The sequence below is a fragment of the Onychostoma macrolepis genome, chromosome 17, assembly GCF_012432095.1.
Source record: "Onychostoma macrolepis isolate SWU-2019 chromosome 17, ASM1243209v1, whole genome shotgun sequence".
Lineage (NCBI taxonomy): Eukaryota > Metazoa > Chordata > Actinopteri > Cypriniformes > Cyprinidae > Onychostoma > Onychostoma macrolepis.
In genome coordinates, this window is record NC_081171.1 from 30400857 (window position 1) to 30522752 (window position 121896).

Consider the following 121896-nt stretch of genomic DNA (forward strand, 5'->3'; position numbering starts at 1 on the left):
TTGTGGGGTACGGCTGGAGAATTCAGTTGTTTTGAATAACTTGGATTCTCATCTAGAGCATTTGCCAATTATGCCAACGAGAGGATGTAGTGCAACTGATACGAAAATATCCCTCTCTACTTTCTGATGTTCCTGGTAGAACTACAGTCCTGTGTCATGATATTGACGTGGGTACTTGTTTGCCCATAAAGCAACATCTGTCTGTTAGCCCAGAAACCAGATTCTTCTTTTCAATTTTGCACGGACTACCGAAAGGTTAACAGTGTGACTAAAGCGGATTCTTTTCCTTTACCCCACATTGAGGATTGTGTCGACCGAATTGGCTCTGCCACTTACGTCACTAAATTAGATCTCTTTAAAGGGTATTGGCAAGTCCCTTTAACTGCCCGTGCTAGTGAAATATCTGCTTTCGTCACTCCTGATAGCTTTCTGCAATATAATGTAAAGGTGTTCGGGATGCGGAACGCCCCAGCGACTTTCCAGCGATTTGATGCAGAGGGTTTTGTCAGGAGTGACGAATTGCGACGCATATCTGGATCTAGTCATTTATTCCAATAGTTGGGAGGATCATGTGAATCGTTTGGATCTGGTGTTTAGCCGTCTGGCTGAGGCTTCTTTGACTTTGAATCTTTCAAAGTGAGTTTGCAAGAGCAGTGATCACCTATTTAGGTAAAATGGTAGGTGGGGCAGGTGAAGCCCGTGATGGCCAAAGTGAGTGCAATCCTTTTTTTTTTTTCACTCCTGTAAATAAAAACTTCGAAGATTCCTGGGAATGGCAGGATCCTACGAGCGAATTATTATAATTTTGCAACGGTGGTGTCTCCATAGACTGACCTTCTTAGCACTTTGAGAAAATTCAACTGGAATGCAAGGTGTGATCATGCGTTCACTGCAGTGAAAGATTTGTGTAATGCACCAGTTCTCTCGGCTCTTGATTTCACACGATCTTTTCAGCTGAATGTCGATGCGAGTGCTGGTGGAGTGCTGATGCAAGAGGATGACTCCAGTATTGAGCACCCTGTGAGTTATCTTTCTAAGAAATTTTCTAAGTGTCAGCGTAACTACAGCACAATTGAGAAGGAGGTGCTGGCCTTGGTATTGGCGTTGCGTTACTTTGAAGTGTATCTGGGGGGCGATTGTAGCCCGATTAAAGTGTACACTGATCACTATCCATTAGTGTTTTTGTCACAAATGTCTAACTCAAACCAGCATTTAATGCAGTGGTCTCTTGTTTTGCAGGACTACAACCTTGAAATTAAACATTGGAAGGGTTCAGACAATGTAGTTGCTGATGCGTTGTCCCGAGTGTGCGAAGCTGATGGGTGACATGGATTTTTTTTTTTTTTTTTGTATGGGGAAAAAAAACAACTTGGTGATTTAAAAAAAAAAAAAAAAAAGGTGCTATCAGACGATTAATCTCGATTAATCACATCCAAAATAAGTTTGTTTACACCGTATATGTATGTGTGCTGTGTATATTTGTGTATATAAATACACACACATACAGAATATATTTTGAAAATATTTACATGTGTATATACATTTTATATATTGTTACGTCCAAGGACGTATTTAATGTGTTTTGTAATTGTGTATAGGTGTGTTGGATGTGGTTTTGTTTGCTTACTTGCTTTCTATCTTTTTCTTTTTTTCCCTTTTTTATTTTTTCTTATGACAAGATGGGAATTCCAATCAGCTGTGTTCAATCGGTGATGCCTGCAGTGATTGGATGACGATGGGACAGGAAGTGGACATAAGAAGTGGTGGATCTATGGAGGAGTGGAGAGAGATTTCCTTTTGCCAGGGCTGCTCTTCCACAGACTCATTTGTTTGATTTTGGTTGATTTAATTCTGAGTATGTGAACTCAGGACTTTGTGGTATTCTTAAGCAGAAAGAGAACTGAGGTTGTTTAAAACTATTTGATTATCATTGTTTTGTTAACTGGGATATATAGATAGATATATATATATGGGGGGAGGGTGCCATTTCTGTTTGTACTTCTCTTTTCTCCTGGTTATGGGTAGATGGGAAGAATTTATATATATTTTTATTTTTTTTTGGCTTATTTTCTAGAAAATGTATAAATATCTTTGGGTTAGTTTGGTTTTGTTGGTTATTTTGGCCTAGCTCTCCCCTGACGTCTTTGTTCCCTATATGTTTGACAACCTTTTCTGTGAGGTTGTTGTTTATCTTTCTTTATTCAAAGTAAAAAGATATTAATTTGAATTGGTGTTTGTGTTGATTCTGGGACAGGAGGTTGGATGCCCTGGTTTTCTCTCCAAGGTTTTTTTTTTTTTTTTTTTTTTGTTACTGGCTCCCCAACCCTAGATGGGAAGTATGTAACTATATATTTGTTCATATATTTAATATATAAACAACAATTTTGTATTTATATATACATAAATATATACTATAAACACGCATATATTATGCAAACAAACTCTTATTCTCGACGCGATTAATTGTTTGACAGCACTGAAAAAAAATGACACATTTTGGGAAAATAAGTTGGGTCTATAACTGGCTAAGAAGCTTAATCTCTTTCTCAAATACTGACCACTGTCACGTGTATCATTCCCTGCTCTGCAGAATGAAGATCTTTAAATATGAGAACATCAGCTGGGAGATAGCTTCTCATATGGTTGGGGTCCTAACAAAACCGAGGGAAGACCAAGTGGCAAGCTTTGACAGGCAGCATGAACCCATACTGCTGAATTCTAAGAGTTTGGGTGGTCTAGTACTGCGGTCATCTTGATCTGTCCCAGTAGAAGAAAAAAGTGCACTTCCATAAAGTACTTAAAGTGCTCTATTTTCACACAGTAATTTTGTTCTTAATATACTAAAATTATTCGTTAGTACTTAAGATAATCTTAGGAACATCTAGGTGTACTCAAATGTGCTATTTTGGGACACTACGCATATTAACTAAATGTGGCTTTTAACATACTTTCTCTGTATTAAAAAATGTATTTAGTTACTACTTGTAGTACACTTGAACCTATCTTTCGTGCACTAGTGAGTTCAAGTGTTCTACAAGTGGTATATCTATAAACATTTTCAAATACAGAGATAGTATGTTAAAAGCACATTTTAGTTCATATTCATGGTGACCCAAAATAGCACAGTTGAGTACACTTGTACTTAAGATTATCTTAAGTACTAAAGAACAATTTTTAGTATACTAAGTACAAAATTAGTGCGTGAAAATACAGTACTTTAAGTACATTATGGAGTGCACTTTTTTTCTCCTGGGGCAAGGTCCATAGCCAAATTCAAACCCAGTAAGTTCCATCAGAAACTGCCAGTGCAGCCCAAAGCGATTGTGGATGAGTCAGTGGATTGAGCCTCTGTCAGCACCAGACTCCCAACACAAGAGGGCACTAGTTTTCCTGCTGTGCACTGAATCACCTACTACTGCACTTATTCTGTCATGCTCCCGTCCACCATATGCCACACAAGTAAAGTGACCTACTGTACTGTAATGCCCACACCTGAAAGCACAAAGGTTTTTTAGGAAGCAAGTGTAGACACTTAGATGAGCCAATTTTCACAAAAGTGCTTAACTGGTCGTGCAATGTGGGATTTGGGCTAAAAATGCTAAAGGAATATTCGTACAGTCATGCTTGCGTATGTGTTTTGTAATTTCATCCATAAGATCTCGTTTCTGTCTGTAGAACAATCGATCCATGTATCTTGTTACAATTCAACATTCCCCTAGCTAAACAGGAAAGTTTTGGCATACACAGCCTCTCCTTGTTTTGTGTGTCTGTCATGATATACTGTATTTTTTGTGTGCTTTGTTTGGGTTTTAGTTTGTTTATGAGATCTGGATTATAAATGCTTAGTGCCTTTCTAAAACAAAGTTTATTTGAATATATTTTACAAGATAATACTATGTCAACTACTTCAGAATTTCATGTTTAGTTCAATGTCTTACTTTCCGTTTCTTTGTATTTATTTGTGAAATTTAATAGCAATTTGAAAGCTGTTCCTACACCAAATGTTTTACTGTGATGACAATCTCATTGCATCTCTCCACAGGTTCTATTTAATATAGTCACAGGAAGTTGTCATAAGCTCATTAAAAACCTGAACAACTCTGCTGGCCAAGCTGACTGAAAATGGATGGCAGGGGAAAGAAATAACATCAGCTATGCAATTTCAAGACTCACTGAGCCAGGGCCATGCATTAATTAATTCAATATAATCTAGAACTATTTTACAACTAACTTCTGATTCCATCTTGCGCTTAAGTGTACTGTGCTTTGGCTTGCTTAGTTGGGGTTTAAAAGACAATAAATATACAATATTATTATAGAATTAACTGCACTGACATTATCGGATGGGAACAAAATGTGAACTGAATTGAGCTGAATTATGACACTGTTGTCTTCTGTAGAGCTGCTTTATAGATGAAATTGCATTTTCATAATTGATGGATTTTACAGCATTTACTGTTATTTTCCTATTTTATTAATGTGAAGCTACATTAAAATATTATTGTAGTATAAGTGTTAAATAAACATGTGAGTATTGTATAAACTGCTATATAAACAAATGTGACTTGTACATGGGCTAATATCGTAATTCATTTAATTTGACATCTTTTTAAGACTAGTCATTTAAACAAGGCACAGACCAGTTGATTATGATTATTACATTTAGTCATTTAGCAGACACTTATCCAAAGCGACTTACAAATGAGGACAATAGAAGCAATCAAAATCAACAAAAGAGCAATGATATGCAAGTGCTATGACAAGTCTCAGTTAGATTAACGCAGTACATGTGGCAAGATTATTATTTTTTTAATTATATAATAAATAAAAAGAAAACAGATAGAATAGAAAAATAATAGAGCAAGCTAGTGTTAGAGGGCTTTTTTGCTTTTGTTAATTGTATAATAAATAAAAAGAAAACAAATAGATTAGAAAAGCTAGTGTTAGTATAGTGTTAGTAAGAGAATTAGAATAGAGAGTGCTAGAGTCAGAGGGTCAAATAAAGATGGAAGAGATGTGTTTTTAGCTGATTCTTCAAGATGGCTAAGGACTCAGCTGCTGGGATTGAGTTGGGCAGGTCATTCCACCAGGAGAGAACAGTTAATGTAAAAGTCTGTGAAAGTGATTTTGTGCCTCTTTGGGATTATACCCTAAGGTTATGACCAGATATCATATATTTTATGCAAACATTTTGTTCATGTTTATTGCTTGAAAAAAAGGTCTTATGTTCTTATTAAAAAAATTAAAAATAAAATAAAAAGCAAAAGCAAGCAACACTTTGTAAAAAAAAAAAAAAAGAATTATGTAGAGAAAATAAAATGTACAGTCATGCTGCCATCTGCATATTGCAAAGAAAAAAATGCTATATTTGCCTCTGACCATCATATATTCATCTGACCAACAATGAAGATCATCTGTGGCTGGGAAATTTACCATCAATTCACCAAGAACAAGGATGAATCTTGGAATTTTGAAAATATGGACCATCTACTCAAGATTTAGCAAAACTAGTAATTCTCTTGCCAGCAGCAACAGCCGGTGAGTGAATAAGTAAGTATTAAAGCACACACAGGTGCACACACACACACACACACACACACACACGTTTTTTTTTTTTTTTTGTGAAAAGTGGGGACATTCCATTGGCGTAATGGTTTTTATACTGTACAAACTGTATGTATTATTGCCCTACACCTAACCCTACCCCTTACAGGAAACATTCTGCTATTTCAGATTTTCAATACACTCCATTCTGTGTGATTTATAAGCGTTTTGAAAAGTGAGGACATGGGGTAATGTCCTGAAAAGTCACCTTCTCCTTGTATGTTCTCCTATGTCATACCCATATCATTATACAAATTTGTGTCCTCATTTGTCACAAAAACGTGCACACACACACACACACTTTATCTCTGAATTATCTCCAAACAAGAAAAAAAAGGACTTTGGTATAGTCTTTATTATTTTAACAATTTGCATAATCAGACAATAAGACAAACTCATTATGCACTTAAGGCCAGCTCACTAATTTGACTTTTATTTCTTTAAATATGAAGTGAGTAATGTGTGTTTCTTACACCACAAATTCATGAATCTGCAGCTGCTACTTCAAAAGATGTGACATTATGAATTCTAAAACGTCACTTTAGAACTAACTGCTTTTATCCCATACAATTCGATAAATAATTCAACAATCAGCTATTTAATATTGAATGACTTACATTTTAGACAAAATTTCTGTCTATTTTGCGTCGCTGTAAAAAAAAAAACACACAAATCTACAGAAAACGCATTGCAATGCCAAGCAGCACAGTAGTTGTACCAGAATGAATCAGAGTTTTGAACGAATTGGTTGAATCAATGATTAAAATGATTCACTTATAAAGACACAGTCGCCACCTACTGGCGTAGCACCTACAGGCTGAACAGTTCTGAGAACAGTAAGGAACGGATTCAGTTACATTTGCACTTGGGCTTGGTTACCAGCAGAGTTCAAAGGAATTTTCAACCATAGTTCGTTAACGGGAAAGTGTCCCAGATTGGATCACCACCCAATCAGAAAACACAAAAAGTAGCTCAAATAGCGTTCAAAAAGCTTATTTTTCAGGCTAGACCAGCCAATGCGCATGCACAGTTACAGTATCTCACAGAAGTGAGTACAACCCTCACATTTTTGTATATATTTTATTATATCTTTTCATGTGACAACACTGAAGAAATGACACTTTGCTACAATGTAAAGTAGTGAGTGTACAGCTTGTATAACAGTGTAAATTTGCTGTCCCCTCAAAATAACTCAACACACAGCCATTAATCTCTAAACCGCTGGCCACAAAAGTGAGTACTAGTTCCACTTTTATGTTCAGTCAATTTCTGACTTCAAAGTGTTATCTGAATTGTTATTTTTTTAGTTGGCTCAACCTTTACTGAACTAGTTTTATAATCTATTCAACTAAAATGTTTTAATTGGTCAAACATTTAGAAGACTACAGCAAGTTGTCAATTAAAATGTAACAGTTTACTCCATGTCTTTTATATGTTATCTTAACTAAGATTTATTATTTGGGCATCATAAGAAATTGCTGGCGAACTACATAAACATATTTGTATAGTTTAACAAAATTATTAAAAATAATTAACTGGTGTTTATCAATCACTAAAATCACACACTTTACAACACATAATAGCCTTTATTTAATAACAATCTCCATTTATAACATTTTTCATACAAACTAAACATACAGGAATGAAGAAAAAAGTCAACTACATCTTGGATGGCCTGAGGGTCAGTAAGTTAACGGCAAATTTTCATTTGTGGGTGAACTATCCCTTTAAATCTCCAGTTGACAAACATTACATCTGTAATACAACTGCAAAATTCAGTTTAAATTTTGTTTAATGAACTAAGAAAAAAACTAAACAAGCTAAAGTCAAGTCAAGTCACCTTTATTTATATAGCGCTTTTAACAATACAGATTGTGTCAAAGCACTTAACAGTATCAAATTGGAGGATAGAGTGTCAGTAATGTATAATGATAAGATTAAACACTCAGTTCTCCTCTGGCCAGATTAAACCAGCATGGCGTGGCTTAATTCTAGGCTGCAACACAGGTCAGATTGAGCAGAGGACTTGTCTGGTTCTCGTGGTCTTGTCCCGATGGCCAACAAGGTCTTCAGAAGGGATCTGTCTATGAGGCTCATCTAGCTGACATGGCCTCCACTGACATATCCATTCCACAATCTATTGCACAACAGGGAGCATTGATGCTGACTGGATTTATAATAGAACATGTACATTTCATATTATAGGGCCCTAACCCTAACCCTAAGTTACCTCAAATAGCATAAAAATAATATCAAAATATAACGGTCCTGCCTGTTGTTGATGAATACCAATGGGTTTTACAAATTGATTGATCAGTTGTCCCAGTGTTTACTGAGCCACGGTCTTTCCCTTTGCAGGGATTCGTGTGCACAATCTACTGATTCACTACCTAGGGAACTGACTGAGATGCTTTGAACGGCCTTGTGAAACGATTCAGTTGTCCATTTTCGTTCGGAACGACGAACTTCTCTTCCGAAGCGCCATTCACGAGACCAATGCAGTGTAATCCGCCCCGTTTGAAAAGAGAGACATTTCACCGTGGCTTGTTGTGTCACGTTTAATGTCGTCTTTTTACTTCACGGGACAATTGCAAAAGTTTACACACGCAAAAACCCATTCAACACGCCCATGCTAACTTAAAATGAGTGCATTACTGTGGTTTACATTTAGTTACGGTTCTTAGATTTTGGTTAATGTTAGTCGTATTAAGCATAATGGAGAAAGACCGCGCAATCTCTTTATTATCTTTTCACATCACAGAAACACAAAAAAAATATCATACAACACGCCAAAATTAGCTAAAATTCATTATAGTAACACAGCTTTTGACATTAAGCGTTTTATGGTTTAAACAAAGTGAAAGACCACATTCCCTTCACTTAAATTTCCCTCAGACATATCATACAACGCTTATTCAATGTTTTTTATATATGTTGTACATTTGTGTATAAATATATACATTTTAAATAAAACATTTACACCTTTTAAATATTAATTTTGCTAAATTCAGTCTAACGTTAAGTACACATATTGATTCAGTGCCACTTAACTTACCTGACGCCTGAACTTAACACTGTCTTATATCCACTTTTCTTCGGATATACAACTCATAAAACACTTTCTAAATGTCCACTCAAAAAAAATTTGAATATGTTGCATGATTTTCTCGTAAATAACATTTATTTAGTGCAACTTACCTGAGCGCTGTTTCTCCCACGAAGTCACTCAGGCACGTGCACGTGCAGAATGATCTCAGTGTTGGCTGGATTTGTTTTTATTAGTTTAGTCAACTTTTAGCATTCTGAATGTTGACTGGATTTGCAAATAACCATTCATTTAATCTTTTTAAAATATATTTGTGCAGACTTAATATAATATGTCTTCTCAACTAAGCCCAAGCAATAAAATTAGTTCAGCTTAAATATTTCTGCCCTTCCAACATTTTGTTAATTAGATTTTTTACAGTGCTATACTTACATAAAAACACAATGTACAAAGTACACAGTAAAAAGTGATGTTGACTTAACTTAATAATTTTAAGGCAACGGGTTTCCTCAATTTTTTTTTAAGTTAAGTCAACTTATCACTTTTTACAGTGTACTTATTGTATTGCAAAACACTTCTGCTGCTACTGAGATGGGATACGGGTGGGATAAGGTGTAAGGGATGGGTCAACAGTGTACTGTATTACTTTCTTAATTACAGATATAATTATATTTAATGACAGATGCAATTGCATGTAACTGTACATGTACAATGTAAAAACATGTATGTACAGAATAAGTGCATTGTATCAAATGATTCATTTAAATTTAAGTTCACCATAGTTAAGGCCACCTAATATAAAGTGGGACCAACACTTCTAATAAAATCATCCAATAAATTGCAAATGATTTCATTCTCTGCAGCATTATCGTGTTGTAGACTCCACTGTTCTGTTAGAGTTGAGGTTAAGAAATGTCAATGTAATTTTGTGGGGCAAAAAGGTCTATTGTTCATCACTGGTGTAGCCATGTATAAAGCACAGCTCACACTTTCAAATCAAACACTTTCTGTTGGTCACCACAGCGAACTCACATGACCTACTGTACTTTAACACAATATGCTTATGATTGACAAGTTAATAAATGTCATTATCAGTTTGCTAAACAGAGTTTTCCATGAGCAACTTTAACATCATTTGAACACCTTTGTTATAAGTCATAAAAATTAATTCTTAATTTGCGTCCAAAATATTTTGGTTTTTCGCAAAACACAAAAACAAACATACAGGGCTGATACAATAAAATGTCTAGATTGCATTTAGATTAAACTGAGATCTAATCACAAAGCGTCCCTTACTGATAGAAGCAGGACACGCAGATCAAATAACATTTCGATGACAAACGCAATTACACTTGATGTGTAATGTTCGGATACAGCACATGCATATACAGAAAACAAGCAACACACAGACAACCAGAGGGATATAAACAGCCCAAATGTCAGACTATAAAATCAGCACTCTTAGAAAGATGCTCAACTAATCATATTTGAGGACAAGAACTGTTGTATGAACTAAACTAATGTTTATCACTCATTGGGATGCATGATACTGGCTTGGGCCCAGCATTGCCATAGTCCCCAGCTGACCAATAGCATGTAAAAACACCACAGGAATAGATTAGTGTGATACACTACACCACAGTCAGATGGTAAACCCATAGAGGCAATGGAGCACAAAGAGATTAGGATAATAAGTCCAAAGCCAAGAAAGGCCTTTCAAGAGAGAACGTATAAGATTGCAGCCTGCTATCAGGTTGGCTCTGGTTCGCCCTGGATGACATTGTGAAAGGTGTCAGTCTGTAGACCAAGTTACACGCTCATTTATATTTACTGTAACCTCAATTCTGTAACCTCATTTTTTTGGAAGCAAATATTTAAAAAAACGTTTGCCCCCCAAAATATAGATTGATTTTAAGAAGCTGTAATATATATCTATTGAATTACAATTTAAGTCACCCAAAAAATTCCCCTTTTACCAATTTACAAACAAGATTTGTGTCAGTTTTAAGAGCATTCTTTAATTTAGACATTGTTAAGGCCTGTTGTCATTCCAAAAGGTCTATTTTTAAAATTCCATATATTCATTAGACTGGGCAAATGTAAATGAAAGGAACATAGGTAAGCCCATGAGATTGTTACAATAAACTGCTACAGAGCCTCTTAAACCTCTATGGTTTGTTCAGTTTATTCAAAGAACCATGCATATTTCAATGTATAAAGGTTTTAGGTTATGCAAATGTGTACAAAATAACTAATAAATCGAAAACAAAAAGCTTGCGAAGCAAAAAGCTGTGTGTTTGTAAGAAACAAATCCATCATTTAGGTGTTTTTAACTTCAAACCGTTGCATCTGGTCCTTTCCCATAATGTTACTTTCTTCAAGCAAAAATGTGTTCTGGTCTGAATCAGGAGAGAAATCTGCACAGATCAAGCACTGTTTACAAGCCAAAACAGTCCATATGCGGCTGGGTTTTGATGCAAGAGACAACAGGAGATGGAGATTTTTCACTGGAGGAAGTGTTATTATGGATTATGGACTATTTTGGCCATGCAGCTTTTGTCTTCTCCAGATGTTAACTGATGGACTGGAGTGGTGTGGATTATTGTGATGTTTTTATCAGCTGTTTGGACTCTCATTCTGTCGGCACCCATTCACTGCAGAGCATCCATTGCTGAGACACTGATGCAATGCTACATTTCTTCAAATCTGATGAAGAAACAAACTCACTTGGATGGCCTGATGGTGAGTAAATTTTCAGCAAATTTTATTTTTGGGTCAATTATTCCTTTAAAGAGGAGGTCTTATCTACAAACTAAAATCTAAATACTAAAACCGTATACAAACAAAATGTTGTTGTGAAACATTTAGTCAATATATAATCATTCTGCTTTATTGGCTAATCATGCAGAAATGTCTGTCAAGACGATACAAATGGTGCATGCTCATTGTGGATGACGCATGCGACACTGATTGGCAGCATTTAATAATTTAAGACATTTCACTGGATACAGGCAACTTTAGACCTTAAACGTATACATTACAAACAGCATGTCTTATGCATGAGCTGATTACTTTAGTTTGACTTTTCAAAAGGACTTGTATTATATGCTTTCTGCTAAAACATTGTTGATGGAAGAGGCACAATGCTTCATGCACATTTGATCATTTATAACATGCAAGCAAAACTTATTATTAGGAGTCAGTGAAATGTAGACAGACATTTAAATACCTGTAGACACTGATGCACTTTATATCTTCAATATTTGGAGTGTTGTTATAGTCTTTGTACTCTTTCTAATTGCATTTTTTCAAATAAATTAAGTTAAATGTTTTATTCTATTTTTTCTGGAACTTTGTGAAGAAGCCATTGAGCCAGTGTCACATTTCAGTAAATTTGCATTGTAGATGACCACATGACACTACTGGGTTACCAAAGCTACATGTCGTCAGCTAGTCTGCAAGTTGCTGTTGGAACAAGACATCATCAATTATTTAAGCCAGAGTCAGTTTGATTTGTCTCCTGGTGATTACACACGCTTCTGTTCAAGCATCTCACAGTTGTTTTGTCTTTCAGTGTTAAGATAGTATGATATGATGCAAAATTTGAATGAATAAGTGATCAGATGTTGAATTTTTTTATACCTGCTGGATCATAAAAATCAGGTTAATTTTCTCAGTGCAGGCGAGGATATTACACTCACATGCTTGATTGTGAAAGCAGTGAGGTGCAGGATAAAGTGTTGTATTTAACCAATTTACACTGATTGCTTTGCAGTTGTGTTGAAGACCAAGCTCTTGCACTTATAGGTTTAAACAATAATATTTCTAATAGAAAAATGTACCAAGTGAGAGACAACATTAACAACAAAAGGAATGTAGAAGCAAAGAAGTAGAGAATTCTTGGTTACACTTTATTTTAAGGTGTTGAACATTGTTACAGTGTAATTATACTTTGAAATACTGAGTAAAATTGTGTAGACATGTACTAACTATATGTTGTTTAATGTTTTTGAAAGAAGTCTCTTCTGCTTACCAAGACTGTATTTATTTGATAATACAGTAAAAGCAGTAATATTGTGAAATATTACTACAATTTAAAATAACTATTTTCTAGGTGAATACCTGTTAAAATGTAATTTATTCATGTGATGTAAAGCTGTATTTTCAGCATCATTACTGCAGTCTTCAGTGTCACATGATCTTCAGAAATCATTCTAATATGCTGATTTGCTGCTCAACAAACATTTCCAATCAATGTTGGAAATAGTTGTGCTGCTCAATATCTTTGTGGAAACTAATCATAGGTGCATTACCCTTCAAAAGTTTGGAGTGAGATAGTAAGTAAATAAATAAATGAAAAATCTTTCAATCAAAATTGAAAGATCTAAATTGACAGTAAAGACATTTTTAATGCTACAAAAAGATTTATATTTCAAATAAATGCTGTTCTTTTGAACTTTCTATTCATCAACGTATCCAGAAAAAAAATGTATCACAGTTTCCACAAAAATATTAAGCAGCAAAAGACGGTTTTCAACACTGAAAATAATAAGAACCACAATTAATCACCACTAATAATTAATAATAATTGATCGGCAAATCAGCATATTAGAATGATTTCTGAAGATCATGTGACACTGAAGACTGGAGAAATGATGCTGAAAATACAGCGCTGCATCACAGAAATAAATTACATTTTAACATATATTCACATAGAAAACGGTTACTAGTAAATGTAATAATATTTCACACTAGTACTGTTGTAATGCATTTTTGGTCAAATAAATGCGGTGAGCAGAAAAATTTTTTTCACAGTTTTCATATGTGAATCAGATGTATAGCAGTATATGAATTAAGTAACTGCTTGAAGTGATTGAGGTCATTAATGTATATAAAAGCCTACGTGGACTAAAACATGTATCATTTGAAATAGGTTAACACACTGCACTGCCGTTTCCTCCAAATCTTCTGGAAATGTTGTTCTTTGCAGAATGTTAGATTAGATGTAGAGGGGCTACTAAACACTGGTGAGAGTTAGAGTTTAGTAAGGCATTATGCTCACATTCCCTTCAAACTCTGGACACAACATGTTGCTCCTGCAGTTTACAGGCTGGTTTTTACCTGGTTAGCCTATCTAGAGTAGTAGCCTGTCAAAATCCCACGCGATCTCTCTCATCAGGAACTAGTTCTAGTTACCACTGTCTCGGTTTCAGCACTCATACACTATTCATGGCCATATCACATCTCTCCTGCCCATCTTCAGGCTTAGACCAAACCAGACTCTTTTTGAGTTACTTTTGTGGCCTCTCTGTTTCTGTCATCCAAATGTCAATAATGAGTTTGTAGACTATTTATTTTAAAGACATCTTGATATCGGAATCGGTGTGTCCTTCCTGCAAACTTCTAGATGTGATTCAGGAAGCAGAGGAGCAGCTGCACTGTACGGTAAGTGTGCAGTATTTCATCAGACTTTGCATACGAGTCTTTCGTTTGCTTTGTGTGTCATGGAAAACCAAACATTGCAATCCTATGTAACTTAACGACCATGGCTTTCAGATTTGGCTTAACTGTTGTGGTGTTTGGTGTTTTAATGCAAATATTAAACATAATGTGAAATGCAACAGGATAAAAAGTTAATTCACTGTTTTTGTGGAATTAAGAATGTTTCAGTAGGAGGGTACAGTTAAATAAGTTTTGTTTTATCTAAAAATATCTTGATTATGAGAATGATAATTCTTCAATGAGAATATTTTAATATCATAAAACCAGTAAAATTACTGTTTAAGGAAGAAAAACCACCAGAAACAATTTAAAAATCAGTAAAAACTGTTTGTCTGCACAGAATCCATTGTTGTTTTGATTGCATAAAATGGATACATAGATGAATGTGTAGTTAATAATAATAATCTATTTATTTCTTGCTCATTTCCAACATTCAGCATGTTTATTTAAAGGTAATCTATCAGTTGTAGACGTACTTTTTGTCTATTTAGATGATTATACTGCTTATGCAAATTAATTCAGTGTTAATTAAATTCTTCACGTATCTGCTAATTATTGATGGGTTAGTGTAATAAACTATTTAATTTATGAAGGCAAATTACTTTTGGATTTCTGGTTGATTGAACTGGAATAAAACAACACAATGATATAAAGAAAGACATTAGTGTTATATTTAAATTGACTTTTATATTTTTTGACTTTTATTTTTGATTTTCATGTTCAAAAGATTCATATATCCAGAGGATAAATCAAATTCATAACAATGAAGCGTAGCAAGCATCGAGCCTCCAAGGATGATGGCAAAGGTAAAGGTGAAAGATTCTATTAATTGTGTGAGAATTTGTAAATTATTGTGAATTCTTCAACATAATTATTTAAATGTATTAATCTTTCATATATAATAATTAATATAAATAATGCTATAATAAATATGTAATATTACATAATATATAATACTTATATAATTATTAGCGATGTCAAACAATTAATTGCATCCAAAATAAAGTTTTCATTTACGTAATATGTGTGTGTACTGTGTATATTTATTATGTATATATAAATACAAATACATGAATGTATATATTTAAGAAAAATGTTATGTTTATATTTTAAATATATTTATATATAATATAAGAATATAAATATATACATGGAAATATCTTCAAAATATATACTGTATGTGTGTGTATTTATATATACATAATACATTTACATTTATGCATTTAGCAGACGCTTTTATCCAAAGCGACTTACATTGCATTCAAGTTACAGTTTTTACATTTTATCAGCTCTTATAAATATACACAGTAGAGACACATATATTATGTAAACAAAAACTTTATTTTGGATGTGATTAATTGTTTCACAGCACTAATAATAATCTAAAATTATATATATATATATATATATATATATATAAAAACTGTAGTGCTGTCCATAATGCTATCATATTTCATATGTGACTTGTGAAGATGAGCCGGCCATTCTGGAGACGGAGGATATGAGGATGCCAGACCCTGACACCATCTCTCTCGCATCAGTCACTGCCGTCACAACCAATGTCTCCAATAAAAGGTGACCAGAAATTGTAAAGTCGCATGAACCCAAATCAGATTTGATATTCTGCATTTCATTTAGGTTGTGTTAAATAATACATGTTCTAACAAAATATATTACTGTATTCTAATACAGTAAGTTGATCAACTAATTATAAAATGTCCTAAATGTTTTAGATCAAAGCCTGACATCAAGATTGAGCCTAGTGCTGGAAGACCAGTGGATTTCCAAGTACGTAGAACAGCATACAGTCATTCATAACAGAAAGAGATTTTTTTGTAAAGAAAACAGAACATGTACACATTTCACACAAAGTTTGTTAAAGCAATAGATGCAGTGTTGAAAATGAAGACAGTCAGTATTGTGTGTGTTTGTGGTTGGTGGAACACGTTGATAGTTAAGGTGAAGAACTACACCTGTGGCAACTTCATGCATCGAACAAAACACTAAAAATCACGAAACATCTGCTGATTCAAAAACATTGAGCTTAAAGAAAAGTGATATTAGTGAAGAGATAAGATCTTACAGCACTGGAGACATGCAGATATATTAATCCTATAGGTTTGTATTATACTAACATATTTGTGCCAATTTTCAGCCTGTGAATATCTGAATACCATCCACATGCAGTGCCACATACCACATTTGTAAATATGTGTCATGCTCCACTTTCCAGGTCAGTGTCACTGTTATAGAGGCCAGACAGCTGGTGGGTCTGAACATGGATCCAGTGGTGTGTGTAGAAATCGGTGATGAAAAAAAATACACCTCAATGAAGGAGTCAACCAACTGCCCTTACTACAATGAGGTATGGTCCTTTTCAATTTAGGATTGTAATATTGTAACTTTGATTACTTTTGCAAAGTCATCATCATGACAAATAACTACTCAAAATATAGCAAACTAATCACATAATCATCTTAAAGGAGTAGTTCACCCCCAAAAATGGGCTTACCCTCCAAGATGCAGATGAGTTTGTTTCTTCATCAGGTTTGGAGAAATGTTTCATCACATCAGTGTCTCAGCAATGGATGCTCTGCAGTGAATGGGTGCCGTCAGAATGAAAGTGCAAACAGCTGATAAAAACATCACAATAATCCACACCACTCCAGTCCATCAGTTAACATCTGGAGAAGACACAAGCTGCATGTTTGTAATAAAAAAAATCTGAATCAGGAGAGAAATCTGCACAGATCAAGCACTGTTTACAAGCCAAAACAGCTCCTCACTGAAGGAAGCGTTATTATGGATTATGGACTAATCCTATTTTTTGACCAGAAGTGACTGTTTAAAGTTAAAACATCTTAATGCTGGATTAGTTTCAGCTTTTGTCTTCTCCAGATGTTAACTGATGGACTGGAGTGGTGTGGATTATAGTGATGTTTTTATCAGCTGTTTGGACTCTCATTCTGACGGCACCCATTCACTGCAGAGCATCCATCGCTGAGATACTGATGCAGAGACACATTTCTACAAACCTGATGAAGAAACAAACTCATCCTAATCTTGTATTGCCTGAGGATGAAGACACATTCAGAAATGTTTCATTTTGGAGTGAACTATTCCTTTAACACGGCTAATATGGTGTTTTGATAAAATCTTTCCCTTTTATTCAGTACTTCGTCTTTGACTTCCACGTCCCTCCTGATGTCATGTTTGACAAGATCCTGAAAGTGTCAGTAAGTAGCAACAAATATCAATTTTGAATAGTTAAATCCTGCACTTTTTCATAAAAGATTGTGTTTTTTGTGTTTGGCATTAAGCTTTGTTTTAAATGAATGTGTCTCTACAGGTTATCCACTCTAAGAATCTTTTGCGAAGTGGCACGCTGGTCGGGAGCTTCAAGCTTGACGTGGGCACAGTTTATACACAACCTGGTAACTGGTATTATCATGCTTCTCTATCCAACTTATTTTAAAAAGCGAAAGTAAGCAATGTTCTGTGAATGTGCAGAACTTCTGCTTTATAGATAAATAAATAGAAAAATAACAAATACTATTTGTGCTACAAATCAGTGTGTTTATGATTATGATAACAAAGTAAAATGTGACCCTGGACCACAAAACCAGTCTTAAGTCGCTGGGGTATATTTGTAGCAATAGCCAAAAATACACTGTATGGGTCAAAATGATCAATTTTTCTTTTATGCCAAAAAGCATTAGGATATGAAGTAAAGATCATGTTCCATGAAGATATTTTGTAAATGTCTTACCGTAAATATATTAAAACTTAATTTTTGATTAGTAATATGCATCGCTAAGGACTTTTTGGAACACTTTAAAGGTGATTTTCTCAATGTGTTGATTTTTTTGCTCCCTCAGATTCCAGATTTTCAAATAGTTGTATCTCAGTCTAATATTGTCCGATCCTAACAAACCATACATCAATGGGAAGCTTATTTATTCAGCTTTCAGATGATGTATAAATCTCAATTTCGAAAAATTGACACTTATGACTGGTTTTGTGGTCCAGGGTCACAAATATGATGACAAATACCTTTTTGCAATATAAAGCAGCATAATGGATTGTTTTGTACTGGTAAAATAAATTGAAAGTAATGACACTGTAAGTATAGCACATTCAAGTTACAAATGGCCACGCCGCTCCTATGTTAAAAAATAAGGTGGATAAAGCTCTCAGTTTCTAGATTAGAGATCACAAAGACTAGAGATTTAAAAATTTTCTTTACACTTACAGAACATCAGTTCTTCCACAAATGGGCCACTTTATGCGATCCCGATGATATCACTGCTGGATGCAAAGGCTATGTCAAGTGTGACATCGCAGTCGTGGCAAAGGGCGACACTATCAAAACTCCACACAAAACAAATGAAACAGATGAGGATGACATTGAGGGGTAAATTAATGTTATTTTCTTATTTTGCAATATCTTACACTGAACAAACTAAAAAGTCAAGTGTTCCCAGCTCATTCTGACATGAAATAAATATCACCCAGATAATTCCATCCAACAATGTATTGATTATTTAAAGGTGATTCTATATGCAGAAACACAAATCTCTTCTTCATTGATTACTTTCTTGTTCCAGTAATCTTCTGTTGCCGGAAGACGTCCCGGCTGAGCGTCAATGGGCAAGATTCTATGTGAAAATCTACCGAGCCGAGGGGTTGCCCAAAATGAACACCAGCATAATGGCAAATGTCAAAAAAGCTTTCATTGGAGAAAATAAGGACTTGGTTGATCCGTATGTCCAGGTGCAATTTGCAGGACAGAAGGTGGGCAGAATTCTTACTAATGGTCAATTGGTGTGTAGGACAATATAATGCCTATATATGAAAATATAATACAATTTATTGATGGAAAATAAGTTTCATAATTAAACAAAACACATTTTACGTAATATTTTTATATTACATAATATATATATATATATTTAAATGCACTATGAAACTGAAGACTGGAACTGGCACATGTCAGAATGGCCAGTTCTGTTAAAGACTCCATGAAATAGCTGGCGGATGCAGTTTTCCTTCCTGTGTTGATGTATTTCCTGTTGAAACAGGAAGTTTGAGAGGGACATATTGAAGACGTCATCCCTTGCCTTTTAAGGAGTGTCTATTTACACTAAGTGCAAATAGCACGCCTTGTTGGCAGAGGCTATTTACACTAACTCCGCCCACCAATGTGTGATTTGGATAGTCAACACTGCAAAAAGACACTCATTCAGTGTCAGTTTCAGCGGTGTTGATGGTAAGGCGCGTACGTTTTGACGCGATCGACCCGAGTTTGAATCCGCCTTTTGCCAAACTTTTTTTCTCCCTTTTCAAATATCATATTGCATCAGAAAGGCATTTATTTTCAATAAAAATGAAGGAAATAATCAAAAAGTTGAAGATAAAGTATCGGGTAGGGTTTGGGTAGGTGTAGGGAGGGCTTTATTGTCCCAATAAGGTGGCATCCATTTATTAGCCTAATCTGAATTAAAACTATAATTTACACTCAATACGTTATTATTACGTACTGTTTTATAATGTACTACAATACTGAGGTGCAGATAATTGCCACTATTTGCAATAAGTAGTATAAATAGCAGAAAATCTTGCTATTTTAACATAGTGTAAATAGAATCTATAGCTATTTGCACTGTGTAAATAGCATATGGTTAAAAAATACTGCAATTTTCACTTAGCGTAGATAGAATCCATTGCTTATTTACATTTAGTGCAAATAGACGCTGCATTTATTTTATACCACTATTTTCTACTTGCTAGTCAAGATTTTTGTCTTGTCATGCCTATGCTGAAAATGTTTATTGTCTCTTAATATTCAATTGTGAATTACATAAATCACTAAATTATATATTTTCAATTCAAAATGGCAATATTTTCGAGTAGTTTGCAGCACTGGATTGCTGTTGGTTGTTTAACATTCATTTTGAAAAACAGTTGTGATGCATTAAATATTTAACTAAAACCCGTGTCTTACCTTTTGGCCAAAAAAGCACTCTCTATTTTTTAATTTAATTGTAAATGACATGCAATTATATGTCCGAAAACGTTACACTCAGTGTACACTCACACTTAAGGATATTCTTTCAACGTATATGATTTCCTTAATAAGACATGCTTTTCAAAGTATGCTAAAGTGTGCTTCTGTTTCACAAGGGGAGGCATCAATATATTTGATCCACTGATCTATTTCATCTGTCCACAATGCAGGGTAAAACTTCAATTCAGAAGAGCAGCTATGAGCCAATCTGGAATGAGCAGATCGTTTTCACTGAGCAGTTTCCACCACTGTGCCGGAGAATGAAAGTCCAGATCCGTGATTCAGATAAAGTGAACGAAGTGGCCATCGGAACGCACTTCATTGACCTGCGGAAGATTGCTAATGACGGAGACAAAGGTATAAGGACTTCCTGAACACCTTGGCAAAGTATGCAAAAGTAATACACTACGGTGCAAAAGTTGGGAATAATTATGAACTTTTTTATGTTTCTTATGCTCATCCAGGCTGCATTTATTTAATAAAACTGCAGTAAAACAGTCATTTTGTGAAATATTATTACAATTTAAAATAACTGTTTTCTATTTGCAGTGTCACATGATCCTTCAGAAATCATTCTAATATGCTGATTTACTGCTCAAGAAACATTTCTGATTATTATCAATGTTGAAAACAGTAGTGCTGCCGAATCTTTTGATACATTTTTTTTTAAAGATACATTTTTACTGTCACTTTTGATCAATTTAATGTGTCCTTGCACATTTTTTTGTTGTTGTTGTTGTTGTTTCTTTCTTCTTTCTTTTTTTTTTTTGCTTACCCTAAACTTTTAAATGGTGAATCACAGTTTGCATAAAAATATTGGGCAGCACAACTGTTTTCAACATTGATAATAATCAGAAATGTTTGTTGAGCAGCAAATCAGCATATTAGAATGATTTCTGAAGATCATGTGACACTGAAGACTGGAGTAATGATGCTGAAAATACAGCTGCGCATCACAGAAATAAATTACATTTCACTCACATAGAAAACACTTATTTTACATTGTAATAATATTTCGCAATAATGCTGTTTTACTGTATGTAAGATCAAATAAATGCAAATTTCCTTCAAAAACACAAACAAAAAATAAATAAATTATCATTCCAAATGTTTGACCAGTAGTGTATTTACTTTGTTTCTTGTTGTTTATTACATTTTGCTTTGGATACTCAAATCACACAAAGCCATCACTATTCCTCTTCAAGATCATTATAAAAATATTTGTAAAAATCCTTATCTGGTAATTACGAACAACTAGAGAATCATGGAATGTTATTGATCAAAAGGTCAAACAATAAAATATGATCCTGTTTCTATTGATAGGTTTTCTTCCAACTTTTGGGCCGGCTTGGGTCAACATGTACGGCTCCACACGCAGCTACACGCTCATGGATGAGTACCAGGACCTGAATGAAGGATTAGGGGAAGGGGTGTCGTTCAGGGCCCGACTGCTGATCAGTCTGGCCGTGGAGATACTGGACACCTCCTCTCCTGAAGTAATGAGCTCCACTGAGGTGCAGGTGGAGGGGGTACCCAACATCTCAGATGTAAGCGATCCATAGACGGGCGGGGGTTCAACAGGCCAATTACAGTGAATAATTAATTGTCTTTATTTATCTCCCTACATTATTCATTTAGCAGCAATACTCATGGTAGTTCTTTGTCTGCAAGACAATCATCTACACTGTCAGAGCCAAAGTTAGGCTTCATTCTGCATGACTTGCTGTTAAAAATTAATCAGTTTGAGAAAACAGAATTGTTTATTAATTGTTAATGAGCACAGTGACATCATTTTTGTCTAATCTTAGGAAACCCTTATACACAGAAACAAAAAATGGTGTAGAGTCAAATTTCACTCAGAAATTGCTAGTCAATTTCACAACATATCACAAAGAAACGGCAAGTAATGCATTGGATTAAACATGAAATTTTAAAGTAGATTGACTGAAATAATATTTTCTTGTAAAGTGTACTCCAATAACCTTTTTATTTAAATTGTACTTTTTTTTTCAGGTGTATTCACAAAACATTATTTCATCAATTGTTTGTTGCTTATATCTAGAATGCCACGGGAAAAATTGAAGAGTTCTTTCTCTTTGGATGTTTCCTTGAAGCCACTATGATTGACAGGAAGATTGGAGACAAACCCATGAACTTTGAGGTTACAATAGGTAAAATATATGGTAGACTAGTTATCAGTGTTTCAATGTCATTTCACCAATTCAGCCTTCTTATGTTCTGGTCGATTCAATATGAATTCAATCTCATTCAAACACAAACCCATCTAATTTTTACATGCAAGGACTGTATTAACTGCATTAACTGGCTTTAAAGGAATAGTTGACCCAAAAATAAATAAAAAAATGCTGAAAATGTGCTCCAAAATATAGATGAGTTTGGATGTTTCATGGAAACAGATTTGGAGAAATGTAGCATTGCATCATTTGATCAGCAATGGATGCTCTGCAGTGAATGGGTGCCGTCAGAATGAGAGTCCAAACAGCTGATAAAAACATCACAATAATCCAAAAATAATCCACACCACTCCAATCCATCAATTAATGGCTTGTGAAGCCAAAAGCTGCATATTTGTAAGAAACAAATCTGCTTTTAACTTCAAACCATTGCTTCTGGCTAAAATACCATAATCCATAATAACCCTTCCTCCAGTAAAAAAAGTGTTCTGGTCTGAATCAGGAGAGAAATCTGCACAGATCAAGCACTGTTTACAAGCCAAAACAGCTCTAAACAAATGTGTGTGTGGATTTTGATGTGAGAGACAACAGGAGATGCACTTTTTCACTGGAGGACGTGTCAATACGGACTGAAATAGTATTTTCTTGTAAAACATACTCCAATAATCTTTCTTTTATTTTACAAATTCAAAACACCATATTTTACAGTGCACAGAAATGATACACTTCACTTCTATGAAAGTAAATCCTACCTAAAGATACATACATCATTAAACTATCCTCTCAAATCAAGGAAACTACGGCAGTGAAGTAGATACTCCAACCAAGCCAAAAACAAAGAAGAAGAAGGGTGGCGATGGAGATGATGAGGAGTCTGAGCTCATTCACGGCTCCAGTGACGAGGAGGTGGATGATGGTGGAGATATGACATCAGTTTCCACCACTCCTCCAATGAAGCCAGTCATCACTGACAGGTTCAGTTACTCAACATGACCCAAAGCCCATTTATTTATTTTATTTTGCATTTTGGTGCAAAATCATGTGAAATGTCTGGTTTAATTTTCTGCAGAAACTATTTCCACCTCCCGTACTTTGAGAGGAAGCCCTGCATCTATATCAAGAGCTGGTGGCAGGACCAAAGAAGACGACTTTATAATGCTAACATCATGGACAGAATTGCAGATAAATTGGTAATAAATCAATGAATATAGTTTATATTGGTTAGTTTCTGAAATACTGAAAACTTAAATGCCTGTTTTGGATGCTTTCTTTTCAGTTTTCACTAGTCAGAAAGAAGTCAAATTATGAAAGGAAATTAGCCCAAAACCTCAAAATTGACCAATGCATGAAAAAACAAGGTTTTGCCTGTAGTGTCTTGCCTTTAATCCCGTTTTTCATCATAGTTTCCATTTAGTAATCAATAACAATCCTGGTTACAGTTAATCTGTGAAAATACATTGACATCGCAGCCTGTGTTCTCTATCATTTAATAGGAAGAAGGGTTGAATGATGTGCAGGAGATCATTAAAACAGAGAAAGCCTATCCTGAGCGCAGACTCAGAGGAGTCCTGGAGGAACTCAGCAATGGCTGCAGGTTTGTATACATGTTATTCTGCAAATCTTGAGCTAGTTATGAGTGGTTCTCTGGAAACAGTGCTAATTGTGCTCCATTTGGAGGTGCAGTAAGTGTTTTCAAAGAACCACTTGACTGGTAGTGTATGTGGTGGTTAGTAAAGCATGATTTCTTGATAATTCAGAAGTAAAATTTTTAAATAAAATGAAAAAAAAAAAAATTCTGAAAATTTGTTTCCTCAGAGCGACTTTTATATTTTCACAAATCTTCATTCAACCATCTATGATAGAGGAAAGATAAAATAACAGTGAATCTCTTTCAGTACCTTTGTAACTTTGGCAAACAATGATCTGAATCAGGCTGGGAAGACTAAACTGGACCGGGAGAGACTGAAATTATGCATGCAAGAACTGGTAAAAGCAGCTGTTACTAATACATATTAATAGTAACTAATGTTAAAATCTGATTTTGGTGGCCTATTTTTATGTCTGTTGCTAAAGCTTGTTGTAATCTTTTTCAGGAAAACATGGGCCAGCAAGCAAAGAATATGCGATCCCAAGTAAAGAAAAGCAATGTGAAAGACAAAATAAAACTGGCACAAAACTTCCTCCACAAGCTGAGATTCTTGTCTGAAGAGGTAGTGCACAAAAGCTGATAAAATAAAAATATGCTTGGTTATGAGGCCATATAGATGAGTTCATATCACTGTCAAAATATTCACATAAACCCTTTTGTTTTTCATCATAGCCTCAGCATAGTGTTCCAGATATTTACATATGGATGATAAGCAACAACAAACGCATTGCATATGCCCGCGTTCCCTCCAAAGACATCCTCTACTCTTCTGTGGATGAAGAAACCGGAAAGGACTGTGGGAAAGTCCAGACCATCTTTTTCAAGGTTAGGATGAATATACTCAAATTCTGAAAATGTCTTAAAAACCTTTTATGTCAGAATGCTTATCTTGAAAGGGGCCAAATGTATTGTACTATGAAAACAACTCAAAACGTTTTATCTAAGCTGCCAAAACAGCTTGTGATGAATGTATCAGTGTGGGTGAATCAAGCTTATTTGCAAAGGATCCCTGGTCATTTCAGTCTGTTCTGAACAGTTTTTGCAGTACGTTTTAGCACAAATTGCTTTATGAATCTTTGACAATTTGATGAAAGAAGCTGTTTTTAAAGGATGGAGCAGAACGTCTTGGTTACACATGTAACCCTCATTCCCAGAAGAAGGGAACGGAGATGTTACATCAGCTGACAGGGTCCCTATGGAAAGAGCCATAACCACTGAACTGAAGTAACAACTGCCATCTCCTGTTGTAACCTACACAGTGCCTTGTTGTGAGACAGATAGTCTTTCATTCCAGGAACGAGATCGAAAGAAAAGTACGATGAGGGTCACAACTGCTGTTCCTTAGCCTGAGCTTGTGACTTTTACACAACAAAAAAAAGTGTTTCAGCTCTTTATTTTTCTGATGATGGTACAGCTGCAACCAGTTGTAATACAATAGGGAAGCGTGCCTAAGTCTGTGCGTTAGTGATGCGCGGATGAGCTAAAACGTCACCCGAATCCGCAGCTTCAAATAAATTATCCACCCGCCAACCACCCGCACCTATATTTTTGTCTGATTTAGATAACCGCACCCGATCGTCGCATTCAGGGTTCATACGGTCATGAAAAACCTGGAAAAGTCATGGGATTTTAAAACAGCAATTTCCAGGCCTGTAAAGTTTTGGAAAAATAAATAAACCCAGAAAGTTTTGGAAAAGTCATGTTTCACAATTCTGTGTACAGTAGAATTATGTTTAATCAGGTCCTGAATTTCGGTGTGAGATTGCGCATATATTCCCACAGCTTTCGACTTTAAAATGAGGGAAATTCCTGTAAAACATTTATTCAGTATAGCGTGTAGGTTAGATGAGTAAATAAATTCACACAACCAGTCATTTGAAAACAGCGTGAGTGATTCAGCTGCACCGCGTCTTCTCTCTTTGACCTTCTCTTCACATCTGCTGCACGCTGCGATACAAGACTTTAGCTCGCCTTTCGGTACAGCTGACAGAATTGTCAATTGCCTAATCGGTCATTGTTGCATCGTCACGGAAATGTATTATTTGCACGTCTTTTTAAGTCTTTCGGTACTCGTGCGCTCCAGAGGCGCTTTTCTGTGCGCTGCAGTCGCATCCAAAGCGCGCGCTGCGAACAAACAAACACAGCTTGTTGCGCTTAAGTGGCCAAATACACACCAAATAACGTCAAAATGGTTGTCCTGGCGAGTATCCTCATAATGTCGGTTTTGTCTTAAATTGCGAAAGAAAACGCATATGTATAAGTATTGGATCTGTGAAACAGGTCTTGTGACAGCAGCCTAATAAAGCTGTGCCGTCTGTCATTAATGTTAATCAAACAACAAAAGACAGAGGAAATCCCTCACTGCTCTTGACTAAATAATGTTTTGTGGAATAACTTTAATATGTTGATTTACAGTTTATTCAATTTCTGTATCCTATTTAAAACACGTTCATATTTTAGAAAATGTAGTTATAAAATTTGCATGATTAATGATTTATCTTATCCACCCGCGACCCACCCGCAAATAATCAAAATGCAATATTTTATTACCCGACCCGCGGATTATCCGCAGCGCCCGCGGATGTAACCGCCATCTGCGCATCACTACTGTGCGTAGAGTGATGCTACAGAGACCACATCCTTTCTAAAGGGTGGGGGGGAGGGGGTAACATGAAGAGGACACATATGGACTGACTGGCAGGGCAGTACTAGTACTACATTTGGAAGACTTACTGCGGTAGGTCCTGCTACTACCAATGCACAGACTGGAAAGAAGTAATTATGTCAAGGGAAAGACACGGGTTTACCAACAGGGAAACTGTACCATGGATGAATACACGGAAACGAATACACACTGCTTCAGGTCATAAGCCTAGGGTGGGCTCTGGCCAGAGTGATAGCCTGTGACAGACCACTTAAATCTATGCATCCCATCTAGGAGCAACATCTGGAGGTTGCAAAGATTTGGATGTGGGTGCGAAATTGTGCCCTGATCCTGAGAAATAAGGTCCTTCCTCAGGGGAATTCGCCAGAGAGGGGTTGTCGCGAGGAGCATCAGGTCCAAGAAGCTGGTCTGGGTGGACCAGCAGAGCGTAACCATCAAGGCTTGCTCCTTGTGTTCCCTGATTTTGCACAGGGTTTGTGCAAGGAGGCTCACTGGGAGAATCAACAGTCAAAACCAGTGCAGGGCCAGCAGTACTGCCAGCAACTCAAAGCAAAGGATGAGGCTGAGAGTGAGGAAACATTGCCTTGCTCACTGCCAGACTGCAACAAATGTGACTCAGAAACTGAGGAAACCACTCTTTCATTAAAAATTTGGGCAAAACAGAAAACAAAGGCAACAAAAGATTCTCCGCCCAGCCCTCCAACAGGCTAAGGAGTGGTGTTGCCACCACCTCCTGGGAAAGGGCAGTCCCCTCCATCTCTGGGTGGCTTGTGTCAGGACTGTTTCACTGTCCACTTGGAGGGCTATCTGGGTGACATTCCTGCAGGAGCTTTGACGTTGCAGCTGAGGTGTAACATCAAACTGCACCAGAGCAGATGTAGACACCACAGGAGGACGCCCCTGGCATCAAGCAGACTGGGGTGGTTGCAAAGTGGGGTAAGATGTGTTTGATGGTTTTTGAGTCCTGAACAATGTCACCGATAAGGCCAGCTAATAAGATGGGGGCATTAAGAAAGCAAAAATTGTCGGCGTCCCACATCTTAGCAAGGTTGAGCCAAAGATGACACTCCTGGATCACTAAGGTGGCCATCACTGGCCCACACTGTGACCTTAGTCGCTCGTAGAGTGAAGTTGGTCATTGTGCACGGTTCCTGCATCAACCCCAGCTCAGGACTACCCTTGTGCTCCCCAAGAGCTTTGGCCTGATGGCTTGCAGAGTGGCCATCATGTGCAAGGCAGAGGCTGCCAGTCAAACGGCACTGTAAGCCTTACCAGTCAGGGCTGACGTCAACTTACAGGCCTTGGATGGGAAACATGGATAAACCCTCCAGGTGGCTGCACTTTGCGGGCATAAATGCACTGCAATTACATGCTCTGCCTTGGAGATCTTCAGATAACCATCGAGGGTAGTGAGGGAGGAGGAGGCAGCAAAGTGGCTTCCAGCAGTAAAAGTTGACTACCAAGACTTTGTGACCTCCTCATGCACCTCCAGGAAGAATGGCACTGGTACAGAGCATGGTTAAGTTTCAAATCCTGCACCCAGAAACCAATCATCCAGCCGTGAATGCTCCAGGTTGGGCAGAGACTTCCACTTAAAGGGATAGTTCACCTAAAAATGAAAATTAGCCAAAGATTTACTCACCCTCAGGGTATCGTAGGCATGTCTGACATTCATCTTTCAGACGAACACATTCTGAGTTATATTCCACATTGTCCTGTCTGTTCCAATCTGTATAATTGCAGTGAATGGTGCCCCTGTTTCTGAATCTGAAAAAAAAAGTATCCATATATCATAAAACTACTCCACATGGCTCCGGGGTGTTAATAAAGGCCTTCTGAAGCGAAACGATGCGTTAGTTAAAGATTCTTAAAACTTTATAAACTTTAATGTGCAGCTTCCGGTCACTCAAGCAGGCGTGTTCACGACAAGGCAGTCAAACGTATGATGTAGGCGTGACAAAAGGTGAACAAAATTGGCGAATTTGTGATCGTGAGATACATGACATCCAGTCGGCATGAGACTCTGTGCGGCACTGGGTCCCTAATGAATGAATAATTGAAAGTATGGGTTGTCCAGAATAATCAAATATCCAAATTAGGCCACATCTAATCTCTTGATCAGCTGTCAAATTTGACCAATCACTTAAAAATTGGAGTGCAAATAAAAGACCAACACGCATTGTATCTTCACCCACACTGCTGGATTCCGTCGTTGGGCAAATGGGCGGTCCAATGGGTGACAATTTCCTTTGGGAGCTCGATGGCACACCACATCGAGGAGAAGTGGGAATTCCGTGAGGACTGGCCTGGTGGAAGTGCTCCCACTGTAACCCTCAGATCACCCTGAGTGATAACCGACATGGCCCTTTGTGATGCAGAGGGTCCTGTCACGGAATGCTCTTGAGGCAATATTGAAGATCCAATAGCAGCTTTATTGTAGTCCCAGACGATGATCCACAAAACAGAGCAACAGGTAGTGATATCACATTTGAACCGAAGCATTGGAGCTTGTGTCGAGAATAAATGGGCATGCCAGATGAAGCCTCGATTCGAGGCTTGTATTGTTAACATAGAAATCATGTGACCAATGACAAATGAAGTCTCACTTTCTATCCAATCCCGTGAGCGACTCACTTTGCATGTCATGTTCGAACCCCCAAATCTTACTTTCCTAGTAAGTTTTCATTCAGGCTTATTCAATTTTATTTTTAAATACCCAGTCATATAAGTAATTTGAAGAATACAAATTATTTCAGGAAAATTAAATATTTGCTATATGCATTTTCAAATGTGTACATTACTTCATCTACTACATCACATTGATATTCGTACTGGCATTAAATGCCACAGTTTAATGGATAAATGAATTTATCGGAGACCAAAATTCAACAAACAAACAAACACACACACACACACTGTTAGGCAACTGAAGTCCACAAGCAGTGGACAATGATCCGGGAGGAATGCCCTCTGGTGGCTGTCATGGGCACTCCAGCAGATGGCTGTGAGAGATCTGAGCTGGGTAGCAGCAAAGGGGGGTTCCCCCACCACAAAAAGCTCACAAGGTGAATGGGTGAGGGACTACTGTAGAGATGCAACCACTACGTTCTGAAGAAAAAAAAATTGAATAAGTGGATGCACACCGCCATCTTATATACCTGTGTGTGTGGGGGAGTGACTGGGCATGCAAATTCCACTCGTTCATTGGTCTTTTTTGTACCGTACTACTCAGATGTGATTGGGGCTCCCAAGGGAAACCCCATATGTCATTCAACGCATCATCGAACATGACTGACTGAAAGGGAACTAAATGTTTGCTCATTTCATTTGTGAAGGCACAGCAGCATAAAACAAACTCTAAAAAAATATATATGATACCTTTTATTGGCTTTTTTGAATTTCTAATTGATATACATTAGCAACAAGTACTAATTTACTTTCTTTTACTACTTTTCTTCTCTTTTTAGCTCCCTGGTAAGAAAAGCTTTGGACCTGCAGGCTGGACCGTTCAGGCTAAAACTGAGCTGTATCTGTGGCTCGGCCTGAACAGGCAGCGTAAGGACTACTTGAGCGGCCTACCAAATGGTTTTGAGGAGAACAAGGCAGTAAAAGGGCCTGGAATACAGTCCTCACCCCCCATCAGCCTGATGTACACGAGTAAGATACCAAAGAACTTATATAAGAGACCTCAGATTGTCTGTGTAATAGTCGGTGGTAATAACTCTTTTAATGTATGCTAACAGTGAAGCAGATCTTCCAGCTGAGGGTTCACATGTATCAGGCTCGCAGTCTGTTTGCAGCCGACAGCACAGGCCTGTCAGACCCTTTTGCCAGGATATTTTTTTCTACCCACAGCCAGGTCACAGAGGTGAGATAAAAGCTTCATGCCAACTTACTATTGACATTTGACCTTTGTGATTGAATTTAAGCACATGAACAAATCTGAACCAAATTTGAAAGACTTGTTATATTTCTCCTTAGTTCTTTATATAAAATATTTTATAATTAACCTTTATCAAAATAAATATTAAAGACAAAAAATGAATGTATCCATATTATATGTACTGAATAAACCAGAGCATTCTGTGTAATCGAGTCTTGTTCTACTAATGAAAGTTAATTTATTGAATATTTATAGGTGGCATTTCAAACAGGATGCTTATTAATATATTTATATTTAATTATTAATACCCTATATATTGTGTGTTTGATGAGAGTTTGAAGAATAACTGAATCTGAAAATAAAATTATTAACTGTAATTTTTTTATATTAATATATGATTTAATATGATATGATACAATTAATATTAGCAAAAATACCAACAGTTAAACTTGAATGATATGAATTTATATGCATATGCATTTAATTTAAGAATTGATTTAATTCTACATCCTGTTTGCTACATCAAACATAATTTAATATGATTCAATTAATATGATTAAAACTTACATTGAATTTGAGCATATGAATTTATTCTACATACTTAAATTGACTTTTGAATTAAATTTCTACATCATGTTTACATGCCTCTTATAGCATTGAACATACAATAGCAGTTGATGGGCTTGAACTAAAATATTTATTGACCAAAAAAAAGTAGTTTGGTGCTGCTTTTCTGCTTGAGCAGTGAAGCACTGAACTGTCTGAGATGAGATGTAGTACATCGCCACATCAAATCTACTGCATAAAGAGGTTAGAAGGAAAGCGAAATAAGCTGATGATTTCCTCTCAGGTCCTGAATGAGACGTTGTGTCCTACATGGGATCAGCTGCTGGTGTTTGATAATGTGGAGCTCTATGGTGAGGCTGGTGAACTGAGAGATGATCCTCCTATAATCGTCATCGAGATCTATGACCAGGACACTGTCGTAAGTTCTGATACCCTATCCTGTGAAATTATTCATTTCCTTCTGCTTTTTGTGCTTTCACCGTCATGAATGTAGTTCATTTCCAATCTCATTCTACTTCCCAAGGGAAAAGCCGATTTCATGGGTAGGACATTCGCTAAACCTATGACCAAGATGTCAGATGAGCATTATGGGCCGCCACGCTTCCCTCCTCAACTAGAGTACTATCAGATCTACCGGGGAAACTGCACTGCAGGAGAAATGCTGGCGGCCTTTGAACTGCTGCAGGTGCATCAGGACCAAGAGACTGTTCAGGTCTTAGTCTCTGTGTGTGTGTGTGTGTGTGCATATATACTTATGTGTTGTGGAAATCTTTCAGATTGGACCAGGTGGAAAGGCCGAACTGCCCCCAATAGATGGACCTACAGATATCGATCGTGGTCCAATCCTGCCTGTTCCCATTGGCATAAGACCTGTCTTGAGTAAATACCGAATTGAGGTGAGTTGCTCTTAGTAAAACAGCTACAGGACCGACTCAAAATCTATTGCTGACCTACAATCTTAAAAATCATGGCTCTTTGTTGGAAAAAAATGGTTTCATGAAGAACCTTTAACATCCATGGAATCTTTCCAAAAAGGTTCTTTATAGTGGAAAAAGGCTCTTCAGATCATTAAAATGTTCTTCACACTAAGAAAAAAGAACTGTTGAGTAAAAGGTTCTTTGGTGAACCAAAAATTATTCTTATTTGGCAATACCCTTACCCAATGCTTTTTAGTATTATTTACATGTTTCTTGTACATTTTAAAATGCTATTGTAAAGAGGTGCACTGGCATCATAAGAAAGCACACTTTTGACAAAATATAAATAAATAAATAAATAACTAATTTTGTGGTAATTACATGCATCAGGCCCTTTCAACCTTCATTTGAGTCAAATGGATGTTAAATGGAACTTCTAAAAAATAAATTATTTTTTATATTTGATAAGTACATTCCACGATTATTGTAGGTAGAAAATTAACAGCACCCCAAAGTTGTCGCCTTTTGGTGAATTTTGCTGTTTTGAATCCAACATATGTAATTCATCCTATGTAATTTGTGCAGAACCAAGGAGTTTTTTCCATCAAAAATACTAGGTGCATGACACTCCTGTATGCCAAGGTTTGACCCTGTACAGCAAAAAAAAAAAAAAAAAAGGTTGAATCTCATTAAATTAACAAAACATTGGTGCAGATTCTCTTCTGGGGCCTGAGGGACCTGAAGCGGGTGAATCTGGCCCAGGTTGACCGTCCCCGTGTGGACATCGAGTGTGCAGGGAAAGGTGTTCAGTCAGCTCTGATTCAGAACTACAAGAAAAACCCCAACTTCAGCACTCTGGTCAAGTGGTTTGAAGTGGTGAGTTTTTGCACATTTATATCTCAGAAAGCATGAGACATTTTCAAAGTGATGTTGATTGCACTACAAACATTTGAAAACGTTCATGATTTTTCACCAGGACCTGCCAGAAAATGAGCTCCTCCACCCCCCTCTGAACATCCGTGTGGTGGACTGCCGGGCGTTTGGTCGTTACACACTAGTTGGCTCTCATGCCGTCACATCTCTACGCAAGTTCATTTACAGGCCATCAGACAAGAGTGTCAATAACTGGTCTGCCATGGGTGTGTAAAAGCTGTTAAAAATGTGTCTTTAGTTGATAAGCTTAAATGATTGTTTTATTTAAATGCTCTTGGGTGCTCTTAGACATCTATGCCATGGATTCTAAATAATAATACTTGAAAAATATTTGAACCTTTAAATTCTTGCATAATAATTACGTTTTTTTTTGTTGTTTTTTTTTTGAAAGAAGTCTCTTCTGCTCACCAAGGCTTCATTTATTTTATCAAAAACACAGGAAAATAGTAATATAGTGAAATATTTTTTCTATTTTTTATTATTATTATGTACTTAATAATTTTAAGGCAATGGGTTTCCTCAATTTTTTACATTTTTTTCCAATATTTCTGTGGAAACTGTGATACACTCACTGTAAAAAGTGATAAGTTGACTTAACTTAAAAAAAATGAGGAAACCTGTTGCCTTAAAATTATTAAGTAAATAATGATTAAAACAATTAAGTGAATTGTCAAGTTATCTTTTTACAGTGTACCATTCAAATGTTCAAAAATAAAATTTAAAGGTAACACTTTACAATAAGCTGTCATTTGTTAACATTAGTTAATGTATTAACTAATATGAATAAACAATGAACAATACATTTATTACACTATTTATTAATCTTTTTTCATGTTAGTTAATAAAAATAGAGTTGTTCATTGTTAGTTCATGTTAGTTCACAGTGCATTAACTAATGTTAACAAGCACAACTTGTGATTTTAATAATGCATTAGTAAATGCTGAAATTAACATTAACCAAGATTAATAAATGCTGAAGAAGTATTGTTCATTCTTAGTTCATGTGAACTAATGAACCTTATTGTAAAGTGTTACCGATTTAAAAAGGCAATTAATACTGGAATTCAACACAGATGCGTTAAATTGATCAAAAGTGACAGTAAAGACATTTATAATGTTACAAAAAGTTCTGTTTCAAATAAATGTTGTTCTTTTGCACTTTCTATTCAACAAAGAATCCTGAAAAATAAACAAATAAATCAATCATGGTTTTAACAGAAATAGTAAGCAACAGAAACTTTTTCAACATTTATAATTATATTTACTTAATATAATTAATTTCTGAAGATCATGTGCCACTGAAGACTGGAGTAATGATGCTGAAAATACAGCTTTGCATCACAGAAATAAATTACAGTTTAACACATATTCACATAGAAAACAGTTATTTAAAATGGTAATAATATTTCACAATATTACTGTTTTTACTGTATTTTTGATCAAATAAATGCAGCCTTGGTGAGCAGAAGTGACTTCTTTAAAAAACATTAAAAATATTACTATTATTATTATAAACTTTTGACTTTTTGACCATTGCATATTCCTTTAATATTCCTCTCACCTACACTATTTATTTATTTTTTTCCTCTACAGAGGAGGTTGTGATCCACACAGAGCCAGAACAAGCTATGAAGAAGATCGAGACAGTGGTCAAACTCGACTCAGTAAGACATGCTACAAAATACTTGAAATATGTCAAACATTTAGACACAATTGACAGAATTTTTGAACTTGTACCCTTTTACTGAATCTGTTTCAGGCGTCTGATGCTGTGGTGAAGGTCGATATGGTATGTATACAGATGTCAGATCTGTTTCTTTCTTATTATGTTCGGTTCCTGTAACATTCGCAACATTAGCATTCATAAATTCATTGGTTTTATGAATGAAAATGAAATCTGTGTTCTGAACATTGTGACAGCCAGATGATGAGAAAGGTGGGAAAGGGAAAAAGAAGCGGAAGAAGGGTGAAGAGGTGGAAGAGGAGGAGCTGGATGAAAGCATGCTGGACTGGTGGTCCAAATACTTTGCCTCGATTGAAACACTGAAAGAGGTAAGAGCTACAGAAGAGTGAAATTATTTTACATGCTCCAGAAGATGAATGAAAGAGTCAGTTGTTTGAACTGAAAATATTTTTATTATTATACTATTTATGAACAATTTAGATCATTAAAGTGCAAGAAGCAGAAGCTGAAGAAAAGGAAGATTTTGACTCTGGAGAGGGTATGTTTGACTTTTTTAGAATACATTTAAACTTTCTTAAAGATTCGCAAAAAAAAAAAGTTTTATGGTAAATTGAGCGAGAGACTGTATATAGCTGTGATGATTGGATCTATACTTGCATGACTGAACATTTCTGCGTTTCTAATATGAAATGACTTGCAAGGGACTGTGTGCTAATTCATTCAAGACTATAAATAATTTCTATTAAAAATGTATTTTTATAATTCATTGTTTTGTTTTTTGTTTTTTTGATAGATTTTTTTTAGGACTGCCCAAACAAATCTATTTGACAGATATTTACATATAATCCTAAAATTCCAAAATGTTCAGAAGTTTGTATTCCTTCGATTCGTAATATTGAAAATCGATGCTTGTTTGTAGCCTTTTGTTCTCTTCATCTTCTGTTTTTTAACCTGGTTACCAAATATGTTCCTAATGCCTCTTATATGAAAGGGACCAAGAAGAAGAGAGGAAAGGGAAACAAGAACAAAGCCATGCCTGGGGAGGGAGCACCAGAGAAGAAGAAGCAGAAAATCGGAGAGTTGAAGGTACATTAGCTCTTTAAAGGAATAGCTCACCTCAAAATTTGCTGTAAATGTCTTCACCCTCAGACCAAACAATATGTCGATGAGTTTAGCAAATGTGTCTCTGCATCAGTGTCTCAGCAGTGGATGCTCTGCAGTGAATGGGTGCCGTCAGAATGAGAGTCCAAACAGCTGATAAAACATCACAATAATCCACACCACTCCAGTCCATCAGTTAACATCTGGAGAAAAGATACTGTGTGCTTGTAAGAAACAAATCCATCCAGTCCATAATCTTATTAACGCTTCCTCCAGTGAAAAAGTCCATCTTCTGTTCAGTTGTCTCTCACATCAAAATCCAGCCACATATTTGTTTAGAGCTGTTTTGTTTTAGTTTGTAAACAGTGCTTGATCTGTGCAGATTTCTCTCCTGATTCAGACCAGATCACTTTTTCACTGGAGAAAGCAATATTATGGATGATGGACTTTTGTCTTCTCCAGATGTTAACTGATGGACTGGAGTGGTGTGGATTATTGTGATGTTTTTATCAGCTGTTTGGACTCTCATTCTGACGGCACCCATTCACTGCAGAGCATCCATTGCTGAGACACTGATGCAGAGACACATTTCTACAAATCTGTTCCCATGAAGAAACAAAAGAAACAAGAAAAATGTAATTTTTGGGTGAACTATTCTTTTAACAGCAAAAGTCCATTTGAAAAGGGAAGGCCTTTTAACAGTCATTGAAATTGGTTGCCTTGTCCTCCATAGATGTTCAACAGAGAGCTTGAATATGAGTTCGACACCTTTGAAGACTGGCTTCACACTTTCAACCTTTATCGAGGCAAGTGTTCAGACGATGCTGACGTTGAGCAGAATGCAGCAGATGAAGACAGACTTATTGGCAAATTCAAGGTTTGTTGTCACTCATTGCTTATTGCCATCTTCTCTCTTGATTCTGATTTACAGTTTCTCCATGTACTCATGTTTTATTATTAGTTTTAGATTAATAGTAACATCATTGAAGCTATGAAATAACACAAATGGAAATATAGGAATTATGTTTAAAATCATCTTTAAAAAGTCTTTATTTTTAGCCAAGAGACACGTTTCTGGCACATTTCTTCATCTCGTCTTCATAAATGAAAAATGAGCCTTTAATAATGTGAATTTTAGGCTAGTGCAGAGATAATAAAGGCTTTAAAATTTAATAAGATTTAAAAAATGTGTTCATGGCTATGAAGGTAAGATATTGATTATAGAGAATACCATTACGATGTTGTTTAAGTGATTAGCCTAACTGCCTAAACAGTTACGATAGTGTTTATTTGTCAGCATTTACATGTAATGTTATGTGTCTGGGTACTTTCCTGGGATTACCAGACTCTGCATATAAAACAATATGTTCTTTAATAACATTAAACAGTATGTTAATTCCACTATCATTATTTACGGCATTGCAATTATTTAGTTTCTCAGTTTCTGATAAAAACGAGGCAGGAGAGGATTCTGTGAGAGTCTCTCTCTATATATACAGTAGCACATATGAAATGAGCTTCACCGGAAGATTACGAGCTGGTTTATCTTTATCCGGAAGTTCTAAATAGCGCTCCGTGCATATGGTCAATTCTGAGAAAAAAGGCAGAAGAAATTTGAGATATGAATTGCAAGGGGAAAATTGTGAGATAAAAATACGCAATTACCATTTTAATTTTTATTCCATGGCAAAAAAAAAAAAAAGAATTGTGAGGTGTAAACTGGTCATTCTGAGAAGAAAGGTCAAAAATGTGAGAAAGTCAGAATTGTCAAATATATCAATATATCAAATATATAAACATCATTCTATGAAACAGGTATCTTTTCCAGTTGGATAAGAATGTTGAAGTCAATTTTTGTAAGATTTGTACCACTAATGTGGCTCAAAGAGTAGCCCACAAACATAATAAACATTCAGCAGTTTGTTTGCTGTTTGTACTGTAGGGATCCATGTGCATCTACAAAGTCCCAGTATCGGATGACTTTCCCAGAGAAATGGCCTTTGATTCCAACATGGGCATGTTCCAGAACATCCCACACAACGACCCCATTAACGTCCTCGTGCGAGTCTATGTGGTCCGGGTATGTAGTACTAAACAAGTACGCCGAGTCTTTTTCTGATCGGCCATTTGAACAAATGTGTGGCTTTTTTTGTGGCTCAGGCAACAGAACTGCATCCTGCAGACATCAATGGGAAGGCCGACCCATACGTCGCCATCAAACTCGGGAAGACAGAGATCAAGGACAAAGAGAACTACATCTCTAAGCAACTCAACCCTTTGTTTGGAAAGTCAGTACATTAACACATCGATTTTCTTGTTCTCTTTCATCGCTCGATTAATATTAACTTCAAACTTCAAACTCCCAGGTCATTTGACATTGAAGCAACGCTCCCAATGGATTCCACCCTCACCGTGTCCATCTACGACTGGGATTTGGTGGGAACCGATGACCTGATTGGGGAGACAAAGATCGACTTGGAGAACCGTTTCTACAGCAAACACAGGGCAACATGTGGTGTCACCGCCAGCTACGCCATGTGTGTAATACTAACTTCTTTCAAACACATTACAAAGTCTGCGGTGACTTGACATTAGGGTTTGTGTTAGTTTAGTATAACTGATATATAGTTTTTATAAGTATTTTGAATTTGTTTTTATTTCTGTTTTAATTTTAATTCCAATTCTTGTTAATGTTTTAGTAATATATATCATTGTCATTTTTATTAGGTTAACTATATCTTGTATCTATGTATTCTTTTTTTCTCAGATTTAGTTTTAGCTTTTTTATTATTTCAAGTCAATGCCTTGCCAATTAATTAAACTAGCTGAGTTTCTTTTCTTTTCTTTTTTTCAGGTTAATGTTTATTTAAGAATTGAAATGTTTTATGGTTTTAGATTTAGTTATAAAGTATAAAAATGTTTTTTTTTTATTGAAATTCAACAATATTTTTAATTTTTATTTAGTCTTGATGTCCTAAAATAACTAAAACTAAAACTGATATATATTTATTAATTTATATTTATGACATATTATTTTAAAAACCTAATAAAATGGCAAAACACACAACAAAATTTTAAAACTTAATGAAAATGAATATATATATATATATATATATATATATATATATATATATATATATATATATATATATAAATAAAATATAAACAAATTCAAAAGATTTATAAAAAATAAATAAAACAGTATTTCATTGATATCAAAATAACACTGTAATAAATCTTATAAATGTAAGTATTTTTACAAATGGAAAAATGTCATGATCTGGGGTAACTAGTAATTAAAATCACATTTTCAAAAAAGCATCTTTCAAATAAATCTTTTGTAACATGATAAATGTACTTACTGTCACATTTAATCAATTTAGTATGTCCTTGCTAAATAAAAGTACTAATTTATTTTAACGTTCTTTCTTAAATCTTTTGTTCTCCATATTTTTGCATAAATGGTCATAAACTACCATTCGAAGCAGCACAGCTGTTTATAACATTGATAATATGAAATAAAATGTTTCTTGAGCTGCAAATCAGCATATGAGAAAGACTTCTAAAGAATCATGTAACTGTATAAATATAAGTATTTTAAAAATGGAAAAATGCTGGCATGATCTTAGGTAACCAGAAGTAGCAATATTGCTATTACATGCTTCAAAAAGGAATGGCTGGATAAAACTTTTCTTACTGTTTTTCTTTAGTCATGGCTATAATGTGTGGAGGGACCCAATGAAGCCAACGCAAATCCTTGCCAAACTCTGCAAAGATGGAAAAATGGATCAGCCCCAGTACGGCCCAGGGGGAAGAGTGAAAGTGGCGAACAGAGTTTACACGGGACCGACTGAAATTGAGGATGAAAATGGTACGTGCATTTTTAAAAAGCATTTGGAAAGGGAAGAAATACGCATTATTCTGCATACTGCATTCATTGCAGAGTTATGAGATCCCGCTGGAAAGCAGACCATAAAAACAAATGCACATGCTTTTTTCTGACAGGCCTGAAGAAACAGACGGATGAACACCTGGCTCTTGCTGTCCTAAACCGCTGGGAAGATATACCACGCATCGGCTGCAAGCTCGTTCCAGAGCACGTGGAGACGAGGCCTCTCCTGAACCCAGATAAACCTGGGATGGAGCAGGTCAGGAACAATGTCCTAAATGGCACCACTGTCTGCTAATGAAATGGTGTTAATGAGCTGTTAATGAATATGAGTGCTTCTGATGTAGGGAAGGATTGAGTTGTGGGTGGACATGTTCCCGAAGGATATGCCTGCGCCTGGACCCGCTCTTGATATTTCACCAAGGAAGCCAAAGAAGTAGGAAGCACTTGGTGAAATTCTTAAGCAAAATACAGATGAATATTTTATATTCTAACTATGTTTTGGTCATTGACAGGTTTGAGCTCAGGGTGATCGTGTGGAACACGGACGAAGTCGTTCTGGAGGACGATGATATTTTCACAGGGGAAAAATCCAGTGACATATTTGTTAGAGGGTAGGGGATCTTTTACATTCAAATCACTTATATCATTGCCAGAAAGTGAACCAACTCCAGCGTAAGGCTAAAAGAAGCCTGATGTTTTTAATATGACTGAATTTGTATTTAACACGACAAAAATTTAACAGAAACATTGTAAGTTACTAATTATAATGCTTGCATGTCCTCGGTTATTCAAAAAGCAGCTACAAAAAACGACCAAAGAACATTTACATTACCAAAGAGCATCATAACTGACTTCATTCTAGCACAAGTTTATGCACTTTAAAAAGCACTCCCGTTATTATCTGTGAAGCTATCTACACTGTATGATGAATAAATCTCTTATACTTACATTGCACGTACATCTGCACTTTGTTGATTATGGTGACCGATACAATTCACTGATTACTCATTTGAATTATTTATTGACCCTCCCTAACTCTTCTTTTTCATCTTTTAAATGTTCCTTTGTAAAATAGCCTATCACTTACATTGTGTGAATGTCCACAAAACTAAGATTTTCTCAAAGACCAGTCGCTAGTCAGGTGGCTGTAATTACACAGAAAACTGAGAAAACGTTTTTAAAAGACATCTTTTTTGCATGCCAATGCTGCATGTCTTTGATCCAAAATACTGAAAAATCAGTAATACTGTGAAATTATTATTACAATTTAAAATAATTGTTTTCTATGTGAATATATTGTACCAATGCAATTGATTGCTGTGATCAAAGCTGAATTTGCAGCATCATTACTTCAGTGTCACAGAATGGATTATTCTAATATGCTGATTTGCTGCTCAACAATTTTATTACATGTTAGAATGATTTCTGAAGGAACATGTGACACTGAAGACTGGAGTAATAGATGGAGTTATTTTAAAATGTAATAATATTTCACAATATTACTGTTTTACTGTATTTTTTAATACTGTCTCAGAAGAGACTCAAATACATATATCTTTAATGATATATCTTTTCACGTATCTTGACCAACAGATGGCTGAAAGGCCAACAAGAAGACAAGCAGGACACAGACGTCCACTATCACTCTCTGACCGGAGAGGGCAATTTCAACTGGCGCTTCATTTACCCCTTTGACTACCTACAGGCCGAAGAGAAAATCGTCATCTCAAAGAAAGAGTCCATGTTTTCTTGGGACGAGACCGAGTATAAAATTCCTGCCCGACTGAATTTGCAAGTGTGGGATGCGGATCACTTCTCTGCAGACGACTTCTTGGGTGTGCTGTTGTATTTTTATGATGTTAAGTCATTCTATTTTCAGGCTCGATCTTAATGACCTTCATTCATGCCGGCGCATGTGTGTTTGGTTTTTGTTTCAGGTGCAATTGAACTAGACCTGAACCGATTTCCTCGTGGTGCAAAGACAGCGAAGCAGTGCTCCATTGACATGGTGCTTAATGAGCAAGACATGCCCATGGTCAACATCTTCAAACAGAAGAGAATTAAAGGCTGGTGGCCATTTGTGGCTCGAGATGAAAACGATGAGATGGAAATTACAGTAAGTGACCTGCACATCAATAATGTACAATTAGTGCCTTTTGTTGTTACAAATTTGCATGATTTTTCTTCTGTTAAAACAAAATGAATATTATTTGTTGTTGATGTTGTTGCTTTTTTTCATCTGTCAACCTCCAAAAATGTAATAAAGCACCACACAAAGTATGGCAAGAGTGACAGTTGAGAAATGAAAATAAGCCCTAAATTTATTTTATTCATTTAGTTTGACTTGATGTACTAAAATAAATAAAAAATAAAAATGAAAATATATAGACATTTTTAAATAAAAATTAATAAAAAAATGACCAAAACTTTAACTAAAATGAAAATGAAAAGAGAAAATGTAAAAATCAAAATCTTAATAAAAAAATATGACAGCAAGCAAAAAAGGGGCTACGCACAATAGAGGCAAAATAAGAAGTTAAGCAAAGTAATGAGCATTAGACCAACTGCAAAAATGAGTAATTAATGACATTTTAAGATGATTTTACTCAAAATGGGTGAAAAATCGTAAATAAAATCACTAATAAAATTATTTTATGGCACACACAAAGCTTTGCAGAGATACAGCCTCAGATGCAGTTTGGCATCATGCCATCAAATTCGTTGAGGTGGTAAACAAAAAACTTTTTGTCTATCGACACGAAAAAAGTGGTTTCAAAGAAAGTCAAATTAGCAGACAGGAAGTTCGGCCTATTATGGTATAATTGGTAATGTTCTCGTCAAGTCGATCAGTCTCAGGACAATAGGCAAAGTTAATCAAAAGCTATTAGCATTTTTAAATTTCATTATAAATTTTGATCACAAGGTGGCACTGCCCCTAAACTTTTTGAGTACCTTCAAGGCATGGTGCTGATGACACATACAGAGTTTCGTGATGATAAGCCAATGTATTCATAAAATATGGCATTTTTTGCGACAAAATTCAAAAAGTTTGATGCCCAAAATGGCTGACATGGGATAAATTGGGTATAGTTCAACTCCGTATGCTGCACCAGATCAAAAGAGACCAGTCTTGTCATTTTTGGCAAACCACTCAGAAGTTATAATCAAAAATATCAGTTTTTCATATCTCCTGACCACTAGGTGGCACTGTGCGACTAAACAAATAAATCTGCTTACCATGCTGCCAGGTATGCACTACACAATTTTATGCCTGATGTTCACTCACCAAGTTTCAAAAAGGTTGGAAGGGAAGGAGTTCCCATAACGGAGATATACAGTGCCCTCCAAAAGTATTGGAACAGCAAAGACAAAATTGCTCTGTTGGCTGTGGAGTCAAGACATTTACAAATATGATTAAAAGATGAATATGAGACAAAACTACAGAATGTCACATTTTATTATTGGGTGATTCAACACATAGATGTTTTATCAGCTAAGAAGTTCAGCACTTTTAGAGTTTCATCCCTCTATCTGATGTGAGCATAAGTATTGGGACAGTCGCCTCACAGGTCTTTCTAAGTGATCAGCTGTGTCCTGTTGCATTAATTCTTCAGATATTAAAAGCAGGGAATGTGTCGTATCAGTTATATTCATTACTTCTGCATTCTGAATCTTGCATTCGATGATGACACACACAAACCAGGATGAAGATGAGGGAGCTGACTTTGAGAGAAAAGCAAGCAATTTGGATGCTAAAAGAAAAGAGGAAGTCAATTAGAGCTCTAGCAAAAACAAAGGGCATGGAGAAATCAAGAGTTTGGAAACCACCAGCAACCAACAACTACCTGATCGGCTGAGAAAACAACAGTAGTTGATGACAGACAAATCATAAAAGCTGTGAAAATGAACCCTAAAAGACGTGTCTGTAAAATCACCAACAACTTCCAGAAAGCTGGGGTGATGCTCTGACAATTTACTGTCCTCAGGAGACTTTGACACAGAATTACAGATGCTACACAGCAAGATGCAAACCTCTGACCAGCTCCAGAAATAGAAAGGCAAGATTAGATTAGATTAGATTAGATTTAGCAAAAAAGCACAAAGGTGAGCCAGAAGAGTTTTGGAACTGTGTTTATGGACCGATGAGACAAAGATGAACCTTTATCTAAGTGATGGGAAAGCAACAATGTGGAGAAAAAAAGGAACTGCAATGATCCCAAGCATACAGCCTCATCTGTAAAGCATGGTGGAGGTGGTGTCATGGCATGGGCATGCATGGCTGTCTCTGGAACAGCCCTCTCAACTTTACTGATGACTTAATGTATGATGACAGCAGCAGAATGAATTTGGAAGGGTACGAAACCATCTTGCCTACCAATATTCAAGAAAATGCCACCAGATTCATTGGGAAGGACAGTGACCCAAAACACCTGCCAGTTCAGTCAAGGAGTTTATCAGGGCAAAGAAATGGAAAGTCTTAGATTGCCCAAGTCAATCTCCAGATTTAAATCCGATTGAACATGAACTTCAGCAGCTGGAGAGGAGAGTAAAGGCAGAAACTCCCCAAAAAACAAGCAACAACTGGAATTGGCTGCATTAAAGGCTGGGAAAAGCATTTCAAAGGATGAGAGCAAGAGTCTGGTGATGTCTATGGGTCACAGACTCACTGCTGTGATTGTGCTCAAGGGATCTGCAACTAAATAATAGCTTTTAATCTTTTATATCTGCCTTATGTTCAACTGTCCCAATACTTATGCTCACTTCAATGAGTGGGATGAACTCTAAAAGTGCTGTGTTGAAACGGCTAATAATAAAATGTGACATTCTGTAGTTTTGTCTCATATTCATCTTTTCATCATATTTGCAAATGTCTTGACTCCACAGCCAACAGAGCAATTTTGTCTTTACTGTTCCAATACTTTTGGAGGGCACTGTATATGTTTTCTATAGATAGCTGACAAAAGCCCAAAATTAGAGGCAAATTCACGTAAACAATGATCACATAGTATGACGTTTAAAAGGCGCAATGTGAGAGAAGTGCTGATGCATTGCCAAAGCCCAAAAAAATAGGCAGGCTAAATATTTGGACCCTGCTGCAACTCTTCCAATGTGAAATGTGTTTTGACTGGAACTGACATCGGTGACAACCTCCAACCAATGAGAGAGCAAGATGCAGGGCATTTCAATGGCTGACGTAACACGTCATGACCAATCAACCGTTGCCTGGCAAAATGCACATTAAATATGAATACTATTGCAATATATTCAATATATATTGCTACACATTTTTAGTGCTACAGTGTAAATACACAAATAAGTACTATGTGCTGAGTAATATTATTTAACTGCATGAAATTAGAATTAGGTAAAGGATTGGTTTAGAGTTAGTTATCTCTAAATATGTGCAATTTACTCTGATTACTATAGTAAAATATACTTAACGTGTAACTACATCAATTTAAACTGAAGTGTTACCAATATTTCTTGTTCTTCCAAACCAAAATGAAATGATTCACTGAAAATTCTCCCCACCAAGCATTCAAATGTCAAATCTTACACTTCTGCATATTCAAACTCTGTCACATGATACACAACATGCTGAACAGCAGCTAAAACATGACGATCCTATGACCTCCTGCATGTCATATGGACTAGTGTTGCCACGATACCAGTGAAAATCCACGGTTCTCGGTACCAATTTCGGTACCAAAAACATGCTAATTAAAAAACACACTGTTTTTATTAATAAAGTCAAACAAAAATAAAAAGTTTTTCAACAAGTAATAAAAGTATGGAAAACAGTAAACAAGTTTCACCCAAATTTAATTTGTCTTTTAATTAATGAAATTTAAACATTTCGTTTTTTTAGTAGGCATAAATAAAGGGAATTTACTATTAAAATTAAAACATGGAAGAAATAGTGTGAGATTATTTATTAAAAAATTAAATTGTATACATTTTTTAAACAGTATTAGTAGTATCACATACATTCTACTAAATAATAGTAGCCTAATATATTTCTGGCACAATGTCTAAACCGAACTTTTATTTTGACGGGTTGCTGTGAATACCTTTAAATTTCTGTGTATATATATGATATGACGCTGGTTTTTCTCAAATGAAATGGTAAAATGCTTGTGACGTGACTCAGAGCAGTTCTGGAGATGTTGTTTATCTATTTATATCCTCATTTAGATGGCAGATGCTGAAATCACCGCGAGCGTCACACGCGCTTCAGTGTATGTAGTAAACAAAACGTCTCCGGTTACTATCGTAACCTCGGTTCCCTGAGAGCGGGAACAAGACATCACAGAGACATTTCTCCGTTATGGGAACTCTTCCCTTCCAACCTTTCCTGAAGTCCTATTGACTCACGCCAGTCCAAATGATTGGCCAATTGTCGTGAAGCATGCAAATCGCATGCAAACACTGACGAGCTCAAGAGGCAGGATAAAATGCGGTGCACGCGACAATTACATCAGAATCTGATACTGAATGCTGCTTAGCTGGTCGAGCAGCGAACACGGCGACCTCTGTAATGTCTTGTTCCCACTCTCAGGGAACCGAGGTTACGATAGTAACCGGAGATGTTCCTTCTCGAGCTTTCACAAGACATCACAGAGACATTTCTCCGTTATGGGAACGATATTCAATCCCGATGTGAGAGAGGCTACGAGCAGCCTGTTCAAGTTACTCACTCGGTGAAAATAGAATACACACACACCATCCCCAACCAATAGCGACGCTTGTTAGGCAGGCTCGCAGCTGATGAGCGTCTAAAGCCCAGGTATACGAAAAGTAGGCTACGGTATAATAATGTAGGCTGTGCTGAGAATAGGGCAGACGCAACGTCAGTACTATAAGGGGCTGCACAGAGATAACTGTGTTTAAGCAGCATAACACATAACGAGCCAGGTGCCAACGAGGATCTGGATCTCGCCGTCTGCTGCTGGTAAGTGCGCCTCGGCATCACGTGACTCATGGCTTTGGAGCTTTTGAGCCTCCGTAAAGCGCTCAATAATGGACTCCACGGCGTCACCAAAGAGGCCGGAGGGAGTCACAGGAGCGTTCAGCAGCACTTTACGGTCAGCATCCTTGAGGTCAGCCAGGTTTAACCATAGGTGCCTCTGAGGGACGACCATAAAACCCATGGCATTACCCACAGCCTGGGCCGCTCGCTTCGTCGCCATCAGCGTGAAGTCCATCACCGTGCGCAGATCCTTAGTGGCCTCCGCCGTGAGAGCACCGCCCTCCGCCGCCTGCAGGAGCTTCGCCTGAAAAACCTGTAGCACCGCCATAGCGTGAAGCGCGGAAGCCGTCTCGCCATCAGACGCATACGCTTTATTGGCGAGGTGGGCGGTGGTCCTGCACGGCTTCGAGGGGAGGCTGATGTCCGAGCCTAGGGTCTTGGCTGCTGCAGGACACAGGTGCGTAGCGATGGTCTCCTGACAGGGGGAGAGTACACGTACCCGTGGGCCTCCACCCCATCCACGTGGGAGAAGATAGCCTGTGTGGCAGAGTGGACGCGCGCTGACTGGGGCGCAGACCATGTTTTCACCAGCTGCTCATGTATGTCGGGGAAGAAGGGGACCGACGCCCTCGAGTCAACCTTCCGGGTAGACCTGAAATACCAGGAGTCGAGCTTACTCCTGGCAGGCTCCTCTGGAGGACTCCAGGTAAGCTCCAACTCCTGGACAGCCTTCGACAGAACCCTCATGAGCTCCTCCTGGAGGTCTGGGGGCCCCATGCTGTCCGGCTGATCAGACTCCGATCCCACCCAATCCTCTCTCTCCGAGGCCGAGATGGACATCGAGTCATCCCCCACCTCCTGGTCAAAGGACACAAACTCCGCGATGTTGGAAGGAGGGTGGAAAGCAGTCCTCGGGGAAGGAGACTGGGGAACGGGGCGACCGTTGGGGTTGGCGGAGCGGCAAAACACTAGCGGAGTGGTGGGCCTCATCCCAAATAGGCCGCGGAGCACGCAAGCCGGCAGGTCCATGCAATGCCCGCATTCGGACTCGTCCAGCGCCGCCTCATATCTCGCAGATAGTCGCAATAATGAATTCAACAGGTGAAGTAGAAGGTTCTGACGTAATTGTCGCGTGCACCGCATTTTATACTGCCTCTTGAGCTCGTCAGTATTTGCATGTGATTTGCATGCTTCACAACAATTGGCCAGTCATTTGGACTGGCGTGAGCCAATAGGACTTCAGCAAAGGTTGGAAGGGAAGAGTTCCCATAACGGAGAAATGTCTCCGTGATGTCTCGTGAAAGCTCGAGAGGGAACCGCGCGTCGCTGCCATTCATTCATTCACACAGAGACTTCCAGAACATGCGGGACTGCGGTATTCATATTTGAATCGACTTTTGCGGCTTAATATTTACAGATACTAGTCCATATCGCGACTTGATTTAAGTGTAATGACCTACTTTTGATTAATTCATGCAAACTTTGACTAATTTCATGACATTCCGTATTAACCTGTAAATTCTGTTTTTCCGCGATTCTGTCCATGTTTTCTGCATCGCGGAAATCATAGGGCCGTACGTGTCAAGAACTGGGTTGACCAGGTACTCGGTACCACCGGTACTTAAAAAAACCTGGTACTGTGACAATTTCGTTTTTTTAGTACCAACTTGGTACCGAAGTACCGGGTCTTTTGACAACACTAAAATGGACTACTGTAATCATACTTTCATGGTACAGTTTTGGGGCTTGGTAGTAGAAAAGCACCTTTCACTTTCAACAGTGCTTTAAACATTCACCAGAATATCTTCCTTTATGTTGAGTGAAAGAAAATCATACAAATCAAATTACAGAATTTTCATTTTTGCATGATCTGACTCTTTAAATGATAAAATGCTCATCCTGAACTATCAGTGTGCACTTGCAGCATTTTCTGTTCAGCATTGATAGTTTTAACTTAAACTCTTTTATCCCTTAAGGGAAAAGTAGAAGCAGAGCTTCACCTGCTGACAAGTGAGGAGGCCGAGAAGAGTCCTGTTGGTGAAGGACGCAATGAACCAGAGCCCTTGGAGAAACCAAAGTAAGAGCAACCTTTGTCTTTACATCTACCTTCAGAGCTTCAGTCATTTGCCACTAACCATTTTTCACTTTCACTAAAGTATAAAAAAAAATTAATTTATTGAACTAAACATTTTAAATCACTTTTTAAAAATCTAATTAACACTTATTTAGAATACTGAAAACAATCTATCACCCAATTCTTTAATAAATACTTTAAAAGAGTGCTTCATATAAAATAGATGGTAGCTTCATGTTTTCCTGCTTCCAGCTTTGATTGAAGAGTAAAAATATCCTGGTTTAAACACAATCTCTGTTGACATGATGTAACACATCCCAGAAAAGGAATGATACTCCACCTTATGTTAATGTGTATTTAAAAAAAAAAAAAAAAAATTAGAATTACTTCCCTTTAAAATTTCCAGATCCCATATTCCTTCTTTTATCACACGATTTCTGAAACATGCTGTATTAAAGAAAAATTTTCATCCCAAATATCAGCCTGCTTAATAATCATAATTTCACCATTGCCTCATCCACTATCCATAAACCTTGTGAAGGAGCTGCCAATTTAATTTAATTAAAGATGATCATTAGTAACTGGTAAGGAGGCCAGTTCATACCTAAGAGTCTGGGAAACATCTGGTGAAATGGTGTTAGGTTACTTTAAAAGTGTCCTGTGATCAGAAGAATCTCTCACATGTTGAGATTTGAATCATTTTTGTTTTGTGAGTTAGCTGAAGACTTTTATAGGCAGTCAGTATAATCATGAAAAAGTGTAAAGTAGATTAGTGGTGAACCCATAGGTGTTTTTCTAATGGTTTCTCAGTTTTTATTTCCACTGACAAGGTCAATGAATTTTGGGCAACACCTGATATCAAAAGACTAAATGTGCATAATAACAAATGTTAATTATTCAGCTTATTAAAAAAAAAAAAAAAAAAACTTCTCCAACTGTCAAAAATTCAAATTTTGAATCAGGATCATTCAAAGAATTATTGAATCACTTTAAATTGAGTTGAGCATTGAGTGGTTTCAAGAAGAGCTTTCTGTGCTGCCATAAACCATTATATTTGGTTATGCTATTCACACAGACATTATATAATAATATGTGACCCTGGACGACAAAACCAGTCTTAAGTGTAAATTTTTTCGAAATTGAGATTTATACATCATCTGAAGTCTGAATAAATAAGCTTTCCATTGATGTATGGTTTGTTAGGATCAGACAATATTTGGCTGAGATACAACTATTTGAAAATCTGGAATCTGAGGGTGCAAAAAAATCTAAATATTGAGAAAATCTCCTTTAAAGTTGTTCAAATGAATTCTTAGCAATGCATATTACTAATCAAAAACGACATTTTGAAATATTTACAGTAGTAAATTTACAAAATATCTTCATGGAACATGATCTTTACTTAATATCCTAATGATTTTTGGCATAAAAGAAAAATCTATAATTTTGACCTATACAATGTATTTTTGGCTATTGCTATAAACATACCCCAACGACTTAAGACTGGTTTTGTGCTCCAGGGTCACATTTACAGTAACTAGTATGTCTCCTGGTACACACTGAATAAGTTGAAAATAAATCCCCAATTCGTAATAATTTTGACAATTAAAGTTCGTCCACTGCTGTGCCACAGATTTTACCACAAGTTTTTCTTTGTCCCACCAGCCGTCCTGACACAACCTTCCTGTGGTTCATCAGTCCGCTCAAAGCAATCCGCTATCTAATCTGCAACAACTACAAGTGGCTAATCATCAAAATTGTGGTGGCTCTGTTGTTATTAGCGATGCTGGGCTTGTTTCTGTACAGTATGCCAGGTTACATGGTGAAAAAGCTCCTAGGGGCTTGAAAAGCTTTCTTAATGCCTGACACACTCAGCATCACTGCAATATTATTTCACTTGACTGAAGCGGTTGTTTTTGGAATTATGAATTTGTTTGTTGGAGAAGTCATATGCATACTTATTGTTTTTCATCTGTGTTAAAAATCATTACTGCTTTAACTGAATGATCATAAAAATACTATTAAATAGCAAAGCCCAGCTGAGAACACAAAGTCATTGCTGATCATCAAACGCTGACAGGAGATTGTAGCAGTTCTTTTGGAAAATGCTAGCTTCAGCTTTTCACATTTTAAGCATTGAAAACCTTTTATCCAATCGTTGTCGTTAGTTCTTTGTGTTTCAGATAACATACAAAATCTAAAAACATGTAGTGGTCTCATTTGTCTGCATATGCAGTGCTGATGTAAAATGTTTTTTTTTTTTATATATTAATTCATACGCTTCTGGGGTTTTCAGATTGGTGGAAGTTACGTTTTTCTTCACTGAAAGATGTGTGATTGTGTGCTTTGGATGCTACTAATAAATCAATAAAGAAAACTGCATGCATTTTATTTATGAATAGTTCATGAAAATCCTACACTTTCTGCACCTATACTCTAAAAACCAACCAAAACGTGGATTATCGACCTTCAATATTTCAAAATAAACAGGCCCATTTAACATCCATTGCAAGGAAAAACTGGACTCTTATAACTCTAGAGTTGAATCTCTAATGGAGAACAAAGCAGTGTTGACCACTAACTTCATAAGTCACGTGTATGAGCACTGATGCGCTCTATTACACACTTGCCAATATTGCATGTCATCAATGAGACACATTTTAAATGTGTGTGTTCACAATTAATTAAAACCCAATTTTTAAAAGCTTGTTCAATGGTTTTGTCCCACCAGCCGCCCCGACATTACATTCCTGTGGTTCATTAGCCCGCTAAAGGCAATCCGCCATCTCATCTGCAACCAGTACAAGTGGCTGATCATCAAAATTGTGTTGGCGCTGATGCTTCTTGCCATTGTGGCCCTGTTCCTCTACAGTATGCCTGGCTATATGGCCAAGAAACTCCTGGGGGTCTGAGAGCAGAAAACACTAGATTCTACCAGAGCTTAATCTCTTCTGCAATAAGTTTGAAATGCATGAGTTGAACATGATTTGTATGTCTGCATTTGGCGAAATAAAGACATCAGTTGACAGTAAACCTAATATCCAGTCTTGTTTTTTTGTTTTTTTACTGGCACATATTGTGTTCATTGTTTCAAGTTGGTGTGATTTTAGTGTTAAATTTAACCATACCTCACTTTAGCCTTCTTTCACAGCGAGGGCTCTTAAGTTGGAGCAGGGTTTTTCAAAAATGTTTATATTATAAGGTTTTGTAACAAAGCAAACCTGTTTTTGTTTCTGTCAGCAAGTCCATCGAGATCACTGTAAACTCATCCAATACCATGAGGGATTTTTGCCACTTGGGGAAACCATAAGACAAAAGTTTTATTTTGATTTCTTGAATGTATAGTTATTACATTTAAGTGGTAGTTTGGTTTGCATAGATTAAAGCTTAATCTAGCTCAGGACAGTTTTGATTATCATAATGCTACAAAGTGTTTTAATAGAGTGAATGTTGTGAATAAAATAATATCCAAAAATAAAATGTCTTATCGCTTACCTTTATTTTGTTCCGTATCCATCTCTCTTACAACAGGAGCTCAGGTATAATGATGCATCAGTCAGTTACTTCTTCATTCAGTTAATTAAATGCTGAATGAGAATGTCTTTGTAATCTCATTTTGTGTGCCAAATTTATCTGTATTGTGCAATAGTAATATAATTGACATCTTCAGAAGCTGAAGTGATTACCTTGTTTTATTTCGCTAGAATGTGTAACTCAATTTTAACATTGTAAAAGCGGAATAGAACAAAAACTACCGAACTGTGAAATTATTGGCGATTAATCAATTATCAAAATCATTTGTTGCAGCTACATTGTGGCCAGTTCTCACTTATGTGTTAGTCTCATGTAGGTACTTTATCATTTAACGAAATTGTTATTTGCTGAAATTCCATTGCCCACCTGCTGGCGGCCATTTCTATTGATTTCTACAATTTATTTTTCATGCTTTGTTTGCACTTGCCCTAAAGACAGCCATCAAATTTTCTGTGATTAACCTGTTGTGGACTTCTGAGAAGTTTTTAGTTGTAGCACCCCCTATGGGCAGAACTGGAACAAAAAAATTGGCACTCATCCGAATGTCCGTCTCGTTAAAACTGGACCATGTGTTTGACAGATACAGGTCAATTAGTCTAAATAGGTGTCAAATATTTGCCATTGATTTTTTGATAACCCTTACGAACTAAAAAGCAAATGCACTTATTTCGCAGCCACCTAGTGGAATCTGTAACAATCCCAACGAGTTATCAAGATTTCCACGACTTACCTTTGCTAACACGGAGATAAATAATGAAAACAGTACAAATAGCTAATTATTTTACAGAGATTAAACATTTACTAGCAATTTACTAGTGAAAATTGTTTCAAAGTAAACTTTCACCATTTTTTTATTTTTTATTAATCAGTGTAGAATTGCCCTGTTTTTACAAACTTGTAAAGCCTTGTTTCACACAGGCTTGTACTCTTATAAAAATAATTAAAAGTTGAGCAAACTTAAAGTTTCAGCAGATTTTTGAGTTCTCATTATTATTGTAGGAGATTGAGTTCTCAACTTTGTTGTATAAACTTAAAACAAGTTGAGAAAAACCCAAAAAAACAACTGCTGAAGCTGGTGATCTTAAACATTTCAGTTCTCTCAACTTTTGATTTTTTACAGCACTGTAAAAAAAAAAAAAAAAAAAGTTGAGCAAACTTAAAGTTTCAGCAGATTTTTGAGTTCTCTCAACTTGTTATGAGTTTATACAAAAAAAAAGTTGAGAAAACTCAATCTGCTGAAACTGGTTGCCTTAAACTTAAGTTTGCTCAACTTTTCTTTTTTTCTTTTTATACAGTGCAGGCAAGTTTCACTCGACAAAGTCCCACACCAAAAAGAAACCAGCAGCACATGAAACGCCTTCATTCGCATCTTTCCAGATGACAAGATTACGACAGTGAACGGGTTTTAAGATAGAATTCAAAACCTTTATTACAAAAATAAGTTACACTCACCTCATTTTACAGTATAAAACAATTTATTTGCTGGAATGCAAAAACGTTGTTGGCCACCAACAATAGTTTAAAACTGCTCACACATCTTTTCAAAAGGTTGCAATGTTACAGCTTTATCGAGAGGGAGTTAACTGTGTACAAAACCGGTTGAATGGTTCGGTCACCTGCTTGCTATATATGGAATATAAACTGAAGCTGCAGTATCCCTTTTTCCACAAAAACCAGTTCATCTCTTGCCTGCGAACGAACGCAAGCCTGGCAAGCGTTAATATCGCTCGTCTAAAGTCATGATTGATTATAAAACCTACATAATTCATTGCTCTTCGACTGGTGTTCGCCGTCCAGCATTGGCAGAAAAAAGGACACTGCAGGGCTTAGCAAATGCAGTGGATGCATTTGTGATGTTTAAGCCAATACAAAAGTAACATTTTATTCCAAACTATCATACAATCATACACCCAGTAACTACATAATCTGAAGAAGCAAGGCAGCTAATTCAGTTGAAAGGAGGATAAAAGCAGGGCTTGTTCCAGCTCATCATATGAGATTCATTTGCATGCCCAGTTTTACTGTTTGCAATGTCAGAGCAGCAGCAGATTGACTATATTACATTAAGAATATGTGCTGCCCTTGTGCATATTTCATAAGAAACAAGCCCTGCTCCTATGCTTCGACACGTCCCTATTTACAGTACAGGCAGGGTAGTTGAATCCTCTCTACTGAGGTAGTTAACCGACCCTTAAAAAGACAAGTTCTGAAAAGAACCACGTTCCTGGAATGCCTGACTTGTCCACGCGAGGCGGTTACACCAAAAACCCGCAGATGTTCTCTAGCCGAATCCAAGCGCTTTAGGTTAACATGGACATTCCGACAACAAAATTGTAGTTAGCACAAAAATATACATCAGCATCAAGCTCCTCTGAGCCACTTCAAACGCAGGAGTAAAAAAAAAAAAAAAAAAAAGTGCAAAACACATCTGACGCATGGGGATCCTTGAGAGTCTGAACTTCAGTTCCAGAATGTGGAGTTTAGACTATATAACTGGGGGGTAGTAGTGAGTTGGTTTATTTAGATGGGCTCTGAATGGGGAAAACTGGGTGTCCAGGGTTTCGACTCGAGAACTTTTATGGTTTGTTGGGGGTGGCAGTATAGGAGATATGCTTCAATACAGGCTGGAATATCATTGGGTCTTTGAGTTTGCTTTAACCTTATGAACACTGGTAGCATCCGGTGTAACCCCATACAACAAGTCAGTCTTCATACTACCTGGTCAGGACCAGCCTCGACCCCCTTTCCCTGGTAAAACAAAAAACACGCATGCTTTATTCACACAAACACAAGCAGCGGTACAGAATCAGGTTCATGCAAGACCTTCACATCAAAAGCGCAGGAGATGGTGACAATCCAGTTATCAGAGTCATCACAACATGAGAATGTTTTCAAAGAAACGTGGAGACGTCAGTGCCGCAACGAGGAGCTGACATTAACTACGCAGTGCTAAAGCATGAGCATGTCCAGTCGCAGGCTGATTTTGCTGAAGTGCACCGGTTACTTTCACCATTAAATCATTACATTTAAAATAGACAGGTTTTGAGATGCATTTTAACGGCGAAGGCTGGGAGACAGAATATTTACAAAATAGTGACAGTGATTTTGCCCATGAAGTTCCCCAATGAGCCAATCTTTAGACTAGTTTTCGGATTATGATGAGACACGGTTTTAAAATCCTCTATTTTGAACTTTACTAGCATTAGAACTCATAACTTTATTTCCATGATTCAAAAGCGACATTCTTCATACAATAAAAATATTTGGACACAATGTATTTACAAGAAAATACTATTTTAGTCTTTCTACTCAATTTACACTTGTGTAAATTAATTTACAATGTGTAAATCCTCCCCAATTTATATTTTTTTCCCCCATATATTATTTTACTGTAAGTTTACATGATGATTCAATATTAATCCTTTTGTCCGAGTTTATGTAATAAAAACATGCTGTTTTTACCCAGTTTTGCATTTAGAGATTCTAATCTGCTAAAATGGTTGTTTTGATTAGGGAAAGGCACATCTAAGCCATTTCAGGGCAAATTCTAGTCCTGCACCAAAATGTTTTTTTTTTTTTTTTATATATACCAAGCTGAAATTAAAGGTTTTCATTTTGAAAATCTGAACATCAAAAACAAAGTTAAATAAATCAACCTCTAATCATTTAACAACCAACACTCAAAAACTGACTTGTATATAAACATTTAAATAGTACTTAAGACTTTAACAATATACATTTTTTTTATTTTTTTTATCTATTTTGTTGAAACATTTAAAGAGGGGCTGGAAAATGGTGTGCTGAAAACAGCATAGACCAAAAGATGTCGGTTCATCAAAATGAAGGTTGATAAATTACAAATCTATGTTTACCTGTTGTAGTTTATCCACGTTTTGTGCATGAAATAGACACTGATACAGTCAAAACGGAGAAGCACTTATTAAACGTCACCATTTTGGTCAATGATTTCTGCTCTCTAAAGCGGTTTTAGCCGATACTGAAAATTAATTATGGTGCATCACCAGCAAATACTCAAATATAAAACCTGAAAAATACAGATGTTTAAGCTGTATCGCTCAGACCTAAGCACAGCTTGTGCTACAGTTGAGTACTTCTCGATGAAGACACTTTGCATATGCAGAAGTCAAAAAATAAATCCGTGTACATAAGTGCCGTGAATTTCCAGGAATGAAAGAGCAGAAAGTGCAAACCTTTGGTCCGTTTCGTCCACAAGGTGCCTTGCATATGTAAGCAATATGAAAAGGAGGGGAAGAAAAAAAAAAAACGCCAAAACATGTATTTTGATCACTATGTCCTTTGTCAAATTTGACTTAAAATGAGTGCACATCTAGCCTAGAGCGCTTCAAAACCTCCTGCCAACACTCCAGGAATGCTCCACCCACACATCACGTACCACTCGACATCTCTGCTGGACGCCTCCTCTGGACCCCCGGCCGCCTCGGCTGGACCCCGGACCCATGCGCTGAGAGAAACCTGCCCGTCCCCTGCTGCCGGTGGAGCCGCGGCCCCTGGACAGTGTGGGGCCCCGGGCTCCTCTGCTGCCTCTTCCTCTGACGTGAGCTTGAAAGTCATCGTAGCCGTAGTAGGGGTCGTCGTAACCACCTCTGTAGTTGTGATAGTCATAGCCGTAGTAATCGTAATAATCTTCATAGCTGTAATAGTCGTGGGGATACGAATAACCTCCTCTAGCACCTCGTCCTCTTGCTCTCGTCGGGGGATGCATATGCGGCGGCCCGTAGTAATAATACTCATCATACCTGAAACACATGCACATTTTTACAATCCATATACAACCATTCAAGAGTCTTTGAGTGTATCAGCACTGGTTGGTCACACCTCAAATCTGAAAAAGACTCAAGAAATGGGCGTGTAAAGCTGGAAAAGTGGGCATGTAAATAAAAGACCACAAAACCAGTCATTAGGGATTTATATATCATCTGGAAGCTGAATAAAATAAGCTTTCCATTCATGCACGGTTTTAGGATCGGACAATATTTGGCTGAGATACAACTATTAGAAAATCTGGAATCTGAGGGTGCAAAAGAAAAAATCTAAATATTGAGAAAATCACCTTTAAGTTGTCCAAAAGAAGTTCTTAGCAATGCATATTACCAATCAAAAATTAAGTTTTGATATATTTACGGATCTTTGCTTAATATCCTAATGATTTTTTGCATAAAAGAAAAAAGGATAATTTTGACCCATACAATGTACTGTTGGCTATTGCTTCAAATTAGGGATGTTCATTTCGGTTATTTTTCCTAACCGACGCACGCTAACCGATTATTAACCGTTAACCGATAAGATTATTTTAAATTAGAACTAAAATTAAAGAATTATAGAAAGAATAAGTGTCTGTGACCCGTTAAAAATACTAACATTTGTTTTCCGGGGATTAATTTTACATGCGCAAAGAGCTGCAAACAACCCTAACGTTTTACAATACTGATCATCTTCATGACTAAAAGGAGTAGTTGCTTCCACTGTTAGAAGGAAAATATTTAAGAAAAATTTCTCCAACGCCGCACACGGTTAAGCATTCTACTTTGACAATGCAGCCTGTTCATTATCATTATAAAAACAATATGCAATTTGGTGCAGATGCTGATATTCATATGATGAACTTCTGATGTTTGTAATGTAATATCAATGAGATCTTTATAACAGTATAGCACAGGGGTGGTTAACCACTGTGCCAATAATGATTTGCAACTTTCGTCTTAGCTCGTTAAACTGACGCTCAGGCTGGGATTCGAGCTCTGCTTCTGTGAACGGTGAACCCCGCCTACTTTGATTTGATTGGCCATCTCAGTCATTTTGACATTGACGAGCGCTGTTAGACCACTAAGGCATTGATCTGAAGCACCTCGTATGCGCAGCGGTCGCACAGAGTCACGTGCATATGTAGACTAGCGCAGGTTAATTCTCACACTTTATTAGTATTTATAGATCCTAATGGGCTTTGTAACTATGAGGAATGATTACCTCAAAATCTACGTCGGTATGCAGTTTTTCCTATTGCTCGCGTGCCAGTGATTATCCCTCATATGTTATGCTATAGGTTGCCAACCCCTGGTATAGCAGATACTTACATAAAATGAAAATATAAGTAATAATGCATTAGTTACTATGGATCTTTGCTCTGTATTTTAATGTCATTTTTAGACCTTTAATGTCATTTTAGACCTGCATGCTTGTTGTGTGTTCATGTGGAGTTAGTTATGTGACAAAGCTCATAAATCGCCTTACATTTGAGTTTTAGCAGCTTGTCTCTGGGCCTTTCGCTCTTTCCTTTTCTGATCAGGTGGCTTTGCAAAGACTATTTCAATTTGTTCCCCTTCCAAATCCTTCCCGTGCATTTCAGCTAGAGCCTGCAGAAAAAAAAAAACACTGGTTAAAATCTGTGCATAAATTATCAGCAACCTCTCAAATGATGCAGAGGAAGAGATAATTACCTTAACAGCACTATCTCGCTCTTCAAAGTGGATGAAGGCGTAGTCTTTCAGCTTTTTAACCCTTTCCAGTTTGCCAAACTGACAGAACGTCTTCTCCAGAAGCTCTTCCGTTACTGTGCTGGCCAGGTTTCTTACAAAGAGGACTTTGACCTACACAATACATGCAAAATAATCTTATCTTAGTACAAACTTGACCGTCTATAATTCAAGGCTCTGCCATCAAATCTTATTTAACACACAGGAAACCATTTTGCATAAAGAAAAAGACACTTTTAAATGTTTCCGCATTTAACATTTGCATAACAAATAAGCACAAACTACCTCCAAATTTAAACTCACTCATTGCTGTAACGTGTTCAGTGTCAAGATTTTGTAATTCTCATTCTCAATTACTCTAACTTCACAGCTACACAGATAATCAACCTTAAGATGCTTGACTAATATCACTATACATTTTATACACTTGCATTACAATTAAAAAAATCGAATTACTATAATGCTAAACAAGTCTACAATATCATTTTAAGTCATCTACAGCTGAGAAACTTTTATTTTCTTCATGTCTTGCATGCCGCTTTCACTCACAGTATGCACAGTAAAATCCTCTCGAGAGACACGTGAAGTATTATAGGCTGTTTCGTTATTACTCATCGATAATTTGGGCCTGTAATCTTTTTTGACTTGTGAAAAAAGACTGCAGATTTAAAAACTTAAAAACATCAAGTCTGAAGACAGCCATTTGTTTTTTATTTCTCAGAATTAAGGAATGTACTGCATGCGTTACGTTATGCAACCATGCAAGTGAACAAACCCACAGATAGAGATATCATCAGGTGAAAACTGACATGCTAAGTTCAGAATTATGGGGGGGGGTTTGTTTGGTATCATAACCATATTTCCAAAAAAAACATGAATACTGAGATACATGTTATCATGGAATAAAATTGCTCATCGATATACACAATTTTGGGCTCATCGGCACCTACACCTAATCTATTGTTGCACTGGTGCTGCTTGTGGAAAACAACGTACCTTAGCCATGACTTCAGGGTCGGGGTCTTCTATGGGATCAGCCCATTCTACTGTCACCACATTCCCCCAAACCTTCACTTTGCCGCTCATTAATCTACGCCGCGCCTGGGCTGCCGTTTTATGATCCTCGTACTCTAAGAAGCAGAAGCCGCGATTCTTCTTTTTGTCATCAGGCTGATGATATAAAATGACGTCGTTCAAGCCCTCTGTTGAGATTGAGGATAGAAAACTATTTCAGGAAAACTGACGTTTGTTTTGACACAAATACATTACAAACACTTGACTCTTCAGTTAACCAAAAAAAAAAAAAAAAAGAAATTAATTGCAGACATGACATATTTGGAATACAGTTTCAGTAACAAAATGCAGTATTAGACAAACCGTTGGTGCAGAAGTTTTTCAGAAAATTACTAGCAATAATTTAATGTTTCATAATTACTGAATGACAAATGTAATCCTTCAATTCTACTGACAATTTTATTTGAACTTTATTGTCATATAAACTAAATACAAATAATGTACAAAGGTAAAAAAAATTTAAAAACTGGTATTTATCCATGTGCATTGCTCATTATTATTAGTGCCGTCAAACAATTAATCGTGATTAATAGCATCCAAAATAAAGGTTTTTGTTTACATAACATATATGAGAGTACTGTTTATATTTGTTATATATATATATATATATATATATATATATATATATAGCATATGAATACACTTGTGAACAAAAGCTTATTTCGGAATTAATTTCGCAATTAATCGTTTGACAGCACTAATTTTTATATTGAACATATGCACAATATAAAGCGTGATTTGTCTTTGCACCATTCAAAAACTAAATTTTTCACATTAAATTATTGATATTCACACAAAATGATGATGAACTTACAGTCTAAACAAATCCTCAGAGAATTCATGCTTTTATCATTACTGTAACAAATATGAGCGTCCTCCATCCTACAAAATAACAGACCCCTTCTTTCTTATTTGAGAAATTAAAATAATTGTGATTTAAGATGAAAGCTGAGAAGTTTCTTTGCTTGACACTGTTGCTAGAACCTTCCAGTGCAAATTGAAAAACAATCGCAAACCACTGGTGTTGATTTTCATGATAATCTGTAAAAGCAGTGTGTCAGTCCGTTTCTAATGCACACATATATACGAGCATCAACAGTTAATATCACCAACACTTACCAGTAACTTTGGCAAACTCCTCCACGATCTGCTCCTTAGTTTTGCTCTTGGGGATGGACCCCACAAACAGACGATTGTTGGCAACAGAGATGCACACACCGATGTGTTTCCCAGGGCGAATTTCGTTGTTGTTACACTACAGGAAAGATTACAATCAGAATCTAAATGATCGCAGGTGGATAGAAGCAAGCAGGTAATCACTTACAAGTTTGACGGCTTGCTGAGCCGCCTCTTTAGTGCAGAAGGTGATGAAGGCATATCCTCGGTTCAGCCCACTGAGCGGATCCATCATCAGACGCAGATCCCATATGGGTCCAGCTTTCTCGAACAGAGGGACTAGCTCATCTTCAAAGAGATCTCTCGGGATCTTTCCCACAAATATCTATGAGCGTTTGAAGAAACAAGATCAGCCACAATATACAGAGTGATGTCCATAAAAATCTTAACGAAATAAATTAAACTGTCAGCTGACTCTTTCCTAGCAATTAGGGGTCTGTGATATTAACAAAAAAATGACATCTCACTTAAGTTGTCCTCGTTACAGTGTAATTACACAATTAAGCAAGTAATATTAATAACAACATGTACTTCCTATAGAGTTATGGGTAGGATTTGTTTTAGAGTTAGTTGCTTGTAATTATGCATAAGTACATGTAACAAGCAATAAGGACACTGTAAAAATAAATGGTACCAATTTTTTTTTGGTAACACTAATTCGATAGCCCACTTTAGACATTCTACTAACAGTAAGTAACTTTGCAACTGCACGTCAACTAGCAGTCATTAGAGTATTAGTAGACTGTCTGCTTAATATCTTCTAACACTTTATTTTGACGGGTCCACAACACACAACATACTGACTCATCAGAAACTCTGCAAGTATATGTCAACTTATTCTACTAACTAGGGCTGCAACAACGAATCGATTAAATCGATAAAAATCGATTACTAAAAGCGTTGCAACGAATTTCATAATCGATTCGTTGTGTCGCGCGACGGAGACGTTTGATTATTAAAAAAAAAAAACTTTAGTTGAGCGGAGCGGAGTGAACACACTCGGTCTCTCTCGCACGGATGCTAGCAGAGTTTGGCGCCTCATAAATAAAAACAAAAAGTAAAAAAAAAAAAAAAACCGAGCGGAGGTAGAGGAAAGGAAATCAGAGAGTTTTAAAATAGTAAACCAATTATAAGCATTAAAATAACTTGTCAGTAAAACTTCGTAGCGCCATTGGATCATCGAGCTCTCAGCGAGACCTCGTAACTTCACCCGCCTCCGTTCAGATTGACGCCGCACACAGCCTGGAGAAGATGAGATCTCTGCTTTTCGCAATGCAAGGGTGAATAAATAATTGGTGTTTGAATAGTACAGCGTTTTCTTTACTCAAACACTATGTCAGTAAAGGATAATGTTTTTGTGTGTTTGAAGAGTGGAGAACAATTAGTTATTTGCTCTCTATATACGTTTTAAATATCCTGTGCATTATGTGCATAAGCGCTTAATTTGAGATTTTGGCCAAGTGTATTAAACAACAAGAAAAACTAAGCGCCCATATAGCTACAATCAAAGTTATATAACCTGTAAAAGTTGATGAAAGCATAATGCACTTATGCACTGCATAACAGTTACAGCTGTTCTAACGACAGACAAAACACTCCATCTCCGTCATTCTCTGGTCAAAACATTATTAACTCCATTTGAGCTTGATTTTCATATAATGTTAAGTGCAGGTGTCTGATACAATACCAACGCTAACGACGCAGTGTTGTTAAATTATTTAATTTTTGCACTTCATATGTAAAGCATACATGTGTATGTTTTTGTGTTAGTCCATTTTATTTTATTTTATTATTATTATAACAGCTCAGGGATGTTCAAGGAGCAACATGTTTGTGCACTTTCTAAAGATTTTAGTTCTGTTTTTGAATAAAGGGTTGGAAATGAATGCTTTTTAAAAAAAATCCGATTCATCGATTAATCGAAAAATAATCGACAGATTAATCGATTATTAAAATAATCGTTAGTTGCAGCCCTACTACTAACCCTAAACCTACCCTACTGAGAGTTAGTAGACATGTAGCTGCAAATTAATGAGAATTAGATGACATGTCCTTGCAAAGTTACGTATAGTTAGTGTAACGTCTAAAGTGTTTTTTTAAGGGCAAAATTTGCCACCTTGTATTGTTTCCCAGGGCGTTTTTGCCTTTTGAAGGGCTATTTTTAACCTTATTAAATGTATGCATCTTTTGTGTGAAATTCTTACGTTTAATCAAACGATTAGAATAATAAGACATTATAGGCGATTACAATCAAAATCAACTAAATCATCTGTGCACTGCACAAGCAGCACAGAAGCTGCAACTAAAGCAGCATTTAGATGTATTTATACCAGAATTACATTTTCAGAATTCTAAGAGAGTTTTGTTTTTAAATAGTAAAATGAAATCAGATTTTTTAAATACTTTAAATTTGAACTCAAAACTGGCAATTGAAGAGTCAGAGTCATTCAATCGACTGATGTGTTCAAAACTGATTCGTCTTTATGAATGGCTCATTGATTTGTTTAAAAATGCTGATTCATTCAGGAACTAAATACTGTGTTTACACAAAACGTATACATTTGTAGAGTATAGATTTTAGGGACTGTGCACGAGTCCACTACTACTACAGCAATTAATAGACTAGTTAAAACGCAATGCAAATTAATTCACCTTTCCCGCAGCAGGCAATAATGAAATATATTGTCAACAACCTAAAACTCACTATGCAAATGCAAGTGACGGCACTGTGAACATGACATTGATATGATGCCGTATGCTTTACTTTCATTATTTAGCAGTTTAATTTGGGTTTTTATGCAAGCTCCAGTTGAGCGTTTTAATGAACTGATTAATGTGGCTGAGAAATATATGACATACAATGCATTTTGACAGCTTCAAAACAGAATCGAACACTAGTGCAGAATAAAACAGACATCAGTCACGCACACAAACGACTACAGCACTAACCTCTGTGCCGACGGTGGGCTGAATTCCAGCATGGGTCGACCCTGGAGGAGGACCACCATACTTGCGCTGGCCTGTCGTCACATCAAGCGTATAGCCAGTCCTCTCCAGCAAAGCCTGTGAAGTAGAACATAAAAACACTTGACTGCCAGACAGTTACTGGATCAATAGAAAAGAAAGCAGCAACACAAACAACTATATAGAAAGAACAATAGATAGACAGGCGGATATATCATTCAACTTTAGGAACTAAAAAAACCTGGCTTACTGGCTGCATAGACTTACTTTGATTTTGGCCTCATCTGGTCCTTTAGTGGAGTCTGACACTTTGGTCCCCTGTTTCTCCCTCTGCCTGTACGTCTTCATCACTCCACAGAGGAAGGCACTTTTATTCTGTTCAAAACATTAGCAATGGGTGAGCAGGTGTGTTTGTGCATCTACAAGTGCATGGAAATGAAAACCAGGGCGCGACGATAAGGACTGATCAATGGCCCGGGACAGCTGACTACTGCATCGTATTATGTGAACGTAAACAGCTGAAAACCAGATGTGTGTCAGTATATTAGATCTGTGCATTAGACAAGGGACAGAAAAATCATTCGCTGCCTTTAACCAAATAACTTTAATAAGAATTCATTTATATTTCATTTAAGCATTGAAGATTGTTATTTTACATAGGATTATTACATTTCTTTGCCTGAATATTAATGGAAAAACTTCATTTTTTTTTTTTTTTTAATTTCACTAAAATTACATTTCAAAATTTGTATCTAAAATGTTTGTAGTAGTATATTTTTATTTAACACCATGTTTTCATGGTAAAAACAATTCAAAAAATACAAGTAAAATAAATACAATAAAATCTCAAATGTTATCTAATTACATGATGTGAATTAACTGATCTAATTAATTGCAAATTAATCGCACATCGAATTAGAAATGACCTCTAAAATATAATTTAAAGCCATTATTGTGTTAAATGGGGAAAGCATCAAATAGACATTACAAAAAAAGAGCTTTAGAAAGACATTTTCTATTTATATATATTTTTTTATTTTTGGGTGAACTATCCCTTCAATAATTCTTTATTATTTTTTTTTTTATTAAAATGGAAATATGAAATTATTTTTTAATTAAGTGATACTCTAAAATAAGAAACTAGAACTACCAGTAGATGGTAGTAAATGTCTTAATGAATAAGTCATTGATTCGTTCATTTGTTCAAACCGCTGATTCATTCAGGAATGTAAAAGATGAATGAGCGCAACAGCACACAGAAAGTTATAGATGCATACTGCGGTAGTAAAAACACAAAGAAATTTATAGTATATGATTTAGGTATGCAACATTGCACCACCAAAATGTTTAAACACGATTGCAATGTGATTTTATACAATAGTAGTTCAAATGAAGTGACTTACATTTTAGACACAATATTGACTGTTTTTGCTCAATTTCACTGATGAAAATAGTTCCAATCAAAGCCACAGCAAAAGTGTTTTGTGTCTCCGAGCAACACAGCGGTGTTTCGTTACTGAATGATTCAGTAACCCATTCATAAAGACAGTAGTCACTTGCCTCGTTTCTGAATGAATCAGCTGTTTGAATGAATCTGTTGACTAAATGACTCACTCATTCAAACAGTCATTCGCCGCCACCTACTGGTTTGGTTTCATATTCAAAACAATCATTGCATTATCCCCAACATTTCTTATTTGCACGTTTAAAAATGTTTAAAACAATCTTATAAAATTTTGCAGTGTAAATGCATTTCTGGCACCTCAGCTTCATCAAACTGTCTGTGTAAATACATCTAATGCCACTTCAGATGCAGCTTCTGTGTTTGCTGCAGTGGAAAGATAGTTTGTTAATACTAATTTCATTTGAATGGTAACCTCTACAGTTTCTTATTCTAACTGAATTAATTGAAACAATGTAAGAATTTGATGTGAACGATGACACATTAAGGTTACACTTACAAAAAACTAATCTGAATCAGCCAAGAAAATTGCAATCAGTGCATCTCTAATTTTAATCCATGCTCCAAGCTATTTTAAATATTATGATTCACAGATCTCAATTAAAGAGACATCATAACATAAAATAAACAATGAGTACTAAAGATAAGCAAACACGTCCTTATAACCAAAGAAAGTGTGACTGTGTAACGAAGCATCAGTCCAGCATTACCAAAAATAAACTGTGAAATGCAAGCACTCTCAGTACATTCGGTGCATGACTGCATTAGCTTGGTCTTCACAAACATACCTGAACATGCGACAGGTCGCTGTCTTTAAACTGCAGGAGAACTTGCAGTGCACCCTCTTCATTGAACTCTTTCAGGGCTTCAATCGCTCGATCATCAAGATCGCTGTGAGACACGAGTCCTGCACAAAAACACATACTTAACACACTTCAAACTGTTAATACATCCAACTTCACTGGATGTTATCAGACACGATTTTAAAAATCCCGATGAAAGACGTGATCTGAACTACTGCAGTGCTTCCCTCAATTGATGTCATGTGTAATTTGACACAGTAGAGCAGAGCCATTGACTGAATCTCATAGACACAGCGCTTTATAAGCGTTAATCATCTAATCACGAGCAGCTGCTGTCATTGTTCCTGCATGTGCGCATTTGGCAGCGTGCTTCCTCTGACGCCAGACAAGGAGAACTCATGTCGCCGGTTTGATTTGTTCTAATGTTTCAGATCACAGTTCATGCAAAATAAGTAATACGTCTTAACACACTGTTTGCATGAATTACTATCAATAACAGTGTAACAATTTTATAAAGGGATAGTTTAAGATAAAATTGTCTTTTACTCAACCTCAAGTTTTTCTAAACCTGCATGAGTTTCTTTCTTCTGTTGAACATAAAAAGATATTGAATAATGTGGGCAACAAAACTATTGTTGGTCCACATTGACTTCCATAGTATGGAAGAAAAAAATACTATGGAAGTCAGTAAAGACCAGAAACCGTTCGGTTACCCACATTCTTCAAAACATCATCTTTCGTGTTCAGCAAACTAAATACATTCATACAAGTTTGGAATGAAATGAGTGTGAGTAACTGACAGAATTTACATTTTTGGGTGAACTATCCCTTTAACAGTTAGACAGCTCAAAATACAGATGTGTATTCATGCGTTTTCATCCATTTCAACCATTCAGACATCAAAAAACCTTAACATGCATCCAAAAACTATACTTAGTTGTGTATACATCTATATTGGGTACAGAATTAGTGCCAGTAGTAAAGTAAAATAATCACTGAACACAAAAACGGTTTGCTGTAGTTCAAAAAGAATATGTGACCCTGCACCACAAAACCAGTCTTAAGTCGCTGGGGTATATTTGTAACAACAGCCAAAAATATATTGTATGGATCAAAATTATCCATTTTTTTTTTATGCCAAAAATCATCAGGATATTAATTAAAGAACATGTTCCATGAAGATAATTTGTAACTTTCTTACAGTAAATGTATCAAAACTTAATTTTTTATTAGTACTTTGCATTGCTACGAACTTCATTTGAACAACTTTAAAGGCGATTTTCTTAATATTTAGATTTTTTTGCACCCTCAGATTCCAGATTTTCAAATAGTTGTATCTCGGCCAAATATTGTCCGATCCTAACAACCCATACATCAAAAGAAAGCTTATTCATTCAGCTTTCAGAGGATGTATAAATCTCAATTTCGAAAAACTGACACTTAAGACTGGTTTTCTCGTCCAGGGTCACATATGGTGCTAGCAATGCCAAGGTCATGGGTTCCATTCTGAGGGGAAAAATAGGCAGCAGTTATTTGCACTTAGTGTAAATAGCAATTAGATTATATTTACACTATGTTAAAATAGCAAGATTTTCTGCTATTACTTATTGCAAATAGTGGAAATTATCTGCACCTCAGTATTGTAGTAAATTATCAAACAATACACAATAATAATGTATTGAGTGCAAATTATAATTTTAATTCAAATTATTAAATGGATGCCACCTTATTGGGACAATAAAGCCCTCCCTACATCTACCCAAACCCTACCCGATACTTTATTTTCAACTTTTTGATTTCCTTCATTTTTATTTTTGAGATTTGAAAAGGGTCGATCGCGTCAAAAAGCACACGCCTAACCATCTACACCACTGAAACTGATGTTTAACGAATGTCTTTTTTCCGTCTTGACTATCCCAATCACACATTGGTGGGCGGAGTTAGCGTAAATGGTCTCTGCCAACAAGGCGGGCTATTTGCACCTAGTGTAAATAAACACTCTGAGAAAAATAACATACTTGAATGCACAGATACTTGGTCACTTTGAATACAACATCCAGCAAATGCGTAAATGTGAAATATTCAAAGTTGTGAAACATGCCACAAACAAATTGCACAATACAAAACTGAAGGTTCTTTATAGGCATTGATGGCTCCACAGAGCACATTTAACATCCACAGAACCTTCCAATTCCATAAAAGGTTCTTATAGTGGAAAAACATTCTTTAGATCAATAAAATGTGCTACAAGCACACTCAAACAAAAATGGTTCTTTTTTTCCAACTCTTGACTGAAAGGTCCTTTGGGGAACCAAAAATTATTCTTCCATTTCTGTTTCAAGCATCACTGTTGGAAGCTTTATTGCAACATGCAATCGTACAAAGATGCGTAACGTCTCACCTGCTATGTAAATCTCATCTAGTTTGACTGCAACTTTTCTAGGTAAGCCGGCGTCTAGTAGCGTCTGGAAGTGCTCTGAATGGGTAACTGCCACTGAAGACTCCACTGGTTCATCAGTACCATTTCCATTTATATGCTCCGTGGCCATGTCTCCGGGACCTGTGCAGATGTAAGGGGCCAAATTAATCCAAAACTGGGTCAAAGATGAGCGATCTGGAGCCTGCTGGCTGTCTTCATCACCACGGAAGTAGAGAGATGCAGAAACACTGCAGGACAAACTTGATTTTACTTACTGTAAGCGGTGTTTAATGATTATAAACAGTATTTATTTACTCCATTATTATAATGCCATATGCATGCAGTATTTATTAGAATACAGATAATCTGTCAAACAATCATTTTGCCCCAAAAAAACAACATTCACAGGAATAGTAATTTATTATGCTGTTTAGATTTTTAAATAACCATTCTTAAGAATCAAACGAGAAAGATTTAATTATAGATTAGATTTAACATATCCTGAAACAAAATAATTTGCAACCATTAGGACTTTAAAACAACCTTGCATGATTAAACATTACATAAACATGACATATATTGTTTATTACTCTAAATTCTTAAAGCACATTTTTAAAATTGCAGCCTATTGATCATAGTTACTAGGCAAATCAAAACATAGAAATAATTAAAAATTGTTAATGCATATCAATTATCACACTATTAAAATCTGTATCAGTCCTAAAAAAGAAATATCAGTCAATCTTTAGTTTTTGATCTTCTCATTGGAGATTACATGGGATTTTTACACATTAACTCATTTCACATCACAGCAAGATTTAAGTGAATAAGTGATGGCAAAAATGTGGATTCGACTGAACATTACTCTGTATTACTTCCTCATATCTCACTATTCAGACAACTGCATTTATTGTGGTTTGTTTGAATATCACAGCCAGCCTGACAATGAGCCAATCATTGCTTTGGGGGCGGGACAGTCCATTTATCTGACCAATGGCAGAAAACATGCTTCATAAAAGCCATTTCTGCAATTTTGTCTGGTGATGCTGGTGCCACAGAAATGACTCTTCACTTAACTGTAACCAGTTACAGCACTTAAAATATCCACTTTAAATTCATTTCATACTCTACACTTTTAAATCTAACATCTTGCTGCTGAAAACAACCCAACAGAAAACAACATGCACAGACTGAATGACTCCCAATAACAGTTCGTTTCTATAGCTTGAATGTCATTACTGAAAAAGTACTGTGAAAGTACCATGGCACAGAGATGGTCCTACATGATACCATGGTAATGAACGATTGCCACCAATATATCAACTGCTTTTTGTCATACTGAGGCATTGGCTCACAGCACTGCCTGTTTTCTTTCCACCATAACCTCAATACGGCCAAAAAAAAGTACAAGTACATTTACATTTAGTCAGATGCTTTTAGCCAAAGCGACTTACGAATGATGACAATGAAAGCAATCAAAACCAACAAAAGAGCAATGATAAGCAAGTGCTACGACAAGTCTCAGTTAGCCAAACGCAGTACACATAGCTAGGTTTATGTGTATGTATGTGTGTGTATATGTATTATATACAATATATATACACATAAAATTTATACAAATTTATTCAGACACCTTCAACATTTCTCACATTATCAGTTTATTCGCTATAGTTTAGAAAATGGTAATAAAATATAACAAGAACTCGGCGTTAAACTGTGTCAGAACAAATTAATCTTGATAAGGTCAGATAACTTTGATAGAAAGACATGTAATGAATTAGGTTTGGATCATACCAATTTAGGTCAACCAATTACCAAGCAATGCTTAATTTTGTTCAGTCTGTGGTGTAAAAAGGTCGCATTAATAATTAAAGAAAACACTCAGGTCAAAGTGTCTGAACAATTTTTTTCCCACAGTTTTATCAGTTTTGCTGGTAGTCCACTGTACGAAGAATTTTTGGGTATAATGTGTCACATTTTACTGTATTTTGCTATCTTCACTTACATGAACTAGTGTCCTGCACCCGCTAGTAAAAAAAAATCATCAAAAAAATACATCTGGTGTCTGAATCATTTTTGGTTTGACTGTACACATACACATACAATAAAAAGAAAACAAGTAGATAGAACAGAAAAACAATAGAGAAAGCTAATGTTAGAGGTTTTTTAAATATAACACAAACAAACAGGCCTAGATAAAATAGAATTAGAATAGAGAGTGCTAGAGTTGGAGGGTCAAATAAAGTACTTGTTATTAATTGGGAAAATTGATGTACGCTCAATTATCACCAACAATATACTCAATCAAACGGAAATCATATATAGAGAGAGAGAGAGAGAGAGTAACTTAATTACTCAGACGGTTCTGTAGACATCAGCTCTCGAATCGAAATGAATTATCATATTAACAAATATGGCATTTACACCATATTGATACAATTTCAGCCTATTATCACCAATAGAATATTAACAATAGTAACTGTATGAAGACAATAGCATCATGTCCTACATCTGTGAGCGCGTTTCATCACTCAGACTTCCACGTGTTCCGCCGGAGGAATAATTCCCGCTTCACGAGCACGAGCAGATTCTGCCTGTCTACACACAAAACGGCCATTTCGGTCTCAAAACCACTGCGATTTACACACCCCCGACGCATTAGCGCTTGACAATTAATCACTTCATTAAATAATGTGATCGAAAACGTTTACTTACAGAACGTGTGATATATTTAACTAGCTTATTTCTCGACAAATGTTGACATTCCGCTTCAAACAGCAGCCGGTGTGGATAAAACGCCTTATTCTCCTCGGGCTGTGTCTCTTTGTTGTGTCAGATGCTGAATGACAAGGGCACACTCACTAGGCCACAACACATGAGCTACGTGGACAGTCTCGCTCTAATAAAGCCTGTTCTCGGCTCCTCAGACGAGTCCTGCAGTGAAACCGGACGCGTTATCTGCTTCACGAGGAACAAACGAACACTTTCAACGGAAACTTTAGTCATGGTTGGCTGTGTTAAGTTTGTTTGTTTGACAACGTGTGTGTGTGTGTGTGTTTGGGGAGGAGGGGGCGACATCGTGTTTGATCCGCCAGCAAACAACAACAACCACCACATCATGACTTTACCACACTAACGTTACTCCAACACTGTACGTGCATAGAAAGCTAACAATAGTCCGTGAGTTCCGCCTAAATGTTTGCGAATGTCTGATCTGTGGTGATCTGAGCCGCGTGTGTGCCGCCACAGAAGCCGGTCTCTAACGTTACTCTCTACCGAAAGCCAAAGAAGCATCACTTCACCGCGAACACAACCGACTCCGCGCTCGGGAAATCTCAAGAGAACGTTATCATACCTGTCAGTTAATATCTTGGATTATGTTGGGATAAATCCAGAGGGAAATGTACTGAAAGAGGATAAAGTGGCCAAATCCCGCCGTGTCTGCTATCTCACTCTTTTCAATAGGTCTGATGCAAAATGGCGACGAAACTCATGCCGCGGGAGTTTTTTTTTCCGCTTCCGGTTGCACGGGGTTTCTCACACAGCCATTGGAGGGCTCACATTACAGCGACTGCGCTCGCGCTCGCGCTCGCGCTCGCTACGTACTGAGTATTGCGCAGTAGTTAAGGTGCGCCCCAAATCGCGTACTTATGCACTATTATGAAGTTTTGTAGTGTAAATAGTGCAAGTAGCTAGTAGTGCTATGAAAACGGACACTCTATAGCCTACACTATACACTATGTTCGTATGCACTATGTACTCAACCACGTAGGGTATGAATTACATAAGGTTATCACACTTAATTGCTTCGGTTATTTGAGTGCATCATCCGGATAGCCTACTTAAAGTGCACTTTTTCTTTTTTGGAAATTTTATTGTGAACACACTACTTGCTCTATTTATACTATAAAACTTCATAATAGTGCATAAGTACGCGAATGTTGGACGCTTCATGCACTCAATTGTCGCAGTTTATCATCATCTGGTGTTTTCATCGTCACTGAGTCTACAGAATCACTGTAACACCTAAATTCAGCACAAAGTAGAGTTTCAAAGTATACTGCACTTGATGGCAGGCATTCAGGACATGCACACTAGAAAGTTGCATCCAGTGTCTGCTATATCTCTGTAGAAGTTATGACTGATTAAAATGTCTTTTATATGGCTGCTACTTTCTTCCAGTGTTGGGGGTAACGCATCACAAGTAGGCTAACTTGAGTTACATAATCAGATTACTTTTTTTGAAAGTAACTAATAAAGTAATGCATTACTTTTTAATTTAGAAGGAAACTTTTTACTTTTTCAAAAAATTAACTCCAGTTACTTTGTTTTCCCATGTCTTGACTGACAGCTCTCGTGTTGCCATGTTGAGAGAAGTGGATAAAGTGCAGAGACGTTGTGTGCGCTGTTCTGGACTAAATAAGAAACATGGAGGCTATCTCACCTGCACAAAAACAGAAAATGAATAAAAACAGTCAAATGCAAACTCGGAATACTCTTCAAACCTGCAATAATTAAATATGTTCAATGAGACAAATATCATTTTTGTATTTAATCCCATTTTATTAACCAATGTCGCAAGTTTTTTTTTTTTTAATTATGTAATAAATATAAAGAAAACAGATAGAATAGAAAAAGAATAGAGCAAGCTAGTGTTAGAGGCCTTTTTTGCTTTTGTTAATTGCATAATAAATAAAAAGAAAACAAATAGAATAGAAAAAAATTAAGCTAGTTTTAGTTTTTTTAAAGAAAAAAAAAGCAGTTAGTAAATGAATATATATATATATATATATATAATAAAACTAATATATTAATATATTATAAAACTATATTTGTAAAATACAGCAAGGCACACCCTGCCCAATAGCATACAAAACAAGCACTATTAAAAAAAGAACACACAAATGTTACAGAAACTTCATTTTTAAAGGTACTTAATTAGTTGTAGATTACCTTTAATAGATTACGTTTTCTTGAAAACATTCAAGGGCCTCTGCCCTTTTTCAAAATTATTCAAAAGTGCCCCTCTCGGACAAATAGCAATGATATTGCGGTCAATAAAACAAAATGCATTTGAATTCTAATTAACATGACAATTTGTACAAAACAGTAACTTTTTTTACATATCTGTCAATCTGAGGCGTTGCTATGGTTTCGTGTGTTTTGCTCGACTGATATTCACAGTCTGCTCAGACACCGAGGCTCTCCGTGCAGCGCTAAGAGTTGCTATAATGGTAATCAGTAGGCTATTCAATTCACTTACTGTATATTTATGTATGATATACACCGTTTACTATTTGATGAAACGATCAAGCCCAAGTGCCACCTACAGGCCTGTAATGTGAAGTGTAGGCTGGAGAAATGGTGAAGTGAAAGGACTTTATTATATTACCATTTTTGATAATCATGCAGCATTATGAAAGTGTCTTATGCTCATCAAGCCTGCATTTATTTGATCAAAAATACAGAAGAAAACTGTAGCCTAATGTTGTGAATTATTATTACAATTTAAAAGAATGTTTTTCTATTTTAATATACATTTATACTATTTTAATAAAATATCATTTATTTCTGTTATTCAAAGCTGAATTTTCAGCATCATTAGGCTACTCCATTCTTCAATGCATGGTCCTTCAGAAATCATTCTCATATGCTGATTTATTATCAATGTTGGAAACAGTTGTGCTGCTTATTTTTTTTATTTATTGGAATCTGTAAGACTTTTTTGGGGTTCGTTGATAAATAAAAAGTTAAAAAGAACAGCATTTATTCAAAATAGAGATTTTTTCTAACAACGCCAATCTTTATCACTGTTTCTATCAATTTAACAAATCCTCGCTGAATAAAAACTAATTTCTTTAAAAAAAAATTATAATAATAAATACTGACCTCAAGCTTTTGAACGGTAGTGTAGGCTATATCGTTACAAAAGTTATATTTTAAATAAATGCTGTTCTTATTTAACTTTTTATTCATCAAAGAATCCTGAAAAAAGTATCACAGGTATCACACATTGCTAATAAATCAGCATTGCATAAAATGCATTAAGTAAATAAGTAAAATTTTGATCAAATATATGCAGGCTTGATGACTATAAGTGACTTCTTGCAAAAATATAAAATAGTAATGTATCCAATCTTTTGACCTATAATTCCCCCCCCCCCCCTTCATATTGCCCCTTTTTTACATTTGAGCCCCTGCCCCTGAGGATCTCTGCACGTACCTGTATAAAAGGTACAATCACACATTTTAGGGCTGAGTTTTTTTGTTGCATGCACACGTTTTGACCAGCAGATGCCGCCAGACTGCGGAGTTTCAAACTCGGATCATTTTAAGAAACGATCGGTTCAATTGATTCAGAGCTTCGAAAAGCTTCGTTGCTCCTGTTACTGTCCCCTAGCTTAAACATAAAAACCGTAGTGTACTTCGGGCTAAACCCTAACCTCACTGGACCTATCCAAGTTCCACCCAGGGTTGCCAGATCTGCATAACAAAAACCATTCAAAAAACTAGTCAAATGAAAAATTAAACTAATCCAAAAAATGCCTAATATACATACAGTCACTGTTATGCACTGCACAGTTCTATAAGATGCCCAGTTGTTCTTAATAGGCTATGAAAGCTCATTAAAGCCTCAGAATAGTAGAACAAGTAGTGTCATACTTGAACATATTTGTTATCTGTTGTAAGCTTGCTTGTATCTATGTTACACTGGGAGGACATCAGCTAATTGATTTTGATTAGAGTGCAATGTGAATATTAACTCACTTACACAATCAATATTTCTTGCTTGTTGTGGAACTGTTACATAATATCATAACAACACTATTTTCCTAAGAGGTTTCATCCTGTGAATTGATTGCACTGATATCAAAGCACAGAGTGCTATAATTCACAATAATCACCAGTCCGTGGGCAAGCGTAGCCTGTTGTGTAACTTGCATCATTTTTAGCAGCATGGCTGAATAACTTGACTAAGTATTTAAAAGAGAATACATAATTATGTGATTCAATAACTTTGTCCAACATCAGTGTCTGCTTCTCAAAAACATTTCTTTACTGATGTCTTCCTCTTTCTGTTACATCATTACACCAGTAGATGGCGACCAGTGAGTTATACAACCATGGATGATATCTAAATGAACATACATAGTAATTAACATCACAACAATGTATTATGAACACACATGTATTTTAAAAAATGGCATATTCATAAATTAACATTACATTAACATCTCAAAAATTGAACCTTAAAGTGTTACCTATACTTTTAAAGACACAGTAGGAATAAAATAGTGGGATGTGAGATTCACTGAAAACAAGTGATCTCTACAGGAGACATAAATGCATTTCATGAGCCGCAAAAGTATAATTAGTTAATAGGGCTAAAGGCCCTACAGTGTTTCTTTCTGCTGGGGAAATTAATGAAATAATAACCTATTATATGACCCCATAAACTGTAGGTTAGTGAAGTGGCACTATACCGTAAAAGCTCTAATGACAGATTGTAATTTGTAATTGTAAAACATAGAAACGATATGAAAACGTTACCAATGGATGTTTTAATGTGAGACATCAGTTTGCTGTCAATAACATTTAGTTTCAGGAGAATTACTGAAAATGGACACATTATACCCACATAATTTATACCTACATTGTTTTTAAATACTTCTGACTGAGTTTGTTTGTAGCTTTGTGTTTGAATTTTTCCAAAATTAATAAAATCACTAAGGCTATATTCATATATACAACTTAAATGGTTGCAATGCCGTGTTCACATATTATTTTTATATTAAAAAACATTTGTATGTAATTTTTTAAGATGTTCTAGACAACGTTGTTTTGAATAAGCAAACAGCAAGATATTTTACACTATAAATGTTACTCTAAAGTTCAGCGGAGCAGCATCAACGGCAGATGTCTTGCTGAAGCACAAGTCAGTGTGTGATCCTCCTCCTGCTGCTGCTGCTGCTGTGCGGTTGTTTGGGAGGCGGTGGTCTGCTCCTGATGTTCTGGCACTTTGGGATGTGTCTCTCTGATGGCCCTGGGGCAAATTTGCGGCCACAGTGAGGGCAGCTAACATATTCTGAGTTTAGATTTGAGGCAGACTGTGGCGGCACACTTCCCGGAGTGTGAGCTTGACCCTGACGCATGGTTTGAACGAAGGCCTCGTGTTTCTGCCGCCAATTATTCTTCTTAGGCTGAGGATAAAAACAGTAAGACATTAGTAAAGACACGGATAGTGCACAGAAAAGTGATGTTATCAAGTAAACACTACCACAGCTAAACAAAACACAGATCGGCCTTTGCAGATAGCAAATAACATAATTGTGATTTTTTTCCACGATCAATGTTGAAATATATATATATATATAAATGTACAGTCAAATTACAATTAAATTTAAGTTAAATTTGAGTCTGTTCCTCACACTATCATATGACTTAAGAAGACATTTTTAGCGTGCAAATCATATGGAGTCCTTGCTTATAATTTGATTGTGTTTTTTCTATTTTGTCATTCTTCATGGAGCTTATGAACTTAACATAGGCTATGAAATAACAGTAAGAAAAATGATATTTTTTGACATGGAATAATTTATTGAACTTTTAGACAAAATATATTTATTTTAACAAATACAATTTGTTTTCCTTTTCTTTTTTTTTATGTTGAGCATTTTTTTTGTGTGATCCATCAGGCTTTTATGGCTCATATAGTCCGCTATAGTGAGAATATGAAGCAAAAACATCTACACTTAGAGACTTAAAATGAGCAAAATTTGCTGCCGATGTTGATATTTATATGATTAAATTCTGCTGCTTGTAATGTAAATCAATGAGATCTTTATAACAATAAATACTGACATAAAATGATGTAAATATCAGTCATCGCTCTATATCTCCAATAACATGTCTTAGTAAGATGAGATGGAAATGATCCGAATATATAATTCAATGCAATGCAATGCAATAAGACGACAGAAGACATGGAGTAAATTGTGTGTGACACAAATATGTTATAGTAGGATTGAATGGGTTAAAAGTAAATCTCTTACTGGCGTTTTGCTCCTGCCGTTGGTTTTCATGAAGTCCTCGAGGTCTGTTCCTTTGGCTCTGTACTGAGACATGTCGAATATCTTGCGCTGGGGCCGCTTTCTCTCACACACCCTCATGTGCGTCTCCAGCCGGTCTCGTGCGAAGCATCGATGGCACACGTTACACGGGATCAGCAGGTGCGGAGCGACCCGATTCTCCTCCAGACTGAGCTCCACCTGCTGCAGGTGCTTTCCTCTCTGGCTGGGGTTTCTCTCCGGGACGGACTCCTTCGATGTGAGTTGATATAAACCGTCTTTATTTTCTCTCCTCTCATGCTTGAGGTGAGATCTGTCCCTTCTCACAGAGTCAGACGAATTTGGTTTTCTCACGTCGTGGTGAACTTCATCTTCATTGTGCAAATAGAGGTTGTGTGTTTCAGTTCCTCTTCTGACATTGTCCCACCCATTCTCTCTCTCTTCGCCCCTTACTCATTTCCCTGTTCCTGCTTCTTGCTGTCTGTTCGTACTCATCCCACTCTCTCATTTCCTCCAGCTTGTGACCCTTTGTCATCTCTAAGGTCAAAGGTCGTCTCCATTTTGCACTTTCTTTGCTCCTCTCCACCCGGCCACCGTTTATCCCTCGCTCCCATTCCTCCCATCTTTCCATATCATCTCTGAATTCCCTGTGATATCTGTCTCTTTCCTCATCCCAGTCTCCGCATCCATTACTATAGAACCTGTTGTCCTCCTTTAGCTTTCGCAAATATCTTTTATTTCTCTCATCTCTCATCTTCTCTTTTTGGACTCTTCTCAGAGTCTCCTCTGCTTTGAAAATCTTCTCCTGGAGCATCGTCTCCTCAGAGTGGATTTCCTTTGACAGCCATTTTTGTTTCTCAAGCTTCTGTTCACGGTCCAAGTCGCTCTTTGTCTGATTGTTTCTTCCTAGATAGTCTGAATTAAGAGCGTCTAGTTTCCTTACAACCTTCTGCTGGTGTCTATTAGTTAAACAGGAGTAAAGTCTCTCTTGCTGCTCTGGTTTCGTGACGTTGCTCAGGCTGTAGGCTCTCTTGTGAAGGACTGGTTTGAGAGGGAATAATTTGTCCGATTCTCTCCGTGAAGGAACGTATTCAGTCTGCTCCTCCAGATGTACGTGTCTCTTCGTATGGATGTTGTCTGGATGTTGGCAGGGTTGTTGTCTGTCTCTCGTGGAGCTCATCCTTCCCTCTTGGTTTTCTAGAGCTTGCGGTCTGGAGCTGTGATGAGGTCCTGAGGGACTGCGCTGTCTGTTCATGCCCTCTCTGTGCAAGTATGGAAGTTTTGTTGATACGGTCTCTTTTTCCCAGAAATGCTGCGTGAATCGATGGTGTGGCACCGTTTGCATGTTTACGCAGCGAGTAAATCTGAGTAACAGTCACATATACAGCTTCAGCAGGAGCGGATCGTATAATAACAACGTTGTCAACCTGTGGACTGATATAACACATACACATTTCTTTAAAAATAGTACAAATGTAATTGTTTCTTTCTCTTCTCTTTCTTCTATTTAGCATTTCTTTACATTGGTTTTGGAAAAGCTGTTCACATGCTTTAAAAGTAAGACACTACACATAAAATCTTTATTTTTATTTATTTATTTTTTTCATGTACTGGTCAATTTTGCTTCCATAACATGTCTTGTTTCAGACTAGTGGAAAGAAAACATGCAAAATAAATATTTAAGTGTTTTTTTTTTTTTTAAATTGCATTTTACTATTTGCATTTCAGTTCCATCCCGTGATGGCTTTATCTAGTGTTCAGATTTCTGTTCTGGTAAATTATGCAAATTAGAGCATAGTTAATAAAATGAAGCCTCATTAAGCATTTTACACAGGCTAGCTTGTACAAAACAACTGCCTTAATGTACTGTTATTAATCAACGGGGTAAAGTATGTTGACATCTATTTATTAAAAGTTTTACCTTGACTAGGGTAACGTAAAACCCTATTAACCCTCTTGGCTTAATCAGCACATTTTCATAAGCACCTGGATATTAGACTATAGATGGTTAAATATCTATTTAGCTTCAAACTTACCCTACTTTTGCTTTCTGTGAATGCAAACCGATGAGTCGCCTCAGGTGAACTCTTTAATATATGTTTCCAGTAGTGGTGAAGAGTTGTGTTTACACTCGTTGCTTAGAAACAAGACAACTCAAACTTCCTTTTCCCTTACCATTGGCCAGTTGCGTCTGACGTCATGCCGTAACCCGGATGACCGACGCGCGGTGATGCTGCTGCTGCTGCGCATGTGCCGCTTCATGAGCAAAACAGTAAGTTGCTACTTCACATGTGCAATAAACTGCGTTTGAAACGCCAATAAAGTCGATTTGGCGGCGGATTTCAGAAACCAGAAAGCCTTTTATTATCGTCCACCCACCGGTACGTCATACAGTGTGCATCTCATAGAAAACCTGGACATATCACACCGTTTCCAGTGAGATTCAGTGCATTTCCATGGAAATTAAGTCTTAAAAAGTAACGTAAAATGCTGCTGTGAATAAAAATGGTTGTAGTTTCGCAAAGCGCTGGAAAAGTTGTGAATTTGATCGGTCATTTGCTGATGGTCTGTTGTAATGAGTGATCTGTGTTGCAGGTGATCATGTCCTCTGAAGAGCTGCTGTCGGTAGATTATGAGGTGTTTGGGAGGGTGCAGGGTGTGTTCTTTCGGAAGTACACCCAGGTAATCAACTCAGATCGTGTGTAGGGGCTAGTTGTCACATGATTTCTACACTAGAGGCGTTTCTGTCTCTTAAACATCACACAGCTGTCAGCAGAGTGCATCAATAGATACAAATGTGCATCTTAAACGCTGTGGATGAAAGTGTCTGCCAAATGCAGAAATGCAAAACAATGCTTCAGGATGGGTTTATTTCTGTGAAAACATTCCTCTATTCCTCAATAGTTTCCACTATTATTGCCCATGAAATATGTGACAACGTGGCGTTGTACACACATTAAGAGCTTGCTGTATATTGACATGAATAGATAGTAAATCATATTTTAAACCAAAGTTACCTGTCTGTCCACGTTTATGAGATAAAATAAATAAGGTATAAATTATAAGGTAAAAATAATCTTGTCCTGTGAACACAGAACACAACATTTGGCTAAAATCTACCTTCACAACATAAATCACATTATAAATCAACATGAAATCATACACTTTCCAAGTATTTATTTTCCAGTGTTACTTTAGTATTATTGAGATAATATCATAGTTTTCATTGTAATTTTAGTTAGCATTTTAATAATTTTGATGTTTTTGTCAATAATTTTGATATTTTTATTTCAGTTGTAGTTATTCAAGTTTTTACATTTTATTTCACTTTTAACATTTATTTATGTTAAATTAAATGTGTTTTTAATGGTGCTAGTTTTAATGAAGTCCCATTTTTCCTGTTTTCCTCATTGGATGTGCTGTTACACTCAGAAAAGTTCATATTACAGACATAAATGGGTAGCTAAAGATGTTTCATGTTGACTTTAACCTATGGTTTAATATTGATCGTGTTTGTCAGAAATTGTTATTTTTAGTTAGGATTGAAATATTATATTTTGATTTTGTTCTTTTATTCATACTATTTTTTTCCTTTTTATTTGTTTTAATCAGTGTTTATATTAAGATCTTTATTTTTTTTCTTTTTCTTTTTACATGATGTAAATCAGTGCATTCTAGTGTATGAAGTGCTGTGTTGATGAGTGGTGCTGGTGTGTGTGTGTGTTGTGTTTCAGTCAGAAGGAAAGAGGCTGGGTCTGGTGGGCTGGGTGCAGAACACTGATGCGGGGACGGTTCAAGGGCAGCTGCAGGGTCCCGCCTCCAAAGTCCAGCAAATGCAGCAGTGGCTGCAAACCACGGGCAGCCCTCAGTCACGAATTGCCAAAGCAGAGTTCAAGAACGAGCGGGCCATCGACAAACTGGACTTTAAGGATTTCAAAGTTGCTCGTTAATGACAGAACAACTCAATTAGTATTTATTAACATATACTACTTATTTATTTTCTTTTTGACCTATGGTCTGTTACTGATAAATATGAGGAAAAACCATGCACCGCAGTGCATCTCTTTTTTTATTTCCAAAATGCCTCCTTATTGACATTATATAACATCTGTTGTATAATTTGAGTTCTGTACATGAAAATACCTTCCTGATGTAACAAATAATATACAATATAGACTCAATGTCCATGTTCACTCCTGTTTCTTTAATGTATTTCTGTTTTATGGCTTAGCTTTCATTCACACATTATTGTTTCTTTATTTCAGAATGCAATAATGGTTGTTTTTACTATATATATATTAGTATTTTAATTTCAACTAAACATAAATGAATTAGTAGAGGAGGGTTTAAGTGTGTGTCTTTCAAAAACTATATATATATATATATATATACAGTGGGTACGGAAAGTATTCAGACCCCCTTAAATGTTTCGCTCTTTGTTATATTGCAGCCATTTGCTAAAATCATTTAAGTTCATTTTTTCCTCATTAATGTACACACAGCACCCCATATTGACAGAAAAACACAGAATTGTTGACATTTTTGCAGATTTATTAAAAAGAAAAACTGAAATATCACATGGTCCTAAGTATTCAGACCCTTTGCTCAGTATTTAGTAGAAGCACCCTTTTGATCTAATACAGCCATGAGTCTTTTTGGGAAAGATGCAACAAGTTTTTCACACCTGGATTTGGGGATCCTCTGCCATTCCTCCTTGCAGATCCTCTCCAGTTCTGTCAGGTTGGATGGTAAAGCGTTGGTGGACAGCCATTTTAGGTCTCTCCAGAGATGCTCAATTGGGTTTAAGTCAGGGCTCTGGCTGGGCCATTCAAGAACAGTCACGGAGTTGTTGTGAAGCCACTCCTTCGTTATTTTAGCTGTGTGCTTAGGGTCATTGTCTTGTTGGAAGGTAAACTTTCGGCCCTGAGGTCCTGAGCACTCTGGAGAAGGTTTTCGTCCAGGATATCCCTGTACTTGGCCGCATTCATCTTTCCCTCGATTGCAACCAGTCGTCCTGTCCCTGCAGCTGAAAAACACCCCCACAGCATGATGCTGCCACCACCATGCTTCACTGTTGGGACTGTATTGGACAGGTGATGAGCAGTGCCTGGTTTTCTCCACACATACCGCTTAGAATTAAGGCCAAAAGTTCTATCTTGGTCTCATCAGACCAGAGAATCTTATTTCTCACCATCTTGAGTCCTCCATGCGGGCTTTCATGTGTCTTGCACTGAGGAGAGGCTTCCGTCGGGCCACTCTGCCATAAAGCCCCGACTGGTGGAGGGCTGCAGTGATGGTTGACTTTCTACAACTTTCTCCCATCTCCCGACTGCATCTCTGGAGCTCAGCCACAGTGATCTTTGGGTTCTTCTTTACCTCTCACCAAGGCTCTTCTCCCCGATAGCTCAGTTTGGCCGGACGGCCAGCTCTAGGAAGGGTTCTGGTCGTCCCAAACGCCTTCCATTTAAGGATTATGGAGGCCACTGTGCTCTTAGGAACCTTAAGTGCAGCAGAAATTTTTGTAACCTTGGCCAGATCTGTGCCTTGCCACAATTCTGTCTCTGAGCTCTTCAGGCAGTTCCTTTGACCTCATGATTCTCATTTGCTCTGACATGCACTGTGAGCTGTAAGGTCTTATATAGACAGGTGTGTGGCTTTCCTAATCAAGTCCAATCAGTATAATCAAACACAGCTGGACTCAAATGAAGGTGTAGAACCATCTCAAGGATGATCAGAAGAAATGGACAGCACCTGAGTTAAATATATGAGTGTCACAGCAAAGGGTCTGAATATTTAGGATCATGTGATATTTCCGTTTTTCTTTTTTAATAAATCTGCAAAAATGTGAACAATTCTGTGTTTTTCTGTCAATATGGGGTGCTGTGTGTACATTAATGAGGAAAAAAAATGAACTTAAATGATTTTAGTAAATGGCTGCAATATAACAAAGAGTGAAAAATTTAAGGGGGTCTGAATACTTTCCGTACCCACTGTGTATTATTTTCAGGTGTTGTCTGCACAGTAATAATGGTAATTTTGCTTTGTTTCTATTAAAGTTCTATAATATTTGAGGGATGTGGTCAGGAAAGCTTAATCCATTTCAGTATCAAAAATATTTTAATGAGCAGTTAGACAAAAGTCATGCTAAAATTTATATATTGATGAGATGACCTACAGTAAAAGCCAAAACAAACAAACAAACATTGGGGCTCAACAGTAAGTATTGTTTCTGCCGGCCCTTGACTGGATTTTTACTTAGCCTACCAATATTTCACTTGCCCAGCACCACAAAAAATGTAAAAAAAAAAAAAATGCTTATTAATAGTAGTAATTATATATGTCAGAAAAAAATATGTTTTTATAAAATATTAAATAGAAAATAATAACAAAAGGCCTACTGTAATAGCTGGAAAGTACAGGGATAAAAATTAATTTTTATTTTGGAAAATGATGGCATACAGTGATTTGTTTCTAACTATAAACTGTCTTTCACACTCATCAGTTGTCATGGTCAGTCAGAACAAACTCAGGTGCTTTTCACTCTGACAGTGATGTATCACTAGAGGTCGCTGGATTTCTCATTGCTGCATCACATCACGGAGGAGATACACCAGCACCATTTACAAGCCAAAACAGCTCTAAACAAATATGTGACCCTGGAGCACAAAACCAGTCATAAGGGTTAAATAATAAGTTGAATAAATAAGCTCTCCATTGATGTATGGTTTGTTAGGATATGACAATATTTGGCCGAGATACAACTATCTGAGGGTGCAAAAAAATCTAAATAGTGAGAAAATTGCCTTTAAAGTTGTCCAAATGAAATGCTTAGAAATGCATATTACTGATCAAAAATTGTGTTTTGATATATTTACAGTAGGAAATATACAAAATATCTTCATGAAACATACTTAAACTTAACTTTATTTCCTAATGATTTTTGGCATAAAAGAAAAACCGATAATTTTGACCCATACAATGTATTTTTTGCTATTGCTACAAATATACCTGTGCTACTTATGACTGCTTTTGTGCTCCAGGGTTACATTTTGATGAAGAGACAACGGGATGGACTTGGTATGGATTATGGACTCGTATTTTGACCAGAAACAACAGTTTTCAGTTAAAACGTCTGATGGATTTGATTTCTTACAAACATTAATTAAATGTTAACTGTGGACTGGAGTGGTGTGGATTACTATGGATTATAGACTTGTATTTGAGTTATAAACATCTTAATGCTGGATTTGTTTCAGCTTTTGTCTTCTCCAGATGTTAACTGATGGACTGGAGTGGTGTGGATTATTGTGATGTTTTTATCAGCTGTTTGGACTCTCATTCTGACGGCACCCATTCACTGCAGAGCATCCATTGCTGAGACACTGATGGCAGCGACACAATTCTACAAACCTGATGAAGAAACAAACTTGTCATTTTCAGCCAATTTTCATGTTTGGGTAAACCATTCCTTTAAAAGCATTGGAAGTTAGCATTGGATTGTGGTTGCATGTTGGCAGCTACAATACAACCACGTGTTTATGTAAAAGTTGTGTACATATTTCAGCAGTATAGTATTGTTTAGAAATAAACAGACCAAATTCTTCCACTGCATCAACAAATCTAAGCTCGTCATTTGAGGACTGGATCTTTGCAGGCCTATTTCCCCTCTTGAGGAAATTAAATTTAGATTCTGGCTGAAGGTACATCATGATGTGGCACTGTCCATAAAACATACTTCTCCATAATTCTTTGCTCTTATGCCATGTTTCATGTGTACATCGAGCAGCGTGTCTGGTATTCTCCCAGAACCAAGACTCCAGAATGAATGGATGTATTGTGAAAGAGCCAAACATTCCAGGAAATGAGTGTTCCCCACCCCCTAGTCTCCTTCCAAAGCCTAGACGGGACGCTTATTTTCTACAGGAGCTTTTTTAAGGCCCAACCACCCATATGGAAGCCTGCCCCAACTATGAGACCGAATCCATTTGATGATGCAGTACTATAACAAATGGCTAAAGCTTGTGCTCTGTAAGGGCTTAATTCATCACTTGTCATTATTAGTGAGTTCAGCCATCTGTAAGAGGAGCAGTCCCACGTTCATACACTGTAAAAAGTAATAAGTTGACTTAACTTAAAAAAATTGAGGAAACCTGTTGCCTTAAAGTTAAGTAAATAATAATTAAAAAAAATTTTTTTAAAAAGTGAATTGTCAAGTTCACTTAACTTTTTTTTTATTATTATTATTTACTTAACTTTAAGGCAACAGGTTTCCTCAATGTTTTTAAGTTAAGTCAACTACAGTGTAAAAGACATGATGACAATATGTATTATTGGTAGGTGGAGGTATAAACTCGTGGTTCCTGACCTGCCATTGATACAAAGAAGAAGACTTTTATAAACCATTTTTATAAACATGTTTTATAAGCCATTTATACTACTCAGTATTTATTTTAGTTGATAAAATACCCATACAGTGGGTAAAATAAGTACTATTGAACACGTCACCATTTTTCTCAGTAAATATATTTCTAAAGGTGCTGTTGACATTAAATTATTACCAGGTGTCAGTAACAACCCAAGCAATCCATACATACAAAGAAAACAAAACAAATAAAATTAAGTTATGTGTAATGAAATGGAATGACACGGGAAAAAGTATTGACCTACTGAAATTTATTTAATACTTTGTACAAAAGCCTTTGTTGGTAATGAGAGCTTCAAGACGCTCCTGCCAGAGAAACTAGTCACATGTGTTGCTCAGGTGTGATTTTGTCTTCAAATCTTGAAGGTTCTGTGGTCTCTTCTATGAACTCTGACCTTTAGTTCTTATTTTCTATTGGGTTGAAGTCAGGTGATTGGCTGGCCGTTCTAGCAGCTTTATTTTATTTCTCTGAAACCAATCGAGAGTTTGCTTGGCTGTGTTTGGGATCATCGTCTTGCCTTGTTTCATCTTCATCATCCTGGTACTGCAGGTGTTGGGACTGAAGCAGATAATATTAATTTCCACTAACGAGGGGCAGGATTGCTTTCTAATTACTGAGAGATTTCAGCTGGAGTCTTGGCTTTCCATGCATTTTTGCACTTCCCTTTCTTCATATGTTCAATACTTTTTCCCTGTGTCATTACATTTTATTATGCATAACTTAATTTCTGAACTTATTTGTTTTGTTTTCTTTGTATGTATGGATTGCTTGGGTTGTTACCGACATCTGGTGAAAATTTCAAGTCAACAGCACCTTTAGAAATATATTTAGGGTAGAGTGGGGGAAAACACCCTCCTTAAGGATTGTGCAAGTTTTCTTATGTGTTCAGAAATCTTATCATTGTTTTAGTGACAATGACAGAAATTATAAACCAAGTATGAAAAATGTCCAGAGTTTTCATGTTATTAGATTTTGAACAAAAAAATTAATTTGTGCCAAGGGGGCGTTTTACCCCACCTATGAGGCAAAATGCCCACATGGGTGGGGTCAAATGCCCCCCACACTGTAAAAAGTGATAAGTTGACTCAACTTATCACTTTTTACAGTGCAGTCTGACTGTCACGGTTCAGGGTGCCCTCTCGGCTCCTCTTGTTGTCTGTGTTGTCCTGTCAGGTTCGGCAGCTCGTGGTCTGGGCAATCAGTGCTGATCGTGCTGCGGGAGTGCGCGGATCACGAGCTGACTCTCCCCCACCTGTCGCTCATTTCCCCACTCCCTTATATGTCCCTGTTTTCTGTTCCTCGTTGTGAGTAGATTGTTTTGTCCTTGTTCGTGTGCTGTATGAGATTCACGTTCTTTATTCTGACTCTCTGTTCCCTTGTGCTGCAGGACTCGTAGCGCGGAGATCCAGCAGCTTGTGTGGTCCGCAGACTCTGCCGGCCAGCTCTGGATTCTCCGCTTCCCTAAGCGGCTGTTAAATATTGTTTATGTTATTTTGTGTTTTGTGGTGAGAATAAAGGTTTCTCCCTTCTCTTACTCTGCATCTGAGTCCTCTATCACCCGCACCCTGACACTGACAAAGCAATTTGCTTTAAACATTCCAACAGCAAAATCAGAGTAGGCCTACAGGCAGCTTTAGCTTAAAATTAAAAAAGAATATAATCAATAAATATAAATTACAAAATTATAATAGCCTATTTGAAAAAAAAAAAAAAAAGTTAACTGATGCTAACTGGCTAGCTAGTTAGCTACCTGATACTAACTTGAGGTAATTGTTTAAATATAAAGTCCAAATATTTTTTTGTTTTTAAAAATTTTTTATTTTTTATGTTTTACCCCACTCTACCCTACTGAGAAAAATGGTGACGTTCAATATTTATTTTACCCGCTGTATGTTATTAATGAGAGAGTGCAAAAAAATATCATTCTTTCAAAACAGGTCTTTACTCAAATTACACTTTGATAAACCTATAATAGTTTTTATTTCACAGCTGTCGGGATGGTTTTTGCGGGAAATTGCACACGTCATTCACCTGTGCATAATGTCACGGAAAAAAGACACTCCGGCCAGCAGTGAGTAATTAGAGATAAACTGGCCATGGATCATTTAAAACGGCAAACCAGTTGTAAAAACAAAGAAATGTTATTTTTCGTCTATCTGCTCTGATAAGATGTCCTGTATCCTGAACCACATCACCAGCGCTGGGAAGAGCCGAAGCACAACCAACGCAATGTTCCTCCGCAAGAACCATGCAGTTTAGTTTTTAACCGCTAGATGGCCAGAAGACTGGTATATGAAATAATAGTCCGAAAAAAAATATTTATTTATTATTTATTTATGTGTGTTTGATTGTTGGTTTGTTTTTAAATGGAACAGTTAATTAAAACGTCAGACAAAGTCTAAAATTTTTTTTACATTTTTAAAAAAAAAAATAGAAGAATATGGAGCTCATTCTCGAGGAGGAAAAAAACCCTCCTTTTTATTCAGAGGCCCAAACTGAGCATAAATATATAATGATATTTATATGGCCAAAAAGTGAGATTAAATTCTGATAGCTTGTAATGTAAATCAATGAGAACTTTATAACAGTACAGCAGATAAGCCTACTTACATGATATATCAGTCATCGCTCTATATCTCCAATAATATGTCTTAATAAGATGAGATGTAAATGATCCAAACATATAATGCAGTGCTGATTGAGAGATGAAGAAATAAACGCTCCTCAGAAGATGTGAGATGAAGATCATTCCTCCGCTGAGGAACAGTGAAAGTAAAGCTTCTGGAAAGATCCTGATGATCAGATTTGAGACGCACTGATTTTTCTAGAAAATGATTGATGGAGAATCAAGTAAAGCTGAGCTGCTTCAGTCCAGTAAGTGTTCATCTGGAAATATTACTTGTAATATCTAGCAAGATGTGACATATTATTTATTATAAACCTCACCTTATGCATTTGGAAGCATAGTTTTGCTATTTTGATAGTTTTAAGTTTGATATTCATTTTTAAACTGAAAAGAATAACTGAAATAGGTTGTAGTAATGAGATTCCTGACTACAGTTGAGATTTGGCCTATAATACAGAATTCAATTAAGAATGCCTTTAAAATTCCAATGCAGTTGATCAATACTGATTGCATTTGAATTGAGGTAGTAAACAGCGTGCACAACTGCAATTCACATTTGAATGTTGGGAGAATTAAAATGAACTGAAAGTCAATGATCAAGTTTTAACTAAAAAAAGCTACATTTGTCAAGACAAACTGTGAATGCTGACTTGACAAAGCCTTTTTGATTGTTTAAAAGTTTAAAAACCTTGTGCACTGAAGGTAAATCCTTATGGACACGTTTTCTTTACACTGACATTCAGTAGGCCTGCATTCAGTACATTCATTTCTTGCTTCTTGTGTGTGTGGCCAATTCTATTCAGATTCGCACTCATGAATACAGGAGTCATTTCCGAAAAAAAATCAATAAATTCGAAATTAATTCTATAATTTACATTTAGGCTATATCTGCAGGTGTCACTTGTCCAACAGTTCATATCAGCGCATGCTCGCGATCGGCAGAGCCAAGGCACTTTCACACGACTGACATTTAAATGTCTGACTACATAATTCTCATGCATAGAATTCTTCAGTGGTCTTGTGTTGACGAATTGTCGCCGACAAAACTCCTCAGTTCTGCACGAATCATGAAAATTATATTTAGACTGAAAGCTGCATTGATAATATTTAACCTAGAATAATGATGGAATTTTATCATCATAATAGTAGGCTAATTAAAAATTACCTTGCAATATAGCCGTTATGAATAATAGGCTGCCGAATAGCGTAGTTGTTTCACCTTTAGATTTTTACATCATAGGCTACGCATTCACTCATCATCGTGGGCTGCTAAACAAAGAGAATAATCAGCTTTTTTCATTAATGCCACGATAGTCTACCTACCTTATGTGGAATTTTCAAGGCTACTTCAATAATAGGTCTTTGAATAGCATCAACTAACACATCAGCTTTTGGGAAACAAAGAAAAACATGCTGTAAACTCACATTCTTTCTACCTGAGCCTTACCATACCATTATACACACACTTGGGGTTCACTGGAGAAAATGCCATAATCTGACATAACGTGGATATATAGACTATGGAACCTTTCCAGCTTGTGTTTTGCTATCTGCGCATTTGTGTCGCTGACAGGCGTTCCAGAGGAAAACGCAAATGCACTGCACAAAGCACGAAGCCGCAGCAGCTTCGGTCCAGACGCACGCTCAGCACTGGAATCCCAACACGTAGTTATCCTTATATGGTCATTTTCCTGTTTGACAGTGTTGCGTCACGGCGTGACGCGTGAGCAGGTGCAGATGCTGAGACTGGAGGGGTCAGGAGATAGAGTCGGCACTTTAAACATCCATTTAATTATTTGCAACTGCAACGCGGACTAACACAATATATAATCACTGATAAAATCATTTATATTGAAAAGCAGTATAGAGTTGATCCAATATCATTTTTGTCTTTCTTTCACTGCTTTGCAGTTTATACAGCATGGCAACAGACATTATCAGAATATCAAAGTATAGTGTGGAATATTTAGGTGAGCATCAGTTTGCATGAAATGATCACCGTCATATGCATAAATCATGCATTATTCATAAGGAGGTTATGCATGTCTTCATGCATATCAGGGTACATCAGAATTTTATGAATGAATATGTGGCACGGGCCACATTTCGTCCTCACAGGGGTTATCGATTCAGCGCGCGCAGCTTTGCCACAGTGACTTCTGTTTCAGTCGACATTTCAGCTGTATGCGGATTAAGCAATAACATGCGCGAATGTGCTCAGAAAGCTCAGTTTTATATGCGTGTTCTGTAGAGGCGCTCCCCGCGTGCGGAATGGTACGGTCCGTTTCATTCATAAAATTCAGGCGGACTATAAATAGCCGCTCGCGGAGCTGAGTGTCACTGACCAGGTTTATAAACCTGGAGAGAGCGACTCCAACATCACGAAGCGAGGCATCTGGATCATAAGAGCTGGAATCTAGTCAACAGTTTGTCCGTGCGCGCTGGAGAAATGTTTCTGAGCAAAGCGAAGAAGGCTGATCCTGACTCCTCATGCTCTTTGCCTGGGGACACCGGCTCCAGCAAACCCACCGATGCCCCGATGGACAGCAGCGCACAGGTAGAGAAGACTTAGACATGCTTCCACTTTCATGCGTTAGGCTACATCAAAACCTAATGCATTCGGTGCATGCGGATTAACTGCTAATACATAACGCAAATGTATATGTTTTTGAAGCCCATGTTTTTATTCGAATATGTATTATTCTGAAAAATACAATAGATAGCCTATTAGGCTATTATTCTTAAATAGCCGTAGATTTTGAATAGCACGCTATTGCAGCGCGTGTGCGCCTCATCTGTTGATCTGTTGTTGAATGTGATGTTTTTGTCGCGCATCCTTTGCAATGCAGCGAAACATGGTGTAAATGCAGCTGTTCATTGAGAAAAATAAATCCATTGAGGAGAGCCCACAGCAGCCCTGCGTAAGCATTGACGTCAGAGACAATGCAAAAGTTAAATATTGATCAGGAGACTATTTTTAGACGCTCGAGCGTATTTAAAGAAAGCGTCTCAAGTGTAAACTCGAACGATATTAAAAAGTGACGTTACGCAGATGCACATAAATCAGTGTTGTGTTTATGTCGCTAGAATGACCCATTTCCATCGCATTTGCAGGGCTCGTTCGTCCCGACGGTCACCGCGATCTCCAGCACGCCAGACCTGCAGTGGATGGTCCAGCCGACCATCATCACGTCTGTGTCTCCGTCTCTGGGTAGAGCTGAAAGCAGTGAACCGGCAAAGAGCAAAGCAGCTGGGAACAAGGGGAAATGCGCTGGCAGAAAGAGCAAGAGCGAGCAGGTACGGTTCTGCATTTGCTGCGTGTTTGGCGCGCGTGATAATCTGTGAAGCGTGTGCCTGGGATTGATGGGGATGCAGCTCTTGCTTTGGCATGCTGCCTAGACCAGCAGCATCCACTTTATATTCAGGTCACAGCAAGTCTGCAACAATAGACTATTTTTAGACGCATTGCAGAGAAAGACGCGTTTGGGGTGAATTGGCGATTGGTTTTTGCAAGGGATGCATGGATTCTTCGAGATGGTAATAAGTGCAATTCGTCTTGGCTTTGACTAGCTCTCTCCGGAGGAAGAGGAGAAGAAGAGGATCAGGAGAGAGAGGAATAAAATGGCTGCAGCGAAGTGTCGCAACAGACGGAGAGAACTCACCGACACCCTCCAGGCAGTGAGTACAGACATCCTTCACAACATAAGGGTTTCATTTCGAAATCTCCAGTTCTTCCAGAACATTCAAATTCTGTCTCTGTTTAGCCTTCTATTAAAAAAAAAGTTATCCATACCATGCTATTTTGCGCCATTGCCCAAGGCTCTTGAAGTCGTGTGAAAGCATTGTGTGAGAACAGACTCAAATGTTAAAGGTGAAGTGTGTAATTCCAGCGTCACAAAACAGAAATTCAAATAATGATGGGTTCAAACATTCGCCCCAAACTCTTGTCATTGGTTGATTTACTGTTACTGGTCAAGATGTTCAAACAAACAGAGCAATACCTACCAGTGGCTTATAGCTGGGTCTAAATATTGAGCTGGGATAGAGATATTTTAATAGAAAAAAGTCTTTATTCACTCATCATTTTCCATTCATTAATGTCAGTGGCACTATATTTAACTGTAGAGTCACAGTGGAGAGCAAACCAGTGGGTCTGTTCTTCACACAATTTTTGCACAGATGCCGCAGATACCTTTTAGTGAACAGTTCCTAAAATAACCATTTTCTTAGTGTGAGCAGAGCATTTAATAATCTAATAAGATAATAACAAGAATAAGATCCTTAGAACATTTTGTGGAATGCTTCATGGATGACAATAAAGTAAGGAGAAAAACATTTGAAAAATGGATAACATCCTGACAGAAATGTATCGGTGCCTTTTCTGTTAAGTTTATGGACTTCAACCCTAAAACACACAATGCAATGCGTAATTCAAAATATGGGGAAAACACCTGAAAAAAAATATATATATAAACGGATAAAATTCCTTCATGGTACATTGGACCCCATTTTTTGGACTTCCTTAGAATGCAGAGATCTAAATGTTTTGTTATTTTGGAGCATGACTTAGACTTAAAAAACATGCAAAAGGTGCGGTCACATTTACCATTGTTTTGAGAATTTTTGCAAGTGAAATCCAGTCATTTCAATAGGAATCCACATGACTGAGAATGCAGATCTCACATCAGCTTCAAACTGAACGTCAGTAGAAAGCTTGAGAGAACGGCGCTTCATGCATTGCCACACTACTGACAATAGACAATGAGCTTTTTGCTGCAAAATTGAGCTGAAATTGCACTAATGTAAATGCACTAACGCAAAAGGTGTACACAAATTATGTTTTTCCTTTAGATCTGTGGAGTAATTCCTCTTGATCTGCCTATGGTATAATCCTACACTGTAAAAAAAAAAAATCCGTAAAATTTAACGTAAAAAAAACTGTCAGCTTTACGTTTTTTTTTTTTGTTTTTTTTTAGGGTTTACGAATTTAACTTAAATTAAACCGTATTTTATTAACTGATATAATATATATCTGGGGGTTGAAAATAGAAGGAAAAAGCCAAAAATAAATATTTTTCGGATGTAGGCTATTCGGATTCGTCAAAACAATGCGCTATATTGCAACGCATTGTGTTAATACAGTGCAGTGAAGAATAACTTAAAGAGGTTGCCTGTGTTTACTAAACTGTGGAGCTTTGGCTCTTTCTGCTGATTTGAATGGGATGCTTCCCGTTTTAAGTGTCAGTTGATGGCCTTTCATTTTTAACCAGAAATGTGTGCGCAGCATTTCTGATGTTCATTTAAGTTGTCCGTGTCTTTTGTCACTTGAAATGTGTCAGTTTTGAATCGATGTAGTGAGACACGTGAGGAAAAATAAATAAATAAACGATCTGAGAAGTGGGACTATTCTGTCATAAATCGCATAATGAAGTTTACGCTTTTATGTGAACTGGATCTCGCTCAGGACGCGCGCTGTCTGCGGAAGTTTGGCCAGGACCGCTTCCAGAATAAATCACTGAGGCATTTTTGTCCCGTCTATTGCTTATCACTGATGTTTTGAGAATGCATCCAGCAGCATTCCTGAAACTTTGCAGCATGTATCCCAAAATACGAAAGTTTAATTCGAATTCTGAATGGATTATAGCCTAGAAAACACACGAAGCGCGCGCCCTTTATTATCACTAAAAGCATCTCTCATCAAAGTTCATCGCGATCTCACAAAGTTCAGTTATAATCAAGCTCTAAATCTCGTATTTACATCATGTCTGCACTTAGTCATGAGATGATTCACGAGCTCTTTCAGCGGTGTTGGTGAAAACATCCCATTTGAAATGCAATGCAGGGAATTCTGGGAACATCAATTTATGTTTTTTCACTGTAAGTTATACATTCTTTTTCCACTTCCAAAAAGGTATTTTACTGTAAAATTACATGAAATGTCTATTACAGTTTTTCACCGTATATAGTAGGGGAAGTTACCATTAACCATTCAACAGGTTTTTACTGTAGCGTTTTCACAGTTTTTTACAGTTAAAATCACAATAATTTTTTACAGTGTATTTTGCGTTTCTCCAGGAAACAGACAAGCTAGAAGAGGACAAAGCCGCCCTCCAGGCTGAAATCGAGAACCTCCTGAAGGAAAAGGAGAGGCTGGAGTATGTCCTCGCCACTCATAAACCTCTTTGCCAGCTGCCCGAAGAGCTGGACTGCCTGTTTCCAGAGTCTCCCCAGCCGCTCTCCACTCCCGAAGCCGCCAGCAAACTCTCCGATGACGGCCCGCAGGACTTGGAGATCCCCACGGTACCGTCCACCGCCATTTCCGGCAACTCCAACATCCTTCTGTGCTCCAGCGCAGAGGTCAGTCTGTGCGACCTCGAGCCCTCTCTGGATATCAAGGACGAGCTTCTCGACCGGATCTCGGCGGAAACGGCCCGCTCCGTCCCCGACATCGACCTGACCGGCTCGCTGGGCATCACGGACTGGGAAACCCTCTACAAGTCTGTGGCCAATGATCTAGAACCTTTGAGCACCCCGGTGGTGAGCACATCCACACCCAGCTGCAGCAACTACCTGTCCGTATTTACCTTCGCCTGCCCAGAGCTGGACTCCCTGGCCGAGGGACTGGAGGGCTGCAAGGGTGGCGTGACCAAAGCAGAAACTAGCGTCGACATCCTCAACTCTCCCACCCTTCTTGCCTTATAAATGCAAGCGTAGATGATGTACTGTCACAACGTTGTTTTAATATCTATTGGATATCGCGGTGTTATGATGTCCAGATGTGTGATGTTGGTGTGAAGCCAGCTGTTCTATGGCTGCATCCGTGTAATGTGTACGGGACGGGGGTTTACTTTCTTCCAGAGACATTTGATGTAGCCCAAATACAAGAGCATGGATAATTATCTTACGAGCAGATATGAACTATGTTCTGGTTTGAAAAGCATGCACGAGATATCTATATATAAATATATATACAGTGGTGGCCAAAATGATTAGGACACTAGTATTTTCACCAGATAAACAATGGTTTCAAGTCAGTTATTTCTATCTTTTGCTGTAGTGTGTCAGAAGGAAATATCAGTTTACCTTTAAAAAACATTAATTTAGCCAGTAATAATGCAGTGATATTTTTGTCTGACGACAGCCAGTGCTCCACACAGAGATCTGATCTGATCATCATCCAGTCTGTCTGGAATGACATGAAGATACAGAACAAACTGAGACTAAATCCAGAAGAACTGTAGCAACATCTCAAAGATGCTTCAAGAAACCTTTTTTTTTTTAATTAATGACAAAATGAATGTTTGGAAATGTAAACTGATATTTCCTCCTGACACACTACAGCAGATAGAACTGACTTAAAACCATTTTTTTAGCTGGTGAAAATACTTGTATTCTAATCATTTTAACCTCCACTGTATACATATATGTATAACATATATAGTATATATATTATATGTATCAGTTCCATATTTGTTTGATCTGGTGCTATAAGTTCTGTGGAATTGACTGCGGTTTTGTGTTTGTTTTCTATGGCAATAGATTATCGACTCGTGTTGTGCTTTACTATACAGTCATCGGAGTTATCGCATACCTCAGTGTCATCATTCGACTGTGTTTTCACATTGTTCTTAAATGTTTAGAGTTTTCCATGAAAACATCCAGTGCTATATCGATGGAGATGTATTTTATGATAATTTATTTTTCTACATTTTAAATTTGACTTCTTTGTCAAATGAAAAGAACGAAATGAGCATTGATTGCTGAATAAATATTCACGATATACAGTCATGCACTGGTGTTCTTGTGTCCTTTGTTTTGAAATAAACTGTGGATAGAAAGTAGAGCTTAATAACTGACATGTATTTTCACTCTACTAAACCAGTCATCCCTACACCAGGATGCTGAGTTGCAGACTATGGGATTTACATTAATTCAGTGTTCTAACAAATAAAGACAAGTGCAATCATCGTCGTTTTTTTTTTTTTTTTTTTGTTTTTTACGAAAGGTTGTAACGGCCATCCATCTCAGATCTTCAGTGATAGTTAGGGTCTGATAAAACAGGTTACAGCAATAGACACTAGAGAAACCTGGCTTCCAAAGAAAATCACTCCCTCCTACTGTTAGACTGAAAGAGAAGTCTGAAAAACCCATGAGTACTGTCAGAAGATTCATGATAAACATTCAAATTTAGATGAGTTGCATGTTATAGGATATAAGTCAATTTAAATGAGTAAAGGAGCTCAAAATTGTGAGGATGTTTAACCTTTCAATTTGTAAACTATTGGACTGTAATGTGCAATGTTTTGTAGAACCGAAGCTACAACAACCAAGTAAATACATTTTCAGCTCAAAAGGGTACAAAGTGTATTTTGTACACTAATAACACATACAACTGCTTTCCAGTGTACAAAAACAAGCAGATGTTGACTGATGCCTGCAAAAAATATTTTAATCACACAAATTATAATATAGGTATGCTGTGATACAAAAATACAACACACAATAAATTGTCATATTTCTAAAACGTTACATAACACAATGTAAGAAAAATTTGTTTCACTTGAATTTTGTATGGTTCTTCTGTAATTTTGTGGTGCTAATTATTATCGTACTATTTATTTTCGTGTAGCATCAATATTTTGGTAAATATTTAGGTCAGGTAAATTTTTAGAACTTCTATCATTAATCATGAAACACTGGTTTAGGACAGATATGTTTTTTTAAAGATGTTTTGCTTTTGGAAGGATGGGAACATTCCAGAAGTTTCTGTAACATTCTGGAATATACTGTCATGTTCAAGTGCTTTCTGGAACCCTCCAGCATTATGTGACTAGTCATAAAAGACAAAAATCATCCAGCGTACATTTCTGAAGTACTGAATGACTCACTTTTACTAACTGTTTATGTTACACTGTTGTTGTGTTTTATGCATGTACCAATGCCATTTTTATGCATGAGTAATAACAGATTAGCTTGTAAGCTGTCAAAATATTTTTAAGTCAATGGGCACTGTTAATGACACACAAATAGTAATATGAATTTCATATTCAGCATGTCAAACGTCATAAAAAAATTTTTTTTTTAAACATACTTAAAATAATTACAGTGAAACAAAACTTTTATATTAAAAAAAAACAATTCATGATGTATTAAATTCTTGGCCAGCAGGTTTTTCCTGATCTTTTTACATTTACATTTAGTCATTTAGTAGATGCTTTTATCCAAAGCGACTTACAAATGAGGACAATGGAAGCAATCAAAATAAAAGAAAGAGCAATGATATGCAAGTGCTATAACAAGTCTCAGTTCGCTTAACGCAGTACACGTAGCAAGTTTTTTTTTTTTTTAAATTATATAATAAATAAAAAGAAAACAGATAGAATAGAAAAATAATAGAGCAAGCTAGTGTTAGAGGCCTTCTTTGCTTTTGTTAATTGTATAATAAAGAAAAAGATTAGAAAAGCTAGTGTTAGTTTTTTTTTTTTTTTTGTAAGAAAACAAGCAGTTAGCAAATTAATTTTTAAAGAATAGAATTAGAATAGAGAGTGCTAGAGTTAGAGAGTCAAATAAATATGGAAGAGATGTGTTTTTAGTCGATTCTTGAAGATGGCTAAGGACTCAGCTGTACATTTAATTTAAAAGTCTGTGAAATTGATTGGTGCCTCTTTGGGATGAACAATAAAGCACAGTTCACTTGCTTGAATGCAAGCTTCTAGAGGCACATAAGTCTGAAGTTATGAATTTAGGTAAAGGGGTGCAGAGCTGGTGGTGGTTTTGTAGGCAAACATTACTGCCTTGAATTTTATGCGAGCAGCTATTGGTAGCCAGTGCAATTTGATAAACAGAGGTGTGACCTGCGTTCTTTTCAGCTCATTAAAATTTAATCTTGCTGCTGCGTTCTGGATTAATTGTAAAGGTCTGATAGAACTGGCTGGAAGACCTGCCAAGAGAGCATTGCAATAGTCCAGCCTGGACAGAACAAGAGCCTGAACAAGGAGTTGTGAAGCATGTTCCGAAAGAAAGGGCCTGATCTTCTTGATGTTGAATAAAGCAAATCTGCAGGACCGGGCAGTTTTAGCAATGTGGTCAGAGAAATTCAGCTGATCATCAATCACAACTCCAAGGTTTCTGGCTGTTTTTGAAGGAGTTATGGTTGATGTGCCTAACTGGATGGTGAAATTGTGATGAAACAATGGGTTTGATGGAACCACAAGCAGTTCTGTCTTGGCAAGGTTGAGTTGAAGGTGATGGTCCTTCATGCAGCAATAAATGCCTTTTAGACAAGCTGAGATGCGAGCAGCTATTGTCGGATCATCAGATCATCATGGAATGAGGCGTGGAGTTGAGTGTCATCAGCATAGCAGTGATATGAAAATCCATGTTTCTGAATGACAGAACCTAGTGATGCCATGTAGACAGAGAAGAGAAGTGGTCCAAGAACTGAGCCCTGAGGCACCCCAGTAGTTAGATGGTACGACTATCTAAGAGGTCAGACTCAAACCACTGGAGTGCGGTTCCTGAGATGCCAATAGGGTTGACAGGAGGATCTGGTGGTTAATGTGTCAAAAGCAGCAGACAGATCCAGGAAGATAAGTATTGAAGATTTGGAATCCGCTCTTGCCAGTTTTAGGGCTTCAGCAACTGAGAGCAAGGCAGTCTCGGTTGAATTATCACTTCTGAAACCAGACTGGTTGCTGTCGATGAGGTTGTTCTGTGTGAGAAAGGCAGAGACTTAAAGTGTTTTTGCAATGAAATAAAGAAGGGGAACCGGTCTGTAGGTCTCTAAAAGAGATGGCTTAAGAGTGGGTTTCTTAAGTAGTGGGGTTATACGAGCCAGTCTTAATGCTGAGGGAAAAACACCAGTGTGAAGGGATGTGTTAATGATGTGAGTGAGTGCAGATACAACTGCAGGAGCAATAGCTTGAAGGAGATGAGAAGGAATAGGATCAAGCGGACAAGTAGTAGGATGATTAGAAAGGATAAGTTTTAAGACTTCTGCCTCAGAGAGTGAAGAGAAGGACGTAAATGAGTGTATGCTTGCTGGTAAGATGTGCTTGACAGATTGTGGTGTGGAAAATTGTGCAGTGTTGGTTTTAATTTTATTGATGAAGAACATGGCAAAGTCGTCAGCTGTTAGAGTTGATGAAGGAGGGGGAGGAGGAGGACAAAGGAGGGAGGAAAATGTTTTAAAGATGCGAGAGTTAGTTAATTTTGTTATGATAGTATGTCATTTTAGCAGTGGAGACATTAGCAGAGAAGGAAGAGAGGAGTGACTGATACACATTAAGGTCAGTAGGATTTTTTTGATTTGCGCCATACCCTTTCAGCAGCCCTGAGCTTAGAACGATGTTTGCCAAGAACATCAGACAGCCAAGGGGCAGAAGCGGTGGTACGGGCTGGCCTGGAAGACAAGGGGCAGATAGTGTCTAAACAAGATGTAAGAGTGGAGCAGAAAGTATCAGTAGCACTGTTAGCATCAAGAGATGATAACTGTTTAGGGGGAGGAAGCGAAGATGAAACCATAGCAGATAGCAGATAGCAGATAGCTGGGAGGGTGAGAGTGAGAGTGAGAGTGAGCATAGGTTACATCGAAAGATGATATGTGGAGTGGTATGTGTTGTGTCAGGAACCATGTTGAGATTAAGAGTGAGGAGGAAGTGATCCGAGGTGTGCAGTGGCGTAACCAGCACACGATCAGTGATATAGGCCGTTAAATAAAGGCCGTTCTCATTCCCTCGATCTCATGCCACTACTAAGACGTCTAATCTGGATTTCAGCATGTGATCAATTTATTGTAACTGTTAAACACATTCCTGGATCCAAAAATCAAATTGCTGATTCTCTCTCTCGTTTTATGTTTCAGAAATTCAGAGTGCTGGCTCCAGAGGCATACCCATCGCCAACCCCAGTACCTCACTATTCACAACTCATATTCCCATAACTCATCCCTTAAAACCTCTCCTCGACACGCCACTCGATTCTATCCTCCAAGCAGTTTCACCCAGAACTATCCATTCATATCTAACAGCTTGGAGATGTTTCAAAGCATTTCGCCTTTCCTATAACCTGCCATTTCCCAATTTTTCTCTCCTCGCAGTTACTTCATTTATTTCCTACCTTAATTCTGTTAAGAACCTCCAAGCTGGGTCTATTCAAGGTTACTTGAGTGGCGTTCAATTTTTTAACAAACTAATCTACGGCTTCCCCTCCCCCGAAAAAAATAATTCTCAAACTTCTCTTCTAATCAAAGGAATTCAGCGCTCTCAACCATCAAGCCTAGATTCCAGACAACCTATGACTCTGGACATCCTTACAAAATGCATCCAAAATCTCTGCACAGGGTACCATTCGATCGATACTGCTTGTACCCTCGATGGCATGTTTTTATTGGATTTCTTCGGTTTTCTGAGATGCTCAGAAATTGCAATAACCTCTAAATTCAACCCCAAACTCCATCCGACGATCTCTGATTTATCCATACTTGGTAATGAAATTCTCGCTTACTTCATTAGCAAAGTAAGACAGACCAAGAAAGAAAAGGCCACTACATATACATTTTTAACCTCCCATCTCCAATTCAACCTTATCAGGCTCTCTTTTCTTATTTCCAACTCAGAAACGCTCAATCTAAATCCGCACTGGACCCTCTCTTCATCGACGACTCTAACCTCCCCGTTACAAGTTTTTGGTTCCAAAAACACTTAAAACTAAGTCACAGCTACTTTTGCCCTCCAGCTGTCGTTTAGAATCTCATTGATTATTCAGCATCGGACGGGGCTCTCCCTCCCGGTGCAGCAGAGCTGCAGCTCCCTTCAGACACAGCGAGAGTACCTCCATCAGTCGCTTCGAACCTCCTTGCCTATTTTAGCAAAGGATGGGGCTCTCCCTTCCGGTGCAGCAGAGCCGCAGCTCCCTTCGGCCACAGTGAGAGTCCCTCCATCAGTCGCTTCGAATTTCCTTGCTTATTCAGCATCGGACGAGGCTCTCCATTCCGGTGCAGCAGAGACACAAGCCCACTTCGGTCGCAGTGAGAGTGCTCCTTCCGAGGCATCAAACCATGCCTCGTATTCAGCTGCAAGGGGGACTCTCCCTTCCGGTGCAGCAGAGCTGCAGCTCCCTTCGGACGCAGCGAGAGTCCCTCCATCAGTCGCTTCGAACCTCCTTGCCTATTTTAGCATAGGACGGGGCTCTCCCTTGCGGTGCAGCAGAGCCGCAGCTCCCTTCGGTCGAAGTGTGAGCCTTCTGTCTGTCGTTTTGAGTTACGCTGTGTACACTGCGATGGACGGGGCTCTCCCTCCTGGTGCAGCAGAGCCGCAGGCTGCCTTCAGTCACAATGAGAGCCCTCCATCCAATGCATCAAATCGCGCCTCATATTCAGCCGCAAGAGAGACTCTCCCTTCCGGTGCAGCAGAGCCGCAGCTCCCTTCGGACACAGCGAGAGTACCTCCTTTGATATCTGCCATAGTGCTTCTCTTTTAGCGGCATGTAGGGCTCGCCAGTCTGACGCTGCAAGCCGCAACTCACGTCAAGCACTGCATGGGCTCTCCAGGTCGCCCTTCCCCCTTTTTCTTCGCAAATTTTAACCCATATCTCTTCACAGCACGCATATTTTGGGGGGAAACTAACAAATTTTGCTCTCTGGCTGCTGTCCCATGCCTATAAGCTTCTTTTGGAGAGTTCTCTGAGTTCGGTTATATTCCGGGCTCGGAGCCCTCCCCCAGGACAGCACGCCAAAATATGCTTACTATTTTCTATCAGATTAGATGTAATGGTGAACTTGTGAAATTATGTTTTGTTAACACGGTTCAGGAGGAGCATGATCAGATAATCAACCAATTTGGGACAGGTGTAACTCGTTTAGCTAACCATCTTAACTAGCTCAATATGTATATATCTGCAGCCTACCTACCTCTGTCCTACGACAGTTTTCCGGCATCCCTCCTCCACCCTAACTCCTCACTCCTAATCTATTTTCATCCCATATTAGGGAAATGGGATTTCTCTGTGTTGGGGCTATATTCCGGGCTCGGAGCCCTCCCCCAGTACAGCACACTAAAATATGATTAGATCTAAGGGTGAACTCGTGAAATACATGCAACAAAGCATCAAAAAGTACCACGGTACCATTAGGATAGGAACCAGAGTACCATGTAAATGTCATGGTACAAGCATTCCAGTATCATGCTGCCGGAACTAAACAAAATCTTCCTTCGGTACATGATTGCAGCTTCTGAGAAAAACCTAAAAATCAAACATTTCAAACTCCTTGGGTTTTTGGTCTGCTCCTCTGGAAGCTTCCTCACTTCTCGTTCTTCATGGTGCAGTTAAGCAAACTGAGATATCCTTAAAGATGTCTGACCTCCACTGATTCCCAGCTCAAGAGCTGGAGGACAGAGAAGTGAGGAAATGAGAAAGCATCAGTTTGGGTATTGAGAAGCACACTTGTGCCAGGTTTTGTTAAGTCTGGACACTGCATTTGAGCAAAGGTTATTTAGTCAAAATGGGCCACACTTTGATAAATCAAAATTATTTTGATAACTTATTGTCATGAGGGTCTTGGGCTGAAATTTTATGCCAATCAAACCAATGGCTAAATAAAAAAAAAAAAAAAAAAAGCAAGTAAACAATAATCTAATAAACGACATTTGTAGTCTATATATTTAATCAGCTATCTATTTCTGCATATAGCACCAGTATATGGAGATCAACTATGGATTAAATATATATAAATGGGCACAAATGTTATAGATTTGGTATAGATTTGGTCTGTGCAATTTCAGATCCATAAAAATGTTTCAGTGTTATTCAGTGGTTTTGTATTCACCGCCACTACTTTTCCCCACTTATGGCCATAAATATGGCGGATGAGTGAAAAAAGCCACGTGACTGAAGATAAATTGATTGCCCACTACTATGTTTTTGGACGAATACCAAAGTAGTGCCATGGTATTTTATGAAGTACTTTAGAGAAACCAATGTAAGCTCTATGATATGATACAGGGCGTCACTAGACTTATTTTACAGTGAAATACCGCTGTACCCCAGTAAATAGGCTCCTGATAAATGCTTGTCTGATGGTGGAGAGATTACCATATACTGAACTGAGAAAATTGTTTCCCTGATGATAGAATTTCAGTGTGTTTTCTATCAGCTGTTTAGCCTGTTATATAAACAGGTACATTCGGACAGTTCACTCACACACTGAATCGTTTGCGGCGGTTTCTCAGACTGTAGCGGGATCCGAAAGGAATGCTGGATGACCTGGAGATTTACCTACAATCCACTGTTGGGGGTAACGCATTACAACTAATGTGAGTTATGTAATCAGATTACTTTTTTAAAGTAACTAGTAAAGTAATGCATTACTTTTTGATTTAGTTATCCTTTCAAATTACTCCAGTTACTTTGTTTCCCATGTCTTGACTGACAGCTCTCTTGTTGCCATGTTGAGAGAAATTGGGAGTAAGCACAAAAACAGATTTAGTAATCCTCAAAATGAACGTGCAAACATTAAATGTGTTAAATAAGACAAATATCCTTTATGTACTAAATCCCATTTTGTTAATCAATTTCTCCGATGATTCAATTCAACCATACTAAGCAAAAATGACACATTCGTGTTTCATTTTTGTTATTGCTGAAGTGTTGAACTTTCTGCTCCTGCATCATATTCTTCATTCAATTTGTTTACTGTACAGACATGAATTTGCATTTCCTTCAACCTGAGGCGCATTCATTTCACGTTTGTTGTTGTGAAGGGGCTTTTACGTTTGTTAAAGAATAACTTTTTTTTATGTTAAAAACAAACAAGCAAGCCCTGCCCAGATTAAAAAAGTAATGTAGCACATTACTTTCCATAAAAAAGTACCTAAGCAACGTAATTAAATTGCTTTTTTAGGGAGTACTTTTAAAAGTAACTTTCCCCAAACACATTTGCAAATCTGTCAGCGATAAACAACTCTTTGTAGCGCATGCATCTGCAGGTAAATAGGCTACAATTTATATCCATGTATGCATGCATCCATAATAACAGTATCAAAGTACGAGGACAGTTTTTGAGGGGGTGCCGATGAACGGCTAGGAAGGCTCCTGGCACACAGCACAGTACTGTTGAGGGAACTTCAGCTTGGCAGCCGAGAGCATGTAAAGCGCTGACGGTGAACGGAATGTTTGTTTTCTGGTTTCTAAGGGGTGGAGCGAGCCTGCTCCTCACTTCTCCACTTCTCCATGTGTGTTTCCCCTGCAGTTCATTTCTCATCCTCCCTGCTGACGTCTGACTTCCGCATTCCTCGCTCTTCCCGATCAGGGATCAGCGCTCCAGACTCGAGCTGATGCAACGATTCCCGCTCTTCAAGATCTACTCGCGACCTCCGGCTGACGTCACAAAGGGACTCCACTCGCTCACCTCGAGACCAAAGTCAGGTAAGAGCGCAACTTTTGCAACTTTTGCATGGCTTCGAGTCCGGCCGCTGCGTTTCTCCATGGCTGCGTCTCAAAGCGCGGAGAGCCGCCTAGACAGAGCGCGTTTTTGCGCATCTCAGGCGCGCAGCAGCATTTTTGGGCATCGTGAGAGGATTCGCGTCTGAGACGCGCGCGCAAAAAAAAAAAAAAAATGCTGTGTATGTAGGGCACTCGCTAGGTTTTGAGACACGGCCCGAGTGTGTGCAAGCACAAAATGGTACATTGCAAAATAAGTAAGGTGGGTATTGCATATTTCAACAACAGCAGTGTATTCTATTGCTGTAGCTGCACACCGCAAGTGCAACTTAAATAGCTCTTTATTTCCAGATTTGAACGCATTTCATTCGGCCGTGTCCATCTCTAGTTGTAGCCTACATAGGGAATGTTGACTTCCTAATATACCGCGTTAATGATGATGGTGATGATGATGATGGGACAGATGGACTCAACACCGCTGTAAGCTAAAGTTCATGTTACATAAGAGAAACTTCCGCTTTGAGATCATTGAGTCACTGTAGGGCGTGGTGCATATGCACATTTATATTTTGATTGTCTTTACATTATTGTTTCACATTATTTGTCCGCTGTCTCTGTGCATGTATAGGCTCGAGAGATGCTTATGTGGTAATGGCGCGTGAACTTTTTTAAATTCAAATATATTCAATATAAGTGGTTCAAATATAGGCTACAGTAAGTAACAAAAGTGTGGGACCACTAGTGAAATCCTATTTTGCATTGAAAAATAAAAATAGAAAATAATAGGCAAATAATAAAAATACAGTTTGAGTGAAGTGTTACATTTGAATTTGAGAATGTGTCTGTTCAGTATTTATTGTGTGTATCTTTTGCTTTAATGTTTCAATTTTGTTTGAGATGATCCGAAAAGCATCTCGAACCTTAAGGAAAGCAAGATTTCAAACAGACTTAAAATGATTTTTTATGGGGGAAAATAAAAATAAAATAATTCATATGATCAGCTTTGTGTATATTTTAATATCTGTGGTCTCTGTTTGCATTTGATGTTAATTTAAGGGCCTGGGGTGATGCTTTCTCCTTGAGTGCACTGAGCATGTCTGTCATCATCTGAATGTGATATTGGTGTCTTTGCCTGTTTAAAACATGATCTAAAACTTCAGGCACTGCAAATGTTTACAACAAAGTTAAATGAACTGCGGTGCTCTTTGTAGATAAACAATGCACAGCGTGCATTTTCAGTTGTTCAGAAAAGGGTTTCAGTTCCACTCAAAAAGAAGTGGGCGATAAAATCTGGAAGCAATGTGTGAAACTGCTTCTGATTGCATAACAGTGCTATTATAACTGCATGCATAATGCAACGAAATGACACTGACCTTTACGGCGCTGACGAATGTAGGAATGTTGATTATGACACAGCTGTACGCGGTGATCTGATCAACAGTAACTCCACACAGATACATGTCACTGTGAACAGACTGGCCTTTAGAGTGCACTGTGACGCTCTCCGGCGCACAAACACAAACTCTCAGTTTTGGAGAGAAATGTTTAGAATTTGTGGAACAGATCTGAACATGTTGAGCTAAAAGCGTACAATAATGTTGCATTCAAATTCATTGGTTTTAGTCTTGTTAAAATGGGAGAATGTTTCATTTTGGCAAAATCCAATTGTAAATCTTTGGCTGATGTTCTTGAGCACTGTTCTGTAGAAACGGGTAGCATTATTGTTTGTCCATTGCTTCTGCTTGTATTGTTCTCGTTTGGTGTAGTGTAGTGGAGAGTGTATAGTTAGTGTTTAAGCATGTCGTGTTATAACAGAAGCATCCTGCAGTGCAACACTCTACACTTCATTAAACTCATTTATACTAAATTCATTTATGCAACAGAATCAAGCATCTGAATTTTCTTTCAGATTTATTTAAAGCACATACATATTTTATATTTAAGAACACACCGTATCATATTTGAACATATTTAAAAAACAATGTAAACTTGATGATTAGAAAAGGTTTGCTTAGTGTCAGTTTTGAAGCTCTGATGTAGGATGAAACTGCTGTCTACAATAATGGGGTGATCGATCAATTAGAGCGACACATTATCTGTGATAATGGAGCAAAGTATTAATATAAGATGAGTTAACGGTGGCAGCGGAGAGAGCGTTAGCGAGGACGGCGCTCTCAGGCTCTGAATTACGGCGCTCTATAGGACTTTCCAGTGCAAATCTAAACAAAGAGAACAGTGTTGTATTCTGTTTATTTTTCCAAATCCTTCATGCTGTCATTCCCTCAATACATACTTGTCTTGACTGCTTCATATGAAGTTTTATTTGGAAGTGTGCTAAAAGTTTCAAAGATGGTGAATTTTACGGTGGAAATCGTTTTTCCATTGGGGCTTTCAGTGAGATGGCTTGTGTGTGTGTGTGTGTGTGTGTGTGTGTAGACAGAAAGGCAGCACACCTCATACACCTTCTGAAAGCCCAACAGGCTCATGAAACACGCTTCATCACATGATCCTGATTAATATATGGCAGAAATAAAGACTGAAGGGGGGTTTGAGTTAGTTGTTCAGTTTGTATGGAATATAAGCTTACTACATACTGCATACTGCACAGTGTGCACTCTGTACAGATCACTGTATTGTAATTGCTGCAGCATGCTGCAAACAGTATTATGCTACAATGATGTATCATATTTGGCAGTCTGATCATTGGCGAGTACAAATATAGCTCTGAAACTCTTTCCAAATTAGTGAACTAGATTTTTTTGAAAAACTGCTGTGCAGTTGTTAAGGTGTTTTGAGTGTTTTTAACCGATTTCTATGAGGCTGCTATAGGGTTTTCTGAAAAAGAAAACTAGAGTTTATTTAATAATCAATTATTTAATCAGTTTTTTAATAATCAAAAAATGTGAAAAAGTTTATAATATATATAATATATAGGGCTATGTTTATATATATATATATATATATATATATATATATATATATATGAAGAGTTTATTTGCAAAAACAGATAACTCTGTTTTTTTTAATTTTCAAAAATCATGTTTTTTATTATGTTGTCAAGTTTTTATTGCGTTTTATTGTGTTAGTTAGCTGTATTTTTTGTTGTTATTTTTTACCTAATCAAAATAGCCCAACTGCAGTTTGATTGAGATTAACTGGAATGCACAATGAAAAAACATGATTTTTGAAAATGTTTACATTTTATGTGTGTGTGTGTGTATACACACACACACACACACACACATATATACATACATACATATATAAGCAAGGCAGTTTTTATATCAACATTTTAATGATATAGCCTACTCCAATTCATTGTTGAATTATAAACTTTACACTTTTTAGATTTATTTAATCATAGCCTTATACATTAAATAATGAAGATACCAGATAAATGTGTAATCTAGTGCCTCTCAGGTTTTTTTTTTTCTAGCTGACTAATGAGTTTGCAGACATTGAATGCCTTTCCCGAGGTAAATGAAACATTACATGACATTGTTTAATTACAAGTTAATTTACTGGCGTCCTTCTGCGGTTGAAACACTGATTGATTGATCAATTACATGAGACATAATTCATTTCAGTGAGTTGTTCTGTTTCTTTAAACTCCTTCTGTGCCGAGGCACTACAGCGATCTTTACGCAACATTACAGAGTGTCAAAACCACATTTATTGTTTGTATTTCATAAGACTGACAGCATTTGAGAGTATGTTTTATAACAAAAGGAACAAAGCTTATTGTGATTATTGGATGACAGGTGTGCTACAGATAAAGTTTAGTCCCCACATTATCTGAAAACAGCACAAACTAAAAGATCTCGAAGACTGATTAACAACAAGAAATCTATAGCAGCCACCCACACATCTGACATGTTCACCTGTTGAGGAACAAAATAGACACTGAAGTGTTTTTCAACTGAAACTGAAAATACATTTGCAGCCAAATATTATTGGTTGTTGTAATTTGGTGTATCATAAGGTCTCTAGATATGACTCGGTCCTTTCTTGAATGGAACAGTTTCACACATCTTATAATCCGCCTGGCAGAAGTTACGAGTAAAGCACACTACACTTCAACAAGCTGCAGCATTTAAGGGATCAATCCGTGACAGAAATGATGCATGACGAGCTACGTGTCAGTGTTAGTAGCCTGCTTGGGGTTAGGGATTTGTTTAAATGACTAACCCTCGGTACTATGAGCAATGATAGCTTGCCTTAGCAAAGACTAATTAAACTTCCTCTGAGTCAGAAGTGTTGTGTGTCGTGCAGCGGTTCACATATGGCAGTGATTTCTTGTGTCATCGTGAGGCTGTTTCTTCAAGAAAAGCATTTATGTAGATGGCAGTGTTAGGAAATAACTGGTTACATGTAACTAAATTACTTAATTTACTCAGAATAAATGTGTAGTTAAATTACAGTTACTTGTGAAAATGTTAATGATTACAAAGATTTATTTATTTATTTTATTTTTCACGCACACCCACATTCAGATTTAACTGATTTCTTGGTTGCACTTTATTTTACAGTACGTGTACGTACAGTGTACCTAGCTAAGAAAGCTCTGGTGATGTAAGGTGACTACATGGGGTAGGGGTAGGGGTAGGTTCAGGGTAAGTACCTAGTTTTTACCTAGTTATTGTAATTACTAAAATAAGAACACACTATGAGTTACAGGACTGTAAAATAAAGTGCTACCGATTTCTTTCATAAATTGCATGGACTGCTCTAATATATGAGACACCAGTGTTTCAAGAGTTTAGGACACAGGATAGGACATATGCTTTTCGTTTATTTCCTATTTGGGTTTATATATTATTTCCTATTTTGTTTTTGTTTTTTTTTTTTTTTTTTAAGATTAACTGTTTTTTTGTTTGTTTTTTCAAGCCATTGTTATATGCCAGTGTTTCCTGTCATACCTATGCAAAGATTTGATTTCAAAGGCAGCTATTAAACTATTTCTTGTTATGGTTTTGAATCTGTATTTAACCTCAGAGTGATCTCAAAGTACACTCTAAAAAATGCTGGATTAAATACAACGCAGCGCTGAGTAAAATATGGACAAACCCAGCGGTTGGGTTGTTTTGACGCAACGGTTGGGTTAAATGTTTAACCCAACCTTCTGGGTAGTAATAGCTGGGTTTGTCCATATTTTACTCAGCTCTGGGTTGTATTTAATCCAGTGTACAAAAGTAATCGAATGTAATCAGTTACATTACTTGGTAACACTTCATTTTAAGGTGTCCTTGTTACATGTGTTACATGTACTATTGTGTTACATGTTACTATTATAATAACAATTAATGATGCAAAATTACATGCAAGTAACTAGGGCTGCAACAACGAATCGATTAAATCGATAAAAATCGATTACTAAAAGCGTTGGCAACGAATTTCATAATCGATTCGTTGTGTCGCGCGACGCGGAGACGCTTGATTATTTAAAAAAAATAAATAAATAAAACTTTAGTTGAGCGCGGAGCGGAGTGAACACACTCGGTCTCTCTCGCGCACGGATGCTAGCAGAGTTTGGCGCCTCATAAATTAAAAAAAAAAACAAAAAAAAAAAACGAGCGGAGGTAGAGGAAAGATACATGGCGGAGGCAGAGAAATCCGTGCGACCCAAGTCATCCAAGGTGTGGGAGCAGGGGCGGCGTTTGCGTATGGCAGAGTATGCAGTTGCCATACCCTAGCCCAGTCAGGTGCTGTGAAAAATTATCCAAACTTGAGTCGCTTATAATTCGTTTTTATTATTTTAAATCAGAGTTTTAAAAATAGTAAACCAATGATAAGCATTAAAATAACTCGTCAGTAAAACTTCGTAACGCCATCGGATCATCGAGCTCTCAGCGAGACCTCGTAACTTCACCCCGCCTCCGTTCAGATTGACGCGCCGCGCGCAGCCTGGAGAAGACAGATCTCTGCTTTTTCGCAATGCAAGGGTGAATAAATAATTGGTGTTTGAATAGTACAGCGTTTTCTTTACTCAAACACTATGTCAGTAAAGGATAATGTTTTTGTGTGTTTGAAGAGTGGAGAACAATTAGTTATTTGCTCTCTATATATGTTTTAAATATCCTGTGCATTATGTGCATAAGCGCTTAATTTGAGATTTTGGCCAAGTGTATTAAACAACAAGAAAAAACTAAGCGCGCATATAGCTACAATCAAAGTTATATAACCTGTAAAATTGATGAAAGCATAATGCACTTGCTGCTTCAGATAAAAGTTACAGCCGTTCTAACGACAGACAAAACACTCCATCTCCGTCATTCTCTGGTCAAAAACATTATTAACTCCATTTGAGCTTGATTTTCATATAATGTTAAGTGCAAGTGTCTGATACAATACCAACGCTAACGACGCAGTGTTGTTAAATTATTTAATTTTTTGCAGATGTAAAGCATACATGTGTATGTTTTTTGTGTTAGTCCATTTTTATTTTATTTTATTATTATTATAACAGCTCAGGGATGTTCAAGGAGCAACATGTTTGTGCACTTTCTAGAGATTTTAGTTCTGTTTTTGAATAAAGGGTTGGAAATGAATGCTTTTCCTTTTTTATCCGATTCATCGATTAATCGAAAAAATAATCGACAGATTAATCGATTATTAAAATAATCGTTAGTTGCAGCCCTACAAGTAACCCTAAACCACACCCTAATCCTAACCCTAACCGTATAGTAAGTACATGTAGTTAATTAATATTACTCAGTACTTAAATGTATAATTACACTGTAACAAGGACACCTTAAAATAAAGTGTAACCCATTACTTTAATAAAGTAATTGAAATTGTTACACTATATTACATTTTAGATAACTAAAACTTGTAACTGGTAACATGTAATCTGTAACCTATTACATTTCCAAAGTAAGCTTCTCAACGCTGGTAGTGGGTGACTCTCTGTAGTTCATCAGGATGCGTGACTCGAGCAGGCTACAGAATGCACACTGCGTCTGAAAGGTTTTGATTTGAGGAGGACTTATGTAGGCTGATGACATTGTCCTGTTCCTCTGCGGCCACATTCCTCTCGGCTGACACGGAGAGCAGTGCGCAGATTTGGACGAAGGAAACATTGGTAGCGGGCGGATCTTGGCTGACGTGCTCAGTTCTTCTCTCCACGGCTTAAAGGAGAATGTGTCTGGGTCTAGTTTTGTGCCTCTCATAAAAAGGGGAAAAGAGCAGCTTCTCTTGCCAAGGGTCTGTAAGTGCTCGTGTTCTGTACATTTGTCAGATGTGGAGAGAGAGATTGGATATCTTACTGTATGGGCAGTGCATGGGCACAATGGACATGTGTGTTATACAGCATCACTGTTGGTTAATTCAAAAAATATGTTTTTTTGGTTGATTCTTTATTATTGTCTGATAAAGTCTGCATAATAGATTCCAGTGACAGAAGCGTATTTGAGCCTGATGCTGATTGCTTTGTATTTCATCAAGGGTGATTTTTTTTCCTAGCGAAGATAAGTCGTTAAATCATGCATTTAGAAACTTTGCATCACTTTTGGATTCCTTCTGAAGGTGAAGTGTGTCAGTTTTTTAGTAATAAAATACTGTCTTGTATTCCAGCTTAATTTTACTATAAGGAAGTCTTCTGGTAGTTTGACTTTCTGAAGAGTGTACTTGCTGACAACAAAGTGTATCAATGAACAATAAGCAGTGTCTCTCAGGAATTACTCAGGAATTATTTCATTGCCACAATAACTAGCGCCGCACAGCTTGGTAATAGACACAACTAATCCAAATAATAATTACTTACACAAATGTGGCCAGTTTTTAAATTAAATGACCCAGTGTGCTGTGTGTGATGATTTCAGGACATATATTTGTAAAGTAATGCGGAGATGCTTGTAATGTTTATCATTCATTTGCATAAGATATAGAGATTGACCTCGCACAATATATTTCTGTATGTAATTATTCAGGATTTAAACAGGAGTTAAATCAGAAATTATTAAAAAGGAGAATATGTTTGGGGTTATTAGCAGAAATTCATTTGAATACAATATGATCCTCTAATACTACATAGATAAAATTCATAAATGCATAAATCTTTATTCAAAATAAATGGACTTGTAAACAAACATGTTCTGATAAGTCTTGTCTGGCAGCTGATCTGATGTTTGCTACTGTGAGATCAACATAACTCTCATTTTCAGTAAACAGGAAAAATCCCTCACTCTATATAAATAACCAATTATAATTGAATGGGTAATGTGCTTTCTTTTGTTCACTTTATGAGAATTTAACAAAAAAACATATATCATATATAACATATATAAAGAAAAATATATCACAATTAGAGAAAATGACTTTTTGAGACAGTGTTTCATCAGAACAAATATTTGTTATTGAAATGGACCGTATAAAAGGTGTCACTGGTGCGGTATCTTTTCAAACGGCACATCATTATCATTAAGGTACATAAATGTGTACCTTTTGAAAGGGTGCTGCTCCAGTGACAGCTTTCTGACAGCTTCTAATAAAATTGTGTGTACACTGAATATCTGCAGGCCACAGTATTTTAAAGAGCTCTATGTCTTTACCAACTAGTGATAGGTAATAGTGACTAATCATGATATCATTGCGATCACTTTGATGCAAATACATACATAACTGAAAAAAGTAGTAAAATATAAACACAGAATGGAATGAAATGGATGAGAATTAGACTATAGAGGTTTGAAGTAGAGGTTCTGAAAAATGCTTTCTAAAGGCCTGTCTTCTCCTCTCACAACTATATATCACAACTTTCAGGAATCAGTTAAAGACACCAGCATTTAACCGCTCCACAACTTCTTTCTTCTCTCTGCTTTTGTCCTCTGCTCTGGCCTGTTTTCTAATCTAGCTTTCTAATAAATGTGGCATTGTATACTGTGAATATTGTTGGCTCTATGACTCTCCAAATGTATGCTGCTTTGGATAAAACTTGTTTGAACGAACTGATTCAAATCAATGATCAATTTGCATCATCATTCAGAAATGTACCGATACCGATAGCTAGGTTGGACCACACTGGCCGATAACGATTAATTAACTGATCGTTTTTAAAATGGATACTGAAAAAAAAGCTAAAAATAGTGCTTTACTATTTTTTAAAAAACAGTACTGAACCATGCTTGTTATATTGATCATTAAAGTTAGGTCATAGTTTAACTAATGTTAAAAAAAACTTCAAAATATAAAAATGTATTAGTAATAGTAAATGTTGAAATTAACACACTCTAACAAGAAACAATACTTATACAGCTTTCATTAATGTTAAAACACCGGACGCGGCGGTTTAAAACAGTTGATTTAATCACCAAACGGTCAAAAGTTTACTTCAAGAATGAACAAAGCAGCATAGATGAGTTTCAATTTCGGTGTTAAAAAAACGACAAAGAAACAGCAGAACAGAAAGTGAAAGCTCGATCTAAATTATAGCTCTCTATATGAAGCAGACTTTATTAAAGCCACAGAAAGACAAACATTTCACTGAGAAATGCACAATATACAATCTTACAGCCAAGGGTGTAATCGGTCGACCTCTAGTAAATATTGCTGTTTAATTGTGATATAGGTTATATGAAAAAGACTGAATGTCATTCTTCCTTTTGTTAATTTAGTGAAAACAGTGCAGAAACGTGCCATGTAATGGGCCACAGTGGCTGTTTGGATGAAATGCTGCTTCCTTTGATTAAAAAGAAATAACCATTTTAAGCTATTTCACAGCAAATGCAAAAAAAAAAAAAAAAAGATTGAGATTGAGATATATGCAGAATATAATCTAAAATATATTTTGTAGTGGTACAGTATGTAATCAAACTCTAACTTTCCTTTAATAATTCTGAATTATAATTTAAATTTCAAAAGACAAGTTCTCTCATGATGCCTCTGCTCTTTTCTGCAGCTGTGGTCACGGGCGTTTGTGACATGATGCCGGGACAGATACCGGACCCCTCGGTGACCGCCGGCTCGCTGCCCAGTCTGGGCCCTCTAGCAGGCATCTCTGCCACCACACTAACCGAACACCTGAAATACGCCGACCTCTGCAACCTTGGGGCCATGCTGTCCCCTTTACATCTACTGGGGAAGCTGGGCAAGCGGACGCTCCCTATTAAAGCCGAGGTGAGCACCTTTCAACCTTTAGCTCGGGGAAGAAATTTAGGGGCATCTTTAGGAAAAAGCACTGTTGTATTATCAGTATGTGAGGCCTGTTTCATATATGCATCTAAATGATTCATCTGCAGGAAACCCAAACCCGATAGCAGAGCTGTAAATGATTTAATCATCTGGATTTAGTCAGTTTTATTAAATGGAAAGTGCTGTTTGTGTGCATTATTGTTCAGTCCATTATTTGATATTGCTTTCTGAGCATCTGCAGTACATGCACTGTAAAAAAAACTATTTTTCTAAGTTGTAAATTAAACTAAGATTATTAGAGTGCATTTTACAAGAAAATACTACTTCAGTGTTTCTGCTTCAGAATTTCATGTTTAAGTGGTACTTGCGTTTCTTTGTGATTATTGTGAAGTTAACTCGAAATTTCTGAATGAAGTTGCAAAGTAAATCTTACATCACATTTTTAGTAGCCTATACACATCTGGCACAATACTGTGCATTCTTACCAAACTGCAGTGACTCCATCTAGTGGAGAGAAAGTGACTGTTCAAACAAAAGACTGAATTTAAAAACCGTGAATCTAAGTAAAGCACAAATGAAATATGGTTATGTAGGATTTAAATCAAACTTCGCTTATCAATACATACATAAAACACGTGCATATAGGCTACACCTATAAATTACTCTCATATACATGTATAGCCTTGGATGTTCAAAATATATATATGAAATACACGTGCACACTAAAATGAAATCCATACCAATACATCTTATGTTAGTAATGAATACACTTAGACACTCGCTTATACGTATAAACTCGATCCATGCATATACACCTACAACACCACACGCACATACATATAAACTCGCTGCATGCAGATACACCTGTACATACTCGCATATTCATATAAACTTGATCCATGCATATACACCTATAAACACTCGCACAAACATAAACTCAGTGCGCGCACACACCCAAAAACATTCACGCAAACAAACAAAATAAAATTCACAAACGTATACAATTCTGATAAGAAAGACGCATGCTTTAGTTGTGTATATACATATATGCAAGTGATTTTATATGTGGATGTGCGTGAACTTTTCAGTGCAAACGGAAGGCATTTCAGTGTCAAAGGAAGCAGCGGCACTTCCGGCGGCATCTCCAGATGCCGGGACATTTGAAAACGCTTAGCGTGGCTTAATGCATTAAAACAGTGTTTTTAAAAGACCAAACTCAATAAACACATTATTAATAAAGCATGTGTACAGACAAGCTGATGAGTCCAGAATAAGAACACAATGCGTTTAACGCTTAACGTGGCTTAATGCTTAAGAGTTTTTAAAATGCCAAACTCAGTTCAGCCCCGACAAAACATTGCAAAACATTTTTTAAACGGAAACGGTGATGCGTTGAACACCTTGTTCTGATGACGCAAGAGTTGCAACTATATGGCAGCTGAGAAGGACATTCTTTGTGTTCTATTTGAGGAATTTTCGGAGCCTAATGAAATCGGTATAAATACGTGTTTAATACTGCAAAATACGCTCAATGTTAGTCACTGCCCTTGCCGTCCATTCTTATGTAAAACACTTAATTCCCATTGTGTATGAAATTTGGTATATAAATAAACTTGCCTTGCAGTGAAGCTAAAAATATAAACAATTACATCATCATGTTGGTATGCTATATTGTAACTATAAAACTCTTATGGCAAACATGTCTTCTAATATCTTAAATTGTTGTGTATACCGAGCTGCAGCGGACACATTTGTAAATGACTTTACTTGGACCCATTGTGCGAGCTGTCTCTTTAATACCGCGTGGTTTATATACATGTTGCTGCTGACTAGTGACTGATCTTTGAGTGAATGTCCACAAAACTGGACTATATATACATATATAATATGTATATAATCGGTAGGCTAAAATTTTAAAGATGAAAAAGAGAAATTAGGGAGAATCAATGAATTATGAATAATTTATTGCTATTGTGTCAATAATATGTAATCATGTAATCCATAAAAAAGTAATTGTAGTCTGATTACGAGTATTTTAAAATGTAACTTACTCTAATCACAAGTGCTTAATTTTTGGAATGTGATTATGTAATCCAGATTACATGTAATCAGTTACTACCCAGCTCTGCGTATAAGCGAGTGTCTATAGGTGTATGCATGCGTCAAGTTTATATGTAGGCTATATGCAAGTGTATTCATCACTAACATAAGATGTATTGGTATGGATTTCATATTAATGTGCATGTGTATTTCATATATATATGTATTGAACATCCAATAGTATACATGTATATGAGAGTAATTTATAGGTTTATATGCACGTGTTTTATGTATGTATTGATAAGCGAAGTTTGATTTAAATCCTACGTGGCGCCTCATATATAGTGTTTAGTTGGCCCAACCATTGGTGAAATAAAGTGAAATAAAAAAACTCCACAGTGGCCTTATTGATGATTTATAGACTTGACTGGAGATGAGATATAAAATCACAGGAAAACCTTGTTTTATACTTAAAATGCATGAAAAACTTCAGCACCAGAACAAACAGTACAAATGCTTCTCAGCCAATGCTGTTTAGCCAATAACTTAAAGATGCAGTTGCAGCTCAAAATTAATTTAAATTATAATTACATATTTTATATTGAATTATTTATTTTTAAGTTATGTTCCCTGCCTTTTCATTTAGTTGTATTTTGACTGAGAATAGCAACAGATTCTTGTTTGAGAGAACAGTTAAAAAAAAAACAGAGGAGGGAGAGCATTCATGCCGGCTGAACAGCTGTTATAATAGTTCACCCAAAATTAAAAAGTTTGCTAAAAAAATGTGCTCACATTCAGGGCGTTCAAGATGCAGATGAGTTTGTTTCTTCATCAGGTTTGTAGAAATGTGTCTCTGCATCAGTGTCTCAGCAATGGATGCTCTGCAGTGAATGGGTGCCGTCAGAATGAGAGTCCAAACAGCTGATAAAAACATCACAATAATCCACACCACTCCAGTCCATCAGTTAACATCTGGAGAAGACAAAGGAAAGAAATCTTTGAAACTGCTTTTGCTAAAATAGTCCATAATCCAGAATAACGCTTCCTCCAGTGAAAAAGTAATCTGTTCTGAATCAGGAGAGAAATCTGCAGATCAAGCACCGTTTACAGTCAAGCAATGGTTTGAAGTTAAAAACGTCTCAATGATAGATTTGTTTCAGCTTTTGTCTTCTCCAGATGTTAACTGATGGACTGGAGTGGTGTGGATTATTGTGATGTTTTTATCAGCTGTTTGGACTCTCATTCTGACGGCACCCATTCACTGCAGAGCATCCGTTGGTGGGGTTGGGAATCGAAAATCAATTCCAATTCCAGAATTGGATACTTAAGGTCAGGAATCGGATACTTGCCACCTATTAATTCTTGTGTGCGCATCTTTTTTTTTTTTTTTTAGCTGGCGAAAAGGGGCTGTTAAAAATGCATTTGTCTTTGAATCATTTATTCAAGAGATTCATTCAAAAACACTGATTCATCCAGTAATGAAATAAGTAAATCTTGAGTGAGTCATTGAATCATTCCATTCATACAATAAATTCCATGAAATCTTGTCTAATATTTTTTCTTCAGAATTGTGACAGATCTACAACCTCCATTTGAAAAAAAAAATAATCTAATTTTATCCAGAATCATGCGGCTCTATTTTACACACAAACAGCTCTTAATCGAGTCCAGTTTTAACGGCTGATTTTTGTTCATGGCATTCAGCAGCAATTTAAATGTTTTGCAAAAAGAGACACAGAATAAATATGTTTGATATCTAAATGTTTGACATTTTTTTAACCACATAGAAATTGAAACTGGGAATCAATCGGAATCGGAATTGGAATTGATCAAATTCAAATGATACCCAACCCTATCCATTGGTGAGCAAGTGAACCAAATCTGATGAAGAAACAAACGCATTTACATCTTGGATGGTCTGAGTACATTTTCAGCAAATTTTAATGTTTAAGTGAACTATTCGTTTAATGCAGACTGATTGAATGTTATTTATCGAAGAAGTTTGTATTAAACCCCATGACTTGCATTATTATTACTCCCGATGACGGCTAAAATGCTGCCGCAGGTTATTACACAGGCATTTCATCAATTAATTATTGCATTTCACAATCTGATGGCAAACATTAAGCTTTTTCACTCTAAAATTAATAGGTTTTCAAGGTCTGTCCTTTTTTCTTTGACTTGTATAACATATATAAATAAAGCCCAACCAGAAATGAATTATCATCAGCAACACTGATGTGACAAAATGTAATGTCACTTTGTGGTCAAAAAGTATTTAAGCTGTTAATAATGATAAGACTGCTCAAACTTTTTTATAAATTCACCAGCAGAGACAAATGTGCTGTTATTCTTATTGAATTATTATTTATTTTATATATTGAATGCAACTTCCTTGAATTTAAAGGTGAATTGAATGTTTTAACCTGGTTTCCTAAACAAATGAAGTACTTTATTGGCACATACTCATTTTGTAGGAAATGTAGTGTACAAAAACCTATAAAAAGCCTTGATTTTCTTATTTTGCTGTTGCCGCTCATACAGAAAGATGAAGAGGAAGAGCGGAGGAAACGAAGGCGAGAGAAAAACAAAGTAGCAGCAGCAAGATGTCGAAACAAAAAGAAAGAAAGAACAGAGTATCTACAAAGGGTAAGTCGTCTGTAAAAGCCTCAGTCAGTGTTGGGGAAAATTACTTTTAAAAGTAATGCATTACAATATTGCGTTACTTCATAAAAAAGTTACTAATTGCATTACTTTTTATAGAAAGTAATGCATTACGTTAATTTTGTGTTGTGCTTTTTGTCACCTGGGCTACAAAGTAATGCATCACTTTACTAGTAACTTAAGTAATCTGATTACGTAACTTGCCTTCCTTGTAATGCGTTACTCCCAACACTGGCCTCAGTTCTGTATCAGCATATAGCACGAGTGTATTAATGTGCCTTTATCTCTTCACTGAAGGAATCTGAGCGTCTAGAGATGATGAACTCAGAGCTGAAAGCACAGATCGAGGAGCTGAAGCACGAACGACAGCAGCTCATACTAATGCTTAATCGTCATCGGCCCACCTGCATCGTGAGTACGGACAGCATTAAGACGCCTGAGAAAGAGGCCAACCCTCTCCTGGAGCAGGTGGAGGCCAAATGAGAAGGAACCACACATTTCCATGTTACTGTTTACAGGTCAGCTCGTCTCCAGCTAGCTGAAGCACTTGGCTCGAAGCACTTGGACATTTTAGGGAAGAGAGAATGGCGTTCTCTGACCTGCGAGGTTGGAGTTTAGAGACTAAACAAAGCAAAAAGAAAAACACACGGATGGCCTGTGTGTTGGCAGTTGCAAAACTTTTGTGGGATAGTTTTTTACCTGTTTTTTTTGGTCATAAAGTGCCTTATTTGTTTTAGTCCATTTAGGTTTTTTTTTTTTTGGAAAGAATTGTCTGTAGGTTGTTCTGAATTGATGAAAACACTCATTGAATGGTTGGACATGCATGTTGTGGCCTCGCCATGTTAACTGGATGATTCTACACGGACTGTCTCAACGTTTATTCACCATTTGCTGCCTTCAGTTGGGTTTTTTTTTTTTTTTTTCTGACGCAGGCGTCATGTATGCACATATGTATGAACTGTTTACATCTTGCCAATTTATTATAGTTATCTAGTATATAAATATATATATATGATTTTTATACTTCCTGTACATGGACTTATCACTAGATGTGATACATTTTATGCAACAATTTCATAACCTCTATTTCTGTGACTTATTCAATTTGTTGTATAGCTGTGAAAACTGCAAACTATTATTAAACAAGTGATTTCCAAATGTTATTTTGCAATACTGAGAATTTTTGGAGTTGGTCAACCTGTAGCCATTTACTGTAAAAATACTGTAAAAACTTTTTTCTTGACATAGGCAGAGTAAATATATCAAATAAAGCAATGCAATCAGAAAAGGCAGCTACAATTTAAAGCTGCTGTGTTTACAAAACAACAAAGAAACCAACAGGTGCTTCAAACATGTTCTGTTTTGTGACCTCTTTTGTCTGTCATATACCAACATTAGCCCCATCAGCACGAATCCATTAAACAGTGTTCCTACTAAATCATATTATATTTATTTATAAATATAATTTACATTAGTAGTCAATTTTTAAAAACAGACGTACATCATATGCTTCATCATGCATACATGTTTATTAAATGTGCACACATCTTCATTTTTCATATTTTTTAAATGTATTAAATAAATGTGTTAAATATATGCAAATGCATATATTAATACTAGACACCATAAAGATCATGTGTACCAAAAATCTTTGTCATATCTTTATGTTAACATACTTTACTAGCCTTTTGTTTCGGAGCTTTGATGCAGTCATCATCTTCTCAAGGTGCAAACAGGAAATAAACTGCTCTGGTCATGTGACAATTTGCACTAATCATGTGACGCTGCACATATTTGACTTTATTTTTTCCATATTTG

At 36.9% G+C, this 121896-nt stretch overlaps 6 protein-coding genes across 9 annotated transcripts; 4 read left to right on the top strand and 2 right to left on the bottom strand.

Moving 5' to 3' along the window:
- The first annotated feature begins 14915 nt into the window (after positions 1–14915).
- LOC131523001 (otoferlin) lies at positions 14916–50609 on the top strand. 2 transcript variants are annotated; one of them, XM_058748954.1, is made up of 41 exons: positions 14916–14964; positions 15625–15727; positions 15886–15940; positions 16386–16517; positions 17326–17388; positions 17502–17586; positions 18407–18566; positions 18760–18946; positions 20390–20576; positions 21543–21766; positions 22282–22390; positions 23208–23388; positions 23484–23604; positions 23908–24008; positions 24310–24400; positions 24508–24624; positions 24735–24887; positions 30195–30384; positions 30471–30595; positions 31461–31595; positions 31701–31862; positions 31954–32073; positions 32809–32970; positions 33071–33233; positions 34621–34691; positions 34787–34816; positions 34948–35079; positions 35192–35251; positions 35663–35797; positions 36546–36689; positions 37755–37892; positions 37973–38100; positions 38179–38349; positions 39523–39683; positions 39818–39960; positions 40049–40137; positions 40217–40315; positions 41298–41539; positions 41642–41820; positions 48651–48751; positions 50414–50609. In XM_058748954.1, the coding sequence occupies exons 1-41, from the start codon at positions 14916–14918 to the stop codon at positions 50592–50594; spliced, it is 5379 nt and encodes a 1792-aa protein (XP_058604937.1). In that variant the 3' UTR covers positions 50595–50609. The 2 variants fall into 2 exon arrangements, with proteins under 2 accessions (XP_058604937.1, XP_058604938.1); XM_058748955.1 differs by having other exon boundaries at positions 35192–35249; positions 35703–35797.
- A 3076-nt stretch (positions 50610–53685) lies between these two features.
- On the bottom strand, positions 53686–72212 carry syncripl (synaptotagmin binding, cytoplasmic RNA interacting protein, like). 2 transcript variants are annotated; one of them, XM_058749234.1, is made up of 12 exons: positions 72048–72212; positions 68675–68940; positions 66259–66377; positions 64276–64383; positions 63994–64107; positions 61193–61369; positions 60988–61123; positions 59791–59996; positions 58759–58908; positions 58553–58674; positions 56697–57060; positions 53686–55030 (listed from the first exon to the last, which is right to left on the bottom strand). In XM_058749234.1, the coding sequence occupies exons 2-12, from the start codon at positions 68820–68822 to the stop codon at positions 54992–54994; spliced, it is 1683 nt and encodes a 560-aa protein (XP_058605217.1). In that variant the 5' UTR covers positions 68823–68940; positions 72048–72212; the 3' UTR covers positions 53686–54991. The 2 variants fall into 2 exon arrangements, with proteins under 2 accessions (XP_058605217.1, XP_058605216.1); XM_058749233.1 differs by having other exon boundaries at positions 68675–68833; positions 72048–72210.
- Positions 72213–75733: 3521 nt separating this feature from the next.
- Positions 75734–79937, bottom strand: zc2hc1c (zinc finger, C2HC-type containing 1C). The gene is given in 4 exon segments (XM_058748331.1): positions 75734–76893; positions 77746–78195; positions 78197–79194; positions 79797–79937. Coding segments are annotated over 3 exon segments (1623 nt in total). The 5' UTR covers positions 79106–79194; positions 79797–79937; the 3' UTR covers positions 75734–76629.
- acyp1 (acylphosphatase 1, erythrocyte (common) type) lies at positions 79817–82337 on the top strand. 2 transcript variants are annotated; one of them, XM_058748329.1, is made up of 3 exons: positions 79817–80032; positions 80356–80442; positions 81495–82337. In XM_058748329.1, the coding sequence occupies exons 1-3, from the start codon at positions 79817–79819 to the stop codon at positions 81708–81710; spliced, it is 519 nt and encodes a 172-aa protein (XP_058604312.1). In that variant the 3' UTR covers positions 81711–82337. The 2 variants fall into 2 exon arrangements, with proteins under 2 accessions (XP_058604312.1, XP_058604313.1); XM_058748330.1 differs by having other exon boundaries at positions 80004–80141.
- An 8836-nt stretch (positions 82338–91173) lies between these two features.
- fosaa (v-fos FBJ murine osteosarcoma viral oncogene homolog Aa) lies at positions 91174–96629 on the top strand. The gene is made up of 4 exons (XM_058749525.1): positions 91174–91366; positions 91924–92106; positions 92380–92487; positions 94885–96629. Exons 1-4 carry the CDS (start codon positions 91259–91261, stop codon positions 95509–95511), a joined length of 1026 nt encoding a protein of 341 aa, XP_058605508.1. The 5' UTR covers positions 91174–91258; the 3' UTR covers positions 95512–96629.
- Positions 96630–104758: 8129 nt separating this feature from the next.
- jdp2a (Jun dimerization protein 2a) lies at positions 104759–121479 on the top strand. The gene is made up of 4 exons (XM_058748429.1): positions 104759–105231; positions 115142–115359; positions 119959–120063; positions 120376–121479. Exons 1-4 carry the CDS (start codon positions 105141–105143, stop codon positions 120559–120561), a joined length of 600 nt encoding a protein of 199 aa, XP_058604412.1. The 5' UTR covers positions 104759–105140; the 3' UTR covers positions 120562–121479.
- Positions 121480–121896: the final 417 nt, after the last annotated feature.

Excerpts from the sequence above, each read along its gene's own strand:
- LOC131523001 (XM_058748954.1), top strand. The coding sequence starts at position 14,916 with ATGAAGCGTAGCAAGCATCGAGCCTCCAAGGATGATGGCAAAGGTAAA. Across the intron at positions 21,767-22,281 it reads GGGTACCCAACATCTCAGAT|AATGCCACGGGAAAAATTGA; the intron begins GTAAGCGATCCA and ends GCTTATATCTAG. Across the intron at positions 34,817-34,947 it reads CTGTGGTGAAGGTCGATATG|CCAGATGATGAGAAAGGTGG; the intron begins GTATGTATACAG and ends ACATTGTGACAG.
- syncripl (XM_058749234.1), bottom strand. The coding sequence starts at position 68,822 with ATGGCCACGGAGCATATAAATGGAAATGGTACTGATGAACCAGTGGAG. Across the intron at positions 66,378-68,674 it reads AGATGAGATTTACATAGCAG|GACTCGTGTCTCACAGCGAT; the intron begins GTGAGACGTTAC and ends GTTTTTGTGCAG. Across the intron at positions 58,675-58,758 it reads AGCGAGATAGTGCTGTTAAG|GCTCTAGCTGAAATGCACGG; the intron begins GTAATTATCTCT and ends TTTTTTCTGCAG.
- acyp1 (XM_058748329.1), top strand. The coding sequence starts at position 79,817 with ATGCAAACCGATGAGTCGCCTCAGGTGAACTCTTTAATATATGTTTCC. Across the intron at positions 80,033-80,355 it reads GCCGCTTCATGAGCAAAACA|GTGATCATGTCCTCTGAAGA; the intron begins GTAAGTTGCTAC and ends TCTGTGTTGCAG. Across the intron at positions 80,443-81,494 it reads TCTTTCGGAAGTACACCCAG|TCAGAAGGAAAGAGGCTGGG; the intron begins GTAATCAACTCA and ends GTTGTGTTTCAG.
- fosaa (XM_058749525.1), top strand. The coding sequence starts at position 91,259 with ATGTTTCTGAGCAAAGCGAAGAAGGCTGATCCTGACTCCTCATGCTCT. Across the intron at positions 92,107-92,379 it reads GAAAGAGCAAGAGCGAGCAG|CTCTCTCCGGAGGAAGAGGA; the intron begins GTACGGTTCTGC and ends GGCTTTGACTAG. Across the intron at positions 92,488-94,884 it reads TCACCGACACCCTCCAGGCA|GAAACAGACAAGCTAGAAGA; the intron begins GTGAGTACAGAC and ends GCGTTTCTCCAG.
- jdp2a (XM_058748429.1), top strand. The coding sequence starts at position 105,141 with ATGCAACGATTCCCGCTCTTCAAGATCTACTCGCGACCTCCGGCTGAC. Across the intron at positions 105,232-115,141 it reads CACCTCGAGACCAAAGTCAG|CTGTGGTCACGGGCGTTTGT; the intron begins GTAAGAGCGCAA and ends TCTTTTCTGCAG. Across the intron at positions 115,360-119,958 it reads CGCTCCCTATTAAAGCCGAG|AAAGATGAAGAGGAAGAGCG; the intron begins GTGAGCACCTTT and ends CCGCTCATACAG.